The sequence below is a fragment of the Lepeophtheirus salmonis genome, chromosome 9 (genome assembly GCF_016086655.4).
Source record: "Lepeophtheirus salmonis chromosome 9, UVic_Lsal_1.4, whole genome shotgun sequence".
Lineage (NCBI taxonomy): Eukaryota > Metazoa > Arthropoda > Copepoda > Siphonostomatoida > Caligidae > Lepeophtheirus > Lepeophtheirus salmonis.
Genome location: NC_052139.2, coordinates 7,526,444 through 7,670,622, shown reverse-complemented (window position 1 = coordinate 7,670,622; position 144,179 = coordinate 7,526,444). Strand labels below are relative to the sequence as shown.

General features: G+C 32.1%; 12 protein-coding genes and 5 long non-coding RNA genes across 31 annotated transcripts; 11 read left to right on the top strand and 6 right to left on the bottom strand.

Moving 5' to 3' along the window:
* The first annotated feature begins 22,468 nt into the window (after positions 1-22,468).
* Positions 22,469-33,927, top strand: LOC121123944 (uncharacterized). Of its 14 annotated transcripts, XM_071891282.1 has the most exons (15): positions 22,469-22,903; positions 23,052-23,940; positions 23,997-24,814; positions 24,877-25,154; positions 25,216-25,327; positions 25,381-25,461; positions 25,637-25,882; positions 25,943-26,116; positions 28,254-28,307; positions 29,671-29,793; positions 29,851-29,997; positions 30,098-30,151; positions 31,333-31,419; positions 31,600-31,701; positions 33,571-33,927. In XM_071891282.1, the coding sequence occupies exons 2-15, from the start codon at positions 23,526-23,528 to the stop codon at positions 33,574-33,576; spliced, it is 2,697 nt and encodes an 898-aa protein (XP_071747383.1). In that variant the 5' UTR covers positions 22,469-22,903; positions 23,052-23,525; the 3' UTR covers positions 33,577-33,927. The 14 variants fall into 14 exon arrangements, 11 of the variants coding, with proteins under 11 accessions (XP_071747383.1, XP_040574943.1, XP_040574945.1 ...); XR_011781960.1 differs by lacking the exon at positions 28,254-28,307 and adding an exon at positions 30,294-30,317 and having other exon boundaries at positions 22,469-23,940; XR_011781958.1 differs by lacking the exon at positions 31,600-31,701 and adding an exon at positions 30,294-30,317 and having other exon boundaries at positions 22,469-23,940; positions 33,571-33,691.
* Positions 33,928-35,356: 1,429 nt separating this feature from the next.
* Positions 35,357-37,587, top strand: LOC121123945 (uncharacterized). The gene is made up of 4 exons (XR_011781962.1): positions 35,357-35,817; positions 35,884-35,977; positions 36,036-36,627; positions 36,733-37,587. It is a non-coding gene; the product is annotated as an uncharacterized lncRNA (long non-coding RNA).
* Positions 37,588-39,144: 1,557 nt separating this feature from the next.
* On the bottom strand, positions 39,145-42,613 carry AlaRS (alanine--tRNA ligase, cytoplasmic). The gene is made up of 5 exons (XM_040719008.2): positions 42,245-42,613; positions 41,999-42,176; positions 41,720-41,933; positions 40,515-41,657; positions 39,145-40,437 (listed from the first exon to the last, which is right to left on the bottom strand). The coding sequence occupies exons 1-5, from the start codon at positions 42,439-42,441 to the stop codon at positions 39,272-39,274; spliced, it is 2,898 nt and encodes a 965-aa protein (XP_040574942.1). The 5' UTR covers positions 42,442-42,613; the 3' UTR covers positions 39,145-39,271.
* A 31-nt stretch (positions 42,614-42,644) lies between these two features.
* On the top strand, positions 42,645-45,032 carry LOC139906441 (uncharacterized). Its single transcript, XR_011781961.1, has 2 exons — positions 42,645-44,268; positions 44,372-45,032. It is a non-coding gene; the product is annotated as an uncharacterized lncRNA (long non-coding RNA).
* A 3,853-nt stretch (positions 45,033-48,885) lies between these two features.
* On the bottom strand, positions 48,886-51,114 carry LOC121124137 (uncharacterized). Its single transcript, XM_040719260.2, has 3 exons — positions 50,544-51,114; positions 50,473-50,482; positions 48,886-50,236 (listed from the first exon to the last, which is right to left on the bottom strand). Exons 1-3 carry the CDS (start codon positions 50,890-50,892, stop codon positions 49,048-49,050), a joined length of 1,548 nt encoding a protein of 515 aa, XP_040575194.1. The 5' UTR covers positions 50,893-51,114; the 3' UTR covers positions 48,886-49,047.
* Positions 51,115-52,295: 1,181 nt separating this feature from the next.
* On the top strand, positions 52,296-53,855 carry LOC121124662 (uncharacterized). The gene is made up of 3 exons (XR_005866365.2): positions 52,296-53,083; positions 53,394-53,599; positions 53,672-53,855. It is a non-coding gene; the product is annotated as an uncharacterized lncRNA (long non-coding RNA).
* A 4,039-nt stretch (positions 53,856-57,894) lies between these two features.
* On the top strand, positions 57,895-60,550 carry LOC121124613 (uncharacterized). The gene is made up of 4 exons (XM_040719776.2): positions 57,895-58,833; positions 58,892-59,233; positions 59,287-59,997; positions 60,112-60,550. Exons 1-4 carry the CDS (start codon positions 58,645-58,647, stop codon positions 60,403-60,405), a joined length of 1,536 nt encoding a protein of 511 aa, XP_040575710.1. The 5' UTR covers positions 57,895-58,644; the 3' UTR covers positions 60,406-60,550.
* On the top strand, positions 60,440-64,327 carry LOC121124357 (uncharacterized). Its single transcript, XM_071891161.1, has 3 exons — positions 60,440-60,616; positions 60,696-63,943; positions 64,006-64,327. The coding sequence occupies exons 1-2, from the start codon at positions 60,440-60,442 to the stop codon at positions 63,915-63,917; spliced, it is 3,399 nt and encodes a 1,132-aa protein (XP_071747262.1). The 3' UTR covers positions 63,918-63,943; positions 64,006-64,327.
* Positions 64,148-65,315, bottom strand: Ddrgk1 (DDRGK domain containing 1). The gene has a single exon (XM_040719777.2). It carries the CDS (start codon positions 65,162-65,164, stop codon positions 64,328-64,330), a length of 837 nt encoding a protein of 278 aa, XP_040575711.1. The 5' UTR covers positions 65,165-65,315; the 3' UTR covers positions 64,148-64,327.
* A 1,280-nt stretch (positions 65,316-66,595) lies between these two features.
* Positions 66,596-67,825, top strand: eca (transmembrane p24 trafficking protein eclair). Its single transcript, XM_040719435.2, has 3 exons — positions 66,596-66,810; positions 66,878-67,245; positions 67,365-67,825. The coding sequence occupies exons 1-3, from the start codon at positions 66,675-66,677 to the stop codon at positions 67,512-67,514; spliced, it is 654 nt and encodes a 217-aa protein (XP_040575369.1). The 5' UTR covers positions 66,596-66,674; the 3' UTR covers positions 67,515-67,825.
* Positions 67,826-83,435: 15,610 nt separating this feature from the next.
* LOC139906381 (uncharacterized) lies at positions 83,436-85,088 on the top strand. Of its 2 annotated transcripts, XR_011781869.1 has the most exons (3): positions 83,436-84,121; positions 84,175-84,314; positions 84,377-85,088. It is a non-coding gene; the product is annotated as an uncharacterized lncRNA (long non-coding RNA). The 2 variants fall into 2 exon arrangements; XR_011781868.1 differs by having other exon boundaries at positions 83,436-84,314.
* A 3,187-nt stretch (positions 85,089-88,275) lies between these two features.
* LOC121124439 (uncharacterized) lies at positions 88,276-89,324 on the top strand. Its single transcript, XM_040719589.2, has 3 exons — positions 88,276-88,383; positions 88,447-88,680; positions 89,025-89,324. The coding sequence occupies exons 1-3, from the start codon at positions 88,381-88,383 to the stop codon at positions 89,199-89,201; spliced, it is 414 nt and encodes a 137-aa protein (XP_040575523.1). The 5' UTR covers positions 88,276-88,380; the 3' UTR covers positions 89,202-89,324.
* Positions 89,325-90,206: 882 nt separating this feature from the next.
* Positions 90,207-90,934, top strand: LOC121124440 (uncharacterized). Its single transcript, XM_040719590.2, has 3 exons — positions 90,207-90,337; positions 90,411-90,611; positions 90,663-90,934. The coding sequence occupies exons 1-3, from the start codon at positions 90,314-90,316 to the stop codon at positions 90,807-90,809; spliced, it is 372 nt and encodes a 123-aa protein (XP_040575524.1). The 5' UTR covers positions 90,207-90,313; the 3' UTR covers positions 90,810-90,934.
* A 2,868-nt stretch (positions 90,935-93,802) lies between these two features.
* Positions 93,803-98,185, bottom strand: Nt5a (5' nucleotidase A). Its single transcript, XM_040719381.2, is given in 5 exon segments — positions 93,803-94,607; positions 94,609-94,803; positions 94,805-95,254; positions 95,317-95,546; positions 97,894-98,185. Coding segments are annotated over 5 exon segments (1,641 nt in total). The 5' UTR covers positions 98,039-98,185; the 3' UTR covers positions 93,803-93,986.
* A 12,409-nt stretch (positions 98,186-110,594) lies between these two features.
* On the bottom strand, positions 110,595-111,397 carry Fis1 (fission 1 protein). The gene is made up of 2 exons (XM_040719258.2): positions 111,094-111,397; positions 110,595-111,034 (listed from the first exon to the last, which is right to left on the bottom strand). The coding sequence occupies exons 1-2, from the start codon at positions 111,301-111,303 to the stop codon at positions 110,768-110,770; spliced, it is 477 nt and encodes a 158-aa protein (XP_040575192.1). The 5' UTR covers positions 111,304-111,397; the 3' UTR covers positions 110,595-110,767.
* Positions 111,398-114,386: 2,989 nt separating this feature from the next.
* On the top strand, positions 114,387-116,565 carry LOC121124276 (kanadaptin). The gene has a single exon (XM_040719436.2). The coding sequence runs from the start codon at positions 114,540-114,542 to the stop codon at positions 116,385-116,387; it is 1,848 nt and encodes a 615-aa protein (XP_040575370.1). The 5' UTR covers positions 114,387-114,539; the 3' UTR covers positions 116,388-116,565.
* Positions 116,566-121,534: 4,969 nt separating this feature from the next.
* On the bottom strand, positions 121,535-122,683 carry LOC139906305 (uncharacterized). Its single transcript, XR_011781735.1, has 2 exons — positions 122,464-122,683; positions 121,535-122,398 (listed from the first exon to the last, which is right to left on the bottom strand). It is a non-coding gene; the product is annotated as an uncharacterized lncRNA (long non-coding RNA).
* Between the last annotated feature and the right edge of the window lie 21,496 nt (positions 122,684-144,179).

The window sequence follows — 144,179 nt, the reverse complement described above, 5'->3', positions numbered from 1 at the left end:
AATTGACTTCATTTTCATATATAAAAATTACATGGTTATTATTTATTAATGAGATATATAACTAAGGTCATTTGAACTTTATAATGTACCAAAGGATAGATATATTTTAGTCATTGTATTAAAATAAATTTATATAAATTATTAATTGCACAATTGATAATTAAAAAATTTCTTCCGTGATATATTCAATTATTGCAGTATCCTCATCCCAAGTACTGTCAATCCGTCATTTAAAATTATTCATCTTATTTTTCGAATTGCAACTTGTACAATTTGCTTTTTCTCAAACCTATTATATGATTGGCAGAACCTCTCACTGTCCTAATGTGCCATAGCAAATTATATAGCTAGGGATTTATACCCTAGTTGAAATGCATAGATGAGTTTATAGAGTATTATATTAACATAATACGCCAGCAATGGGTCTGAATGGAGATCCATTAAGAAGTTAAGTACTTCTTCTTTAAATAATCTTAGGTGCAGGTTTTAGAAATTATATTCTCCTATAAGTCATAGTACAATTTGATTAATAGTATAACAAAGAACTTTTATTCTGTGCGTCCCCTAGATTGGATGTTTTCTCATCACAGGATATATGGACACCTTTTAATATCAACAACTAATGTAGCTTGAATGTCATTCATAGTGGATTTTCAAATTCTGGCCATATCTGCGAGAACCTTGTAAATTTTTCATTTCAAATATTTTGCGTAATGACTCACAAAACGTTGAATTGATTTATGTCCATGGCATACTTTATGGGACCAGGAGTAACTGATTTATTTTTGAGTGAAGCTTCATTTTTTGTCAATGAGTACCATTTCATCTTAAAGTTTTTGAAAAACATGTAGTCTTCCTTTAAAGATGAATAAATACTGGGCTGCATTTTTTATTAAATTTTCTTCAGTTAGGTCTTGGTCGAATTATTGATCCTAAATGATTATTTATCAAGAATATTTCAGCAAGTTACTTTTGAACTCAACTTTTAACCTCAATAACTTGTTATTAATTTATGGACTTAGGATTCGTGAGCGATTGCTCAATGCTCAAAATATACATAAAATTTTTGCCTCTTTTTCTGTGAAAATTGTTCATTGTTCTAAAGTGGTATGAAAAAAATAGAGAAACTTTGGATTCTAAATTGATTACACAACAGTTTTTGATGATATTTTTTGAAAGAAAATCCACCTCCGGAAATGCTCCTTTATTGGGCTCTCTTTTTGGAGATAAAAATATGTATAGGATGCAATCTAGGTTATGATTACATGATCGGATATTATAGGGAGAACAGGCAATTAAAGGAAGAGAAATGGACTGTTGAATAATTCCCCTTGAATCTAGCAACATAGCAAAAATACTTTTGTACCAAATTGCTAAATCTTGATTTTTCAGTATAACATCAATAAAGCAACATTTATCGATATATTGTCATAAATATAAAACAACACTAATTACTTTAAATTCTCCTAATAAACCTGATTTTTTCTTTAAATGATACAAAAGAATTTATTATCCCTAATGTTTAGGACTATTTAGAAAAATCAATTTTGAAAAACATCAACAAGAAGGATTTTTCGTAGGTTAACGTTAAAAACGAGTAATTTTGACACGTAAGACGACACGAGGGTTAAAGTAAACTACAGGTGCCCCAGCAACTAGTGCTTTTTATTCTGATTAACGTGTCCAATACTTAATTTCCTTTTCTTCTTTAAATACAGGGTTGATCTTATCTAGTGATACACATTATATAATTTTCAATCTGAAATGACATTGGTGCAAGATCACGGAGGTGGACAACAAGACCTCTTATTCCTGAAGATAGCAAGCTTAGGTGGTTGGAAAGAGAAAAGAAGATTCAGAATTTTCTCAGGGCCAAAAAAATTGGTACAATTTTTTTTCTTTTCTGATGAAAAAAAAATTTCATCGTTGATGCCACTGTGAATAAGCCGCTACATCACAACCCAACATCTCAGCTTCGGGGACAACTTTTTTTTTTCATTCAAGACGGAACTCCGTGTCATTGCACAGCTAAGACACAGGCTTTCCTGAGAGACCACTTTCCAGACGTTAGGGAAGTCAACCCTTCTCTCCAGACACGAACCCCTTGGACTACTCTATCTAGGAGCGTCTGGAGGAGAGGGTATGTGACATTCCTCATAGGAGTGTTCAGTCTCTAGATACTTCTATCAAGAAGCTCGAGTCTGACTGTAAGGGATTTAAGACTTCGTGTAGAGGCTATTATTAGAGATGAGGGCTCATATATTGAATAAAAGTTGTGCCAAGCACTCTTTTCAGATGATTTTGTTAAATGAAAATACTCACAAAACCTTCCACTTCAGTGTTCAGTCTCTAGATACTTCTATCAAGAAGCTCGAGTCTGACTGTAAGGGATTTAAGACTTCGTGTAGAGGCTATTATTAGAGATGAGGGCTCATATATTGAATAAAAGTTGTGCCAAGCACTCTTTTCAGATGATTTTGTAAAAAATAAAAATACTCACAAAACCTTCCACTTAATTTTTACGTTTAAAAAATTGAAAATAACAACATGTGTGCCACTAGATATGATCCTTATCGTGAAATTGTTTTATCTGTATATATATTATTTCCATGATTGGATTTGATCTCATTTCCTTCTTGAATGATGAACATTATTGCCAATAGGGGTAAAATACTTTTCAGCTAAGTGAGTGAATATCGGAACATTTTCAATGACCTCATGTATCACTTATGTAATTAATTTATTTCTTCGATAATGTTAATAAGGATTAGAGTCAAATAATGTCAAGGATCCCTCTCCGTATGTATATATAATGAAGAAGCTACGGAAAATAGTTTCACACTGACCTTAGATGAAGATAATTAATTTATTGATCTCTGAAAAAAAAAAAAAAAAAAACACGCTACTCAATTTGAAACTAATTTTGTTTTTGTATCTAAAAATAACTCATTTTGTACGTTGAAGTGTAAAACCTACATGATGAATGACGATATTACAATTATTTATTTGAGGAAATATATTCTTATATTTAAGCATCAATAAATTGCAGTCTTAATACAAGGAAGGATTTATATATATATATATATTTTTAATCATAGAGAAATAGATTATATGGCAATTAATTGATAGGTGACTATGAGTAAAAAATGAGTAATACTTATTTATAAAAAAGTTTCAATGAGGATCATCGTAGAAAGATAATAATATATTTCGAGTCCATATATGGGCAATATATACGTAAAACATATTTTGATCCATTTATTTATGCCTACTAAAGGGTTTTTCAATAGGAACGCTCACATTTTACGTTGATAGGTTTCGAAAACGACGTCATATTTGTTATTTGTTTTTTTAACAGCTGTGCTCAGAAATAATTGTAGTTTTATCATGGAGCAGTACACACTCGAGTAACGCTTTCAAGTTATTAAAATTTATTACAAAAGTTCTGAGTCTTTGATCCAAACTTTAAGAGTGTTACCACCAATTTATGGTCAACGTAATCGACCTGCAAAATCAACAATTCAACGTTTGATGAAAAAATTTGAGTCCACATACACGCTACATAATGTTCCTGTGCCAGTGAGACAAAGAAATGCATCAATTCAAGATGACCCAAATTTGTCTCTTACGCGCCGTTCTCAATCATTGGGCATCTCTGTGACATTGTTGTGGCGAATTTTGCGAAAAGATCTTGCCCTACACCCGTATAAGATCAAGTTGACACAAAAACTGTAGCTGTTTGACCACTTCAAACGTCGGGAATTCGTAAAATGGGCTGAAGGAAAATTCGAAAATGATCATGATTTTCAACGTAAAATCATGTTCAGCGATGAGGCACATTTTTGGCTCAATGGCTTGATTAACAAGCAAAATATGCGCTATTGGGTCGGAAAACCCCCACACGTGATTCATGAGGCGCCATTACATCCCCAAAAAAAATACTGTTTGGTGTGGATTGCATGCTGGCGGTGTCATTGGGCCGTACTTTTTCGTCGACGATGACAATCATAACGTTACTGTGAATGGAAATCGTTACCCCGCCATGATAACCGATTTTTTTTTTTGGCCTGAATTGGAAGATGTGGACTTGGACGATATGTTGTTTCAACACTTCACACACAGCAAATGTTACAATCGATTTATTGAAGATTAAGTTTGGTGAGAAATGGACCAGTCAATTGGCCCCCTCGCTCATGCGATTTAACGCATCTAGACTATTTTCTTTGGGGCCACGTGAAAGCCCTGGTCTACACCAATAATCTGTCGACGTTAGAAGAGCTCAGAACAAATATTCAACTTGAAATTGCTGCAGTTTCATACAATTTATGCGGAAAAGTAGTCGAAAATTGGGTTCAACGATTGGACTTCGTAAAACGTGCACGTGGTAGTCATTCAAACAACATCGAATTTCATTCATAAATTAACTTGAATGTATTTTAACGACAAATAAAGAAATTGTCGATAACTCAAACCGTTTTCGTTTTCGTTTTTTTTTAAATGTAAGCGCTGTAAATGAAACCCCTTTATTTCCTATTATTTAAATATAAATTGGGCAATTGCTTATAACATTTGGAAACTGCATACATATACTAATATCATAGGTTCTAGGAGACTTTGCCGAAAGCTACTTTCCTGAGTGTCTTTTTGCAAAACGGACACTTTGCCAAAAAAAAATAATAAATAGATATAATAATGATACATAGGGATGAAAATCCTGTGTATTTTGGGCATATTAAACAAATAAAGCGAAAATCCACATGGTAATCCTCACAATTTGAATAAAGTTTTGGAGAAGAGCCGCTTAGTTATCATGACGTTTCATAAGAACAGCTAAAATCAGCTGTGTCAAGGGAGGAGGACATAAACTAATTCATTGGCAAGAATGTCGATCCTCAATTCTACTCAGAGTCCAAAAGGACTTACAATCATAACTATAGAAAACGAATCTTGAAGACTACTCTCCGTGTTGTATAAGCACACAAATGTTTAATCAGGAATTTGAATATGATTTAATGTAGAAGGAGTGGAGGTTCAGGACTCAGGAATTAAATAATAATGACAAAAACTAAAGAGAAGAAAATTCATTTTTCAGATTACCAATTCCAAAAAAATGTTGCAGTTAAAAAATAAAAACAATTTAGATCACTATATACAGGACCATATAATACTAAAAAGGCTCAAGCGCGCCCGCTACAAATAGGGTAGAAGAACTGAGAAATACTATAATAAGTACATAAGTTTAAAAGACCATTTGTCATATTTTTACAAGAAAAAAAGTATTTATAAGATTTAAATAATCAAACATATACCGATATAAAATAAAAATCAGCCTGTGAAATTCATAAATGACAGTTTATATGATATTATTTCATTCTAATTTATTTTTTTTATTCGTAAACTTTCCAAAAATACCGGTTTCTTAGTAATTTGCTAACTTGGTTAAATTTTGCCATGCAAATGAGGAGAATGCCCTCATTTCAAAATAAAAGACTGCTCTTCTTAGACTGAGACTATAATCAGAGGCGTCCGCAGGGGGTGGGTTGGAGGAGCTGTAGCCCCCCTCTCTCAAAATGGAAGAATTTAATAATTCACTTCAGGGGAAAAAAATTAGACCCCCCTCAAAATCAATTTAAGAATTTGTTTTAAAAAAAAGTTCATAGATGTAAAAAAAAATTTAAGGACTTTTTAAAAAAAAAAAGTTAATCGAGGAAAAAAAATTAAAAGGTCATTCGTGTTGGAATAACAGTTGGTAAGAAGAAAATATTAATTATGAATGAAAATTACTAGTGATGTGCCGCAACCTGAATTTTGCTGCATGAGAATTTTCGATATTCTAATAAAACACTCAAGGAATTAGGAACTATACTCCTCGTTACTCGCTTGAATACTCGTTATTTGCCTGAATACTCATTACTCACTCTAACACTTTTTGCAAACTAAAAAACTCGTCACTTAAAAAAAATCATATTTTTAATGAATTATTGTAACAATGGATAAATTTTTTAGATCATTGATCGGAATCATAGCTGCCTTTCGATCAAGCATTTATTTTCGAGGCCCAGACATTTTTTATTTTTTATTCAGGACATAATCATAGACTGATAGTTGTTAAGTATTATTATTGATAAAATAATTTAAAGCTACTTCATGGATGTTTTCCAAGTGCCGTTTTATTGAGGTTATGCTATTGATACCCAAAACTTTTATATTTTTCCTGCATACTGCAAATCCCAATATTTGTATCCTTCATAGATCTGTTAAAAAATTCAAATAAATTACTATTTTAATGAATATGATTTTTTTTAAGAATATGAGTAGATGGAAATGAATGTTTTCCATAATTTGAATTGAAACCGGATATGAGATATGCATTTTTGACAATTTCCCAATCTGGTGGTTCAACTAGAGATTCAAAGCGATAAACGGGTCTGTTAGAGTCACATAGCTAATCAACTTCACCATTACTTTCCTCATCATTAAAATACTGAATGGTCATTTTGATATTATTATTTATCAAATACAAACACATATCAAAATTTAGAAAAATAAATTTATTTAAGATGTATCTACTATTTGAACAAAAAAAAAATGATAGTTACAAAGTTAATACCCTAACACTGAAATGTTGCAAGAGGAATGGGGATAAAGTTTAATCATAAATGTAAAAGGATACACCAAACGAATTTGGAGCTAGTAGAGTGAAAATCAGTTTTGAACATTCTCATTCATGTTGAGCGGTCCCTCCCTCATGCATTTAGAAATATTCATTAATCTATATTAGTAGAGACAATTTTGTTGCATTGGTCTGAGGAGGAATTTTGAGTGTGTGCTTAATAAACTGCGTAATTCCCCGCAATGTGAAGTACTCCCACTAGACTAAAAACATTCAAAACAAAGATTACTTTTAGAGAGGACTGGTGCACATTTAACAAAAGTCAACCTAGTGTTGTTGCCTCTGGGAAAAGATCAATTCTAAATTTAACAGAGAAAGGAAGTCAGTCTAGGAAGATTTACATATTATAATGGACTCGAAAAAGAAAAAACAGAGAATCCCACGTTTTACCACTGTGGTTTTTATGCCCACGAATCGAATTTTTAGTGTCTTTTTTTAAATATTTATTTCATACAAATGGACAACCAATTTACGTGTTTTGTTCGTGGCACATCATTACAAATAATAATAGAGCACGGAGAACACTGTAGATTGTTGCCCCTGAAAAATGAGGAGTAACTTAAAAAGTATAAACCCAAAAATTATAAACTACTACCTCGCACAATTGTAATTGCATTCATACTTAATATTTTATTATTTTCCTACCAACTGTAGATGAAGTATCAAGTACCTTTTTAGCATCGTCTCTGACTTAGATAATAAATAATGAATTAAATGTTGTGGGACCCGGAGGTTGGGTACCACTGTCTTATGAGACCCCATTTTGATATTCCTAATTCGTAATGGCATAATGAAATTAGGAACTAATAAATCAATGGTCCGCAGGGGGTGGGTTGGTGCTAAATTAAGGAATTTATGTCTTTTTTCCCGTCATTCGGGCAAACTTTAATTTTTTGAATAGCTATAGATTTTTGAATTTTTTTACAAAAATGTAGTATTTGAAATTTTTTTACACCAAATTGAATATTTGAAATTTAATTTTTGAAGTTTTTTACTAAATTAAATTTCAAGTTTCAAACTACTTAAAATTTAATTTTTGAATTTTTTTTTTGTAAAAAATTTTAATTTTTCAAAAGTTTTTCAAAAAAAATCCCACAAATATAATATTTGAAATTAAAAAAAAAACATTCTAAAACAAAGCTCCCCCTCCCCTTAAAAAAAATATAAATATATAATCCTGCAAATTATTATAATTAATCCTTGAAATAGTTGAATGAATTATTATTGAATAATTAGTATCGAACTTGTTTTCATCAGACTAATTTGACATTCCTTTGCAATTTATATTATATTATTCAGAACGTTTATTTGGTCCTTCAAGCTCATTTTTTTATAACTCAATTATATGAATTTAGACATGAGGATGAGGGTGTCCTGTTGATATATCTTTTTGAGCTATGCAAACACAAGAGGGATCAAAATTTGCGTAATTTTACATAAATTATGAAAATAGTAAATAAAATATAATTTTCCATCGTTTGAAGGGTTTTATCAATCTTCAAATTTTTGTGAAATTCATATCTTCAGACTGTATGTCTTAAATAATTGAAAAAATAATTATGAGAGTTATTTTATGATTAAAACAAGAATGGGCACTCGGTAGAGCCTTAAAAACCTCCCCCTATGGTAATTTTCTGATGTGACTTTGACCTCTCATAATGTAATGGCCTCTAACTGTGACCAGTCTTAGTACTAAGTTTGATCAAAGTCAATCCGTAACTTTTATTATTACATTTTATTTTATTATTAAAATGAATGATCCAAAATATAGAAAAATAATATAAGTAAATTATAATACCCAACAAAACTCGGAATTTAAACTTATTTTTGTGTCCAAAATTTGGCATGTCTACTCGAAATTCAATCTATTTCTTATATCTCGAGAACTAGCATTAGTTATACTTTGTGAAGCATCTGTTACCAGTTTAACATATCTTTCCACTGATTGCGTATGACAAGGAAAATCAAGAATTTATTATTTTTCCCCATGATTTGAAGGTCCTCATTAAAAATATTTCCAAGAACAGGTGGTGCTGTATCTTGACATTGGTGCCACACATTAATCTTGGTGTTAAATTTTACTTTTGGTGGTTTAAATATTCTGATTTTAGTGTAATTTCAGTTCCCCTTGCTTTTATTATTCTTCGCAATGCCAACTCCCGAATGTGGTCCCGCTCATCAAACAACTTACTGACAAGTGGGTTTTTGGGTACGCAAAAAACAAACATTTTTTTTAAATAACAGGGTCCACAACAGACCTAATATTTTCTGGCAAAAATAAAGAGCAAACAATCAGTTCAAAAAAACGTTTTTTTGCTGGATTAGACTTTAAGCACGTAGTTGACAAGTAATTGCAAGTTTTTTAATGGATTATGAGTACTTGTGTAAAGTCTAGTTAAACGATTAGCAGTAGTAAGGCATCTTGAGTGTACCAAGATGGCACAATGAATGCAGTTTACCATCTCAGGAGTACAGTAACCAGTTGAAACGGCTTGGCATATTTTATGCATATATTTTTTATCTGTACTTAGTTGATCTATCACATTCTTCGGCAAGTTAGGCAAATTACCTGTCACCACAGAAAAAGGAACGACAGTTTCATTTTCACAGCTAGCCAATCATTTTCCAATTGGTTCGGAATATCCCAAAGTGCCACCATCTAAACTCAAAAATAAAAATAGAAGGGGTAACTCATGAAGCATACAAATTCAAAATTGTAACGATCTCTCTAAATAGTTCTCTAAATATTGAATTACGCCACCTTTCCAACCAGTATTAGTTGCAGTTCCGTCACATCCAACAGAAATTATGCCATCTAAATTCCAACCTTGTCCCTCTAATAAATTTGTGATCGAAGTAAAAATGGTCCTTCAAGTAACACGACTTGGCGTTGTGTGTTTCAAATAAAATTATACTTCTATAACTTTTTGCGCTGATAACAGTACCCTATATTCTTATTTATCTGAGTTTTTTTCTTTTCGACCATCAAAGTAAATACTTCCAATGACAACTCCTTCATAAGCTTTTGAAGCTTCTACGCGAGCTTTAGATAAACTTCCGTGAATTTTGTTTTTATTAATGACCAGAATTGAATTTTCGACAGAAACTAAGCCAAAGTCAGCCAAAACTGCAAATACAGCACTAGTAGCAGATCGCAGAGTATTATTAAACAAAATAAAATATAGTAAAAAAAGTTACCGATCCATTGGTACCCAAATTGGTACTAAGATTATATATATATTGTCACAGTAAGAGCCTTCTACATTTTTAGAGGTCAAGATCACACCAAAAAATTACTATAGACGAAGGTTTTTTAATCTACGTAGTGCCCATTCTTGTTTTAATCATAAAAAAACTCTCAAAATTCATTTTTGTATTATAGTGTGATCTGTGAAGACGTGAATTTTACAAAACTTTGAAGAGTGGCAGAGCCCTCCAAATGATGCATAACTTTATTTTTTTTCATATTTTCATAATTTGTGTGAAATTATAAAAAAATGCCTCTTGTTTTTACATAGTTCAAAAACTTACATTCACGGGACACCCTAATGAGTATGCATATATATTACTAGGTCCTTGATAATTATTATAGATATATTGTTCTTCTTATGAATGAATCTTTGTACAATGAACATACTTATAGAGATATTCAAAGTCTTTTATATTGAATTAACTGTTTTATAGATGGTAAATCATTTTTAACCTCAAAGTACAATGAAAATCAAATAATTCACTCTGCTTAGTTACTCTCCTAAAAAATAAATCATTATTGAATTTAGTCTGGGAATATTTGCAAATCCGTTTTCTCACCACAAAAAAATATTTTCATTCACCCTGGTCAAGTTAAGAAGGATCATAACTTAATAATTGAGTCACAAATTTTTTTCAATGAATGCATCAATTTAACAGGTTCTTTCATGGATAGATAGAGATGGCATTTGTGTGAGAGTGTAAGGAGAACTTAAGACCGAGACATATAATATGTACACCCGAAGTTAGAGCCTAAACAATATCAGCTGCATGTAATATGATTTTTGAGGGAGAAAATGAATTACTTCTTTAAAGAGGAGAACCTTCTACATTTAAAAGTGCATTAATGCAGGAAAAATATGTATTTTTAAATCAATTTACAAAAAAGATTAGGTATGTTACAAAAAATTTCAAATGCAATATTTCCTTTTAAACCTGTTTTATCTATTAAATTACGGAAAAAAGACATTTCATACCAAAATTATTTCTACCTTCAATATTAAAGAAATTATGACCAATTTATCTTCATAATTCAAGAATTTTGAGATGTAAAAACACGCACAACTTATTTCATAATGAACAAAAAATAAAAAAGAGCACACGCATCAGCCATTTTTAATTTCTAATCGGTTAACTTGGTTTTTTCTTTACACAGATCCCTTCTTTATAGATACTTACATTTCTATCTATTTCTAGTTTTGTGTAGATCCTAATTTATCCGTTTCAGTTCAGACCTATCGGGCGTTATGTCTTTGGGATATGTCCGGACAACTGTGGGTCCCTCAAAATATCGACAGTGTATTACACCAACGAATAACGTATCTATTTATTTGAACAAAGTTAATTTCAGCAAGTGTCATCTTAGGAACATTCATTTGAGAACATTCATTTTCAAGCATTGTTAATTGTTAATGTTACATTTAATCATAACTTAATTATATTATTTAAAATATTATAATAATTAATCATTAAAAAGGAAAAAAACACACAAAATTTTTGTCACAAAGGAATGGTTTTACCCTTTTTAAAGACTGACAAGTGAGAATGAACCGTGTGCAAACACTTTGTCGAAAGCCACTTTGCCGAATTACTATATTCCCGTACGGACACCATGTAGTTATTATGTTACTTCAATTTAAAAAGATAAAATGATTAAATTATTTGCCACGATTTGGAGTCATTAAGATTTCATTAATTAATACTTGATTCATTTCAGACTTCCCCTCTTGTTTAAACATTTTTTCTCTTTCTAATTTAATGATAGATTGATTGGACGGTTGTCATGATTTTTGTTAGAGCGGTTCTAATAGTTCAGTTCGAGCCAACTGTTGAAGCATCCTCATAATGAAATGAATCAATTATTTATTAATGAACAATTTATCATGCAATTCCTGGAAAATCATTGAATATTTTATCTTTTAAAATTGGAGTAGCATGCATGAAAATTATAATTCAATAGCATTGCAGCATGAATCATCATCAAATATATTTATTGGTTTATTCGGAAAAGTGTTCGCTTGACAATATGGCCATTTGGCAAAGTGTTTGTTCGGCAAAATGGCTTTGGGTAATGTGTCATTCGGGAAAAAGGTTTTTGACAAAGTGTCCTAGAACAGGATGAAATCCATTGGATCATTTTCTTCTGTCCTTATAAGGACCGACACAAAACTACAGAATACAGATTCTCCACAACTTCGGGCTTTAATTATCAAATTGTAGAATAAATTTTAATTTACAGCTCATAGCTCTTTAGTTCTAAAATTATTAAATTTTATTTTAAATAATAAAATATAGCCAATACAATGGGCTATCAAGTTATAACAATGTAATCAAATTTATATAATGGCTCGTATGTTTTTTGGGATAAAATATGTATAAAAAAATATTAACAATTAAAATTACCTACATTAAAGTTCCTGAAACTCCAATAAAATAATTAGGTAGAACTTTTTGTATAGGATCATTCAACTCATTAAATTATACAGTTTCAATAGACTTCTTTGAAGTCGTTTTCTAAAAAAAAAACCGAAATACATATAATTTTGAACAAAGTCAGAAATGGGACATGAATTAATGGTTTACCATCATAACATTCGACAATCAAATGATATGTTAATGCGAATAGTTTTAAAAAATCTACTCTACAAGTAACTATCGATATAAGTGTTTCTATGCCATCACACTCAATCACTTTTGTAAATCCATTCCTCTACAGAAGCTTGCAGAATTGAGACGAAATCCAATAAGAGCCTTATTAGCTCCTGCTATATTTCTTCAATTTTATTTTAAACAGCGCTTTGGTGAGTTATGACGTTTAATAATGACGTCATTTGTTTTATACTCTTACTATTTGAAAATGTTGCTGGAATGATCGACGTTGAAAAACAATCTGGCCCAAATAAATAATTGTTTCTTCGGACTAAGATATTTTTTTTTTCCTAGGTATAAAATACAATATTGGAAATTCTTCATATTATAAAAATGATAATAATTATTTTATAATAATGGCCTTCTACACACAAAAAAAAAGCTTAATATAATTAACGTCAGTATTAAAATGTAAGTAAGAGTCTTTAGATAAAATTACTTTATAATTGGTTGTCAAAAGATATCAATTTTTTTGTTGTGCTCGAAAAAATTCAAATAGGTATACATGACTTTCTTCTTTAATTGAACTTTTCAAGATTAATATTTTTTTTACAAATTAATGCTACTTATGTGTAATTGATAGCTAAGAGATATAATGCTAACATGGAAATATGACTGATTGAAAAGATCACCCAATTTCTTCTTGGGGTAAGCCTTAAAGCGCGAAAACATACCCATTATGAATTATATGGCACATTAGATACATAATACAAGATTACTCATGTTTATTTCACTATAAGATCAAAATGAAATGACATCGTCTCACTAGTCGTTAATTATTTCAAAATATTTGATTCTATAATTAAATTATGTACATGAGAAAAACAAATTGCAACTTGTACATGCTGTACAAGTTACAAAAAGGTAAAAACCTTAATTTGTACGCATCATATACAAAAACAAGATCAAAAAGCACGCCCCTGATATTAATAGATATGGGGCTTTCAAAATAAGGGACGACGCCCTTGGGGGAAGTGGAGTCATACTCTTAAAGACGAATACAAATTTGTATTTCCAGTATACAAAGAATATTTGTATTTAATCAGTGTTTCGAGGTGGGCTTAAGGAAAATCAGCTCTAACAATGACTAAAAATTAGATAGTTTTAACGACAAATAGTTAAAAATCGGATAAAGATGTTTTTGTACATCTAGTTGAAGGAATAGTATCTCGTCATACAATTTACAGGATGTGATGTACAATTTGAAAATTGCGTGTACATTAACCGAAGAAAAGGGCTAGGCACAAAGTACAACACAAGTAGAGGGGTTGAAAGCTTTTGAAATTGTGTACAGCCAAGAAGAACAAAAACTTATTTAGCAACAATGCTGAATTATGGCCTGCCTCTATGTGGACCTCTTCTACCCAAGACCCCAACCCCCTGGACTTTTTCTTGGAGAAGAATGTCTGCCGCACCTCTCATCCAAATTTGGATTTGCTTCGAGCTGTCATTATGAGAGCTTTATACGCCATTGACACGGCCTTCATCGTCAAGAGCTACCAATCGGTTCGCCGGCGTGTCGAAGCTGTTATTTCTTGTAAAGGAGACCATTTTGAATAAGAAATATAGATGAAAATAGTATTTAAACACATATTATAAATTGGTTTTGAAGATTCTTTTCTTGATTCAATAAAAATCACATTTTTTTTTTTAATTTAGTCATACTACTGCGTGTTTTGGGTACCCCTCTTTGTAGTGATAGTTTTGCTCCAGCCCAATGTTATTACAATCAGCCAGTTCCACTTTACTTTTAAGTTTTGATGCGATACGAGCACCGTTTATCTGGAGGCAAGTAGTGCCGGAGATCGTTCCTATTAGGAGGAAGCTTCCTTAGTCCTCCTACGCCTATATTTAGAATTCTAAGAATTCACAAATACCCCGTGACGTGTAGTCTAGTCTAATACATATATGTCCAATAGAAAAGGAAACTAACCTTTATAATCCACTAAATATACATTTAATATGTTGGTATTTTACTATACATATACATATTTTACAATACTATATATAAACACCATTGATGGATCTAAGAATGAATAGTAATAAAGGAATTAATTGGGTATTTTTTGTTTACTCAGTAAGCAAAATTTAAAAGATAAGAGAATTCACATTTAAGTGATTTTTAAGTCTTGGATCCAATGCTCTCTGACCCTTTTATAAATCAATATGAACATAAAAACATGTAAACAAGTTTCTTTTTTTTTTAAAAAAAAGTAAAAAATAACGAACTAATATTATAAAGAAAACATAATTTTGAGGATTCATATGTAACTTATATAGGGGCGTCCGTATATATATATGCTTGAGTTTACAGAGACAGAAGTTCCTTCAACTCGGGTAGAGAGGGCTACAATATCCCCTCCCCCGTGTATTGTATGAGTAGAGAAATTATTTTTGTAAGAGCGAGAGAAGAAGGCTGGAGAGAGACATATGGTATTTCTGAATTAAAATTCTTGTTAATATCAGCTGCTTGTTATATAATTTTATGGGGAGAAAATGAATTACTGATATATTGAGGAGAACCTTCCATATTTAGTACAGAAAAAATATAATAACTATATTTAAATTCATTTTTATTTTATTATACCATTTTAAATCAATTTGTAGCAAAGAAATGCGAAAATTATTCTTTTAGAGGGAGATTTTAACATAACCATCCTAAGGACTCGTATTTTACTCTTCATGATTAAAATTGAATTAACTTTTATTGATTAATTAATTAACTTTTTCGTTACTATTTTTTGATAGTAAATTCAATCCAATTTCGTAGATTTGTATCTCACATTTTCAGATTATGTAAAAATTAATTTTATACATTTGAATTAATGTTTGTCTCAGAGCTTCCACCACATTTCTTTAAAACTCTCCCAGAGTTAATCAATTAAACGATTATTTATTATACAGATGTAATGAGTGTTCTTAAAATACCCCACGTAATTGAAGGATTCTGAACGGATGTAGTGGGTAGCAGTTACATGTATTGTATCTCGCAAAATTTCTTATGAAAATAAATAGAAAACAGACCCAAAATCAATTGGCATTAATCCAAATCTTCCCAACTTGTTTGCAGATTAGTGTTGTGTTTGTTCTTATTTATTCGGTCCAGTCCAGTCCATTCTTAGAACCTATTAGTCCTTGGGGCCGGTTCTTAAGACTATCGGTGACTTTCAGGTCTAGAACTGATTTAAAAAAATAAAAATAAGTTAATTGACATAACCATGGATCGAACTTTATAAGTTTTAGGACTGAACTGGACCAGACTGAGAATGAACTGGATGGAACTCCAGGCTTCAGTCCTAAATAAGATGCAGATGCACTGCGCTAGTATTGCAGCCAAACTCAAAAGGATGTTTAACGATAATTATGACTAAAAACATTATGAAATGTGATAAATCCAAACTCAAACAAAGTTTTTATCAAGACAAAATGATGGCTTGGAGTAATTTGAATTTTGCCACAGAAATTTGACTTCCTCTTACTGATTAAAATTTGAGATCATGTCAATTTTTGGTTAGATAGAGGGCACCCTAGAGACTATTTTTTGTGCGCGGGAAAACTGCCTTGCGAAAATTGCTAGTGGAAGATTGCCACGGAGAAAATTGCCCGTATTTTGATCAAACTTAATGATGAATAATAACACATTATAAATTCACTCAATATTATTTATGAAAAATATCTAAACATATTTGTTTGTTCCATACCCCAAGGGAGTACCTTCAAGTGTGAGTAATATTATTGCAATACCATTTCCTTGGAATTTTTTTAAATTCAATCCAATCTTCTAAGAAATGAATCGAGATTATAATAAATCGTTTAGGGCCTCTTAAAATATGGTTGAATACTCTCCGCCCTTGACCAATGTCCCGGGGGGAGTGTGGGATTGTTAAAAACCACCGCCAATTCATCCAATACATCCAAGGAATCCCTCTAACACCGCAGACTAGTTCAAGGCCTAAACAATTTCAAAAATGAAATTTTAGACATTCAATTTTTTGGAAAATTCCATAGATGTTCACAATTTTTTTTTTTTTTTTTTTTTGGTGGAAAATAATTTCTAAAGTCCAAAACTATTCACAAAAAATTCAAAATCCTCAGCTATTCACAAAAAATTCAATTTGAAGGAAAAAATATTTAAACATAAAATTATTGGAAAAATATGGGAAAAAACTATAAATCTAAATTTTTTTTGTTCTGCTGAATAATTTGGCCAAATGACAGTTGTTTTTTTTTTAAGAAAATAAATCTGTAAGAAAAAAATGAATTTACCCCTAGTTTCGTGTAAAATAATTTCATCCTGACCAAACAAATTCTAGTTAAAAGCAAAAGACGTCCCTCAAAAGCCCTACAAAAACTAAAAACAATGAATTCTTTTTATGAAACAGTAACAAGAAAACTCAAAATTTTGAAAAAATTGCAGTCTTTTCGACAAACTTGGCAGAAACAAAAATGATTGTAGTCACAGGCCTGAGGATCTGTTCGGGACTGAGAGCCTTGTTGATCACCCTCTCCGTATCAAAGTATTAAACTAAATCTAAAAGCAATACTGATTAGGCCACTTGTCCTCTTTTTTTTAAACTATATTATCCAGAGAAACAAAATAACAAGGGTGTACTTTATTCCAATGAAAATATGATGAATTCAATTATACTACAACATAGATATTATATGTATGTATGTAATAATATCTAGTAGTCCTAAAACTAAATGATAAATCTGCTGTTGAGTATTGATATTTTTTGAACTCTGATCTCTGTCTTGAGATTCTCCTTGAGAATTTGAAGCAAATAGCAATATGTTGTTGTTTTTATGTGGGATAAACAAGAAAGAAACCAAAAACTCTTTCAACGTGAAACATGGAGCGATTAAGTGTTCAATGAATGTAGTACAACTTACATCCTTCTATTAAATACAGCATAGTGGGGAGATGTCACGTTGGCAATAGTTGACATAGCTTGTTTTATCATTATCAAATTTATACACAATATATTACTTTTGATGATTATATATAGAAATATATATTTAGTAATGGGAGTTTGTAAGGATGTGGGCACAAGAGCACTTATCAAATGTGCAATGTATCCTTGGTCTCTAATTAGGTGAATGAATCGTGAGAATGGAAATCAGATGACTCATGGATATCTTTATTATCCAGTTAGATGTCTGAGAGCGTTATATTTTTAAATAATTCGGTCTGGAAATCCCAGACTATTATAAAATAGTGATTTGTCAGTCTTAATATAGGAAGAAAGACCGTGGTTGAGTCCTTTCAGGTCCAATTCAATTCATTCATGTACCACTTGTTGGCCATTAAAGAAGGTAACATTGATCACTCGTGACGTCATTGAGGGTGTTCTTCCTTCTTTTTTTGTAAATTATTCCCTTAAATAATAAAATAAATTATATAACAAAATAACAATGTTAGTATTTTTGCAAGAGATGCAGGAGCGTCCGCAGCGGGGGGCTGGAGGGGATGTAGCCCCCCAATTCATGGAATTTTTGAAAAATTACGGATATGAAAACAAAAAATTATCATGAGAAAACGTGGGAATTATTTTCTAAAACTAAAAACCCACAAAAAAAATATATATATAATCCTGCGGACGCCCCTGATATATGCAATGATCTTAGATCTCATATGTTGGTAATAATTGGTTTAATAAACCAACGATATTTTTATGAAAAATGTGATAGACCGACAGTTATAGACAAAATAAAAAAGGTTCAAATACTATTCTGAGACTGATATAATTTTAACTAATTCTATCCAACTTCAGTCTGAACCAGTTTTCTTATAATATCTAAAAAAATCGCACCTGACTTTTTAGAATAGGAAATTTCCGTCTATGTTTTAAATTTTGGCCCATGCTCTCAGTATCGGTTCAGATCGTTCTAGAAGAAAAATCACATAAGACCTAACTGGGAAAAAATTCGGTATCGGACCGAGCCTCAACATTGGCGCGGATATTGTACATCGGATTAATTTATGAAAAATTCTGTTGTGTAAAAGAAATGAAGAATGAGAACTGAAATGGTTCTCAAATTGTGATATGCGAGCTCAATTTAGCTGTACTAGAGCAGAATTGTAAATATAAGAACATAAAGGGATCTGTGTATGTCAATTTATGAAAGGTTTATTTGCATCGGCCTGCACTTGCAGGAGTTTCTGTAATGGGTGGACTGGAGGGGATTGAGGCCTTCTCCCCTCCAAAAAAAAAAGATGAAGCAATTTTCATTGTTATAGGTATAGTTTAAAAATATATATATATATATCGCGGACGCCCTTGACTTGAAGATTAAAAATGCAATAGGACTCGTAAGTAGTTTTATGTCAGTCCTTATGTAAGACCCATTCAGGTCAGCTGTATATAAGTACTAAAAGCTATTTAGTTCTGTCCTTTATTGACGTCAAACATGTTTATTTCTTCTTTTTTAATCAGTTCTCAAGGAACGCTCTGAAGACTGGACTATACAAAATAAATAAGGACTAACACAACAATACTCCGCAGTGATGAAAAGGTTGAGAATCACTGCTCTAAGGGAACGTCATAAATAGGTTAATCCATTGCTATTGGGTCATAATGGTAGTACTTGGATGTATTGGTATTTTCTCAAATGGTACACATTCTAAAAAGTTTGAGAACCACATAGATAGAGAATGTTTCTTTCAGGACACACTGTTTTTACTACCTACCTACCTACCAAAAGATGTGAAAAGTATTATTACATATTATTATTTCATCTGATTGATGGATGAATATTATTCCCATGAAAAAAGCAAGTTTTACTACACAGTGACCACAAACAGTTAGGTAAAAGAGTGTTCTACATAAAAAAAAGGAATTTTTTAAAGGTTCCACTGAAACCATAGAAATCCACTTTACCTTACATTTGAATACAGGCTTTCTGCAAAGTAAGAATATATGAGATATATATTTTTTCAGTTCCAAGGACTCTGAAAACAGATAATTCTTTGTTTGTTTTTTCATTGATATCTCATAAATATTTTTCATCCAGACATCGATGTGATTTCCACTTTAGATAACAAAAAAAAAGAAAAAAAGATTTAGTTGAAGGTGCATACGAACTGCAAAACACATCTAAAGGATCACTTCTAGAGCTAGTAGTAGCAACCTGTGTGTTGATAAAACGTCAACTTTAAAGAAGGTCATTAGAGATGTTAAATTCGTAGGATAGGTGGAGAGGTAAATTACAATCTATCTACATACCTAAGGTAATATATTGTGTTCTACTACAACCAACTAAGACCAAGAGAAGCTCTCTAACACCCATTAGTACTAAGGTAAAAATTATCACCTGAATCATTTTGTGTAAACGATTAAGTATTGTCGGTGGAGGAGCGTTTGCAGGATTATATTTGTGGGGAGGGGAGGCTTGTTTTAAAAAAAAGTTATATTTTTCTGTTTTCAATTTCAAAAATTAAAAATGTTCATCCGCCAAAGTATTTGTTGAAATGATATAGTAGAGGTTTTCAATTAAAAAACCAAATATTCTCCCATTATAATTTGTGCTTGGTCCGAGGATTTGATCAAATGACCTTTTTTTAAAGAAAAAAAAATTGAAAAAATATATTTTTTGTTTTTAATTTTTGTTGGCCAATTATTATTACTATTATTATTTATTATGTCAAAACAAAATATCTAGTCATTTATTTTGTGATGGTCTATAACTGCAGTGATCAATTGTCCTCTTTTTACATACAATCTGATGACTTTTTATAAATTCATGAAAAGTAGAGTTGTATGGGAAGTCGAAAAAGGACTTGAAATAGAAATTAAGTAAGTACAAAATTATAGAAGAGCTAAATAAAATTGTTTTATTTTATTTATTTTGAAAACAAAAATCAATATGAGGAGGCTCTGTTTACAAAGTACGTACACAAGTAGGAGGGAAGAAGGATTGTGAAAACGTTAAAAAAACTGAAAATCAACATGGTAACCCAAAGAATTTGAACAAGGGCTTACAGTTCTAACTCTGCATCGACGTCTTTTAAGTGGACACAAACATGTCCAATCCGGTTTTGTAAATGATAGGTAATGAAAAAAAAAAACTCCAAAAAAAGGCAACCTTTTTTATTTCTAGTGGATAGTGTTATTGAAATTTGCAGCCACAAGTAATAAATTTCCAAACATCCCCCCCCCCTTCTCTTTAACTGACACTGATTCTCTTTTTTGGAAATAAGAATATAGTCACTCTATATTAGTTCAAGTATTCAGACAACTTTCTTAGATTTAGTCCGGTTTCTTACTAGGGTATCTCACTTTCCGGGAAAGTGTCCTTCAGTGAGATCCCAGAAAAACAATTATTACATTTTGAGATAAAATATTAAATATTGCAAAATATAATTAATTAATTTAATTATTTAAACAGACAAGATATTGTTTAAGGTTGTCTTGATTCTTTTTTACTACGAATACATTAGAAGGTAAAGTAATACTAATAAAATATTCATTTTTTAGTTTCATACGAGCCCGTTGCTAGGATTTTTCTTTTCCCTGGGAGGGATTAAAGACATTTATAATTTGTATGGAAAACTTTTTTTTTTTAGAAAATACATGTTTCTTTTGAATAGCATTTGACATTTCAATTTTTTCCGTTAGTAAATATTCCAAATTATTTCTCAATACAACAACAAAAAAAGTCTTGCAACTTTTACATACATCAAATTTTCGGACTGACATATATAGATAGAAAATATGTTGTCAATAGTAATGAAAATGGGTTGCATTTTTTAGCTTGCCCGTTTTTTTTGTTTTGATGTTGGCAACCTGAAGAGTTAATTTTCTTTTCCTAAGCTGTTGTCATTATTATTAAATTCCTGAGGATATTTTTTATAGAATGATTCTAAAGAAGATCTGGAGAGGTTGCTGTATAACTAACTATATTTTCCATTACGTAAGTCGAAACTAACTTTCCACTTTAAAAAATTTCCCTTGCTTTTGCTAAGGATTAAGCACTCACTATATTTTATTGCTATGACAAGTAACGTTTCGTATACGGGCTCTTTGAGCCAATCAACCCTGTCCAAAACAGACAAGTTCTCAAATTGTAAACGCCAAGAAGAAGTCGGAATTTCTGTGGAAAAATTCAAATTATTCCGAGGAATCTTTTGCTTATGATGTGAACATTGATTTGACTTCATTTTAATTTTATTTTCTCCTTGTTTTAAGAAATAAATTGGACTGTTTGCTAGACTTTTTTAATTACCTCCGCCAACAAAGTTGAACAGAGGTTATGTTTTTGCCTCTGTTTGTTTGTTAGTCAACAGTATTATGGTAAAAGTTACAAATCGATTTCGATCAAACTTGGCACAAACATTATATTGTCAAAGTAAGAGGGCATAAAATTTTGAGAGTTCAAGGTAATGCACAACGTTAAAAATACATAATTGATCATAACTTTGGAACAAATTGAGATACATAACTCAATTGAGGGGTGTTTGCGGGGTTGTAGTCCCCCCCCCCTTAAAAAAAAACAACAACACATAAATAATAATATATAATCCTGCGGAATTCCTAAAATTTGACTTGGAACAGAAGTTTTAGACATATAACTATCGTTTGAAATCCAATGAGGTTTTGTAACGATACTAGCGACGTCTCCGTATTTTCTCTACTACATCCCACTTTATTAACAGCTGAAATTTAGATGAAGCTTATTTACAATCATCTTGTCACCTCCCGAATATTTCTTTCAAGTTTGTAAATTCTCAATTCCAGTTCTCCAGTTAGTATGTTCGTGATATAGGTACCATTTTACAGGTCTTTGGCAGGCGGCTATATCCAACATTGTACACAATAAATGTATTTCACACGTGTTATTTATAATAAGTAAAGTCAGTTAATGATTGTTTTAATTTTATTTTCTCCTTGTTTTAAGAAATAAATTGGACTGTTTGCTATAAATAAATATGGCCTAATTTAGATGTCAAGTCTGTAAGCATGGAAACTTAGAGAATATGGATCCATCATTCATACAGTTTGTTGGTTACAGGATCAAGAGAACATTTTATATCCAATGGACCAACTCCCAATATTTTTCTATATATTGCTGTACTTGCAACTAACTACCTTCAGGTCCATTCCCTACCTTAAAGTACTACCTTAAAAAATGCGTTGCAACTTAAAATATGCTGTAGTACCCACTATGGCCTTCATTTTTTAATGGTAACTTCTCGCTTCCCCCTTGTTTCTTCTGTTGAAAAGTAAAAAAATTGCCGGTAAAACAGGTGCTGTTTTTTAAAAGAGGAGAGAAAATGGCAATCCCTAAATACAAAACGTAACTATGAAACACCTTAGAATATAATGTTTAAAAGTACGTACATACTAAATGTATATAAAAATATCCATGCATTGCAGCTAAGGAAACAAAGTCTACACAGGTTGATCCGTACAAAAGTACATTATTATTTGACACATGTTGTATGTGTATACATTTAAGTAATTATTCATTAATGTTGCAGTTAAATGATGTTTCAGAGGAGTAGTAGAGAGAAAATGATATATAAATGTAAGAGAGCCGGTGTATTTCCATCCACGGTGGAATAAGGAATATGTAAGGTCTCTTCTTATTGGCCAAAAGCTTGATGCATGGTAGTGAAAGAGCAAATAGAAAAGAGCCTAAGTAAATAGAGGGTACGTCAAATTCAAAAAAAAAAGAAGAATCCTTCAGTTTATATTTAATTGAGCAGAGTCTCAATGTAAAGCACACCTCCACGAAAGGAACAAGGAGAGGGAGAAGAAGAAGAAGGAGGAAAGAAAGAGAAAGAGAAAAAAAAGAAGAAGATTCCTGCTTACATTGATAGACTAGTGACTGACTGCAGCTACTTAGTAATTAGAGCCAGGGGAAGGAAAAGATAAAAGGGGACTGTGTTGTTTTCGAGATTCGTTTTCGTTCGTAGTAGAGGTTTTTCTCGTGCCCAAAGATATTATTTAGAATGGAACTGATGGTTTTATTTGTCTGTCTTTTGACCTTTTTGCTCTGTGGAGCGATCATCCTCGTGGTGTCCTGGATGGGTTCTAAGGAGCGAAGCTACGAGGAGGCCGTGGAAGAAACTAAGAAGAAGTGTGTTTCTCCGAGTGCGGGTGGCTCTGCAGTGAATGGGTCCAAGAAGAAGAAGGAGTCTAAGGCCAAGACTGTGAGGGCGGGGAAAAAGGGGACGAGGAAGGAGGATTTGTCTGAGGAAGAGACTCCCAAGAAGAAGGAGGAGGAGGAGGAGGAGATGATGATCGAGGTGGAGACCCCCTCCCTCTCAGCCTCTGCTCCCCCCAAAGAGGAGCACATCCCTCAGCCCAAAGCTCAAAAGAAGAGCAAAAAGACTCAAAGTGCGAGTCCCAAGGAGGAGAAGCGCGGTAAGAGTTGCGGCCCAATCATGGGATTGACCTTTATGTTTTATTTTGTGTTGTAGGATGGGGCGAGCCCTGGAGTGTGAGTGAGATCCTGTGCATGGTGAAGAAGACGTCGATGGACGAGGGAGAATGCCAACACATGATTGACGTCTTGCTCAACAAGCAAGTGGGTCAGACGTCCACGGCCGGAGCATGGGTTCAAAACTCGAACTCTTCCTCCTCCTTTTCCGCTTCCTCCTCTTCTTCCTCCTCTGCAACATCTGTCAAGAGTCTGCAAAAGCAGTTGCAGGAGAAGGAGAGCGAATTGACGGAGTGGAATAGTCGTGTCAAGAGCATCTCTGATAAGTTAGTTCAACTTCGACAAGAGCTTAATTCAGCAACAATTGTTGCTAACAATTCCACAAGGTTGATGGATGAAATGCGCTCTAAGCATGAAAAAGAAATGAGTGCTCTCCAGCTCTCGCATCAACAAAGTTTAGATAATCGTGTAAAAGAATGCACCCTTATTCAGAGTCGCTTGACCACACAACTCGCCAAGACTCAAGAATTAGAAAATCAATTAAGCCAAATAGCTCCAACTCAGCAACCCACCACATTGGATGCATCCTTGAACCAGGAAGTAGAAGAGCTGAAATTAGCAAAAAGTGAATTAGAGTCTCGTATTACTCAACTTACCTCTCAGGTGAATCAATTTAAAGAGACCGAGAATAAATTGGAAGAAAAGCTTTCAACTAACCAAAAGATATCAGAGGAAGTCAGTAACTCACAAAATGACAAAATCAATGAATTAAAGAGTTACATTGTATCTCTTGAAGCGTCGTCCCAGGCTAGTGACGAAAGCTCCAATGTGATTGCTAAACTAACAAAAACAGTTCAAGTGTGTATTCACCTCAATTAAATTATGCATCTATTTATTCTCCTGACACTTGTTATTTTCAGGAATTGTCCAACTCAAAGAAGGATATGGAGCTCAAGACATCAGAAACACAATTGTCGTTAGATAGTTTAATTATATCGATTAAGGATAAAGAATCTGAAGTTGCTAGATTAATAGAAGAAAACGATCGACTGTCGGAGCAATTGGCATCTGCAGTGGAACGCCCCAAAGCTGAAGGACAAGAAGATAACTGTGATGTGAATAGCGTTCAAGAAGAGATTAACTCTGGTAGGTCTTGGGAAAACATGTATGAATCTGTTTTAAACGAAAAAGAGAACATGTAAGTTGAGATTTTTTTAGTTATTTGATGATAAATAATTATGCATGGTTTTTGTTAAAAGGGTTAAAGCTCATGAATCTGTTATCAGTGCAATGAAGACTGAAATTGACTCGATCAAGACTCAAGCAAATGGTTTTGCAGAGGAATTAGAAGCACAAAGAAATAAAAACAATGTAAGTTAACGAACTAATGGCTTTTATTGGTACTATTAATCCTCTTTTAACAGGAGTTGAGAGAAAAAAATTGGAAGGCAATGGAGGCCGTTAAAACAGCAGAAGAAAAGTTACTAGCTAAAAGTAAACATGATGTAAGTCACTTTCTATTGTTTTCATTTTCATTTATCGTAACTTAAACGGTGATTTGGCTGAGGCATGTCTACAATTGATGATGTTAATTAGTCCCATCAATTATCGGGAATATATGAATAATACTAATAGGTTATTTGCATTTCGTTCAATAACCCCTTCTTTATCATCTTTCAGATACAGGCCACGAATGCTGTTTCTCAAGCGCAAGAAAAACTAATTGACGAACAAAAGCAATTTTTGTCACGTCTTCTCCCTACAGCAGAAATTCCTACTTCTGATTACGGCACGTGGATGTCCTTCTTTGAAAAAGAATTTAATAAAACCCTCGATAACTATAGGTTAACTGTCAACGAATCTGCTTCTACTATTAGCAAACTAGAGAAGCAAGTCTCTGACTACAAATCTATAATAACTGACACAGTAAGTCTTTATTCACATTTTCTAGTATACAATCAGCTATAATTTAGTACTGTATTTCAGGAAAATATGCTCCATCAATTAGAGTCTAGTGTTGAGTCGGAAGAAAAGAACTGGGAGCATCGAATGCGTATCAAGGAAATAGAACTTGATGAAGTAAAGCAAGATAAAAATAGGCTTAGTGAGAAAAACTCTGCGCTTGATGAATCAATCAATGTTGTCAAACAAGCGGAGGAGGTAAATTAAGTAGTAAAACCTGCTAATTAGAATTTATACCATTAATGGTTGGATACACTGTGGCTATTCATTTAGTCCCCATTGTTTAGTGCAAGAAATGTAAGACGAGTTTAACGACTCCTTATGCCTGTTGAAAGCAAGTGCATTTAACTCTGTGATGATCTATCGAATTAGTGCATTATTTATGATACAATGATTTTTTTTTTTAAATTGTGAATTTATTTTTAATTTCCATTAGTTGCAATTTTAGTAAATTTTCTGATGAAGACGCAATCTCGATTTAAATATTTTTATGTTTTATAAGATATATTTTTGATTCAATCATTTATTTCTACTTCATTTTGTGAATGATATTTTTATATGGTTTTATCATCAAAGGTAGCTTTTCTTAGACTGTGTTATTATCACTCTTATTTTCCCCTAAAACTAGCACTTAACACTTATAACATCATAATTAGTTCATATGATGCCTGCATACACCCATAAATAATTAAAATAAGATAAAAATGTACCATTAGAGGATGTCGTATAAAAATTATATTTCAATTAAAAATGTCAAGGTGCTAATATGTGTGTAACCTCGTATTTTTATTATTAATTACCATCAAAATTATTACTTATAATTGTAAGTAATAGACATTCAAATTTAATATTTTTATTTTTAGTGGTTCATTAAAAATGGCATTAATATTTTAATTTTTCTGATTTGATAGCAATCGAATCCTGTCACGTTCATCTAAAATCCTTTTTTCTCTATATTCTATGAAATTGTTTTGTTACAAATAGTAATTAGTTTATATGTGTGGTGGGTTGGTTTTACTATTTTGTTGAAATTTCTTTATCCCCATATGATACCCCTTTAGTCGAAAATGAAGTCTTAAAATGATTTTATTGATATAATAGATAATAAAACTGATCAAAGCCTTTCAATGCTACTTTCTTTTTTATATATATTTAATTAAGAGTAACGATAAATTCTTTATTAATCATGCTCAATTGTAAATAATAGTCCTCTCACTTAATTGGAGGTACAAACAATACACATGGTATTATAATATAATTAATTCCTGTGAAGTACGTGCATTTAGTTGCTATTTTATGCCACAAGAACTCATTCTAGACAACAACTTTTCAACCAATACAAACTAGTTTTCTTCCCCTTCCAATATTTAATGAAAAACAACTACCATTGTTAATTTGTGTGTTCGTGAGTGTTGATCAAAGTTCCTAGATATGGTCTTTATATGTGAGTAGTTTTCTTCCCCTTCCAATATTTAATGAAAAACTATTACCATTGTTAATTTGTGTGTTTGTGAGTTGATCAAAGTTCCTAGATATGGTCTTTATATGTGAGCAGTTCTGATTGAATATTAAAAAACATTATTCTTGTTTTTAATCGTTCTCATGATGTTATGAATGATCAATCAATAATATGTATGATTTATTATGAACTTAAATTTCCGCAGTTAGTCTCTAAAAGAACGTGTTATAATTAATCCTCATAACGTAAATAATTAAAACATTTTCCGTCATGATTTCAGTTTAAAATATATATATATATATATATGAATCTGTTACAGTATTTTAACAATAAATGTTATAGAATGTGATTCAGTTTCTATAGATTTTAAGTATTTTACGCTAAATACCCTAGTCTATGTTCAATATCTATATTTTATTGTTATGTATCTCAAGTTCAATGAACATAATCATATCATCTTTGAATAGTAATATTTTTTAAATTCATAATTACCTTCTAAATGACTTCATGACTTTTTTTACATCGATGTTGTTCGGCTTAATAATGTGGCTTTATTCGTACTGGAGTTCAAAGTTAACTAAACAATTTTTCTTATGCTTTTCTTGAGCCATTGGAGTGATGAGTTACATTTATAAGAGTTACGACACTTGTTTTCATAACTCTATCATGAAATGTTGACTAATTATATGATCATGTCCTGAACACTTAATTGGCGAAAAATTGTGGCTTGAATTTATTGCACTCCCCGTCTACTAAATAAAATTTATTTTGTTTCCTTTGATTACTTGTGGAACTTACAAATGGTCCCCCCCCCCTATCTCTGCATTTTTATGTCCATAAATAATTATACCTAATAAATACTTTGTTTGATTAAAGGTGACACAGGACTATGCTTTATTCATTTTGGATCAAAAACGAATATCCAATTATGTTAGTAAAAATCTTTGTTTTAGTTCATGGAAAGTAAATAACTCCTATATTCTAAATGTTTTTTTTAATGGTTAATGAGGGTTCAGTGTTCAATATATTTTCAGTCGAAATATTTGAATGTTCATGAGGTTAACAGATACGTAAAAGTATGATAATACATTACTTAGCGAACTAAACTACGTGGGGTGCACTGCACTTATTTTATTGTGTTTTTGTGTATGTTGTCACTCTACATAGTATTGTATCGATTAATCGTAGATTCAATTGGATGTTGGGATCAATAGAAATGTTCATCCATTTATAACTGATTACTTTAAGCACGTGGGTAGTCCAACATGTTATTACATATTATTGTTTTGTTGAAGTATTTTGCATCTACCATTTGCACTAATTGTTGTTTTCCCTTCATTTTTCTACTTTATCGAATTGAAATGAGCTACAGACACTGATTGAGGTACGCATTTTATTAATATAAAGTATTTTTTGTCACTAAAATCTTGTATTTTTGAAAGTCCCTTATGAGATCTAACTAAATATCCTCATTATGGCAATTAAGGCGTCAATTAACGTTTCAAAAAAATATATAAGAATTTAGTTTTGAGGTCGTACTAAAGACAGCCAGTAGGCAACAATTAATTGTCATCTTTAGTTGTCATGCTGAAAAAGAATTGTACTTCTGCTTTATGTATTTTATCAATCTAACTGTAGATTAACTTTGATTTAAATTCACATTTGTGTCTAACCGATTTGGAGTATGAATCCAAATCTAATCTGAATGGACCGATTAGAGTACTCAGTAGGAAAATCTATATTGCCTACTACGTTGGGTAATATATAATGTAACTGCAAAATTAATATGTAATTGTATTATAGGAAGAAATTCACACTTTTCACGGCATTCAGTTTGCCTTTCAAACTTTGGAGCATGCCTTGCCAATCATAGTGAATGAGGTGCGTCCCTTATTTGGGCTTACTTCAAGCTTTAATGTATAATCTTAGTTTATGCTTTTATCTCATATTTATACAGTAGTATTACACATCTTGATAAGTTTGGCAAAAATGTTTTTTGCAATTCATTTTAATTATTTGAGTTCACTTTCTTGACACTTCTTTTGGCTATTCAGAGAGTTTGTTTACTGATGTCTCATATGTATTATCCATCACATCTTGTATGTATAGTACTGGAGCTTGATTTATAATCTTCCATCGGTTTGATATTATCATTGCAACTAAATCATGATTGACTAAGTATCTGGGACTTGCTTGTATAGGGTGTTCTTAATTGATTTGTTAAATTTTACTGCTTAATTGTTACTCCAGACGCAATTAAAAATGTCATAATGATTTTTGTTGGATTTTTTAGATGCAAGTTAAATTACATGAACTCCAAGAAAAATTGGGATCCGAAGAAAAGGAAAAGAAAGAACTTCTCTTGAGGATTTCGCAACTAAATTCATTAGAGTCTGAAAACTCCAAATTAAATGAGGTATTAACATATCCTTTAATGCTACCCTTAAGATTGGATCTAATATTTGCTATTTAGGAGTTGTCCATATTAAAGTCCATCAATAGTGATATGGGCGAAAGAGTAGCTAAGATGGATCTGATAGTGAATTCAGGTCAAGAAGCTCTTCAACACGAACAAAGGACAGTGTTAGTGATGAGGGATCAAATCCATAACTTGAATAAGGTAATAATTTAAATTTCTAAATAATCCTTTTCTTCGTAGTAATATTGTATTTAATAATAAGAGTCGTTTTTGATATTTAATATTTAATTTCTAATTAAAGACATCCAGCTTCTCAAGTAACAAAACGAGACTAAATCGGGAGTTACTCATTCAAGTGAGAAATTTATGTTAAACATATTTTCCCTTATTGATACATATCTTAGATTAAATATGGCAATGATCATGAATATGTATCACTGTTAATTTTTGTTTGTACTTTGTACGGTCTTACTAGTGTCATTAATGTCTTTATTTAGGACTGAAGACTTCTGGCTTATCCAGTTAAGTTTCGTTCCGGTGCAGTTCAGCTACATATATATTTAAGTTGATTTTCCTTAAATGTTATTTGTCCGAAATTAACACCCTGTAATCATGTTAGGGGATCCCTCACTGATAGCAGTAAAGATATATATTAATATTCTACTTAAATCCCTTAACTTTTAATGGGTTTCAGTTTAAAGAGCCCCTGAATAATTATTCACAGAAAATCTCAAAGCACCTTTACTGTTATCATTTAATTAAATGTAGATGGTGCAGGAACTTAAAAAAAGTGATTTTCATTTTCTTTTGTGTTATTATGACAAGCTGTTACGAACAGCCTGAAGTAATTTTGCCTCAAGAATATTTCGCCTTAATATTTAAATAAGTGAGACTTAATACGTCGTTTTTGTTTATTTTTGATTATAATTAATGTTCCCTTGGATTTTTTTTTAGCTAGAATAGGTAATGCGTATTTCTACGAAACGGATTAAATTGTTGTTTTCTATTTAAAAAAAAATGATTGAATCATGCCTGAAAATTTCAATGCATACACCAACGAAATCACACTATGTAATGAATTCGAACCAGAGACAAAATTAGTATAATAAGAGAGATAAACATAAACTAAAACCTCAACAATTCGAATAGATTATCATTCGACATTATGTATTATTTATACTAGAAAATACTCATGGAAGAAGCATATTATGTGGCAAGAGTATAATTGTATCATTATTCCAACAGAATGCAAACATTTAATGCATTTTATAGTATTAAATATTACATATTTAGATTTTTTTTTAAATCAAAGGGAACATCAATTTCAACCAAAAAGAAATAAAAACGACGTATCAATCTTACTTATTTATATATTGAGGCGAAATATCCTTGAGGTAAGATTACGAACAAATTAAGAATCATGGGATGCCTTTTCATATATGGTAGTGTAAAAATTATTTTTCCGTTTGACTTGTTATCTCAATATTTATATGTTTGAATATTGTTTAATTATCTTATTTGTGTGTTCTTTTGTAGAACTCAACTGAGCCCCACGCTGAAAACGGACAAAGTCTGAATGGAAAGTCTGTCAATGGTGGTAGTAATAATAATGACACAGCTCAGGTAAGGAACTTTTTATTATTCCATGTTCTGTTCCACATACAATATTTATCATTAATCTATTAATTGTGGTGGTGCTACATTGATTGTTGTCTTTGTCTCTATGAAAAACGAATTAATTTATAATATATATGTACTAACTATGGTGTATGTCTCTTGCATGCTTAAATTAATACATCCTAGATAAATGGTGATACTTACGAGGAGTCAATCGATTCACTTAATAGTCTTCAAAACATTAAAAAGAAGAAGAAAAAAAGGAAGGCCAAGAAAGATACGCCTAAGGTTTGTTTTACATCTGAATCTAATCAATTAACGTTCATCATATATTATTTAAACTATAATCATGATAATTAGATATTTTTTATATAAATGTGATATTAGTAGAGTCTGTTATAAGAGTGAGTTGAGTCATTGGCAAAGATAAATTTGTAGTAGAGCGGTTTGATTCTCAACTTTATTCGAATTTCGATTCCGGGTAGTGCGGAGAAATTGTCATGAAAATTACCTATACAAAATTGCATTGTCCTACGATGTCATCTTTAGGTAGCCCGTCTTTTTCAAAGGAGACGAGTTCTCTATTTCGCCAATAAGGTTTAATTACAGGATAAATCATTATTTTTCATTAATTAATTAATTATGATAAGACATTAATTATTCTTGCCTATAAAAATATTAAGTTTTTTTCTGAAGCTACCCTATGGAGCAAAAAGAGAGAAAATAACATTAGAAAATGTCGATCCCTCCTTTTTGATCATGCAAAAAGGATAGATAGACTCTAAACACGGATCATCAAATATTCCTACAAATGTTTTTTGTTTCTTAGAACAATTTTAGAAATTAAAACTTTTTATAGGTTAAAAAAATACCTTATCAAAATTATTCTATGTTAAATAACCAGAAATTTCCTCATCTTTTTCATTATTTGATCGAAATGGGCGACCTAAAGAGAACCACGTAGGACAATTCAATTTTGCATATGTCATTTTCATACCGTATGACAATTTTTCGGCACTAGCCTAATCGGAAATTGTAAAACGTTGTAACCACTCTAATGTGCAGGGCTTTTTAATTTCTTATAATTTTAGTAATTAGGAAACTATTATGAAAAATAATTTCACTAATTTTACAAGAAAATAATCGGATCTTATAAAAAAAAAAAAAAAAAAGGTAAATTACTATCTGATGGCTTTGTTTAACACATAAATTAATCTGTTTCTTCTCAGTATGAGCTTCGGTCTTGAAATCCTAGACCAGTCTAAGACTGTAAAATTTTTAACCAATTTCGTGACAAAATAAAATCAGCCTTTGTAAAAAAAGTAAATTTAGTTCTATCTTTTTACTTTTGGTGCATATCGGTCACCCAAAATCATAGGATCGAAAGGGAAAAAAATCAATCCCTGACACTAGCCAACACTAGTTTAGTTCTAAATATATTCAACGCGCCCCTCCACAATCGAGAGTAGGGTTTGGGTAAAGTTTTTTTCCCCTCTCTAAAACTAATAAGTAATAGTTATAGTCAATTCCATCAACGTCGACTAAAAATATAATGCTTAATTTGCATGGATAGAATAAACTTAAGTAAAAGTGTAATAGACTCGAGTTTTTAGCAATGGTGAGAGAGGGATTCTCATTAATATGACGACATATCTACTGTTCAGACCAGGGGTCGGTATCCTGCGGGTTCATCCTGATGATGGGGCTCTGGAATGGGGTTGAGAGTAACATTTTAGGTCAGTGAATCATCGTTTTTTTAAAAAATTCAGTTGAAGGCTTCAAATGCACCTCTCAAAGCGACCAAAGGATGATAGCTAACAACATTTTTTGTTTGCTATATGTATAATTAAAATTTAAGTGCAACTTCCTAATTCATTTGAAAGAGATGTAACTTGATAATTTACTCTTTATAAACTAATAAAAAATGCCAAGTTAAGATAATGAATAATTAAAACATTATATCTAGTGTTAGCTTGATTAACGCGTCCAAATGTCTCTTGAGTACAAAAGGTTGCCGACCCCGGGTTTAGACTAAATGTATAAACATCTTGTCTTAAGCATTATCTTTAGTTAACAGTATTAAAATAGTAAAGCGGTAATTGAGGAATTTACCTTAGATTTTTGTACTATATTGATATTTTTTTCTTTATTTTTCAGGATTAAAGAAACCCTCCTCATGAAAGGAATTACAATTTTTACTATTATTATGTGATGACAACAATAAATACGTGCGTGTATCTAGGTGAAAGAATAATATTATTATGTGTACCATATAAAATCAAAGTGTTAAATTACCTATCATTACTTTTTAATTACCAAGTTTTACTTATTAGCATTATTTTTTGTATCTTTGATAATATGATGCTGAATATTTTTTTAATTTCTGTCCTCTAAGATCTTAATTAACAAAAATTGTAACGGAATAAATCTTAAAATATTTGTCAACTATTATATTTTTCCATGTAGATCAAGGGAAATAAAAGTCCTCAATTTTATTATTTTTTTAAAGAAAAATACCCAAGTTTGATTTATTACTATGTTCATATTTCATTCAAACATGTTTTATCTGATTAATGTAGAAGTTCGTCACTCTAAATATATATTTTAGATTTAATTATGGTGGCTTTTGTGACGAAAGTCTGTTCGATTTAAATTTTATGGATCCGATAAAATTCGATTACCGATTTATATCAAGTGAATCTTTAATAGTGTAGCGTTGCATAATTATGATAATCAAAAGTTTACTGTGAACTTAAGCATATGATTGTGAACGTTGGCTAAATTGTGGTGAGCATAAATCAGCCCATGCAATCATTAAAAATATGGTAAAGAGATGCCATATCTGCTGACGGAGGTCATTATAAAAACTATGGTGAAATACTGTTTATTTTAGCTGGTCCATTTTTCAGAATTAGTAATCTGAAGAAGAAGAAATTCCTCAGCAATTCATTGCCTTTATTATTTAATTCCTGAGTAGTCAACTCCGTATGCAAAATAGATTCAATTATATTCAGAGCCTGATTGAACTTACGTGTGTGCTCATAAAAGACAGAGTACCCTTCGGATCTGTTGCGGAGTTATAATTGTAAGTCCTTATTGGACTTTGATTAGAATTGGGGATAGACATCTGAGAAATTCTAGCTAATGCCCTTATTTAAATCCTGTTCTCCTTCTTCACTTGCCACAGCTGATCTAATGATAAGTCATGTGCAAATGTATTTTTTCCTCTATGGTAGGGTTGGGTGATTACTGATAACTAAGGGTGTGTTTTTTAAAGCTCTCAATAATTTTCCTCTACCGGTTCTTATGTTGTTATATTTCAAAAACTCTTCAAAAATGCATAACACATTATGCTTAAATTATATTTTGACCCTACCAAGTTCAAAAGAAAAACTGTGAAATTTTGCTATTTTCTTTAAATCTATATTTTCCCTACCTTATAAACTTTAAGTATCTTAAACATTAAATTAACAATTTATAAATATGTCATTAATATATGTATATTCTTTTTATATTTTATGTGTGTAACTTTTAAAAATAATTTCTAGCACTAGAGAAATGTTATTCATAAAATGGGCGGCACATACATAGAATATAAAAGATGCTTACTATTTAAAATATTACAATTTATAGCTGATATATATTCTTTGTAGAATTTCTAAATTGTTCAATGCTGACGGTTTCTGTCAAGTCTGTTTTGTTTCCCTCAATGTTTTAATTGCAATAACTAATAAGGTATTCATTAGTAGTTTTTTCTCTCCTTTCCTTACTGGGCGGTACCTTGTATTCAGAAGAGGGGGTCTGTTTTGGGTAGGGATTTCAAAGGTTTCATTTGCAAATGAAACCTTTTTTTTGCTTCTTTTTTACCATATTGCATTAAAAATTCGCTTCACCAACATTTGTGAAAGGACTGTCTTCCTCTTTCAATTTTTCTAAAAGCATTAGTCTTTTTGACTCTTTTCATTGTTAAGGTATATTTTTTTGTCGCAACATTTCTATTATTTCACTCATTGTCATTTTTAGCTCTTGAATCTTTGTTGTCTCTTCATAAAAATTTCTAAATGAGACATCAGATCCCGTTGTTAACTTTGGACGATCAGTCTTTTACTTAAGCTTGAGAAGGTGATAATCCACTTTTCCACACATTTTATCCAAGGAAATATTGGTGACATGAGTGTCATCAATATTTTGATCATTTCCAAATTACATAGTGTATCTCTCAATCATTAAGATTTTTTAATTCATAACTGAACTGTGTATGTCTGCAACAGAAAACTTCCCAACACCCTTGTTTGTTGTAATGTCTCCGGCATGAGTTATCATTGAACCCGATTCAGACAGATTCTATACTATGCTATAACTACAAGACTTGTAGGTTTAATCCACTCAGATTCCTTGGATGAGGTATTGTATCAAATTCATAATTTTGTTCATTTTCTCCAATTAATTTCCATTTTCTGCTCCTTAAAGACTTAGCCAATTTCACAAGTAGCCGAGAAGCTTCAGATGTAGGCTACTAAGTCTATTTAAATCAGCTGAAGTCTAATTTATCTTATCTCTTAAGGTAGGTTCACTGAAGTGTTTACGCACTCATTAAGCACGCATAATTTCTCCCTTTTTAGTATTATTATTATCATTGAGTCCATCTTACTATAGCTCCTCCTATTTTTTGAGGACCTTTGACAAAGTTTGAATAAGGATGGATTTTTTTCTCGGAACATCCGGGTTTATTGATCTGAGTCCACTCATATTTCAATTGATTCATATGTGTTGTGATATTGGGCTATCCATGATGTTAGGTATTTCATCTCTTTAGAAAATGTTTTTGTGACTCACTCGGTGGATGGTATCTAATTTAATGGAAGTATCATTCATTGTGCGGATGCTCCTTAACGTCAAAAAGCTGTTACTTCATGATCAATTGACTCAAGTACATATCTGTCACTCGAGATCTTATGGAATCATTGTATATTTCTCTAAGAACTGAGGATATCTTTAATCAAGTGGAGTAATACTGGAACGAAATGTACAGTGAGAAACAAAGAGACTTATCACCCTTCATCGGCAGCTCTTCTATTGAAACTCCTTCCAAATTCTACTCTATTTCGTCTCCTAATATTTTTAGAAAACTCTTTCATTGATTCGAGTCCTTAGTGTCATTTATGTACTAGCAAACAAGCAACTCATATCTATGACACAGAATCCATATATGAGGTATGTAATTATAAACGCTTCATCCTCACTTGTGTGTCTCTTCTGTCATTTAAAAAAGTAGAAGACGGCCCTGGACTATGAATTTATTGTGATCCTCTTTTCTAGATATCTTAATCAACAAAGCCACAAGACATGTTCAACTCTCCTATTACATACATATATGCTTTAATAGTTCATGGGACCTCATACGTCATAAATATGTTAATAAATTATAGTGATAATATCACTCCAGTAAACTAATATTGAAAAATATGAATTTTGTTTAACATATTTCAAAAGTTATTATGTCGGGAGTCATTTTCTGAATTACAAAATTACTTGTCATTTTGTTTAAATATCACTCTCGTGAGGATTTAGGATCTTCACATCAATATTCAATAAATAAATTACGGATTACACTAAATACTGACGATATGACAATGAATTCATTAATTTTTAATAAATTATGTTCCTTCACGATTGTAAAGCACATCAATATGACATTAACACTTAAAATTATTTTTTTACTTATCAATTGTAAATAGTGGTGTAATGCATCTATATAAATGTATATTTATATATGTGCTTCATTGATTTATGTTGATACTTATATTTTGTATTAATTGTTTAGATTTATAATATAATTCATAATTTATTATCTTGCCACGATTTAAGATTATTACAATGACAGACTTTTAAATATCTAAGTATCTCGTTTAAATATTATAATAGTAACATAATTTGCCATTATATTTTATTGACACAATATATGTACAATTGTCTAATTTATTAAGATAAATTGTATCAGGAAAGTGAGGAGTATTCCAACAGTTTTTCAAATATTTGATTATAAATTAATAGAACCCTTTTTTAACTTAAGATTGAGGGAAAGTGACAATAAGGATTTAAATGATAATAATCTTTAAATAAAGTAATATTGTAAAACTTAATTGAATAATAATCAACACAAAATCCTTAAAAGTTTAAAATTAATAATTGCCAGTTAATACTCTTTCGAACTCTCTTTATTTTATTCATCCGTAACTACGTGTCTAGGAGTAATTCATGAAAGAACTATATTACTATTATCTAGAAATTTTTTCGTTCAAAACTCATTCAATCTCATATCCGTCATGCAGGAGTTTCCAACGGCAATACTCAAGCACAAAACCTTTATTTGGAGCGACATAGACAGATTATTTATGGAAAAGAAACCCGGAGTAGAATATGGATATCTTAGAAAAATCCTTAAATGCTTCTTCATTTGTATCTTTTGAGCCATTTTTCTATGTAGTCCTTTCCCATCTTGCATCTTGAGGAGCAAGCTTCATCCTATTTTATTTAAGTTCCTAGTCTTCTGTAAGGCAGGCATCTTTTATTTATTACCTTCTCAGATTCCTTTTCCAACATTTGACTTCAATTCCAGGTCCTTAGTTGTAACTACTATGTCTTCCTCATCTCTTTGTAGCCTTTATTTACTGAGGCATCATTTGTATTAAATTAAATTGCACTGTAAAAAGCATTTGCTGTTGTAAATATTTTGAAGTGAACATTTTTGAACTCGATTAACCCGGAGTAGAGTTATGTATCACTGAAGTTCGAGGAACCTTCGAAAAGGAATCTCAAAACTTTGAAGGACTACCAAAGGGTGGCTCTTGTACTCCTAAAATTCCAAACTTAATGTTTTTTTATTAGGATGAATGTTGAACACCCTAGCCTAAAGTTATCAAAATCAGTGTTGATCTGGCGAGAGTGTGTACACTTCACACGAATATAACTGAATTAGTTTTTTTAAACGGAGCGACCAAGTAACACTCCTCTTTTCAATATACCCTATGAAGAACAGTTGTTGCCAAAACTGATCTTTCTGATGCATTTTTGCCATTGTTTGGGGTCATCCATATGTTTAGTAGGGGATCGTAACGATAATCAAAAATAAGATCTCAGTATATTAATAACTTAAGTTATTAACTATTAATTAAGAGTATTACGACATATTATTAGAAATATGATGATATCATACGATTACGGTTAAAGAACTTGAATTTTGAAGGGGTTGTTTTATTGAAGAAGACGAAAAAAGTATTGAGTTGCTATCCGGGAAATAGTTTTCTAAGTTAAAAAATAATTTTGTAGTACGTTAGTTTAATCAAAAAGAAAGTTAAATATCAAAAATTAAAATTAAATTGTTGGGACTCTCAAGTCTAACATGTAGTAAAAATATATCTCACGGATTAAAATTCATTAGATGTTGGATATATTTATGGTGTAATTGACTTTTTTGATGAAAATTACTAATTGATGAGGATCATCATCTGTAGTACATTAAAAAGTTCAAATTCTCAAAGTTTTACTACTAGTAAATACATTATAAATAATTAATCAGCACCAACTTGTAGTTATAACTAAAATGGTTGGTGTTGAATTAAATAAGGCATTATGAAACAAAGAAATTGCAGCTTGTACAAGTTACAACTTGTACAAAATATATATAACAAATTCAAAGACCTTTTTGATATTCTACATTATTAACAAATCTTTTTCTCATTGGTTAATGTCCTTATATTTATGTTTGTTTTTTTTCCTTTAAAAAACGAGACAATACTAACACAATTAAAATTGTAGGAATTGTAATCCTTGACAGTCATATTATGAATGTTACTATTTATTCCAGTTTTAATTTTGCAAATTCGGCAGCAATAGAAATTGCTTCCTGTATCCCATTTAAATTTGTGCCAGTGGCTTGAGCACTCTCTGCCTTTCCACCACCTTTGCCGTTGAGGATCTTTTGAACTTGTTGGCACCATTCATTAGCCTTCAATTTTGATGTTAATTCTTTATTCACTTGAGCCATGCAAAGTACCTTTCCAGTGTCTTCATCACCCGAAATAAACAATGCAGCAGGAATATTGGATGATTTGATTACTTTCAATGCACCGTCCAGAGCTTTATTTTGAGCAAAGGCATTAAGCTCTTTCACTAAAAATGGGGCATTTTCATTATTTCCAACCATGATCTTAGCTTCTTCAACGATTTGACTCAGAACTGCAGCTTTTTTAGCCTTGCTCTTATCATCGATCGTCTTTTTAAGAGCCTTTAGTGAGTTTCTCATCTCATCTTTTTTCCATTGAGAAATTGTTGAGCTTGAAATATCTTCAGACAAATTTGTAATTAGTTTCACCATTTCTTTTGAGCTCAACTTAGCCTCTTGAACGACTAAGGACACCTTATCTACTTTATTTTGTAATAATACTGCTTTTTGAGTAGCTTTTTTGGCTTCAGGACCAGTAAGCGCAATGATTCGTCGTATTCCTTTAGCAATGGCTTCTTCAGAAGATATCACAAATACTTGCAAGTGGCCAGCTCTTTTAAGATGAGTACCTCCGCAAAATTCAACAGAAGTGACGGATCCAGCTGCCCCGGTTGGATCTTCCTCCATCTTTTCCACACGAATCCCAACACTTACAACACGAACAGGATCTGGATAGGTTTCATCGAATACAGCTCGAAGACCTTGAATTGTCTTTGCTACAGCCAATGATGCTTCTTTTGCAAAAATCTCTTCATTTTTGCGAATGATTTCATTAACACACATTTCAACAGCCTTCACTTGATCCGTTGTCATGGCTTTTTTGCATGTAAAATCGAATCGAAGTTTATCTGAAGCTACCAAAGAGCCTTTTTGATCTGAATCACCTTCAAGCACTTGTCGCAAGGCAAAATTTAGAATATGAGTACCAGTGTGATTTTTCATAACGTTTTGTCGGCGAATAGTGTCAATCTGAAGGAATACCTTTTCTCCAATCTTAAGTTCTCCTTCGCCTAATGTACCTATATAATCATAAATATATGCAAGTAGTATTAAATTTCCAAGTAAAAGGTTTCTCATTCGAGAAATGTATTCTCACCGACATGAAGTACATAACCAGCTCTAACTTGTACGTTCTTCACCTTAAATTCAACAGAATCATCATTGACTTTAACGATAAATCCTTCATCATAAATTTGGCCACCTTGTTCTGCATAAAAAGAAGTGTGATCTAAAATAATTCCACATTCGGTTCCACATGCAATTGAGTCAACAAACTTTTTTTCATATCTGAGAGCCATAATAGTTGCTTCAATCCCAGAGAATTCATAGTCTGAGTCAAAATCAGAAGACTTTTCTTCATAATGGTATTTAAACTTGTCGTCTGTTGTGCTGATAGATTTGTCTTGTAATTCTTGAATGGAATGCACATCCAGGGCTAATCGATCCTCGGTTCCAGCACCCTTTCCTTGGCTCATTAGGACAGCTTTTTCTTTAGCTTTTTCATACCCTTCCAGATCAACAGTCATGTTGCGTTCTTCCACCATAAGTTGCGTTAGGTCAATAGGAAACCCATAAGTATCATAAAGTCTCCAAGCTACATCCCCAGGAAGAATCTTTGAATCCATTTTACCAATTGTTCTATCCAACAACTTACGACCCCGATTAAGGGTTTTGAGGAACTGAATTTCTTCTTCATTAATAACATCCTTTATCAATTCGGGATCCTTGGTTAGCTCAGGAAAAATGTGCCCTAGTACAGAAACAACTACATCTACAAGAGACCCGAAGAAACCAGGTTTTGCATTGAGTTTTTCAGTAGCAAAACGGATGCCTCTTCTAAGTATACGTCTAAGAACATATCCTCTTCCAACATTATCAGGTCTTCCTCCATCGGCGATTACAATAGTTAATGTACGAATGTGATCTGCAACTACACGATAAGCCATATCAATTTGGTCAGGATCTTCATCACCAAATTTTCCTTGGTATGGTTTACTTGCCCCAGACCTTTCATGAATAGCTTCAAAAATGGGGGTAAAAATATCGGTGTCATAGTTGGATGATTTATTTTGAATGGCGGATACAAGACGCTCCAACCCAAGTCCGCAGTCAATATGTTTCTTTGGAAGTAATTTAAGAGACTTATCAGCTTCACGATTAAATTGAATGAATACTAAATTCCATATTTCTAAAACCATGGGATCATCTTGATTTACTAAATGTGCAGCATTTCTACCGCCTAGAACACAATCAGAAAAACATAACTACAATAAAATGAATTCAATTTAACATCCAACTCACCGACTCTATCAAAATGAATCTCTGAACAAGGACCACAAGGTCCAGTATCTCCCATTTCCCAGAAATTATCTTTCATATTTCCGGGTAATAATCTTTCCTCAGGTACACCCAAGTCCAGCCAAATTTGTTTGCAATCTAGATCAGGATCTAAGCCCGTTTTTTCATTTCCTCCGAAATACGAGACATACAACCTATCTTCAGGCATTTTCAACTCCTGCTCGAAAAAGTAATTGGAATAAACAGAAATGAGAGGAATTCAAGGATAGAATCAAAGCGTACTTTAGTTAGAAATTCCCAAGACCATTCACATATTTCCTTCTTGAAGTAATCGCCGAATGACCAGTTTCCAAGCATTTCAAAAAAAGTATGATGATAAGAGTCCTTGCCCACATCTTCGAGATCGTTGTGCTTTCCTCCGGCACGAACGCATTTCTGAGAATTCACGGCACGCACGAGTCTAGAATCAAGGTCAGATCATTCAATTACTAATTACACACTGTATCAAATCAATGTGACGCTCATTACTTGGCCTTATCGTTGTTTGGATCAATTGTACCCACAAAAACAGACTTGAACTGATTCATCCCTGCATTGATAAAGAGGAGAGTTGGATCATCGAGAGGGATCGTGGAGCTGGAATGATAGTAGGTGTGATCCTTCTTCTTGCTAAAGAAATCCAAAAACAGCTTCCTGATCTCATCTGCCTTCAATGAAGAATCCATTTTTAATCGAGTTCTTGTAGGATCTGGAGAGACTCTTCCGGGATGCAGATTCAATAATAGTGAGTCGACACGTTTTCTACTCTAGATGATTTTTAAAAACAAGATGTAGAAGGAATATCAACTCTTATATTTTTCTCTTTATTTCACTCTGACGTCACTATTTTAACCACTTTCTCTCTTTACATAAATAAATCATATTTATCATTGTGCAGCTTCTTTTTCTTAATATGGAGTGACTTGTATACAGGCGTACATTCATACTATCATTTCATTTTGATCTATTCAAATTACGTGGTTATTATGTATTTATGTGTGATATAATTGGGGGTATTTGAACTTTATAATGTGCCATCTTATATTTGAGTAATTTGTATTGAAATAGTCAAAAATGACACCATTAATACATGGATCATCCATGGAGAACTCAATAATTCCATGATCCTCCTCCCAAGTACTAAAATTCCTTAATTTCATTTTTTGCTTGCAACTTGTACAAGTTGAAATAAGCAAATATAAAGAACATGGACCATGCATACATCAATCTAGAAAGACCCTCAAAATCAAACCAAGTTATCCATCATTTGTGGTAGCTAGGTTATAGAAAGTATACCTCTACAAAAATACACTTTCTAAAAAATGGACCAATCTTAAATTTCCAAAAAATAATATATAATTATAATCAACTCTATTTGTTACCATATTTGAAAGGCATTCATCATAATTTATAAGTTATCCGCATCTAGTAAAAACTCTATAATATTAATTACTATATCGATTTAAAAAATGGTCATATATCTAGTAATTCATAGAAATAGAAATTTTAAAAGTCAATGCAGCCTCTTCAGAAGCTCACTTTTTTCTATAAATAATTACTAAAGAGAAATATGTCAACTCGTTAGTTGATTAAATTAAATACATTGAATGAGGATATAAATAAATAGTGGTATTTGAATTTTTAAACAGGGAATGAGCTACAAGTCTTACATTGGAATATTTTGGATTTAAAAAATTAATGTAAATAATTATAAACAATATAAATAGAACTGACAATAAGTATCTTGCGTATTTCTATCTTGGAAAAGTTGCTGGAAAAGATTATAAAATAGGTTTTTTTTCATCGATTTTCTAGCAAAAATGGAGAGCTTTTAGAAAAATGGAAATATATCATACCTCGAAATTAGATGCTTATTAAGTCTATTTTGATACTTTTCTTAATTTTGTCATTCATAGAATTACACTCAAATAATTTCAAATCTAATTGTACTTAAAAAACTAAATTTACTTGAAATAACTACGTTAAAAATTCAAGAATTCAATGAATTTGTATTTATCTTTGAACTTGGAATCAACTTATTTGCTAAAATAAAATGATTTAAAAATTATATCTGACTAATCCTTTTTTAAATGCATTTTAAAAGACCTCAGCCATCCATTTTTGTAATATTTTTGGATCGAAAATTAGTTGATAGTGCAAAGAAACTTAATCGTTCCCTTCATTTCAAGGCCGAAGATTTTTTCATAGAATATATATGTTCGGACAAACCTATGAAACACCGTTCGCTGAAGGAAGATGAAGTTACGTCATTAAATCTTCATAATACTTCCATGATTGACAAGAATACTAGAAGAACATCCAAATCATTTTGTGCTGAAGCTCAAAGGAAAAAAACAATGAATACACTTGATCCAATGTTTTGGACGATGATAATGTTTCATCTTTATCTGAATTGAAGGGAAAGTTAGATTTGAATTGCGATCCAAAAGGAATTCAAGTTATTTGGGTGGAAAATAAAGCCCAATTTTTATTCGTAACTAAAAACTATGCAGGTATAATAAAATTTAATTAACATATGGAAAGTAGTAATTAATGTATTATTTTATATATTAATATTAAAAATTAATTTATTAAAAAAATATTTATTATACATAGTAAAAAAAAAAAAATGGTCAATAGGGACACTCACATTTTACGTTGATAGGTTTCGAAAACGACGTCATATTTTTTATTGCTTCTTTGACAACTGTGCTCAGAAATCATTGTAGTTTCATCATGGAGCAGTACACACTCGAGCAACGCTTGCAAATTATTAAAATTTATTACAAAAGTGGTGAGTCTTTGATCCAAACTTTAAGAGCGTTAAAGCCAATTTATGGTCAATGTAATCGACCTGCAAAATCAACAATTCAACGTTTGGTGAAAAAATTTGAGTCCACATGCACGTTATATAATGTTCCTGTGCCAGTGAGATAAAGAAATGCACGAAATGTAAAAATATTGCTGCCGCAAGCGCATCAATTCAAGATGACCCAAATTTGTCTCTTACGCCCCGTTCTCAATCGTTGGGCATCTCTGTGACATCGTTGTGGCGAATTTTGCGAAAAGATCTTGGCAATCAATAACTATCAAACACAACCAACAATAAATTTTATCAATATATTTCAGCTTTTAAAAATTGTATTATAAAAGTATAAAGAATAATAATCATAGTTTTGCGGTATAAAATCAAATAAATAGAAACTATTTAGAACAAATTGTATAAATAGTAGGTTTATAGTTAAATTAATAAAATATTAAAGTTTTGAAATGATAATATGCATCGTTTAATTGAACTATATCCTGTTGTTCCGATCGTTTATTATTGGTATACAGATTTAACAATAGTTAGATTCTGAATTAACATCTAACTTTCTTGAAATATTGATCAGCCCAGTCATTGTAAATTTCTTAATAACTATATGAAGTTCGAGCAAGCAATTAAATTGAGGAGTCACTATTATTTCCATTATTTGAGATGAAGATTTCAGGAAGACTAAATCTGAAGTGTAATAATCATCTTAATACAATAATTCTAATTAAGGAGCTCACAAATAGCATAATATAATAACCTTCAGCATTGGGTTTTTCGTCTTTCCTTAAGATTTAATTCTATACCATTTGAAAACGTTGAAATGTCGAATTTATATCATTAGGAGATTATCAACAAGACATTCCGACTCATAAAATATATTGATATGATGCTTATACTAAGTCAATGATGGGATCAACAGTAAATGAAATGAAGAATATGAACTTTGCTTTTTCAAAAGTTTTGGAGTTATTACCAAAGGATGAAGGTAAGATTTGGACTGAGTGGGTTAAGGAAAATAACTCATTGACAGGCTTATTTCATTTGTGGTGAGGAAAACCATCCCGTTGACCCACCGGGAAATCCCTATAACTTAATAAGGTTCTATTTGAAGGTTATATCTCCGTACGCTTATGCTGATAACTCTCCCTCGAAAACCTCAATGTTTTTGATCATTTATAAAGATATCGTAGATATAATCCTATATATTGACGTTGTAGTATGCAAATTAGGAAAACTCGTGAACTAATGATCCTGAAATGTATCCAGCAACATAGATTATTATATCCTTTCTTGATGAAATTTAAGTTCAGAAAGGCCCATCCAAATTAATGAGGGATCAGTTTGGCGTTTTTCATCTTCCCCTCATTAAAGTAATTCCCTAAGGAGGGGGATATCCTCCACCTCTATAACTAAGGAAATACACTTGCTGTCTTGGAGTAAAATTTGACATCTTGAATCCCATGTGACGATAATAAAGTAGATGCTTATCTACCTTATAATTTGAGGGAGAAATAAGAACACCCAAAAAGACTTGCTGCTGTTCAGGCACTGATTCCTTTACTTTTTAAACATGACACACATGGTATGGAATCACAAGAGTAATAAAGAATATCCTTGGAATAACTAACTAAGAGCATACAGGATAATAGAGCATTGTACTCCCTGAATAGTGTATAGTAATTCATGTTCAACCTGAGATTATATAAAGGGGGACTTGCATCTTCTTTTTGACTCACAAAATCTATAGACCCATGTACGTTCCACTTGGAATTCCAATAGGCATTACACAGCAGTGAGCAGAAGGATAGAGCTGAGAGGAATTAGAACTGCGTGGAAAGAAACTTCATTCTTTGTCATTTGGATAGATCTCTCCTATGGAGCAATTCTTCCCGTTCCTAGGAATATCCAATTCACACGCCTTCTGATTTCGACTCTTAAGGGGTGATCTCTTGGACTTGACTGAATAAGTGTTTCACTCGTTGGATCTCATCTCCTTTAATGGAAGGATCGTTAATTGTGCGAGTGCATCTTAATGTCAAGGTCAATGATAGTTACTTCTGATTTCGTGAATCATTGTCTCTATACATAAATTCCTCAAGATCTTCTACAGAATCATTGTATACTTCTACATATAAGAACTAAGGAGTTCCATAAAAAGACAGAAAGACTACCCAGTGAGGAATAAAGAGAGTTCTCATCCTCCATCCACAGCTACTTCTTTGAAATTCTTGAAGTCAACTCTGCTTCGTCTCCTAAACGCTAAGAAAACTATTCCATTAATAAGAATCCTTTAGTGTTCTTGGTGTATGGAATGGAGAAATCAATCATCTCAATCACATTTATATCAATTCCATTTATAAGTTGGACTTAGTGATATACGGTCTTTACAGATAATTATATAACCTGAACACTTCAATCTCACGCCTGATTTCTTTATTACTACTGAGTCTCTTTTGTCATAGGAAAACAAGTGCAAGAGGATTCTTGACTCGTATAGATAATGTGTCTCGATATTTTGGTGTACAAAGCATATTCTATTCTGATATTACATATAAATAGTTCTTTGGAACTGAAATTCCCCAATAAATTACTCAGTGAGGAACAAAGAGTTATAATTTCTCATCCACAGCTCCTTCGTTGAAGCTCTTGAAGCCTGTTCCTTCGAAAGTCGACTTTTTTCGTCTCTTAATTTGAGAAAAATATTTCATTGTTAAGAATACTTCCGTTTCCTTGATGTATATACGGAAAAAAGTAGAAGTCAATTTTAGACTCTAAATGAAAATGCAGCCTTTTTCCTCTATACTTTTGTCTGCAATGCTTATTATATTTTGCTGATATCTGCATAAATAGATTTTGTGAATTGTTGTGTGCTAAGCGATTATTGGATAACAAATTATAAGTGATCTCTTAATTTCTGTAGACTTGCAATTTCGAAACTTAGTCTTAACCATCTTCTAAAAAATTTAATTGGTTATAACTATATTGGAATATTTCCCCCATGAAGATTTAGGATTTCCACACTAATGAAGATTATTAATAAATGTTTCCCATAAAAATTCTTATATTTAATTATTAGTTATTTTAAAAATACTCATTAATGACATAGATACCGACGTTCAACTATTTATATTTTATCCTGCTTTTCTTTGATTTATACTTATATATATATATATAATAAAAATGTATTATTATTTTAAGATATGAATAAAACACTTTTTTTAGAGTAAATCCTTTATTAAACGAAACAAAATGAAAATTCAAGATTTAGAAGATAACTTAATAATTTTTCTGAAACTTGCACCAAGAGAATTTGATTATTTTTTCATACGATTGTATGCTACTATTAGCTTCATTTAGGAAATTTTTGATATATATGTCACAGTAGAGATTGAAATCCAAAAATATACCTAAGTCATGCAAATAATTGGGATATAAAATCATTGAATTGATAATTACAAATTCTATCCAGCGCCGATCCCAATCAAGAGCGTGGCCTGCGACAAGTGCTTCTCCTCCTAAAACAGACCCTGATCCACATACGAGGCGGTACATTGAAATCTGAACACATACTAATTCAATTATTAATGAAGGGTGAGTAATTGAACTTAATTCATATTTGGATTAATTAAAACGTAAAGAATTAGTTGAAAATATAATAAGCCTCAGCTCTCTAGCGTACGTACAAGTCGAGGAAATAACATTAGAACGAGATTGACAAATTTCCATTCGCGTACTCCAAGTACTCCGTTAGCAAGTCTGAAACGTTGGAGAGGAAGACGGGTTCTGTCTAAAATGCCAAACTAGACCCAAATGAGTTAAAGAAAACAGCCCAAGCCAATCCCCTAAAGTCCATGAGGGCCCATACAATATATCTCGGGGTTTCACACTACTATCTAGAGAGTTATCAAAAAGTGGGTCTTCGACTACACCTTTGGGGTGCATGTAGAGGGGAAGAAGGGCTGAAGTGCCAGTCATTCAAACAACGAGGCCCTCAAAGCAATTGTCAGCCTGCACTGGGAGACCTTGATAGAGGATAACATCTGCCGTGGGTGACAGGCCTTCCGCCACCACTTTGAAGCCATCATTTCCGCTAAGGGAGGCTATATTAGTCATAAGAGAGCTCAGAAACACATATTTATATAATTAATTTTATTGAAATCTATTTTTAATTATATCTTGTTGAAGTTAAAAATACAAAATGTTCAGATTTTAATGGACCAATCGGTAGTTAAGACTAAATATGATTTGTTTCTAATGTGCATGCCATTGTAGTTGTATTTTTTGGGTAGATATATATATATATAGATTAGTTAAGTAAATTTATAATCAAGGCATGTCAGAATGATCCTTAATTATTTTTATTTATCCTTTAAATAATAGCGTCAACATATTTTCAATATTAAAGATATCATATTTAAATCGAACTCAATAAACATAATCATACAATATTAGGTCAAGAATACTGATATATCAATCATTACTTTTTAATACTTCTGTTAAAGTTTCTAAGTGGGGATGCAATGGAAGCATTTTGTGTGTCGGATAAAGAGCGCTCATGAGGTTTTCCTTCTACTTTTTGATTATTCTCAGAATTCTTTCTTTTTTTAAGAACTACATTTTCAGCTTCAGCTTTTCGAAGAGCTATTTTCAAGTCCACATTTTCCTTCTTGAGTCTTACCATGATTTGAATCTTTTGTTTATGGTTCTGATGGCCAAGTTTTTGTCCAAATGCCTCAGCAAGTTTCTTTACTTCCCCCTGTGCTTCTTTATTTTGGTTTAGAAGAGCCATCTTCTCCATTTCATATTGGTCTAATTGGTCTTTAAATGGAGCTATCATAGTTTTGAGAGATTCGTATTGTCTTAAATATTCGTCAGATTCTTTAGTTTTTTCTTCTAATCTCAATTTAACTTCAGACAATTCCTTCTTCAAAGAAAATATCATTTCATTAAAGGCATTGATCTTCGAAGGCGAGATAGCCTCTTCCTTTGACTTTTTTTCCATCTCCAAAAGCTTTTTTTCTTTTTTCGACAATTCAATAGTAACATTCTTTAATCTTAACTCTTTTTCCTCTGAAGATTTTAAAGTAGTTTGATATTTACTTTCCCATTCAATAAGTGAATCCCGCTTGGACTCGAGAAGCTCATTTATTTGGTCTTTTAAATCCGTAACTTCCACTTCATGCTCAATTTGAGAAGATGACAATTCGTTACGAATAGAAGATAGCGCTCCTTCAAGGCTAGATTTCTTCATTTCCAGTTCCTCCTTCTCCAATTTCATTTCCACCATAAGACGATCCCATTCCTCTAGTTTAGTCACATTTTCCGTCAATAGTCGTTCATACTCTCCTGTCTTATTCTTTTGAATTTCAAGCTTTTCATTCAACTCATTAAGATAAGCCAAAGTGGACTCGGATTCTTGAGACATTTTCTTAAAATTTTCTTCCAAAGAAACGCACTTATTTTCTAGGGATAGCTTTTCTGATACAGTGGATGCAAGGTCCAAGTTAAGTTCTTTAAATCGAATATTAAGTTCTTTATTTTCCTTTGAGAGTGTAGTTTTTTCCTTGAGGACCTCTTCTAAATTTAAGTCCATCTCATTTACTTTTGATTTAAGGTCATCCATCTCTTGCAAGTTTTTATCGGTTTTACGTCGATCGTTTATTTGACTTAAATTATTTGTTGGATCAGCTCTTCAAAATGCATTTTTTAATTTAAATTGACTGATAAAAATAAGATAAAGGGAAGTTTAATTGAATGACAACTGTGATATCAAATCAGGGAGAACGAAATGGAATAGCTATTTCTATGCAACCTAATACTAACTATCTCAATAAGTTTCTATACTGGTGGTAAAAAAAGGTAAAGGATCATTATGAAGAGCTGATGAAGAAATGGCACATACCTCGCACTTCCTAAAAGAAATAAAGGAGGATTATAGAAGAAGATAAGAAGAAAAATATCCGGACGGATTACCTGATCGCCTGAGAACGGATTTGCGCAGCTTGTCAGGCTTGGGCGGAGGGGTCTTGAACACTGAAGAGTCTTGATTGAAGGAATAATTGTGACTAAGTACGGGTATGCGACTGTAACTCGACCGATTGTCACATTTATAAAATACATTTTTGGAGCCTTTTGGAATGGAATAAGAAGCAGGTCCGGGACCGGAAATCGCATTCGAACTATCCATGAACCTTTGGGACTGGCCATTCAAGCTCAAATTCCCCTTACCTGCGGATACATCGAGTTTGGGATCGTAGGACCAGGGTCCAGGCCCCACTTTTACCTCGTCATAGTAGCGTTTGATGGCAGCCTTTGGGAACATTCTTCCACACAACGGATAAGTACGGAAAATCTAAACGTTTTTCCCTCTTCTTTTAATCCTTTTCAAATTCAATAGAAAAGTTAGAGCTCCTCTTCTCATAAAACATCTCGGAACCTCTCTATCTTCATATCTAAAAAGAAAAAGAACCGAGGCTATCTAAGTATCTGCCGCATTTAGCAGCACAATCGCAATGTCATCGACTCATCAATAACGACTCTATTCTTTATTTTTGGTCATGTTAAGGCGGGTTACCACATCTTTCGTGCGTGTACTCATGCGTGCGTGTAGATATAAAATAAATGAATTTTTAGATAAAATATATAATTATATTATATAAATGATATCGAGAGAAGAGTTGCTCTCACAAAAAACTACCTATAGGCTATAATCATTTATATATATAAAAAAGAGAGATTTTGTGTGTGTGTTACCGTATACGTTCCCACACAGTTGAACCTAGAAGGCTGAAATTTTGCATGGGTCTCTCTTTTGAGCTTGGACAGGCTAAGACGGTGTTGTCGATTTTTGGGGAATTCATATAATGAGGGCTTATACTATACCCAAAAACCGGTTTTTGGAGCTCAAGGAGACTAGATAGGGGTTGAGTCATTTATCAAAAAGTGATTGGCGTTTCATAAAACTACTATATGAATAACTACGTTTTCTAAATTTATTTAAAATCAAAAAAGTTATGGCCTACAAAAGAAATCGGTGAAAATGGTAATTTCGTTTATTTTAGGTGAAAAAAAAATGAACTTCTAATGGAATGTGGAATTAGTAGTTGGAACAAAGTTTGTATAAATTTCTCTGGACATTTGTTTGCATATAAATTTGCCAAATAAAAATTGATGTTTAACTTAAATATCTGTAGTTTTCTGAATATTTTTTCAATTTTGTTCATTTTCTCTCTCTTTTTCCCCTTTTGTCATCAAACGTCAATTTTCAGTTTTTTAAGTAGAAATGCTATAATATATAAAATATTGGCCATTTTATTATTTCTATGAATAAATTTTGGTTCTTTCTTCATAGAAATAGTATAATAACTTATCATAAATACTCTTTTAATCAATATTACAAAGTAATATTATAATACAGTATCTAATAAAATACTATGTAATTTTTAATAATATTTAATAGTCTGCGAGTATATAAGATATAAATAGTGGTTGGTATGATTGACTTATTTGGGTAACTACCAGATACTTTCGGGCCTTTTTTCTATGTCTTTTTGGAAGAAATGTACAATAAAGATAACGACGTGCTTATCTAGACAATTTTTTAAATGTATATGTGTTGATATGTTATTTGAAGTTTATAACACATTATTTTTTTTCTATTCATTATATTACTTCTAAGGTTACAAGAGTTTTTTGTTCTGTTTTTAGGGGGAGGGGGTTGGGGAGAGTTGCAATTATGATACTTCGTAGTTTAACTTACTTAACCATATTGATATAGTGTGAAAAATCCAAGAAAATTATTTTAAAGTATTTTCTGAATAATTCTTTAATTTTCTCAATTAATTTGACAATTTTCAATATGATTTCCCTCTCCCTCCTTAGCCCGAGCAACGCCGGATAACCTTTAGCTAGTATATATATATTAGACTTTACCGAAATGATAAAAGGTGGGAATATGGTATCGCCGGATATTTTTCATTTTATTCCTTTAAACAAGAAAATAACCATATGACATCAAAAAAAAAGTCCTTGATGTACGCGTTTTGATTTGAAAATCTGTAAATGTCGAAAAAAAGGAAATTTTGATTTTCTTTAATATTATCCATTTGAATCTAGTTACAAGATTTTTATTTTATTAAGTATTCTAAATTAATCATATAATTTGCAACAATATTTTTACAATCTTCCTATAACTTCCCTCAAAGATGAAAATTTTACTCCAAACATGGTACCAATAAATAAATGTTCTCTTCTGGTATCGCGTATAACGTGCATATATTTATACTTTTCTTTTCTTTTTTGGTTAGTAGTTTTTTACCACCATGTTCAAGATCAATACTCAAAAAGATACGTCGCAATTAGATCGACCCTAGCAGAATCATCTTCCCAGGAATATGGATGGAAGAATGTAAATAGTTACTACAAATTGGTGTAATTTGAGGGCGATTCTTCCCCAAAATCATTGAATATTGTTTGCACAGAGACAGATCTAACCCAGGAATATAGAGCAGAAAGTAAGTTACGAGTTGCATGTTTGCCTAACAAAATTTTGTTGGTTACAAAAAATTTCAAGAAAACACAAAAAAAGTGTGCAAAATTCCACCTAATAAATGGCTAAAATAAACAAAACTGTTCATACATTGGATAAAAAGGATGAATTCAGTTTAACAATTGATAATTCTCAATTTTGTCCACTAAATTTCCTACTAGTGCCACATACATCAAAGTTATATTTTATCTCAATTTTAAAACTAATAAATAGATAAAATTGTTTATTGGAAATGATTTTAATGACAATCTATTTCTTTTGTGCTTTTCTTTAAGTAGTTCTTGATAAAGATGACGATACTAGTGAAGAGAGTCACGAGGAGATTTTAAATCCACAATATACATGGCAAATGTCTTTGTAATTTTCATACAAACATGTGTCTATAAAGTTTATAATACAATGTGACACTGAAAACATTGTAAGATTGGATTTGTTATAATGTTCTGATAAAGGAGAATCAACATATTTGTTTAAATGTTATGTACGTAGTTAAATTATATAATTATTTTTAAATTGATTGAATTAATAGCTCATAAAAAGTATAGTTTCATAGTTAAAAGCTTTGGTTCCGTTGTTAATGTGCAAAAAAATAGGAAACGCAAGAGACATAGTAATCCTGGAGCAAATAGGAAGAAGACTGAAGAAACTGTCCAAATTATCTTGAATTCATTGTATGCGTCTAAATTGTTGTTTTTAATATTATAATGATATCTATAATATTGTAGCAAGTAATAGTGCATTTAAATTATGTATTCAGGTTGTAATATTATTTTTACTGTACTAATTGTTTTAAGTCGGGGTATTTCAAAAAATAATTTTCCTTTTTTTAAACTGGAGTCTTTGTGCATTTGTGCGCTAAAGAAATCATGAGTGCACTCCCGCTAAGTCACTAATTTTGTGAGCACGCTCTCGCTTGTTTTTTAAAGCAATGAGCGCGTCCCCGCTCAATTCAAAATGAGCTGCGCTCATTTGTCGGTCGTATAGAAGTATTTGAATCCGGCAATCCTTTAAAATTACAATTAAATTCCTAAGATATATAAATATATATGATTTATTCCAAAAAATGAAGAGAAATAAGGTACAAGAATAAATAAAACTTAGAGATCTAAAATTATATTTAAATTTAAAAAAAATTGATAGAATTCACATTATCACATGCAAATAAGCTAATGGGCAGTGGTTCCTAAACAGTGTGCCGTACGATTTGTGACAACCATGCATTATTAGGAATAAGCTTATAATAATCCAAATAATTGGGTTAATTAAAATAGGTGTTTATAAATTTTTATTTGTATTTTGGTGAGCTTTGGGCACAAAATATTTTGGAACTACTGTCTTAGGAGATATGTAATTACGAAGTTTCGTGCACTACCATCCAGTTAAGCCTAATAATTAGTTTGAACTTGAACACAGAATTCTTAAGTTTTTGAACCTATGTTTGCGTAAGATTTTGAGATCTTATGTCTATTTACTGCATAAAAATATAAGAGAATTGTATTTCAGTTAGGAAAATTCGTTTAGTAATAAAAAAGTTTTATCTTCCAACATAATTTCCACTCACGTAGGAGCTGTCGGTGTCTCAGAGGGACCTGATGTCTGAGTCTTCTTTGATTGTGCAGCTACATGAGAGGCAAAATCGTCAACCAATGACTGCAGAGAGCCACAGATATAGATGGAAAAAAAGATTCTTGCTTATCTTGAGTCATAACTTTAAGCGTCTTTTCTTGCAATCTTTAAAATTATTCTTTAACTATCATATTTTTTATTTATTTTGATGTCATCTCATAAGATCCCAAAAGGTAAGTTCATGTCTAGTGATGATAATCGTGTGTATTTTGGGCATGTTAAAGAAATTGGTAACGCTCACCATTAGAATAATGTTTTGGAGGAGAGTAGTTTACCTGTAAAATTCTAGCAATAGTGACGTCATAGACTATGAGTGGTTGTTTGTTTTGTCAAAAACCTTTGTCTTCCTGAGTAGTCGGTACAATACATCAGATTTAAAATTCTAGCAAGCCCTATTACATGATATTCTAACCTTGTATTTCTTTTACCCCTTGGTATGTAGCAGAAAAGAAAGTTCAGTCCTCATAAATTAAATAATAATGACAATACCGTAGGAAAAGAAAATTCAATATTCAGGTTACCAACTTAAAAAAACGGACGATCTAAAGATTTATTTTAATTCGATTTAAAATCGAACTATTAAGCAAACATTCCAAAGATATATAAAAAAAATCATCTGGCAGGATATTAAAAAAAGGACAATTCTGGAGACAAAAAGATGATTGGTCACCCTATTTACTAGTCTTTACTGTCTATAACTAATGACGGTTGTGGTTATTGCTAGGATAAAAAAAAAAGAAATCGAAAATTAACATGGTAATAATAATAGCAATTTGAAGAATATTTTTGAGGAGATCAGCTAGTATCAACTGTGACAAGGGAGGAGGGGGAGAAAGCAATAAACAAACACATTGGCAAGAAAATTACTCCGACGTCTATCCCTAATTCTACTCTGAATCCAACTTGGACTATTATGTATTCGTGACTCCTTTCCTATCTTCTCATCTTTTAGTAATTGTTATTGTTTAATATGTGTATAGAGTAATATCATCTTAATTCTTTTTATAAATAGCCGTGCATTGTGTAAGTTTATCAGAGTAGTCATGATTATGTATTAATTTGAGTATGTACGTGTTCCTATTAAATTACATCGTTGCCTGATTCCTCCACTTCTCTTTATCTCCACATTTCTCTCAGTCCTGGATTCCTTTATTTAATAGTTTGTGTCACTTCAACTTCGTCAAGACACAACATGGACTTACAATTATAACTCTCTTTTATGAACCCACACAAATGTTCAATTAGGCTTAGAATATAATTGAATCTATTTAGGGAAGGAAGTTATCTACTCAGGAATTAAATATTATTGACAACTGCAAAGAGAGAAAAAAATTATTCTTCAGATTACAAATTCCAAAAAAACGGGCCAGCTAAAAAATTCAGAAGATTGACATCACTATCGTAACTGTTCCATTATGACTTATAACTTATGAGTGATAAGTCATAATAACACACTCAACAATAACTCTATATAAAAAAATTCAGGTGATGGAATGCTCACTGGTTGAAAACCAAATTTATTATTGTTATTTAAGTCATAGAACACGACAATGACCATTAAAATCTTCAACTGAAATAGGCTTTTCTTTAGAGCTTTTTTTAAAAAAATCACTCTTTCAGAGTATAATTACGATTCAGAGACATCTTTTGGCGTGATAAAAGTCTATATAAATGAAAATTAAATGTAATTACAATTGATAAAAAAATTCCAACTCTAAAAAATAAATTATTATTAAGTTATCTTGAATACAATTCCTATAAAATTCATACAAAAATCAAAGATTATATATAGATAGTAAAATAAAAGTTTTTATTCGGAAGCAAATGTTTATTTAAGGTTCTGTCAAAAAGTACCGAAATTAAGCATAAGAAAGTTGATTAGATTAAATAAAGCTGTAATAAATACAAATCAAATACATTTGATATGAAACACATTTAAGTTAAGGGTGATCTATTTGCCTCTAAAATATTAATGAATTACTCAAATAACTGATTTAATTATATTTTATTTCATTACTTTTTCACTCAACCTTACAGTGCTTATTTTTAAATATTCTATAAGAAAATTTAAAAGTAAACTGAAAAACAAAAAAAAAAAAAAAATCAATTAAAATCGATATTTTTGAGGGGAAATCTATTTAAGGCGTAGTATTAACTTTGCTCTAGCTCTAGCCCAGGTAAATTGAAATAAAAGTTACCTTGGCTCTAGCTAATTTATAAAGCAATTGAAAAAATATTAGTTTCAAAATGATTTTATATGATGAGATACATATTTTAGGAACTGTAATCAAGATAGGGTAATAAATAACTTATTTTTTAAATCCTGGAATGTTCTTTATCAATGTTTATTACATTTAATTTTCTTAATTAGCTAACCTCGAAATATGTCTTTTTTTAAGTATACTCTAAAAACGTGATTTATATTTAAGGCTTGAAAGGCTAAGCCTAATTTGGTTGAATATTTTAATGCCCCTTTTCGTGTTCTACCGTTTAAATATAACAATAATTAATGCATTTTTAGCCAGTTGACAAAAATGTTATTGCCTAGTCTAATCAATCATTGGTACATAGCTTTTAAGGCCAAATAATTTTTGTATACTCAGTGGTTGCGTTTTATAATCTATCCAGGGAGTTGGTCAGTGATAATTGGGGGTTTGGGGTTTTCCCCGAGAATTTTTTGCTAATAAGTTGATAAAAGTGCAATATTATGTGAATATAAATAGATTATAGATGAATATACATCAATAATATGACTTTAGACCATTTTCATTGTAAGGGGATACAATGTGTATACTATTTTACTATTACATGAGTATGCTGAATACTACATCAACATCGGCATATGGAGAAAGGGAAAAGAAGCTTAACTAAACATAAAACAAGCGCTACAATAATGTAACGCTTAGTTTTATGTAAGAACAAAAGAAAACTGCTTTTTGTTCGTTAAAACAAGCTACGAGTTTAAACTTGTATACATAAAATGCCATAGACAAGTGTAGATTGCTTGAGGAAGCTATTATCGCGTAAGATCACGTCAAATGGTGTATGCTCCCGTATATTTATATACACAACCTTTGAAAATCTAGATAACTTTTTTTTAGTAGATTATTATATCATATAAATATCCCAAAAAAGAGCTGACGCTATCTCGAGTCGATAAAAACTTCGGGGCTCTAGATAGTAGACACAACCTGGGGGATCCCAGCTTTTGCCTGACGATGGAAGCGTATAGACGCCAAGATAAATATAGCTTTGCTCGTTATTAATATAATTGAGCTAAATGATATCGGGTTTCTATTGGCTACTAACTTCAAAATGTAGTAGCGTTACTGAGATAGGTTTCTAAAACAACCTACATAAATATATACAAACTATATTTAGTATACACTTATACAGTCTGTATACTACAGTACACTACACCAGCTACATATTTGAGTTGGTTAGCATTTTATTGGAGTAATTGCGCGGGCTTTTTTCCCCCCAACCCTTCTCTAATTATTATTCCTATGCCTTAGTTTCTTACTTAGTGCTTTTTGGGTGAAAGTGTCTTTAAATTTGAAAATTGGATTATTGAGACATGATTTATAGTTGTGATAAAGAATTTAATTTAAAATATACGAAGTTGGAACATTGTTAATATTTAAATAGTGTGGAAATTAAGTACAAGTAATAAACCGTTGACTTGAGTCACCTATATAGGCTATCCTATTCGGCAACTTAGCTTGGGAGTTATCGTAACAGCTTGAGCTAGAGAGCTAGAGAGAGAGAGAGGAGGGAAAAGAAGAAAGAAAGCGAAAAGGAGAATCAAGAAGAAGAAAAAGAAGAAGAAAGAGAAGATTGAAAATTCAGGAGGGAAATTTATTATTAGGATTTGAGCGCGAGTCGTGACTCTTGATCAAGATGATTGAGTACGCGGTTCCACTCTTCGGTCGGATTGTGGTGATTAAGAAGTCTGGTTGTGATGGATCCATCTTCCCTCTGTGGAATAAGGAGTGTCTCATTGGTCGACATGAGGATTGTGACATTCGTATCCAGCTGGCGGATGTGTCCGCACAACACGCTCGAGTGAGTGTGGCCGAGGACTCCAAGGTAAGGCTCAGGGGCAAATAGTGTTATTAGTGGGATTCTTACTGAATGTGTTGCACAGGTTTATATCGAGTCCTTGGGAAGAAATGGTGTTCGCGTGAACGGGACTCGTGTTATTGAGGGTGCTGTTCTGCTCAAGCACAAGGACGTCTTTGAGATCAGTGATCGATCCTTTCGATTCGAATATCCTGCCGATCATTCCTCTGGATCTCCTGGAGCAGGGGCCTCGGAGCCTCGGAAGCGTGTCTCCTTCGGTCCAATGATTAGTCCGGAATACATCGACAAGTCCCTTCCTCCATCTACGCCGATCAAGAAAGGGGCCTTGCCTGATGTTGTTCCTGGGACGCCGCTCTCACATATGAAAAGAAGATTCCGTAGAAAAGTGGCCGCCACTCCACAACACGTGAGTTGCTCATTCGGAATATAGGACAAGGTGTAATGCTGTACTCTTTTTAGGATTCCATTTTAGAGACGAATGAGGAGCCTGTAGGAGTTTTAGTACGCCATGATAATGATACGCCCTTAGTAAAAGAGTCCTCTGGATTCAGAACTTCTCCTCGAACTTCCAATGAGGAAAAAAAAAGTGATGTTGAAAACTTCATCACTTCCCCGGCGCCTTCTCCTCAAAAGAAATCAAAATATAGCAAGGACACTGTTGCAACACGTAAAAAAACTCCCGAAAAGACGCCTCGGAAAAAGTCTTTAACTTTAAGCAAAAAACCTTCTAATTTTTATGGTGCATCAGCTGCCAAGACACCTAGGGGTGCTAAAAAGCCTTTACCTAAGACCCCCAAAAAAATTGCATTAAAAACACCTAAGAAAACGACATTAAAAACACCTAAGAAAGCGACACTTAAAACACCCAAGAAAAGGACACCTAAAACACCCAAAAAAGCGACACCCAAGAAAACTACATCAAAAACACCCAAAAAAGTTATTGCTAAAACTCCAAGAAAAATTTCCAGTAAAGTAATTAAAACAACAGAAAAATTGACTAAATCCGGTAAAAAATCTTCTGCAACATCTTGGGCTGATGTACTCAAAAAAAATGTAGGTAAAACACCAAAAGCAACCAAAGTCGCTAGGGAATCTCGATTAGCTCTTGAAAAAGCTAGAATGCAAATTGGGAAAAAGAAAAGAACCAAGAAGAGCTATCTTACTAAAAAGGTAATATTTACTTTCAGCTGTTCTATAATTGACATATATCTATTATATCTAATGTTCCCCTAAATTATATTTATAAATAATAATTCAGTCATTATTTATCATTTAATTTTATAGACATCAATCAAAGCGTCTAAATATCGGCATGCTGAATCTCCAGAAGATATTGTGATACATAGAAGAGGATCTCATAGTAATTTACGCATCATTTCAAGCCCGTCTAAATCTTTGAAAAAAGGAAGGAAGTCTCTTAAACTTGTTTCGCAATCATCTACAAGTAGAGTAGAGGAAGATATCGTATCTTCACCATCTAGAAGTTTCACAAAATCAAAATCACCTTCTTCCGTAGTTAAGAAGTTGAGAAATGAAAAATCATCTGATTCTCCTAGAAAAAGTAGTAAAAAAACTTAATTTCACACGGGTTAGATCTAAATCTGTTTCTTCAATGTCACAAAAATTAACAAGTAAACGCCGTGCTCGATCTCAATCGAATTCAAAGTCTTCAACATCCTTTGAAATTGATCGACTTCAGAACTATGTAGCGCAAAGAATAAAATCACCCTGTAAAACTGTGAAGAAATTCCTATTATATCAATCTCCTACTTCGATGAAAGTTGATAGCGTGAGTACCCCATCTAGTTCAAAGCGAGGTAGACCGAGGACCATACCTTTAACTAGCCCACGTGGTTCATCTTCTGTAGAAAGTGATAAAAATTCAACTACCCCAAAAAAAGTCCTATGCCATAAATACTCCATCTTCTTCTAAACGGGGAAGGCCAATTAAGACACCTTCCACTACTCCACGTAGTTCATCTGTTTCGAATGTTTCTAGAAATTCTATTAGCCCAACAAAGTCTCAGAATAGTAAAACTCCATCGTCTTCTAAACGAAGAAGGTCAAGTAAGACGCCTTCTGCTACACCTCGTAGTTTGTCTGCTTCAAATGTTTCTAGAAATACAATTAGCCCAACAAAGTCTCAGGATAGTAAAACTCCTTCATCCTCAAAACGAGTAAAGCTAAGTAGGACACCTTCCGCTACTCCACGTAGTTCCTCTGCTTCGAATATATCTAGAAATTCAATTAGCCCAACAAAGTCTCAGAATATTAAAACTCCATCCTCTTCTAAACGAGGAAGGACAAGTAAGACGCCTTCTGCTAGACCACGTAGTTTATCTGCTTCGAATGTTTCTAGAAATACAAATAGCCCAACAAAATCTCAGGATAGTAAAACTCCTTCCTCCTCAAAACGAGGAAGGACAAGTAAGACACCTTCTGCTACACCACGTAGTTTATCTGCTTCGAATGTTTCTAGAAATACAATTAGCCCAACAAAGTCTCAGGATAGTAAAACTCCATCCTCTTCTAAACGAAGAAGGTCAAGTAAGACGCCTTCTGCTACACCTCGTAGTTTGTCTGCTTCAAATGTTTCTAGAAATACAATTAGCCCAACAAAGTCTCAGGATAGTAAAACTCCATCCTCTTCTAAACGAGGAAGGACAAGTAAGACACCTTCTGCTACACCACGTAATTCATCTGCTTCGAATATTACTAAAAATTTTGGTATTCCTACGAAGTCTCAGAAAATTAAGACTCCGTCTTCTCTACAAGGAAGACCGCGGAAATCACATTCGACTGGTCGACGTAGTTCATTTGTTCCAAATACTACTAAATTTAAGCGTTCAAAATCGTGTTCTAATATGAACAGTCTTGAATTTAAAAAGCAAAAGAACATTTGTTTGTCTTCATCTAAAGTAAATATTTCTCGGTCTAAATACTATTTACAAAATTCTACACCATTAGTATCGGAAAAAAGTCTGATGTCGAATAGAGTATTACACTCTCCATCAGTTTTTATTAATGCTTCTTTGGAGGGTATTTCAATTCCTTCTTCCTCAAAAACTCCAGCAAACTCTCCTTCTAGTGGAGTTGCGTCAATGAATTTCAGCCAACGTCTAAATAAATCACTTAGAGAATCTCTGGGTGGACTTCAAAATTCTTCTTTCTTCGATTTTGATTCAGTAAAAACGCCTAAAATTCCCATTCAAGTACTTGTCTCTCCTTTACTTGCAGAATCCATTCATATCGATGGAAGAATATTGAAACCTTCTAGGTCTAAACCTGGTAAACGGGTTAGTTTGAACAACATCGATGTTCAAAGATATAATGAAATTTCTCATAGAAAAAGACACAGTATTGGTCATATTGATGTTAGTGAGGAATACAGTAATCTGATATCAACTCCCAAAAAAAGAAAAAATATGAAAGATTATAAAAACAAAGGTATGAAGTATAGGAAAAAAGTTAACGAAAGTCCCATATCCTCTTATGATAATTTAACTGGAGTGAAAGAATTATTTACAACTCCTGAAAAGTTTGGTGAAGTAATGACCGAAAGTACCTTGGAAAGTATTCTTAATAGTCCTGAGAATTCTAATGCTTCATTAGTAATGCCAAAGAGCTTACTTAACAAAGAAAATCAGGACGGTGCTTCTAGTGAATCGTCAATTTCTGTAAAGATATTACCGAACAAACGCACTGCAAGATCTAGGGTGGCTAAAAAAGAAGATACAGTGGTTGAAGAACAATCTATTAAACGGTCTACCAGAGGAAGTAATAAATCTGAAAGTGAAAAATCTCCTAGCATTTCAAGAAGTCGCTCCAACAATGATGCATTAGGTAATGTAAGCCCTGCTCCGAAATTATCAACTAGAGGCAGAAAACGCCTTCTTGAGTCTAAAGATGTTGAAAAAGAAGAATTAACCCAAAAGAAGATAAATGAGTCAGTGTCAGAAGAAGTTGAAGAGATATCAACGACAAAGAGATCAACTAGAAGTAAAAAGGTGCTCACTAAAGACGATGGCTCTGATGTCCAATCCTCCCAGCCTCCAAAAACTAGAGGAAGAAAACCGAAATCTTCCAACAATGATGTAGATAATACACCGATCAAAAAAGTGACGAGGAGTATGAGAAATAATAAAAAAACGACTGTATTAGAAAATGACTCGAAAGAACGCAATTCATCGGTAGAATCATCTTCCAACATAGATGTAGATAATACAACAGCCGAAAAAGTGACAAGGAGTAGGGGAACTAACAAAAAACCGACTGTATCAGAAAGTGACTCGAAAGAACGCAATTCATCGGTAGATTCATCTTCCAACATAGATGTCGATAATACAGCGGTCGAAAAAGTAACGAGGAGTAGGAGAAATAACAAAAAATCGACTGTATTAGAAAGTGACTCGAAAGAAAGTAATTCATCGGTAGAATCATCTTCTTACGGAAATGAAAGCAAATCAGATGTCCTGTCACCAGATGAGCGGTCTAATAGAGGTACCCAAACAACTTTATCCGATTCAGATAAACCACCTACTGATAAATCAGAAAAGGTTGCCTTGACTCGTAAAAGATCATCTAGAAATAAGCAAAATGAGAGTAACAGCACCGAGACAGCACCTATCACACGTGTTACAAGGAAAACACGAGTTGAATTGTCCGAATCAGAAAACAATGAGAGCAATATTTTGCAAAAATCCCCTATTGAAGTGGGCAAACCTTTAAGAACTAGAGGAAGGGCACATAAATTATCTGAAACCGAAGTAGTTGTCGATACAAAAAAGGAACCCTCTCCTCCTCCCACTAAACCGAGAAGAACAAGACGTGGCAAAAAAGTTCAGGAAGAAGAAGAAGAACCAACAAACACGAATACCCCAAAGACTCGAGCCAAGTCTACAAATACAGCTAACGATGAATCGGAACCTCAACAGAGTAGTACAAAGAGAAGGGGTAGAAAAAAGAAAGATGATGATAACTTGGAATCTTCTCTCACGAATAAGGAGAACGTGGAAATCAATCCTAAAGGGAGACGGAAAAGAAATGTACAGACAAAAGCAACAGAAACTACTGAATCTTCTCCCCCTTAAAAAGGACGAAAACTTAAGAATACTGAGTAAGTTTGTTTAATTTTTACTGTTTGTTAATAAACTCTTAAATATCCATCTTATATTACAGGGAGAATGATAAGAAGACGAAAGAAAGTCCTATTAAAAGGGTGACCCGATCACGAGCAAAGAGGTCTTGAAGAAGTTAGTAAATTGTTTGTAGGACTCTCCATTCGTGGAAACTTTATGTATTTTAGATATAAAAATGTAGCTTAGTGTTGAATGCTATATACATTCATTTATATATATTTTCAAATTTATATATTATAATAATTATACTTGTATCTTTTAACGTCAACAAATTTTATGTTTGAATGTATGTGAAATATCTTACCCTAAATCATTAACTTGGGAATGAATTGAGTACAAAAATAAAAACTTTATATTCTTTATCATGAGGTAGTAACAACCGGATTCATTTTAATAAGTTTATGACTATTTTCTGCTATGTCTGTGATGGACACACGACCTCTTTGACGAATGAACTTGGCTATTCCCTCTAATTCATCTGGTGACACGTATATAAATTTGCCTCTATCGTCAATGACACCGGTCAGCGTTCCATCCTCTTGTAATTTCTGAACTCTATCAATGGTATCATGAGCCTTCATTTTAAAATGTGAGGCGAGATCCTCTAGAAGAACCATTTTAGTATCCTTAATATATTGTATAAATTGAGCCAATTGATTTTCTTTATCGTCTTCCCCATCTTTCTCATCGAAACCTTCTTGATCTACCACAAAAGCCTCTTTTAGTTTGAGGTACTCCTCGTGTTCCTTTTGACGAATAGCTTCTTTTCTTTCTTCGTCTTCCTTCTCCAGCTGTTGCTCCTTTTGTCTCTCAAGCTCCCTCCTTGCATCAGACTCTTCCAATTCCTTGTCTCTCTGCTTCTTCCGCTCCTCCCGTTCCCTCTCCTCTGCTTCACGAGCCAGTTTCTTCTCCGCCTTCATTTGAAGCTTTTCCATCTTTTTTTTTCCAATTTTTCCATCAGGAAGCTTCATCCCTGCCTCTTCAAGCAAAGACTCTTCTTCATTAGCCTCCTCTTCATCTTCCTCCAGAGTGTTGGAAGTCACTCCACGGCGCATTCGAGCAAGTCCTCGGCCCCCTCTTCCTCCTCCTGTTCTTCGGGCACCTCCTTCATTAACTTCATTATTTTCTTTTCTTTTACTCTTAATGTAGATAGCTATAGATAAAAGCACGATCAAGACTCCAATAATCACTTCCAACATCCTACACCCTCACTTATATTCTCGTAATCCAAATATTTTGCACAAAATGAAAATATACCCAAACCTCAATAAAAATTATAATTACAAAACATAATAATAAACTTAAAGTATAAACAAAACAAATAACGTCACATCCACGTACTCAAGGTCTTACTCTGGAACAGCTGATTTAACAAAATAGTAGATTTTTGTATATATAGTTTTAAATTTAATAGTATCACAAATTGCACGTCTAATCCAAAATTAATCCCTATAATAATATATATCCATAAAACATTGAGCGTAAAACAGTCAATCGTCATTTAAATGCATCCATGTTGTTAATTATTTTTGGAATCCCTTATTTCCACCTCGATGTAAACTCCAGATCTAAAAAAATTATACAAAATAATAACAGCGGATATATCGATTCGATATTTTCATGACTATTTTGTCGAATACATCATCTAAGAAAAGTATCATGGATGAAAAAACTGGGAATTAGCATGTTCCCACATGTTTGTGATATATATCGTGGAGCATAGAATGTACTCGGTTACTATTTTTCATACATAAATACCGAAAAACAAACTTTTCTTTATTAATATAGACATCAATTTTTGTGATAAATAGAATGTCTACAGAAATGTTGAATGAATTGCCCATTAAAAATGAAAATACTGTGTTGGAGGATAAGTACCAAGTATAGCGTATGGAAAAGTAATTAATTTTTGTATAAGTGATACATATAGGATGCCATCATCTTGGTTTCATAAGTTTGTTTATGATTATTTATTATTTATATATATATATATATAAAATAACTATTGCTTAATATGATTATATTATTGATCTCTGAAATATAAATGAGTTTGTTGTAAAGAAAAATATACGTAACACTAACAAAAACATGCTTAATATCTCTATATAAATTTTTATATCGAGAATGCTCTTTAAATACTAAGCTTTTCAAAGCTAAAAAAATAACTATGTATGTCATTATTATAACATACAATATCTGTAATAAATGGAATTGTATATCCAAGGACAACTTTTGATGTTGTCCTTGATATATTTTAACAAAATGAGTACTGGTTAGTCGGTAGATTGATTTTGGTACTGTATGCGTTGACAGATTAGCGGATTCAAAACATTTGAAATGTTATGATGACGTCATGTAGTAAGGATTCGTGGCATTTTTTGGCCAACGCGTGACCAAGACACTTTGGAACTTCTTTGGAATCTTGGATCATTCCCAATCATCCCCTCTTTCCTCCGCCATAAAATGAATCCAGTTCAAAATATAAATAAATCTTTAATATCAATTGGATTTAGAATGAATAAGTGAGAATTGATTATGACTTATGATGAGCTAGCTACATAAAAGGACCTTTAGCTACTGGAAAAAAAAAATTCCTCTTCTATTCTTATTGGATTTGTTCTCTTTTCCTTTTCTCATTTCTTTTTTTTTGTTTGCCCCCCCCCTTTACTACTTGTGTGTCATTAATAAAAGGTTCGAAGGTGTTGAAGGATGAGGTGGCAATACGGTATCGTTTTCGGAGTCCTCTTCGTTGTCTTTCCGTATTCATCAGGTCTTTATTTCCACATTGGGGAGACGGAAAGAAAATGTTTTATCGAGGAGATTCCGGATCAGACCATGGTGACAGGTAAGAGCGTGAATTGAGTGTTGTATGTCCTTCCGGACAGAGTTTTAATGAGTAATGGAATCTCTAGGGAATTACAAGGTTCAACTCTACGACCCCCGCACGAACGGGTTCGCTCCTTCATCTCCAGGCATTGGTATGCATGTGGAAATTCGAGATCCTGACGATAAGATAATTTTGTCGAAGGTGTACAGCAGTGAGGGAAGATGGATCTTCACCTCTCACGCCCCCGGAGAACACGTCATCTGTCTCTACACAAACTCCACGAAATGGTTCTCTGGAACACAGTTGAGAGTGCATTTAGACATTCAAGTAGGAGATCATGCCATTGACTACGCAGGAGTTGCACAAAAGGAAAAACTTTCAGAATTACAACTCCGCGTCCGGCAACTCCTTGATCAAGTGGATCAAATCACCAAGGAACAAAATTATCAACGGGTAGGCAAATTCAGGGCTCACTTGTGTCTAGCAATCAATACACGTACTATTTCAACAGTTGTTACTCCATTGTCTCTCAATTGTTATTACTAGAATATTTTTTTATTTTTTACTTTTAGTATCGGGAGGAACGCTTTCGTCAAACTAGCGAGAGCACGAATCAACGTGTTTTGTGGTGGTCCCTTGGACAAACCTTTATTCTTATCATCATGGGAACTTGGCAGATGAGACATCTTAAGAGCTTTTTTGAGGCTAAAAAGTTAGTGTAATATCGCATTTTCTGCGCTCCCTATCATCTCATCGTTGCACAAGATGCTTTTATCGCTTGTGATTTTCCATCCTTTTTTTGTTTTATATCTCGTTATTGATCTATAAACCGTAAAAACGTTTTTTTTTTATTTAAATCGTTAATATAACTTTTTATTTGTTTCTGGATGAAACTGAATTTGAATGGAGTATTCTTTATATCTATATAGTAATAATTATCACTTATTTGGAATAATATTGATAATTTAAAAATGTTTAAGAATTATTTTTTTTTGAAATACAGTCTGTGTTTGGCCAGTATTTTTTATAAAAATAATGGTTGCTTTTCATTTATGCTTCTTTTTTTTTTTCAAAAAATCTAAGAACATTATTCCTTGTTAGACACATTATTTGTATTTATTTAATTTATTAATAAGCAGACTATTATCATTTATTAATTATTTGTTAAATTAAACGTTCTCGTGGATTAATATGGTTTATAATATCATTCATTACTTAGGTATATACAAATATGAGTAATATGTTTTAACAATTGTTACTTCTCCTGACATTCCATTTTTTATCTCCATCAATTATTATGTGTAAATTCTAAATCATAATCATAATGTTATTTGTAAGATTGCTATTGAAAGTATTGGTAATCTTTTCAGATAATACAAACCAACAAATCAAAGTTAGCAAATGACTATATATTTTTTTGATGTTAAGAGTCTCCGGTTACTCATTTTTCAAATGTTGAATGATTTGGTTGCATCCATATCTTTAGACTTTGTTTGATATCTGGTTAGTTTGATGGCTTAAAATTACCTTTTTAATAATTATAACACACCTGATGTTCGGATCATTTGTAGCCTAGATCTTTATAAACTGATAAAATTAAAAAAAATATATATTTCTAAATACACTTGTCAAGAGATATTGTATTGTTGTTGATTGTTCTCTGTCTATAGTGATTTTATTATTTGGATCCAAATCAATAAACTGGGATAAGAAAAATAATCATAGGAGTAGACTCTTATATAAGAATTAGGTGAACCCTAGTTCTGTTCTCATATTCTACTTAAGAAACGTTTACCACGAGGCAAATTATCTTCCAATATTGTTGGATATGTACAAAACTTCCCTATGAAAAAAAACTACAAAATAAGAATGGATTAATGAATGATCACAAATGTCATTAGTGTGACTAAAAAATCAACAACAGAGGAAGGTTATAAAAGTGGAAAATTTCTCGAATACAAACAATCTTTAATTAGAAAAAAACCAAAAATAACAGTACATATTTACTTTCCTTATTTCAAATTTCGAATATAAATTATATAAAATAATTGCAGTAGTTATTGACGCCTTAATTAAGTATCTGAAACTAGTTTCTTCGTGTCAAATAGTAATTTATATTTTATTTTATAAGTACTTGTGAGGAGTGATAAAAGTCCCTCCTCATCGGCAACATAGATTTAATTTGAGTTCTATTTAGTCATAAGTCTGATAGTTAAATTAATGATTCAAAAAGAAAGTATATGATTAACCTAAGGAATTTTTATTAAAGTAAGCCCTCATTCATTCGTGGCTCCTTATTCGCGGATTCAATCATTTGAGGAAGTAACATGTAGTTATATCGTTCCTTCACTAGCAACAAAAGCTATAAATGTCATGAATGCAACGTTCATAGACGATGGTGTTTGTCAATTATAATTAACAAAATTACTGTTAAACTCCGACTAATAACCATGTATATTAAATCTTCAATTAAGTAATGAATTAACCAAAAATCATTTTTAGTCAATATATCTTTAATAATTTTTTGACACATAATGTTGTATCATAGTAATTATATAAAAATATAGGAACATCATAAATGGATAATTTGAATGTTCCCAAAGGAATATTTGATTTAAGTCAGTCTTGGCATTGAAGGCTGGTATGTATTGGAGCTCCATCTTGCTCAAAGGTCACCTTAATCGTTTTAGATAAATTGGCTTTAAACTATGGAAGTAAACAGGCTCCAAAACATTGAAATGTAGTCACTCGTCTTTATACGGAGGCCTTCCGGAATAAAAACCAAAGGAAGCTTATCTACTTTACTTGCCCAAACCAAAAGGGATCGACTATTAACTCGTTCCAGAATTGTTCTTTGGTTTAAGGATACATCTTTTGATGATGAGGCTAAGATTTGGTCGTTTTGATGGTTGAATTTTTGATCCAGGTCCCATTTCTTCTCATCCGAAAAGACAATATTTCCTCTCCGCGTGTAAAGTTCTAATAACATTTTACTTCTTTAAATCCTCCGTTTCATCTGCGCATCTTTGTGAAACTCTGACCGTAACTAAACTTCAAAGAAACCATCTCTAGGTCCTTATGGTTGATTCGATTCATCGAAGTTCTTGACACGTTGATCTACTTAGTCATTTTTTCATTGATCTGTTGGGGCTTCTGTATATTTTTAATTTAATTTTCTGGGCGTTATTCGGGTTCAAACGGACCTTGGGCGTCCACTTCTTGGGTTATCATCAACGGTATTAGTCTCTCGAATCTTTTAACGTTATATTTAACAGAACTGAGACTGATTGAAGGTCTTAAAATCTGATAAATTTGAAGGGATGATTTGCCACCACGATAAAGACTACTTACGGCTTTTCTTAGATGATGCATCTTGACTAATAAAAATAAAGGGTGATTCAAAACGAGCGATTTTTTCCAGTAGGGATTTTTTGACAGGCGCGCGCGAGTTCTGTCAAATTCATACGTCAGTTTTACACAGTATCGTTTTACAATTCTTCATGGAAAGATATACGCCACAACAACGTGTACAAATTGTTCAATTGTACTATGAAAATCAGCGTTCTGTGAAAGAAGTTTTTCGCAAATTACGCCCAACTTATGGTCCACATAATCGAACTTCAGAATCCACAATTCGCAGAATAATCGAAAAATTTGAAGGGGCAGCAACTTGCTGGGATGTCCCGTCGTCTGGTAAGCCACGTACAGCTCGCAGCGTAGAAAATATTGCGGCTGTAGCTGAGAGTGTAGCCCAAGATCGTGAAGAATCGATTCGCCACCGCTCTCAACAATATTGGTCAATCAATATAGTCTCCACGATATTTGGTTACAACAAGACGGTGCCACTTGCCACACAGCGAGCGTAACAATGGACTTATTGGGACATCATTTTGGTGAGCAATTAATTTCACGTTTTGGCCCGGTGAATTGGGCACCAAGATCGTGTGATATAACACCTTTGGACTTTTTTCTTTGGGGTTACATAAAGCAAAAGTCTATGTGGATAAACCAGCGACGATTGAAGCATTGGAAGCAAATATTGAGCGAGTTATTCGTGAGATTCCGGTCACATTGCTCGACCGCGTCATCGAAAATTGGCGCGAAAGAATGGACCATTTAAAGGCCAGTTGCGGCCAACATATGAAGGAGATTATTTTCTAGAAATAATTGTAAAGGATTGTTTTTTCGGTTCATAATAAAGTTTTGACCATAATATAATATTTTATGTGTTTTATTTCTACAATCCAAAAACTGCTCGTTTTGAATCACCCTTTACCTTTAATGATCCTCTTTTTATATCAGAAGAGAGGGATTGAACTCAGATCGCAAAACAACCAATCAGATCAAAGGTCATATACTTTACCGGCAAAATTTTGCCCACCGAATCTATGAGACTTTTGGACACCCCTGTATATTTAAAAAAAAAAAAAATCAACCAAATGTTTTATTGATTTAATTTCTCGCAGTGGTATAGCACGAAGGCTCCGAGTAGCTCCAATGGAAACCACTGTTATCCGTTAACTTATAATTGTTGAGAACCGAAACATTTCTTTCATTGGTAATCCTCAAATTAAGTGCTTATCAAACCATACCCATGTGCAGAAGGGTTAAGGCCTCACCAAAAGTTAATTGGTGCATCCCTGTAAAAAAACAATTTTTCATCTGTAATCAATTGCTTGAGAGAAGAATGATTAAAAAATTGTAATTTCTATATTATGGAGGCATTGCCACTTGATTATGAAAAAAACAAAAAAAAATGTTTGATTATAAATTTTCTTATTGAAAATGAAGAAAACATACAAAAAGAAACATAAGAACTAATGAAAATTTTAAAGCACAGAAAAGAATGATCAAACAACATCAACAACTGTATTTGGACATAGAGTTGGCGTTAATTTGAAACCGAACTTGTTCATAAATCTAAACTTGTTTACCTCTCATTAATTGGTGGCCCCTCAGTGCCCTTTTTATGTTTTTTGGCTTGACTGAAACGTATTTAATTGGACCCAATAGGCAGCGTTTGTAGAACGCTTACTAATTCAATAATTATTGAAGTTTGAATATTAAAATTAATCGGTATCCCGATATATTAAAGCATAAACAATCATTTACAAAACAAAACACACCTGAGCTCTCTAGCTTACGTTACAAGTCGAGAAAATTACACTGGAAAGGGATCTCGGGGTTTCGCACCAGACTGTCCAGAGAGCCATAAAAAAGTGGGTGGAAAGACCTTTGTAATGGCGGAGATCCCACTTTTGACACCAGCTATGAAAAAAAAACCAATATCTTCCATATCAAGATACTTTTGAATGAGTTTTTAACTCTTTTGACATTTTTCGCCCCGTACAGCTATGATGCCAACCCTCTCAACTACACCTTTACCTTTTGGGTGCATATCGAGTTGAAGGTATTCAGTGTCCGTCATCAAACAGCGAGGCCCTTAAACGCACTGTCTGTCAGCACTGGGACGCCATGACTGATGAATACATCCCCACCGGTTGCCAGGCCTTCCACAGCCGCCTGTAACCCATAATTGCCGCTAAGGTGGCTATATTAATTGTTAAGAGAGCTCAGACACACATCTATTTATAGTATTCATTTTGTTGAAATTCTATTGTTTTTTAATAAATTATGTCTTGTTGAAGTTTAAGATCGATCCTCTAGGAATACTATATTCGTAAAACAATCCATGAATACTTTTCCTTCATTCATCCTCATCGAAGTCATCATGATCATGGATTGAAATCGATCAAAGAGACACTGAAGCTTTTGAACTATAATCCTTTTTGTAGTCCCTCCCTAATTCAATTTGTCAACTTGACATATTCAGGACTAATCTTTTGGAGCACTTGAATCCCAGTCTAAGCTCGCTGAAATGTTCCCTCTTTTATATTACGTAATTTTTGTTTTTAAGACAAGATATCACGTCTCCTGCAAGGAGAGGGTAATTGAAAACGAGATATCTTGTGTCTAAGTAGATTAATGTTGTAAGTATTTAAACTGTTCATTGAATATCCTTTTAGTTAAAGTTTCCATTTTCACCTGGAATGACCTTATTTATCTCGAAATAATTATGTATATTGTTGACGATGATGCTCAAAAATAAAGTATATCTATTCTACGGATTTAAATATAATACAATCATTTGTGAACATAATCACAAAATGATTACTTAATTGTGTTCCAAAATTTTTTAAAGCACAACAATTAATTATTTTTTTCATCACGGTATTTCAAGCAGAACAATTTTTTTTTGCACAATTTGTTATACATTTATTTGTGTTTATTTTTTTTTGTTTCTGTCGTGTATGAATGATATTTTATTTGCAATTAAAATGAACTAATCATTGCTTCTGATGATGCAATAAGTAATAATCGGTATACTGATACAAATACGTACAATGAAACTAAAATATAATATAATACATAATCTATTTCTGACATATCACTTGAGTTGAATTTATAAAGTAAATCACGTTTGTATCTTTAAAATTGAGAAACCAACATTTTCTAACAGAAAAACTCTATCAAATTTGTTATTTATTAGGTCAGTGTTTCTCAAACTTTTTTTATGCATCTATGCTTCATTTTAAATAAATGTTTGATATTATCTTTTTTTATAATTAAGTGCATTATAACTTTCAACCTTTCCTTTGAAAAGAGATAAAGCTAACCTATGGTCATTTTTCCTAAATTCGCTATATGAAGCATTTTTTACACTTACATTAGGAAACCAATTTGAGCTCTATTCCTCAGTACCGGGCGTCGAAAAAGTACTGAGACGTACCTCTAAGTAGTCATTTAAATACTCATAATTGATCAGGATGATGTTGCACTTTAAGTTTTTTATTTTATAATATCTTTTACTATAATAATGCACATTAATTATGAATCTGGCCACCATCATCCTCAATGACTGCCTCCAACCGCCTCTGGAATCCCTTGAATTGTACTTGACCTCGTTGGACTTAATCATGGTCTTGGTGATCTATGGGACCACATTTTCCTTCAACACCATCGTGTATCCGGCCGAGGGTAACCGTTATCAAATAGGAAACCAAATTAGAGGCATTTTTTTCTCCAGTTGATGCCACAGCCCCAACATACTCACAGAGGCAGATGCTCGATCTTGTTGACTGTCCTGATACAGTTGTTAGCCTTGCGAAAGCATACCACCCCATCTTTTTTGCCTGTTGTTACGGGGTCAACGGTAAAGGTCTTTTCATCAGAGAAAAAAATTACTCGGTTGCTGTTGTGGTTCAGATCATTCAAGAGTTGTTGACATCGCTGAAGACAGAGTTATTTTTAAAGTTTGGACAGGAATGGCCGCTCAATTCTTCTAAGCGACCTTCTTCCAGCCTTGCCCACAGTAGACCGATGGAACTTCATCTTATTGGAGTACTCAGACATCATAATCGTTGGGTTGACCTTAAAGGTATCCATGGTGTCTTCAGGCTTCACTTTGGCGGGTCTTCCACTCTTGGGTTTGTCCTTAAGGTTGTCCCCATAAGCCAAACGATTTCTAATCCGACAGACTGCGGCCTTTCTGGCGTGGAAAGGCTTCATGATGTGGTCCTCTCGGCACAGACTAAATTACTTATGATGGCTCTTCTTGCCTCCATCGCGACATATACAGAAAGGCTTAGAATCTTAGCTATTAAAAAAATAATCAGAAATTTAAGATTTAATAACCAACGCATATTCAAAACTGTAATTTTAGAAGGTCTCAATACTTTTTCGACATCTGGTATGTTCCACAGTTATGGTCGATTATGTATTTTTAAAGTTTTTTTCTACTTTGGACATGACTTTTAATGGTGAGACTGGCAGTGCTGATAGCACCGCAGTAAAACCATGTAGGTTTTAATTAAATGAATTTATTAATAAATTAGACTTGCATTTAAATCAATTTTGTAACGCTCATGAACCTGCTTTGTTTTGGAGGTCACTGTCGAAGAATATGCAAGCATTTCTGAACTAAGAAAAAAATCACGGAAGTCAATTTCGAGTGAAAGTGGAATGAGATTCTTCTTCATTTTACTTCTTGCTCCGGCATAATTTACAATAGAAAACTAGAATTTGTACTCGATAGAGTGAAATACCTCCGCCTAAAATTAAATTGAGCTATGTTTCTCAATATTTTTCCAAACTTATGGTCGATTTTGCATATGTTACGTTTTGTCTTACCTTGACCTCTCAAAATTTAATGGCTATTCATTGTGACCATATATAATCTTTATTTCAAGTCTGATCAAATTCGATCTGTTACTTTTGCCATAATCCTGGCGACCAACAGACACACAAGCAGAGGCAAAAACAACTTCTTTGGCAGAGGTAAAAAAAGACCGGGGACAGTTGTTACAGGGGAAGGTTGTAACATACTCTTTTTTTAAATACAAAATTAAGATAAAAACAAGAATAGAGACTTGGTAAAGTGCAAAACCATCCCCAAAAATAAAATTGAGTGATGTATCCCAATTTGTTCCAAAGTTATGCATTATTTACGTTTTGTGTTATTTTAACACAAATCAAACTAATTAGGGCCAAATTCGGTCCGGATCGGCTATGTAGTAAAACTCACTCTTCCATTAAAAATTGCTCTTGATCGATTTATCAAAATTAAATAAATAGAAAATTTTTGGTCCAGATTTGCAATTATGTCAAGAGAAACTGCTTACGCCCGAACTGAAAATATTCGGCCTTGGTCTCTACACTTAAAACTTATGTACCTTTAAAATACGAATTCTTGTCTTCAGGCCTATATGTAAAACGTATCTCTAAAAATATATAGGCCCTTAACAACTTTTTTAATTAATATTTATTTATGCATATTTCAGAATTACTCTTTTTAATTTAGAATATTTTAATATAGAAGGGATCCGTGTAATGAAAAAACGAAGTATAGCAATTAGAGGAAGAATAACGGTATATACATGTGTTTTTTGTTCTTTTTTGCTCAGAACAAGTCCCTGAACATTATTCAATGATTGGAGGTCAAGGGTGTTAGGAGAAAATCCATTCAATTAAATTGATGGGTTATTAATTATAAAAATACTACAGTCAATTTAAATGAAGGTATTATTACACATTAATAGGGTAGCAGAGTTATAAATTTAGGACGTCCAATCCGAGAAGGGAATCAAATTTTGGACAAACACAGAAAAATATATCTCTCTAAAAGAAGAATCCTCACCTATTTTTGTTGTATATCATATGACGTATCATATGGTACTAGGAAAACTGCCGTGGAAGATTGCCCTGGAGAAAATTGCCATGGAGGAAAATTGACTGTGAGAAAAATTGAAATTATTTTTTCCAAACTGCATGATGAATAATAACACATTATAAATTCACTTAATATTATTTATGACAAATATCTAAGCATATTTGTTTGTTCCATACCCCAAGGGAGTACCTTCAAGTGTGAGTAACATTATTATAATACCATTTCCTTGCAATTTTAAAAGATTCAATCTAATCTTCTAAGAAACGTATCGAGAGGATTGGTTAGGAGGAGTTTAATAAATAGTTTAGTGCCTCTTCAAATTATGGTTGAATACCTTTTGGCCTCGGATTGGCCCGGAAGTAGTCTGGGATTCCTAAAAACCACTGAAAATACGTCCTCTAATTAAAAAAAAAAAAAGTTTTTAGCTATGGGTTTGTGAATTGAAAACTGCATTTTTTCTGTGTTTTTACGCCATTTAACTCTTTTTTCTTGTGGATGCTACGTTACATGTAAATAATATTAATTGTATTTCAATAGTCATATCAATAATTGCTTTTGTGCGATGCAATTTTGTTCAAACTGGCAATTTTGTCCAGGGTAATCTTCCACGGGGAATTTTCTCCAGTACAGTTTTCCGTGCACGGTATCATATGTCTCACTCTCACCTTATCTTTGCGCACTTTCACAAATTCCATCTCTAGTTATTTGTCATTATTACAAAAATGGTACTACCTATAACCATAACACTTTCAGGCATTATCTTTTAAAGTCATAAATAAATTTATTTACAGTAAAAATGATAGGTATCTCTGTTTTTGAGTATTCAACATATGTTCCTCAAAAAAGTCATAATTGTCATGACATATAATTATGTTCATATATCCTGATTTTTATACCTAGGTAAATAAAAGCAGATGTTCTATTTTGATAATCAAATAAAAGAACTTGCTAACCAGACATGTGCATTTTTGAGTTTTGAGAATAAAGATATTGGGAGTGAATCCCCAGATAATGAAAATAGTATGTACAGTATACTGTTTATTGTACATACTTTGGAGATGGGCATCGAGTTATGCGAGGAAAACGCGGAAGCGAGACATGTGTTACTATTGATTAAAATATAGTTTTGGAGGATATAATATCACGTGATTCTTCTATAGAAATGATAATCTTTTATATTTTAGATTATGTATTAAAAGTAGTCGAAACTTTCAAATTTGATAATACTTGATTTACCTCGTGAAAGTCATCATAAAAACTTATACATTGTAGATCTAATACTAAAAAAACTTTGAGATCTCTTAAATTTCTTCCCTTAAAATCGCTAATATGATATGTTATACAGTGAGGTATTTAAAAACTAATGGCTAAAACTTTAGCCCTTGCAGTGGATTACTAGTAAATTGATAAGTTAAAATATTATAACCTATATTTGTGATATAAGTTAAAAAAGTGTGTGTAAAATAAAAAAAATAAAAAACTGAAAAAATAATTAACTATTGCAAAAAAAAAAATATTAGTTAGAAATTTTGATAGAAGTTATACATAAAATCAAACAAATTAATGATGACAAATGATACTATATTGAATTTATTAATATTAAATATTGCAAATGGATTCCACAAACTATAAGCGACAAATGTAAATTAAATATATACGAAAAAAAGGGTTTTTTTAATAAGTAGTGTTATTTTGATATTCCACGAAAAATGGCATTTTTTGAGACAAATTTGAGATTTGAGAGAAAGGCATTCCACAATATCAGCCTAATGACCACCGCAGCTACGCTTACAAGACCGTATCCTTTTTATGAAATTTTCCATCTCATAGCTTCTTGCAGCTAATTTCATTGGACGTCATGACAGCTAAGTTGCTCTCCTACAAACATGCTTCAAATTGTCGGAATTATAACGTTATTTTTCGGTTTCTTTTGTTTTTACGTAAATTCGACCGTGACAGTATTCTACATCTTCGGAGTTCGATGCAAAATGGGAATAAAAATTTATTTTGGCCTATAAATAATACCAACAACTTTGGAATCATGTGACTAAAGCATTTGCCATATTTTTTTTAGTGATATTATTTAATGTTTTACTCAAAAAACATGCCTCCCAAAAAATACATATCATAACTTCTTTTATAAAGGTATTATTAGGATAACAAATTCATGATGGAGAACGGAATAATCCCTTTTTTCTTATGTAGAAAATTGATTAAAAACCTGACTGTTTTGCTTCTTGACGCTTATTCCTAAACAAATAAACGTCGAGTTCCGAGATTTTACTGTATCTACATGAGCAATTAAAAAATAAAATATTTTCTCTCCTTAATATGCAAATGAGATTTACAACAAATTGACTCCAAAAATGATGATTTTCATTGTGACATCCTTCATCAGTTGATTATTTTACTGATAAAAATAAATGTGTCAAAGTGTTTAAAATTTCATTTTCTATGTTTATTCTCCAATAATGTTAGGAAATGTTTAATATTATAGCAATGCCCATAAACTTTGAATACTTGATGTTTCACTCTAGATAACTTAAAGCAAAATCCTTTACTCTTAAAATTAAAATGCATATGATATCAAAAAAGTAAAAGTAAATATCATATCCCTTCAATGTCAATTCATATATGTAGAAAAATAAGAACATATGTTTCATAAATATTGAACTATAAGGAATCACTCAATGCCAACCTATCCTACTTCAAATTACTTACATATATGTGGAAGAAGTACCATAATCACGGAAGCCGTGGCCAAACTCTAGTAAGTATGTACAGAGTCGTTGAGCCCCCTCCCCCTTGAATATGCCATTGGGAAAAAATGGGACATCAGTTGGGAAATATGTAATATTTTTGCAATAGCAGCGGTTTTTTTAAAAATAAATAGATTACCTGGTGTGATGTTAAAATCTGAACAATCAATACTTTAACAAAATATATTTCCTTACCCACTAGACATGTACAAAAAATAATTGAAATCAACAGTAAAGTTATATTGTCTCCTCTGGCGTCCACGATGACCTCAAGACGCCTCCTGAAGGTTTAGCATGTCGTTTTTATGTATTCTTTAGACATATCATCCCAGTGTTTGTTTACAGTGGCCTTCATGACCATGATTTTTTCGTGCCTAAGGGTACAGGCCGTGGACTCTACACGCAACCAGTACCTTCTCGGATGAGAAGGTAGCCTTAATCCACGGGAGAAAGTTAGCTTCCAGATTTTATTCCCTGCATCAAGATCTTTACTCGAGTGTTACGATCAGACGCCATTTTCTTGATAACTTAAAAAAAAGATAAACAAATGAAATTTCTACAGCAGTGTTATGAAATGTTCAACGTGCCTAACTTTATTTATGCCCGTCTCCAAAAAACTCCCCAGGACCTCTCAAATTTCCAATAATCTAGAGTTCATAGTATAACTTATAAATAAGTCATTTCTCTGACGGTTTTTTTGTGCAATTGTAAAAAACTGTTTTTTACGTTTCAGAGTGATAAAGTTTTATCTGAGTTCCAAATAGCTAAGGACTTCTCATGGATCTGGAAATGGGATCTTAGGCACCAGAAAGTGTAAATACAAGAGGGAAGGGTTGGGGTAGATTATGGATCCAGGTCCACTACTAAGGTTGTCAGGCTTTAATATGAATACTAAAATATTTCTTAAGTGAGGGTTTCCCTAACTTCACGATGCAAAGTTCTCCGCTAGACTAATACATTTTAAATTGAAGCTTTCAGTGCCCCTGCTGGAACTTGGGGTACTACGCACTCTGCGTTTAAGGCCCCCCTGTTTCTATGGAATATCATTTCCAGGGGACAAATTTTCATCTGACACCCTTTGTTTTAAGTACCTGTTACCAAACTAATCATGTATTAAAAATAACCGAGATTGATAAAGCTGAACCGGAACGAAACTGTTGAAATTAAACAAACGAGACGGGACCGATATAACCGCTGAACCTGAACCTGGCACAACCTTGATAGTTATGCTATACATTTTAAATCAATCATGAATAATTATTTTTATCAATGATTATATCTATCTTTTAATGTTATTTTTTTCACCACAGATTGACATTGTTGTCCAATGTTGACCTTTTGAAGGACATTTCTTGTGTAGGTATATTAGGCTTTATTTTCACCAATATTTCACATAGATAGAAAAAATAATCAATGAATATACTATTACTCAAATGTTTCAAATGGATTCCCATATTGTGCAGGGGCAATTATGAGAATTACACTCAATTTAGTGGTTTAAGGAGGATATCACTCCTAAAACCAGCATTAGAACCATATATTAATATAATATGTTACACTTGCTTAAAAGGGTATGAGCAAACTGAGAAAGTGTGACTGCCTGTAGCTTGTTGCATAAACTAGTTGTTTATCAAAAATTCTACATGCTCAAAATCATTTTTGTATGGCGTCCTCAATATAAGTAACATACACCTATATTTTATTTTAAATAATATTATTAAATTTAGATTTATCAGTCATTTAATTAAAATACACGACACTAATATATGTAAACAACGCTCATGCCTCATTTGTATATTGTAAATATGAGTAAATATATTGTGGATCCAGAACTAAAGGGCAACAGGTCATATTTTGCTAAAAATGTAAATTCAGCCCACATACAGTGGTTTAGGTACTGCAAACGCATGCCCCCTAATATTAAAAGTACAGGGGTCAGAGAAAACATAAATGTGCACCCCCCTTTTTTTCATTTCTTTTTAAAAAAATTTGAATTTAATTTCGAATTTTTTAATTTAAAAGTAAGATAAATTTCTTAGTTTTCTCAGACGACTTTTTGCGGGGCCCTTTAAATTTTTTTAACAGTTACAATATTTATCAATAAAAAAATCTATCTGCATGACACATTCACTACTTTTTTATGTTTTGATATTAGTAGTTCGAATTTTCCTTTTGAAATATTCCTTTGTTTATAGCAATTGAGTTTTTTACATTTCTTAAAACCTCAACTAAGTCCATGATTATGAATAAGGTGCCATTAGCCAATCAATCCTTTTGAAATATACTCATGATCCCGGTAGTGTGACTCTTTACTCCTTCAGCCTAATAAAAACTATTCTTTCTTGATTTACCCACTATTTTTCGTTTTTCATCCTCTTCTAATACATGGATGAGCAACTGGCAGCCCTCGAACTCTCTCAGTGCGGCCTGCACATGAAGTACATAGAATCCAAAGAGAGAAACAGCGTTGATACTCTGTTTCATTTGATGCTCATTGGGACCACGAAAATTGACAATCCATTGTGAGCTAGGAGGACAGACCATGGGTCTATCTTTAGGTTTAATTAATGTTGTCATTGTTGAATGTGAGCTATTTGGACTATCAATACATATGTTATGTGTTCTGATTGAGAATCATTTGTAGGGTCTGTCATATCAAGTTATATCAAGTGCATGGTCATGTGACCCTCCCATGTTAGTGCTAAAAAATTGGCCATCTTTATCTTGGATGTTGCCTATCCATGTTCTAATCTATAGCTGAAATATAATGGTGAAGGTATTTTTTTTCAGGAGCAGGAATATGAACTTTCAATTAAATATTGGATTTGTAAATAAAATAAAGGATGTAAATTATGTTTAAATGAAATGGCTGTCATTTTCTGAATAATTTTCATTTTTTTTTCCCAATTATAAAAAAAAGTCTTAGTAGGCTTGTGTTTTTCTTTACAATTCCTATAAATGCTATTTATTATTTACGAGTTTTGTATCGGAAATACAATAAATAAATAATGGTCTGGTCTAAAAAAATTTAAATATTAAAATTTTATAAGAATTTGTTTTCTCAATTTGTTATTAATTATGCAAGTCAACTAAAAGACAGCTTTTAAATTACCTACTCAATTACAGGAGTAATGAACGAGCTAATCACGAATCTGTAATAAGTTTGTTTTTTTGTGTTAAATTTGATTTTCGAGAATTTTCGATTTGAAGTTTGGCTTGAGCCAACTTTGAATATGAAAAAAAAAAAATCAAAAAAAAAAATCAATACTTCATTTAAAAGATAATTTTACTCTTTTAAAATTTTATCTTAATATTTATACTGTGCTAATATTTTATATACGATCATTCAATCGTGAAAAAAATGCAATTTAAAGGTTAAAAAACCATCATATTTGAAGGATTTTATTTCAGTTTTTAAGCACAAAAAAATAATTTGAAGCGTAAGTAATTAAAATTTCATTAATACAAGAGCATTTGTTTCTAAATAGTCAAATAGTTCAAATTTAGCCTCTCCAAAAAACAAAACAAAAAAAAATCACTCCTAAATTTTAGAAGAATCCTGCTGTAATATACATTTTGATTTTGAACACTTTAAAAACAATGATATGTCACTGTACAATATTTCTCTCGATATATTTTAATTAATTAATTATCTTTGGAAACCAATCAATAATTTAATTTCAAGGTCTATTGTCCATGATTTTTCTTATTCAATCAGTCCCTTTTATCAAATATATCCCCAAGTTTTTTGAAGTGATCAAAATTACATTGTAGCTATTTACAAGTTTGCAATTTACAAAGATATAATTTAATTTTGGATATGAACCATCAGATCACTCATGAGAACCAAAAGTAAAGATATCAAAACCTGTCAAAAACTACAACTTTAAGACTTAAAAGATGCTAATGTTGGAATACCACTGTGACTACTTATAAATAGAGTTGATATCTTTAAAAAATAAATAAAGAACTTGAAGAGAAGGCAGGAGACGGACATATATTACTTCTGAACTAACCCCCTTGTTTATATCAGCTGCTTGTTATATGATTTTGGGGGAGAATACGAATTAATGCTATAGTGAGAATAATAACCTTCTACATTTAAAATATCTATAGTAAGGAAAAATATCATAATTACCTCCGCCAACGATGTTATGTATAAATATATTAATAATGTATATACATATGTACAAATTATAACTTGTACATGAAGATCATACAAGTTGACATTTATTACTTCTGTTATTCTTATTACTTTTGGTCATACTTGGTACGAAGATTATATATGGTCACAGTAAGAGGCTATTTAATTTTGAGAGATCAAGGTAGCACAAAGCGTTAAAAATACATAATAGACCATAACTTTGAAAAAACAAATTGATATATATAGCTTAATTTATTTTAGCCGTAGGGTTTGCGCTCTATCGAGTGCCCATTTTAGCTATATTTAAATTCATATATATTTATTTTGCATTTTTAAAACAATTTATTCCAAAGATAGGCGAGAATGCTTACCAGAGGTAGTTGTTAACACAACAACGACATATAAAATGATGAACAAAGAAGAAGAAAGAGCACACGCAACAATATTTTTCCTTTTCTAATGTTCAATGGTAGTTTTGTCATTACAAACTACTCAACTCTACTTATACAATAACTAAGGGTGATAATTTTGGTAAGAATGGAAAAGCGTGCGAGGAGAAAAGAAGAATTACTTATGGCATCATTGATTAAATAATATATATCTTCTTCTATCAATCATGAACGTTATCATTCCCGCCTTTATTATTCAATATTAATATAATATGAGATGGTGATAGTTGATAGAGAACTGAATAAAATCCCCAAAATGACGTCGCCTTCTGTCTGGATTTATGAAAATGGAGGCCCAGGAATTTGGAAAATACTTACCGGATGAGAAACAGATGGTTTGTCGGATTTGTCGATATAAATGTGCCTTTAGTCCCCTGTCTAGAATTACACGCCACTCATTATCCTCATCTCATAACTAGAGTATGGATATTCATCTATAAAATCAATTTAACGATGAATACATCAAGTCAGACTTTAACTCTGATTTCACAAGGATGCTTATTGTATGTAATATAACCTTATCCATTGCTAATCATCTACGTTCAAAAAATTTATGGAGAAATACAAGGGTAAACATATCCCTTCCCGAGGAACCATCATTAAATTAATGGAGGATGTTGTTACTGATGTCATTTATAGAAATACATATAAAATGTTTTGAGTCATCCACACCAAATGACAATCAAGTTATCAGTAAAAAGTATTTACGAATATCGAAATGGAACTCTGAATTTTGTACTATCTCACAGTAAGTATTCAATTTTTTTTTAAATCTAACCATAAAATATGATTCTATTTTAGCTAAACATATCAAGAATTATGATACACAACTCAGTAAAGGGCAAAAACAACTGCTTAAATGGTCACAACAACGGTGGTAGTAGCTTTGGATGGTTTGCAACAAGTTTGTCTGAGACTACTTACTTCGTTTTAAGACTTGGGTATGATAATTAGGTTTTCCAATATTACATAGTCATTAAATATTACTTTTTTATCACTTAAGGCTTAGCTATGGTTGATGGGCTCCAAGAAATGGTGTTCAGAAAACTCATAAAAGGCAAAAACAACTGTTTAAATGGTCACAACAACGAGGGTAGTTACATTGGGTGTTGCATTATAATTAACAATTGTGTATATCCTTCATGATAATAGTATGTTGTTATATAAGCATACCTAAATAACGGGGGGAAATATTTTTTGATGCTCTTAATAAGGAGTAATATCGCCGGACATTACTACATAATTAGCTTTTGCTCTAAATCTTTAAGATGAATTTATTTCTAACATTTTTTTATTAATATATTTATTGTCTAATTTTATGATTTTTACATTTACTTTATTATGAATAATTAGTTAGATCTCATCGGTAGAGATATATCTATCCTGTGCACAATTGTATATAGCAACTTCCACATGAAGAAGAGGGGTGATTATCTTTTTGATTAAACTACGTCTCGCTTGTGTATTGCAACCTAAAGTTATGACATATTTAACTGAATTCCGATGTTAGAACAAGAAAAAATTATCTGGATCAATCTATTATTTCAATATTCTTTATTTATAATTTATTATTATTAATAGTTATATGATTTTAATTGTTTAATTTTGTATATTTAACTTAAATGTTTAATGGTTTATTTTTTAGTATGTAGATTATATTTCATTAAAGCCTTCTTTTTTAAACTTTGAGCTTCAAATATATTTCAAATACTCTACTTTGTCGTTTCATTAGCTATTATTCTGAGAATAAGGTTCATAATGAATTACAATTTCATGGAGTGTGACGTTTTCAAATCTACTGTAACGGATAAAAACGTCGAAGTCAATTATACGTAGTATATCTTCATTAAACATTTTGCTAATAAATACATTAGTTATACCCTCAAAAATCATAATAAAGCAGGCAGATGATAATCACATCAGTATTTTAAACAATGATACCATATGTCTTTTTTTCCCCCTCCTCCTCGCACGCGTTTTTCTCTACAATATTATCAACTATAACAATAACTAGCGGTTGTGTCTGGTATGGCTAGGAGTTACTAAGCTCCGATGAAATTTGCCTTTCGAAAGAATAATATATAAATACTAGGACGTACTCATATTATATATTTGATTTCGAATTACTTTACTAATGCTTTAAATAACTCCAGAATTGAGTAAAACTTGTCGATAGACAACATAATAATTAGAAATATGTTCCTAATTCAACCAGAATGAAGATACATACTAAAGGAAACCCACTAATCCTCTTCCAAATTCCCTTTTTTAATTCGTATTCAATTCAACGTTCTCCCTTTTTCCGTTAGTGAACATACATCAACTGAAGGTTAAAAGAAATACAAGGTTAGGCCATCATGTAACTCGGCTTGCTAGAATTTTCAATTTGATGTATCGTACTGGGTAAAAAATAAAGATTTTGACAAAACACGCAACCCCTCATACACTATGACGTCAATATTAAAAGGGTGGTGAAAGTCAAACATCAGTCGTACACGTGTTATGGTATAACCTTGTACTTCTAGTAACCTTGATTGCTATAAAGATATTTATTAATCAAAAATGAGTTCTTCACAGATAGAGAGAAACAAGCTTTACTTTATTAATATAGAATATATCTACCTTCATGTCAATACGAAACACAATCCAGTAAAGGTTCAATTTATATTTTTATTGCTTAATTATAAATTATAATTTTTACTTTGCATTTTGTCAGATTAGAAACCATTTGTTCGTTTGTGTGTTGTTTTTTTTGGAAGAGTGTGGTTAATGTAAAAAATGACTTGAACAAAGGTTATAATTTATGCATTTTGTACATATTCATCGTTGTGTAACAAATACATTTCTAATACGTACATATAATCATTCTGATTCCTTCTTTTAAGACCCCTGTAAATAGGTATTTAATAATTACAATTAAAAATTAGGAGCAGCTTTTAGAGAATGGATTTACAATGCTTATGGTGATGATTAGATCAGGACTGAAATTTCACAAAAAGTATCTTTTACTTTTCTGATGATGATTACCATTTTTTAAAATATTATACTCCAAATGAGAAAATTCAAGGGCTAGATCACTTGTACACATACGTTAATACAGGGTTGATTTTATCTAGTGCATGGATTTCTCAACAGTTGAAAAAATCCTTGTCTAGTGGTCTACTTAATTTAAATTTAAATAAATAGGAAATTTTTCGTCGATACTCTTCAAACTAGGCTTAAGCCTCTCCCCTCCAACACCAAAGTTTTATAAAGCTCCCATTTTTTAAAATCATATATACACTTGCAATTAAAAGCTTGGAAAAAATACTTTTTCGTCATTTTCATCAATGTTTATGACTTTATCGTTATTTTTTACTTTAACCCGATGAAAATTATTATAAAAAAAATAGACCAATAAAATATTTGTCAATTATTTGTCTTTAAAATCCAGCTGTTTTGGCCAGGCTTATTTTCATATATCAAGTACCTATGAGAGATTGGTAGTTAATTCCTTCAGAATGGTTATCATTCTATCCTGAAGACGCAAGCCATTCCTTCTTGATAGAGATTAATTGGAAGGAAGTTTGTTTTTCAACAAGACAACCCCCCAAAACCCAAGCTCTGCAAAAACTTCTTTGAAAAGAGAGACGCCTCTCACATTTGATCTATTATGTAATGACCAGCTCAGTCTCCTGATTTAAACCCAATAGAACTATTATGGTAACACCTAGACAGAAAAGTTTGGGAAAAGTGCCCCACAAGTAAGAATGAGTTGTGTAACATTTTGAAGAATGCTTGGAATGATATCACACCTACCTATCTTGAAAAACTAACAGCAAGAATGCCAAAAGGCTGTAAATCAGTTGTAGTGGCAAAGGAAGGATTTTTTATGTAGCTAAAATTTAAACAAACGCACTTTTATTTTTTAGAAAGAAATGTTTATACACATATTGAACCTTAATTATTCTGGATTTTAATAGTCTAACTATTGTATTACCTGACTTTTTCTAGCCAGTGTACATGTTGAGTATGAAAATTTGCAACATATATAAGCAAATTCCACATGTTTCAATTTCTTCGTCTTAAAATGCACTATTTAATTAAAAAAATTGATCATACCAATTACCAACTGTACATTAACACTATCGTTTCATTTCAAGGTACATTTATTTGTTTAAATAACTGTGGATATTTAAACTTTAATATGTGCCTCAGAATAATTGTATTTTAATCATTTGTATTAAAATAGTCAAAAACTACTCCATTACTACACATGGATCATCCATGGAATATTCAATTATTGCATTATCCTCATCCCAAGTGATCTAAATCCTTCATTTAAAATGATGTATCTAATTTTTTAGTTGCAACTTGTACAAAATCCCAATTTGTACATAGCATATATAATAAAACAATTTATATAAGTCATTTTATTACAGTGTGGATAATTTTTGGGGCTAAGTCATGAAAATGATGGAAGCTAGCAACGACACTGGCCCATACCCTCCTTCCCATGTCCAGTGATTAGGATCCTGTAAATCCATGAGAATATTGTACATAACTTAAACATGAAATCCTCACCATTTCCTTTAATATTTTTTGGTAATTATAGGGGTCCTGTAAAAATATGGTTGTATTTTAATATCCAAAAGATGTGTGTATTATAACAGAGAAAACTCATTAAAGGAAGAAAGAGGATATTATGTACATATATAGAGTGGAATCACGAACAAGATCTCATCATATCCTTAAATTATCACGAAAGTTTTCCCTTTTTTCTCACATACTCCATAAACCCTTTTCCCCTCGCCTACTCCAGTAATAGCCAGAGTTACGAAAAAAGTAATAATCATAAACTTAAAGGTCGAATTTCTCAATAGTAGAAGTACATATTAAGCGCGCCAAAGTCACGCTGCTGAAAATGGACGGGATGCTGATGCTATCTAAAAAAAGTGAAGTCAAACTGAACTCCTATTTAAAAGGAATCCCCCCACACATTTTTCCATCATTCCAATTCAGGACATCATGGTAGATATAGACCCTATTTACTTATTCATAACCAAATATGTACCTCCTATGTTCCTTACTTAGAAACTCGTTTTCGTAACAACGCTCATAGTCGCTGCAACCTTTGCAAATGCATTTCCACAAGGAGTCCTTCCTATTCCTCGCCCAGGTGAAGGAGGCTACGACAAAGATAATTACTTTCAGTATATAAATGTACCTAAAGAGAAGGTGTTTGAATGGGGATACAGGAGAGGGGATGATCCAAATCATTTCCGAGAGGAGTACTTGAGTCAAAATCATCATAGCTTTAAAGCCAAGGTAAGGGAGTTGTAATTACATACATGGTTTATGCTGTAAAAATTAAGTAGATGTTCTCTAAAAGAATGTGAGTTTCTTGTAAACAGATGACGCTGCGTGAAGGTTTTACATTATTGCAAAAAATAAAAACCTTTTTTTTTTTTGTCCTATTAAAATGTATTCCTAATCTTTTTCAATGACTTTCATAATAACATCTGTAGAATATTAATATGAAATGAAAAGTTCCTTGAATAAGTCAACTTTCCTTCTATTTAGATGTATCTACCAAACTTACATACTTATTTAAATGCAGCTGATATATTTTCCCACCAATTTTTAATTACTTTACACACACATATATATAGGTCAAATGGGGAGACAAATATGGTGGATATGGAGAACACTTCTACGACTATAACCATGGTCCCAAATATGGAGATGATCATTCCTCTGGATATCATGAGACATCATACAAAGATGTTCCAACATACTCCCCACCCCAACCCGTTTACAAACCATCATCCTATTCTGCTACAAGCTAAAGATCTTTCTTAAATCAAAAACTACTTATATCGCATAGAAGTATTATATTTAAATTAGTTAATTCATGATTGTTATTGTAATTGATATAAAAAGAATGTACAAATATACATAGATAATTAATACATTTCAATGAATTCAATATGGCTCAAACTTCATACACAAAATGACATACAGGCTGGGGATTTTCAATCCGGAAAGCATATATTATTACATAGTATTAATATTAGAATTATTTCCCCAAAATTAATTGAGTAATTCACAATTTTTTTGTTGTTACATATAGGGGGTCCATAGGCAAGTTAATCACTTAAACCAACCCCCCAAGCTTTATCCACAGCCTCCAATCGGCCCGGAACCTGGCACGGATCTTGATGTGTACTCCTTGTCCATATTGGCCACTTCCTCTAGAATGGAAGCCCGCATTGACTTGGACTTTCTCTCTCCATGACACCCCACACATAGTAGTCCAAGGGGTTCAGATCTGCAAAGATAGGGGACCACATTTCTCTTGCCCAAACATAAATCTATTAAAAATGTGTTTGATTTGGACAAACTATACCAATCTAAAATTCTAGCATGACACCAGATCCACTAACACCAACTTAAGCTCTCTACCTTCATCAACTACGGAGTTAATGAGTCTTTTGGGGGTGTGTACATAATAATGACCGCACAGTGTTCGTATTCGGAGGACATCTCAATGATTTAACACTTTTTTTTAACCAATTTTGTAGACTGAATCTGATGAGCACACTTACATAAATTGCTAAGATATGGAGGTCTAAAATTGTTCCCAGTTTAAAATTCCTAGCCTGCATATTCCTTCCATAATGATAATTAAGGAATTGATTGTTCCAAACATAGTCCAAAAGTATTTCTTTTCAAAATGAAAAAAGTAGAAATTCAATGGTTTAATACTGATTTCCTAATTTTCTTTTTTTTTATATACATATTATTATTATAACAAAACCACATTCCCGGTCCCTCGATAATCTGTTTCCATTCGTTCAGAGTAAGAGTACATGGGTTTCTCCTCGCAATGGAGTCTCTATAAAAACCTGAGTGATTAATAGATTAAATAGGTTAGTTGTTTCTTGATCATTGGAGAAAAATGAAGACCATTGGAATATTATCGGTGGGATTTTCTTCTATTCATATAGTATTTTTATTGTTGTAACATTGAAACTCATATAGTATTTGCTTGTTAGGTTCTTTTATTCATCGTATGCGTATCTTCCTTCCCACAAAACAGGGATAGTCCTGTATCCTACTCCAAACAACCTGATGGTTTCTTTCAATATGTAAACGTTCCTGCTCCCAATGAATATGAATTTGGATGGAACCGAGGGAATGCCAAGGATTACATATCTCGTTATGAACAAAGCAAGAATAACAAATTCAGATCACGGGTAAGTGCTCTTTTGATCATAGATTCGAAATGTATTTTATTCATACTCTAGGTTCGATGGGGAAATGAAAATGCGGGCTATGGAGAGCATTACTACGAATACAATCATGTACAAGAACCAACTTATGAGGAGCCCATCTATCAAGAAGAAAGCGTTCCTGTTTACTCCGTACCTACCTACGTTCCAACTTCTTCGTAAGAGAGCCTCCTCCATACATAGTTTAAATAGAACTTCTTCATTTAATCAAAATATTAAATAAAAATTGAATACACTCAGTAATTATAATAAGAAAATACACCTTTGAAATATATATAGATGTTTATTGCAAATATTTAGATGCATTTTCTTTTGATATACCTACTTAGTTTTCTCTCTCGAATCTATGGATGCCGTTTCCTTGTAATATCTCGAAGTTTAACAACGATGAAAAATTCCTGAGACCAAAAATATTTCCCAAGGAAATATAATATTTAATTATTGCATGCAATAAGCTCCCTTATTTATTCATTGAAAAGTTGAATTCATACAGGGTGTTAGGATCAAATCGGCGCATTTTCAAAAATCTTTAAACTGTCACTAAGGTCACATGTTTCGGCGGATTAACTTGAAAATTGGATTGGATTGTACATATGAATCATCAGCATCAATTAGGGTATGGATACGGCCCTGGAAGGAGGGTTAAATGTTGATAAGTTAGATATTTAGCATGATGGTCATTGTTTCTTTGATTGAGACAATAAGAGAGTCCTTGATGTCAAGACACAACATTGGCGACGAGGATGGGATCAGGATCACGTGACCTCCCTGCTGGAATTGGGTAGCCCTTGTTCGTCAACAGGGAGAACGCTCGTTCGTCTACGGAAGGCGAAGCAATACGGGCTGTGCCTCAGTTTGGGCCTCGTGGAGGAAGGATTGAAGTGTGTGTCCGTGTCAGGGACCACATAATTAAAAGTGGATTTAATCCTATGAAGTTTTGGTTCTTTGTTGTTCCTACTCTCCCGTTCACATCATTGGATAATGAATGTGCAATGGTCTCTCCACTGGATCATCCCGAGTTGGATGAGGGTACATCAAGCAAGATCGATATGTCTGCCAGGGACGAGCAGGGTGCTCGTGTCCCTAAAACCTCAATAAGGGTGAACGTTATGTCTCCCAGGGACGATCAGGGTGCTCGTGTCCCTAGAACCTCTATGAGGAGTAGTGTTCTCCTTACTCCAGTGCGCGTGCTGAGAGCACGGCACGTCTATGGAGATAAAAATTTTATATACAAAAGTGAATGGTTTGTCCACGCCTGGATATGGATGGAGCGGATCAATAAGCTGCTATTCATGGAGCAGAACCTTTGTAAGCACCGTCATGGATTTGGTGCTTGGGGGGGTATTGAATTGGTGTTTTCCTCCCCGTGTTCTTCTTCTTCTCGTCTCGTATTTTCTTGTATATATATATATGTATTAAAGTACTGTCTTTTACCTAGTATAAATAGTCATGTATTTATTGTATTTATTAAAGTAGGGTTTTTGTATTATAAAGAATACACCTGTTCCTTTAATAAGTATTGTCTTATTCCTCAAAGCCATTCCTCCTTCTCATTTCTCTCCGTCGTCCTTGATCTCTCCACCTATAAATAGTTTGTGTCTCCTCTCCCTCGTCAAGACACAATAGTATGATATGTTCTATTTGTTTTATATTCTCGGTAGCCCCAGACAAAAATAATACATCGGATTAAGATCTGGATTAATACACAAAATTCACAAAAAAGGATGGCCAACAAATCACCTATAACAAACCTACAAATGGATATTAAATTACAACTTCAACTTCCATTGGTAGGAAGCATGAATTAAGTTTAGATTTCACGAACCATCTTAAAATGAATGTTATCTTCCCGAAATATTCACAGTATTTAATATTTCAAGTTTATAAATTGGTTTACTGGGATATCGCTGAAAATTATTTTCCAGTAAATGATAAATCCAAATATAACATTTCATTTCTTAGTAGCTTGAAATATTTTAACAGCTTAAAAGATTGATCAATTTTTGCAATCCATGTCAATTTCTTGGGGAAACAAATTCTAAAAAATAACATTTATTTTTTTGTAAAATAACAACGTCTGTGAGAATATAAAATAAATATGGTCGGCCTGATTCCTGAGAGACATCATATCAGTGTCGCTATTTGAATGTTTGGAGAGAGATGTAGAGTTATCAAATATCATCAAGCTGCTACAAGGGATAATTATGACGAAATCGAAGACCCATGGAATTTGGACCAGTTAATGTATCGACCCTTTTTAAAGGCTAAATCCCTTTCGTTCATTCTGGTTAAAGTAATCATAATCATGGATTCACATTTTTCAATGAGCCCCTAAAGTCATGAACTCCCTTCTGCTTCTTTAATCCGGATTAATCTAGTTTATCAACTTGATATATGAAGGACTCATTATTTTCAATTGAATCTATAGCAATTAGTTATCTCTCTGAGTACTCTAATCCAGTGTTTGATAGTTCACTAACCCGTAACTAGTAAAAAAACCAAGTCGGGCTAGTGCAGTGTGGCCCGTATCTAGTCTGTACCTTGAATACTGCATATACACAGGCAATTTTGAGTTCAAATCATAAAGATTACCTTGTGGGAACGTCTTATACGTAGAATGGATATTGAAATAAAATATTACAGAAGATTTCTAAGTAAAATATATTTTGAAAGACAAATTTCGTAATATTTTTCTTCCTCTGTGACTCGGATTTTTTTTAGCAAAACTGACACTTGGTAGCTCGGAGCACTCTGTAAACTTCCATTCCAGAACCAACCGATCTATTAAAATATTAACTAAAGTACTTTGTGTCCTTGTTTCTGATTGTATAGGGGCTTCCCTTCGAATCTAAACCAATCAAATATCTCCGTATATATAGCAAGTAGATAGGTGGTTCAAATTGTGTAGTATTTTAGCTAGTAAATTTTTAACAGAGCTAGTAAAAAAATAATTGACTATGCTTGTGTTCCAGTTGCTCATTTTAACTACTGATAAACCCTGTTATAATCCTAACCTAATCTTATTCAAATGACCCCTCTTTAATATTAACAAAGTTTTCCTTCTAAGGCGAGATAAAAAGGTAGAAATTACGAGATTTATCGTGTAAAATCCGTGAAAGAATTGCAGTGTGAACTGGAGTGATTGGCATCAATGGTTAATATTACAATTTATTAGAATTTTATTCACATTCTATTGAGGAGATGGCAGATCATATTTATCACAAAATAAACTCGTTTTACAGTAACTGATTTGGTATACTATGCATATGTTTGGCGTAGGTACACATATGTAAATAAGACTTATGAATTTGATTTTACAATGAGAGCAATAACCCATGTTCATGAGTTTGGAATAGATGAATGAAGTGAAGATGGATTATTTGGAAAAAATCCAGAGTAAAGATTTCCTTTCTTGTCTCGTCCAAATGCAGGAAATCTAAAATCAATTGGATAATCGATGAGTACATCAATATCTGGAATGCACATTTTTGCATAATCTCTGATAAACGTTCCCCAAAGTGTATTGATGCGTGCGGTTCCTTTTGGAATAGATTTAGATACATTACTCTGTTCCTTTGGCTCTGGAGAAACCCCTCTTGAGACCGGCTCAGAATGGGGGGAGGGACCTAAACCCATGGCTGCATCTGATATATCTGCTGGATTCTTGAGCGAAGAAACTCGCCGAAGAGTAATGGCTCTTTTGACTTCTTCAGCTGCAGCACTCTTTCTTCCACAACCACTGTATTCATTTACTGCTGAAGACTTTTTAAAGAAATTCGTGGCTGCTTCAGTTACAAACTGGTTCTTCTTCAGTCTGGAATCGGGATAGAAGAAATAGCTTCCCCATATGGGTGAGGTTATATCTTCTGAATGCGGGTGAATCAGTGATGAACAACTCACCATGCCTTCAGCTAATAATTCTTCTGAAACAGCTATACAATCTACAGTTGAGGTGAACTTTTTTAGGAGCCAATATATCTTGAAGAACGTTGTCCCCAAAATAGAGAGATGTTGAGGGTTCCCACTCTGTACAATATTCGAAAAACTCATTTAGAGCTCTCCAATTCCCTTGGGAATAATATTCCCCCGTTTCAAGATCCTCCCATCCACGAAAGGATTCTATTTCTTTTGCTCCGTCCAAGCGCCAGAACGGACGGGTTTCTACAAAAAAAAGAAGGCTTTCTTGCAAAAAAAATGACAATGTCAAAGAGCTCTTTCCAGTCTTCTCCCAGGGCATAGCTTGCCACATGACTTGCAAAATCATAATGACTTCCAGTGATGACATAAAGGAACTTTCCGTTTTGCCGTAACATTTTTAACCAGTCCCGAAACTCAGGCCGTCTTTTAAGGATGTATTTTTCTGGATTTGCTTTGACTTCAGGAAAATATCCTCCTCGGTCTGCTGCAAATTGCGTTCTTGTAAACATATCTCGGAGGCCTTCTTGAACATCTGGCCAAAAGTTATACTCTTCCATAGGCTTTCCACCATTATTTATGAGATCGATAATTTCGACAATCCTTGCGCATAGAAGGGGTGCTGCGATATCAAAATAATCCATGAAATTGTGAAGCATTGGACTGAATGCACACATATTTTGTGGTCCAAACTATTTTTTTAAATTAACTACTTCATTACATCTATATAAATTATAATTGAATAATGATCTACCTCCACCAAATGTGATGTGTAATCCCTTCCAACATGTTTCCGACGACATCGTCCGTATATTTTCTCAATATTTGTATCAGAGAGTTTCTTCATTCCATGACAAGCCGCCAAAATGAAGCCATCTTGACCCAGTCGTAAGAGATTTCCTCTTTCACAATCGAGTGTTAATCCTTTACAAATAAAGTCTCTATCATGATCAAACGTCTGTCTTCTAATGGCTGGATCATAACCTAAAATAAAAATTTATTAAGTACTCTCTGAAACTTCTTCAACCCTTAAAAAAAAATGTGAAAATATTCTTTAGTTCTTTCAGAATAACGTAGCTAAATAACAATTTTTAAGACTCCTAAAAAATGATTATTTTTTTCCTTTTACTTTCTAGCCCTTGTTTAAGAAATGAGAAGTAGAAACATAACATTCCTATCACTTCTTCAAAAGCCTAATTTGTCTGACACTAACTTATTCTCATATACATAATATCTAGGACACAAAGTACGTAGTGTATTGCGAAACGTAGTCCCAAAATGAGCAATATTTTCTCCTATTTTAACGTTGAATAACTTAGTTGTATATTAAAATATCAGAGCCGGTTCTAAAACGGACTAACCATGAATTCCCAATGTATTGAGTAGTGATTCCCAAACTTCTCATAATTTTTTTAATATCATGCAGAATATAAAATAAGCTCAACCAAATGTTTATGTAATCTCTTGGGGTGCCCCTGATGATGCAGTGCAGAGCATAAGGGCTCTAAGGAACACCAGTTGGGAACCGCTGGTGTCGATACTATTTTTTCTCATTCCTCGGGAAATTGTCTTTTAGTGAGATCCCGGGAAATTCTGGGAGGAGATTGTAAATTATAAAAATTATGAATTGAAGTAATATATTTTGTAGTTTAACAAGAAAAAAAGATATTAAAACTAATCTGATTTCTAAATACATTTGTGAAAGATTAAACATTAGAAGATTAACTTATAATTAAATATTCATAAGTTGGTAATTATAGCTACTCCATTGGCCATCATTTTTAGTTGATGCACATCATTGGCACTATAGCATAAATCGTTTTCCACTTTATCTCAATTTGAAGAAAATATCAAAGGTTGTTTGATTATATAATTCAAGTATTTTGATATTGTCGAAGTTTGTGGTCAAAATTAAGTTGTTAAGATGCCAAAAGTGCCACCAAAAATGGAGTGTTTTTTTCCCAAATGCAAAAATATCGTCGTAGATGATTCCGAGGCTCTAGCATTATCTACTTATACGACACATAGTTTGTGCCATCAGCAAACCACTAAACTATATGAAAATACTAAAAGTCAAGTATCAGATGAGGCAAGTCGTTGTCCTCCATGTGAAAGATTAGTGGTCTCGTTCGCAATCCAGAGGAAGAATTGAATACGTTTTTATACCGATGGGCATTTTCAAAAGGGTCACTAAGATCAGGGATGAAGAAAAGGTCGACCAGTTGTTTCAGTACTGTTCAACGGTAACGATATTCTGAAAGCTAACACTGCCAGCTTAAATAAATATGTTGAAACTGTCTTAGCTGTGATACAAGAGATGAATGGTCTATTCAAAATTGAATCTTCAATGAAATGTTTTCATCCATTTATTGAATTAATTACATTAAAGAAGCTTTTGTTGTAAATACGATATTTGAACTTCACGTCGGTATAAAATCCCAATAAATCCCGGGTAGATGGGATTTTGAAAGAGACTAACTGTTGAATCCCCAAGATTTGAGAATGATTATAGTATTTATTATCAAATATTAATAGGTTTGAACGTATGTTTATTTACATACATGAGAAAAAACTTATTGTATGAAAGGAATTGGTTGACTCATGAATTATTATTTTTTAATGCAACAACATTCATTGAAATGTCTACTTGTCAAATATAGACTTTTATTACAAAAGGCCGAAAAATGTAAGCTTGTACATACATAATATGTAGACGATCTCTTTAGTCATGATTATGCCTTTAAAGCATTCAAGGTTGCCTTAAGTAAATAAAATATATGTCCTAATTTTGTTGAAAAAGGATTGACACTTTTAAATATATAATTATCTGTTCATGAGCCTAACTAATAATTAATAACATTAATAATTTTATAATATGTAGATAAAATCACTCAGTTTTCCCCTCATATATCATTTCAAGAGAAGGACAGTCTAAAAGTAATTAGTATAATTAATTATTTACTTAGATTCTACTTGACACAAATAAATACTCAAAATAGTACTTTTATATACAAATTCATTCTCCAAAATGTAAAATTGAAGAAGAAACAAAATATTTTTGTTCAGTTGATACAATTTCATAGCTTATTGCAAACTGTATGCACTCCAAGACACTTGAGTAATACTTATAATATGATGTTCTCCACCCCATTTCTTAATCTTTATATAGCACACAAATTAGAAATTATAATTATATAGAAAAATTTATTTTTAAACATATATTTAGCTTTATTGTCCGTGACATTCACAAATTAAAATGTCTTTTAATTGAATACAAAACAAAAAACAAACTCGGAATTCAAATATATTATTTTTGCCTCCTTAAACATACCTTTCTTCGTCACTAAAAACTCGGCCAGAAGATCATATTCTAACCGTACCATGGGTCCGATATTATATCGACAGAGTGTATGATCCAAGTCAAATCCAATACAATCATAGTCATCAATACAACAAGTTCTTTTGGATCCAGGCATCCTGGAAATCCACGTTTGGTCTTTTTCACCAAATCTTATAATTGAGATGACAATAATAATATCATAGTCACACCATTAGAGATAGAAAGAGAGATACAAACAGAGGCACAAAAATATAAGAAGTATCAATCAATCAATCAGTCAGTCTTAAGCTATCTATTGCCTTTATTTATTTTTCAAGCCGTGTACTCTCTCTCTCTCTTAAGCAAATTAAAATCACTTGGATCCCAGCTACTAGCTAGGCACATAGATGCTCCTGTGTTATAGTAAAATAGGATGAGCCAAATTAGAAAGCACTCACTTATATATTTGTCCTCTTAACCCCTCCTAGTGTCAAAGGACATCATCCCAACTTCCCTCCCCTCTTCCTCCTATTAAAAACGATACTTTATAGATTGTACACACTACATACGTATGTTAAAGTAACTAAAGAGATACACAGCTGTTGTAAAAGTAGTAGGAGTACCTAGACTCGTACTAGATACTCTGCAAAGATCACGTTCCTCCCTCAAATGATTCTCTCAAAAATGTTAAATATTTCTTCAAATTCTTCTACATACAAATCTTATATTTAGACAAAAAATATTATTGACTTAATCAGTAGAATATCTTATTGCATAAGATGTTATTGTACAAAGTGATTTACTTTGATGTATCTTCATGACAGATAAAGGGTACCCACTAATCAAGGATTAATACAAAATAATTATATTTGTAATTTAAAAAAAAAAAGTTTATACAGACAAATCCGGATATAATAAAAATATGCCTATATCTTTCAAATATCAATGTTTTGCTACATCAAATACTTCACATGGAAAAAGCTTGATGTAAAAAATCTGCAAAAAGTCTACTTCCCCTAACCCCCCTTTTTTTTTTGCTAACAACTTCATAAGGATTCTTAATGAGAATAAAAAACCCATATGAATTACCATGAGGTACAAATCGTAGCAGACGACAACATTTTTTTTTACTGTATTTTTCTTTTTAGATTCATTTCTCTTTGCTTTTCTGTCAATACGGGTACGCACTATGAGTAATGTTGTGTCATTCATTATTTAGGACTTATGACTGCAGTCCTGTTCAGCTCTGCATATCAGTCCCTAAAGCTGATAAAGTTCAGTTTGGGTTGACGCCACTGCCTTAACCTCGTTATAAGTATAAATAGTTATGTATTCTATTTATATACGTACCAGAGTAGGGTTTTGTATTAATAAGAATGTAATTGTTCCTATTAAACAATCCTTTTGTTATTCCTCCACGTCTTTCCTCTCCTCAATTCTCCCGTTCGTCATGGATCCCTCCTTTTTATTAAATAATTGTTACCTTGTCACCTTCGTCCAGAAACAACATTGGCAACGGGGATGGGATCAGGATCACGTGAAATCCCTGCTGTGGGATTGTCGGCGAAGCTAGCCCTACTCGAGGTGGGTAGTCCTTTTTCGTCGGCAGGGAGAACGCTCGTTCGTCTACGGAAGGCGGAGCAATACAGGTTGTGCCTCAGTTTGGGCCTCGTGGAGGAAGGAAGAGAAACTTGGTCACTTACAAGAAGTTAAGTGTGTGTCCGTGTCAGAGACCACCTCATTCAAAGTGGATTTCATCCCATGAAGTTCTGGTTCTCCGATTTTACTACTCTCCTGTTCACCTCATTGATTAATGAATGTGTTTCTCCCCTGGATCATCCAGAGTTGGATGAGGGTACATCGAGGGTAAATGATGCTTCTCCCAGGAGTATTCCTAAAACCTCTGTAAGGGGGAATGATGTTTCTCCCAGAAGCAGGCAGGGTGTCTGTGTTTCTAAAGCCTCTGTGAGGGCGAATGATGTTTCTCCCAGGAGCAGTCAGAGTGCTTGTGTTCCTAAAACCTCTATGAGGAGTAGTGTTCGCCTTTCTCCGGTGCGCGTCCTGAGAGTACGGCACGTTTATGGAGATACATTTTGTACATACAAGAGTAAATGGTTTGTCGGCGCCTGGTTATGGATGGAGGTGAACAATAAGCTTCTATTCATGGAGCAGAACCTGTTTAAGCCCCGGCATAGAGTTGGTGCTTGCGGGCTAATGTAATGTATTCGGGTCTTATTCTCTTATTTCTTGTATTGTCTTGTATACATATATATGTTTGTAAAGTACTGTCTTTACCTCTTTTTAAGTATAAATAACCATGTATTATGTGTATATATATGAGTAGGTTTTTGTATTAATAAGAATATAATTGTTCCTATTAAACAAGCCTTGTGTTATTCCTCCACTTCTTTCCTCTCCTCAATTCTCTCAGTCCTCCTGGATTCCTTTGTATAAATAGTTTGTGTCTCCTCAACCTCGTCAAGACACAACACATAGTATAATTGAAAGTGAGTCGAATGTTTGGTACATGAAAGACGATAACAGAATTCGAAATTATTTTCTAAAAAAACAAGATTTTATGTTCTACAAATAAGAAAGATTCGATATTTCTTATTTTTTGAGGAAAAATATCGCCTAGGCTCAGTAAAATATATATTTGTTCAGAGAGACCATAATTTCAGGAGTGCCCTTCATTTTTTAGGTTCATGTACGAATATCGAAAATAGAAATAAAGGATCCGAAATTTCCCTAGACAAATGCAAAAAAAAAAAGGTATATTTTTTAAATATAAACTTTTTGCACCAACTTTTATGAATCTGTTCCGCAGAGTTAATATAATTTAAACATGGCCTCCTTCCCTGTGAAAGACGTGGCTCTCTCCCACTGATGTAGATGCATGATCAATAGCAATATGATATAAACATTCATATTCTATCCCATATCCAAGCATTTGCCTCATGAAATCGTTCTATGAGATGTTTATTCACTCTTTGTGAAGGTATTAGGAATATATTCATAGTTCAAGTTCGTGATAACCACTCTTATACGAAGAACGTATTTATTGTATTAGAGAAAGTTTTTATCATACATACTTAGACACTTTCAAAAAACTACAAGTCCTAGAAAAAGGAAATCACAGACATTATGATCTTTTATATATTATTATTACTCTATACATTTCAAAATAGCTCTTGGCGTAAGAGGTTAATCAATACAAGTTTATTTGTAATAATTGATCTCAAAATCAGACACTGATCCCATTTACAATGAATGAGTGCAACATTTTAAATTGGTTCTAAATTAGAATGGTTAAATATGTGTTTGTGTATCGTAAATATATACATTTCTCCCCAAATTGTTCTACAAATATATATGCATATGTCGCAGAGTTGTATAAAATATGACTGAATCATACAGAGTGGGGACCCAAAAATTGCAAAAACCGTGATTTTTATGGAATTTTAATGATTTATTTATAAAAGCTCGAAATTTGATTTTTTTTTTAAATAACACATCGTTCAATAAATCCCAAGGCATACGAAGTAAAAAACAATATTTCAACAAAATTCAACTTTGTTCATCAAAATATTCTCCTGCAAGCATTATATAATGATAGTTATTTTTTTAAATTTTTAAGTGCTTTTTTCTAAATAAAATCTTTCGTCCATTGTGACAAACCGACGCAGGAACTCTGGTTCATTGTGGGGAATCTTCTCCAAACAACGTTCCTACTCTTTGACACGTCGCTGTTTTTATTTTATTTTTGAGAATACCTTTGGCATACATAATTTTTCATGCAAAATAGTAAACACAGTGCCATTTGATATCTTTCAGATGTCGACTATCTCGTACACCTTCATTTTACGATCGGATAAAACCCTTTTGTTGACTTTTTGTATGTTTGCAAGAACAATTGCAGAATTCAGATAACACTTATCCAGTCAAACATTTGCCTTTACGGTATTTTTCCCGATCAAGAAAGAGTGATATATCAACACAAAAAAATTGGTTTGAATCCATTTTTTACAAATATCAGAAGCACTGGAACTTGTAAACAAATACTCCGATTGACATAAAAATTTGATATTATTCGTTTGGAGGCTGTTACTACGTAAAAACAATAAAAAAAAAAAAAAGGATTTGACGATGATGGCGCCATCTGTGAGAAAGCCCCAGGACTTATTGAACGATTTAATAATTTAGTATTTCGCATTTATGTTATTATTACTCACAGGTCTAGGGGGTACAATTCTGCAGTTTAGGTAGAATAAATTCAAATTATGTTCATAGGTCTCCTTGTTCCCTCCCTTCTATTACGGCAGTGGCCATATATAACTACCTATGTGAGACCATTCTGCGTGTAAGATACTTTTTAAGCGTTCCGAAAATTGAGACGATATCTCCCAGTAAAATATGATTGAAAACATAAATTAATAAAAAAATAATAAAGTATTTCTTATGGAAATAACAATTATGTTCCAAAAAGAATATTGATAGCAGAGACCTCTTCGTTCCACATCTGATAAATTTGAGTCTGGTTTTGAACGTATACTACTATTTTGAAAACATTTTAAATAAGTACATTTTATACTCATGTGGCACGACTTCCTCTCTAAATCCACACTGATAAGAAGAACATCTTTATAACTACTCCAAATATTCTATATCCTTTTCCAATCCAAGAATACTTTGAAAAAGAAAAAACCAGAACTTTGAGACGGTAAAAATGCCTTCAAATGGTATATATTAGACTTAATGTATGATATTTTTATTTCAATCACTTTGACAATAATTGTCAAATCCCTTAGGACCCCCCCCCCCTTGTCTGGGTTTGTCCAATCTTGATACTCCCTCCGAATGCATATCCTTCATTTATAGATTCACCCCCCCCACCTGTAAATAAAATATATTGGATATTTTTCGAACTTTTACTCTACCTCATAATTTGGTCGAAGGACCTTTTTTTCAAATCAAAATACATCTTCATAAAAAATCAAATTTAATCCCCCCACATATTCTAAAGTCGTTTATTAAATAAGTAGATTTTATTAATTAATTTAAAATATTTAACTGTATTGTTGGCCTCACATTCGTGTATATTTATCCGATGACATCATGATCAAACTCTTTTACTCTTTTATACAATGCAGAGGTCAGGAATTGGCTCTCCTTACACATTTATACATTGTACACATATAGATATATAGATGCAGTAAAAAATAATTTTTCCGTGCTATTTACATAATAAATATTAGATATTAGTGTGGAAAAATGTTATAATGTTTAACCCGGTGGACAATTATAAGTATCGATTTAATTAAAAATTCTAACTTGTGGGAATTCCAAATAACTTGTCCTTTATATAACTCGTACACACATACGACCTAACTTCATTCGAACGTAAAGCATAATTGAAAGTATACAAATATATTTAGAAAAATCTCATAGGCTACATCCTTCAATATGGACGAAGTCTGCTATATAATATAATTTGAATAGTTGACTGAAAATAAAGTACAATTAACTATTGGCTCCAATACTCTTACTTTTTATTTTATATCGCAACCTTTTCTTCAAGAAGAAGCCCAAAACCAATTGTTAGCTACTTTTCCCAACTATGAAATTATTAATGTTTCACAAGCGGTAGTATCCGGCATTACCCGGAGTAATTTGCCACTGGCTAAAAGACAAATTTTACTTTCATCATATAGAAGATAACTTCCCAATAAATCCTTGGTGTTAATCTTCATTTTTTATGAACACACTCACTAGTAAAATCTCAATGCTTATATCAATTCATATGTGTTCTCTCTTCAATAATAAACGAAATATAATAAGAAAAATTTAACATGACGTGATGACTATTCTAGTCTCTAGAGCCCTCACTAATAAAAACAAACATACCAGGGCTCCCTATATGCTAAATAAAAATCGCCTGCAAGAGTTTATTCATTTTTACATACCGGCGTTTGCATAGGAATTATGACTTACACAAGATGTCAATAACAAAAACAAACAGAAACAGAGCGACATATTCGATGCTACATGCACCCGCCTGACATATTTCATTATTTCGATTACGTTGTTATTTCTTAGATCAAACATATGTATTTAATTTAATCAGTTAGTACTAAGTACAGTGTACTAGGTGACTGCTTTTCATGCATTCATACAGACAAACACTCTTTGGTTTATTAATATAGATATTGTTTTTTTGATAAGAACAATGTCAACGAAAATGTTCCATAAATTGCTCATAAAAAATGGGAATGAAAATACTGGTTTGGACGAAATGTCTCACGTAGCAATTATTATATAATTACCATCCAATTTTTTTACTCTAATAAGTGTAAAGTTTATAAAATATGTTCTACAAAGGAGAAATGGTTTTTTCTAGTCGGTAATCTGAACAGGATTTGTTATTTTCCAAAGCTGTTGTCCTTATTACTTAATTCTTGGGTAGGGAACATCTACGTATACAGTAATTACTAGTTAGTGTGTTCATGAAAGACGAAGAGTAACTATGAGAGTTTGCTCGGGAGGTATAAGTGTAAGTCCTTATTGGACTCGTAGTAGAATTAAGGATCGACATCAGATATATTCCAGCCTGTACGCCCATGCTGTATACAGAGTAGGATGTCTGTCTATTTACTTCATCTCACGGTTGCTTGCAGCTGATTTAATAAAACGTCATGACAACTAAGCTGCTCTTTTCCCAAACAATCTTCAAATTGTAAGGATTATCACGGTCATTTTCGGTTTCTTTTATTTTTAGAACCGGGCAGGACTTTTTTTATGCATCAATGGTTATAAGTGTAAGTCTTTCTTGGACTCGGATTGGAATTGAGGATCGACATCGGAGATATTCCAGCCTATATGATTTTGCTATATACAAAGTGGGACTTGTGTTGATTTCCTTCCTCCTATAGCTGTTTGTAGCTGATTTAGTAAAACGTCATGGGAGCTAAGCTGCTCTCCTTCCAAGCGTTCTTCAAATTGTCAGATTGACCACTTTCATATTCTGCTTCTTCTATTTTACATACCCGCGGAACATATATTATACATCACCACTCCCCGTGCAATCAGTTCTTTTGCTAAGAATTGATCACAATTTAGCAAGATCTAATTTGAATTCAACCAATCAAAGTCAGAACATTATTTGGAGGAAAAGAAAAGGAAAATAAAAAGCTATCATCTAAATACAATGTACATTTTATTGTCGCATTGTCATCCAAGTTAAAAAGATAAATAATAACAATAAAAAATGTCTGATAATTTTGTCATCAATATATCAAATTGGCCCCTCACATTAGAATTGTCTCGTGTGCCCATGTTGTTCATATAAGTACATAAATTCATGTGATTTTCTTTTCAAATCAATGTCGATACAGTTCCTGTAATCACAATATAGTTATTGGAGGAGTGGGGGCTGATTTGAGAGACTATGAATGATTCACAATTAATAGGATCAATTATAATTGCTACTACAACAGGAAAAATCATTGCCACTACGCCAAAATTAAAGCTTTTAGTTACTCCAGCTTCATAGTATAAATTTATTTAGAATGTACAGTGCAGATATATATTGCATATTTGCATCAAAAACACATTAATTTGCAATGTACAAATTGGATAAATAAATTATATATTTACACGGACCCCTATTATTTTTTCACACACGACAAAATGTAAGTATTTATTTATTGCACTTAAACAAACCTATTCTCTCCTCAGTTCTTGAATACGTCTCACTTATTATAACCTCATTAAAAGATGAAAAATTGAGGTGAATTAATGTCACATATTTCAAAAATAATTTGAATACTTTTTATTTAGCAAAGAGGAAAGGAGGGCCTCAATTTTAGGCCTAAAAATAAATTGTGAATATATAACATACTTTATTTTAATGATCGGATAAGTTATAAAGTTAGAGTGTTTTTTGGAGGGCTAAAAGACTTTGCGGACGTAAGTTGAGGTTCATGTGAAGTACGAAACTTTATACTTATCATTATGCAATGCTTGACATTCTCCAAATTCATTTCATTTTCTAATTTATTTATTTTTCTTTATACACTGACAATGTGTGTTGAGAGCAAATGTATCAAATGAGTCAACTCGAGTTTTGAGAGTAAATTATATCAAGTGGTCGCAAGAGTATCAATGTGATCCTTCATTAATTTCGAAAATGATAACATCCTTAAACAATTTTGATTGTGGGGCATGAGTGATGTTTACTTTTATTCGTTTGTAAACCTAGCGACAGAGAGTGGCGAGGTCTTGTGGCAAAATAATACAACTCCTTTGAGGATAATATTATCCAATAAAAAAAATACATACGTGTGTTTATCACATAAAGGGCTCTGTAGAAAGTTCTTTTGAGCATGTGACATTTTTAAACAACAAGCTACAGATTGTCACACCACCTTGCAGATAATAGTTATTTTTTTAGTTTGCTCATGCCCTAAATGAACGATCAGTATCATGATGGCCAAATCCTATTATTAGTTTGTAAAACCTGACAGTTAGAAATTTTTTCTATAGGGGAAGAGTTATAGATTACTTTCAAGTTTTCTAACTCTAATATAAGATATCCTTTCTAATAACATGTGGTAGGCCATGTCATTTTCCCCAAAAAGAATATAATACCTTTCTTATTAAGTAATTGTGTTTATTTGAAATTGAATGACTTTTTTTAAGAAAATAATTTATTTTTTTAAGGAAAAAGGTCCTGCCTTTTTTGGGTCCTAAATTGTGTCAATATTTGACTAAATTACATTTTTTGGATAAATATCTATACCTATTAAATATAAAAAAGTTTATTTCATTTTTTCCCAAAATTGGTGTAAATTATATTTTTAAGTCCTTGTATGACTAATCCAAAAATATCTCCTTTTTAACTATTCTAACACTCCATGGGTATTAGAGCTCACCACACACATGCCAAAGGTCATGTGGGCTTTTTAAGTTGCATCAATGATTGCAATACTTTCCAACTGTTGAATGGATAATTTTGCCTTAGTCAGCGTACCTCGAAAACATTCCTTCAAAAAATTAACAACCCAAAAATCAGTTGGTAGTTAGTCAAATTTTCACAACTTTGGAATGATTATTTAAATAAATATTAGAAATAAATTTTTTCATCTTACTGCTTAACAAGCGGTACTTCAAAATTCAACCAATACACGTTCAGAACACTCTTTAAGGGAAGTAGAAATATCAGTATATAATTTTATGTTAGTGAGATAACGCCTTACCTTGTATATCTTGTATCTCTCCTACTCTCTGTCTCTTTTCTTCTACCTTCATTTTTTTTTCTATTCCTCCTTATTCAGCCCTGCTATTAGTTATATAAAATAAGCCATTTTATATTAATAATTATATAACAGTGTTGATAATTTTTAGGGCTTAGCCCCCCTCCCCTCCTTCAAATGATGAAAACCAGTACCTCCCCTGATCTGATCGTATTGACGAAAATATTTTGGGATGGGAGTAGGTTGGTTGGGTTAATCTTTTATTTTTTAAATTAAAACAATATGTTGATTTTGCTTTATCACGACATTATAACATTCCCAATCTTACAATGTTTTCAGTTACACATTGTATTATTAACTTTATATATACATATTTCAATGAAAATTAGAAAGACATTTGCCATGTATATTGTGGATTTAAGTTTTAAAGTATTCACTTACACCAGTCCCACTGTGAATTAGTCATGTAGATGGAACAATTCAGAAAACTCCCAAAGCAGCACTTATGAAGTATCTCGGTTCTCAAGTTTCAACAACCCCTCCAGCATCAATATTACAACCAAAGAGTCATTGATCAAGTTCCTTGTCAACAGTTGGCAGGATGATAGTTTGGCTTGTGTGTTGTAAAAGAAAATACTCTTTAATAATTCAGGAGATACATGCTACAGCTACAAAGTAGTCAATGGAAGAGCCGTTAGAAGTGTAGAAGCTGGGCTGTGCAGCGATCATGAAGAAGCTGATAATCGTATGTTTTACCATCTTGCAAACATATTGTCTCCAAACAACGTTGTTATCCGCACATCCGACAGCAATTGCCCTTTAAGTGACATATGCTGCTGTTCCTCTTACGACCCTTCATTGAAGATATGGATAGAAGCTGGATTACAAACCAACAACACTCAGTGATATATAAGCATAACTCAGATGTATGCAGCACTTGACGATACATTCTGAAAATCACAACCTGCCTATCATGCCTTCACGGGTTGTGACTATACATCATCAATCATCATTCAATGGAAAGGAGAAAATAAGAACACTAAAGCTCCTCCACAAAAACAAAGAAGCACATTCAGCTTTTGTCCAGCTTGGACTTGCATCTGAAATCAACACATTCAGTATTGCCGCTGTTGAAAAGTTTGTGTGCGAGATGTACACAAAGAAGAAAATGATATCTGTAAATGAAGTGTGTTTCTAGTTGTTTTTGAACTATTAAAAACCAAAGAAAGCTGAGGAACGAATCATATGTGTAGAAAAGTTGTATGACAGTTCTTTACCGACATGTTCAAGACCACTACTCTAAAAGATAAGTCGTACTCATTTAGTTGCAAGACGGTGGCTAACTGCAATTAGATCGACCCAAGCAGAATTATATTCCCAAGAGTATAGTTGATACCAGTTGGTTGGTTCATAAATTGGATAAAAAGGGTGAATTCAGTTCAAAAACTGAAAATTCTCATGCCTGAGTTTTGTTCAACTAAATTCCCAACTAATGCCATATACATCAAAATTATAGTGAGACTTACTTAAGTGGAGCCTTACTTTTTTCGAATCGGAGTACCTAGTGGGTCATTTTTGGTAAGCAGAACTGGGCTGTGGGATGAACCAAACGTTAGGTTAAACTTACCTAACTTTTCCGACGTAATTTTTTTTTTTCTGTTGGCCTGACATAGTACTATACATTAATGCAAGTTTTGTCGATGTTCCTTTTTGGGATGAAAAAAAAATGTAAATTTTACGGTGTTTCGGTGTACCTTGTGGAAGGACTGACCTCAAGTTTCCGATGGAATTTTTTTGTCTGTCTTGGTTTTTATGATGTCCTGATATAGTACTATACATTGGTGCAAGTTTTGTCCACGTACCTGATGGTGAAATAAACCGTCCTGACGTTATTTTCAGGGGACTCTGCAGGCCGGACCCAGCAGGGGGTCCAGTTGACAAAAAAAAAAAATAAAAAAAGTGTTCTAGGTGACGTAAGTAACTTCGGGGGTCAAACCTTCTGTACATTATGGCCTATGGGGTGAAATCTTCCCTGGTAAGTCTCTGACTATATAGATTACTACATATATGTATTTTTTTTTTAAATAGAGGAAATAGCTTTCATTTTATGGCATTACTAATTGCCATTAGCTTAATTTCATTAACAATTTTCCAATCCCCTAATTCGTATCGACAGGATTATTTTTCAAGGTTTTGCCCGGTTCAGGTTCAGTGATTCTATCGGCCCCGGTTCTTTTTTATACAAGATCAGTTTAGTAACAGGCACTTAAAACAAGGGGCGTTTGCTAGAAAATTCGGGCCCAGGAAATGATATTAGATACAAACGGGATCGTAGCTACCTTATACACTGGATGTGTAGTGCCCCAAGTTCTAGCAGGAGCCTGAAATGTAAGTTTACTTCAGACAATGGTTTTCAGTGTGGGCCATGAGGGAAGGCTTGGAGGTTGCAGGAAGATAAAGAATTGGGGATTGCTTTCAGTGTACACATACATAGTTTACACGTTTTGTATAAAGGGGGCCTTAGCTAAAAGTATAGGGGGTCCTTGACATAGTAAAGATTGGGAAACCCTGGCTAAAGAAATATAATAGTTATCATATTATAGGGTCCCGACATGCTTAGTAGCTGACCTGGATTTATTTACACCTTCTTGTACCTAAAATCACTTTTCCAGATCCATAAGTATCCCTTAGCTATTTCGAACTAAGATACAACTGAATCATCCTGGCTACGTAAAAAAAAAGCCTTGGAAAACGCTGCAATTTCACACAAAAAATCTGAGAAAGTTGACTTATTGATAAAAGCTAATTTAGTTTTTATAATATATATTGTATTTTCTTTATATATAGGAACAAAGGCACTAGAACCGAGACCGACATACAGTATATTGCGATCTTGGTTCGACTTTGTCGGTTTTGGTTCTTGCAGTTCAAGAACCAGAACCGCTAGACCGATAAGAACAAAGCTTTGTTCTTTTTATATAAAAATTTTTTTTTGAACGTTTTTAAAGAAAATAACAATTTTGTGTATTAATTATTATACTATTCTCTCTTGTGTACCCCCATACATATTTGTATATCCCTTGTTAATATGTATTGAACGTGGTTTTCCTATGTATAAAAGTAGATTAATTGTTATTATGATATAGAAGCAATAAAAACACGTTGTTGTCGAGTATAATATTTTAATTACTTCGTTCAATATTATTGGCCCGTGTTTCATGTGGAAATAACATCATTACCATTCCAAAACTTTTACAACTAAACTTTTAACATTCTGACAATACCTTAATTAATCTGTTGGAGATTCTTTTTTGTTCGAGCAGAATATCCCCATTTTTCTAACTTTAAGGTTATCAGTTCCAAGTTTTAATATATAATTTAGAACAATTTTAACTATAAAATATAATCATTTTGACATGAATGAACAATTTGCAAGGATAAATCAAATGTGAATATAATAAATTCTTCTGTCAATATCAAATGCAATTTATTTCACAAAACATTTATATATAAACATATGTACTTCAAAATATTTTTTCAAAAAAAGATAATCGAATTGATATAGTAACGACATTAACATTGACTAAAACATATAACTAATAAAAAATGACACATATTTTGGGGTATATAAATTTTTAATTTTTTTTGCATGCCATGGCAATTCCTAAACCCACAAGACCTCCAAAGGCGAGTACAGTTCCTCCTACCAGAGCTGCTCCGACAAGGCCTTCTCTTTCCATTTTCTTCTTAATAACGGACTCTAATTCCTTTGCCTGTCTATTATCGGGTTGAACCTGCAAGAGTCCTCGTATAAATTTTAAAGCTACATTATATTCTTTGATTCGAGCGTTTCCAATGGCTAAGTAGTAGAGCAAATCCTTTTTATCACTGACATCTTCATTCTATGTACAGATAAAAAAAATATTATATATTTATATATATATATGAAAGAGGGGAATACCTTGTAAAGTTGTTCTAAAATGAATATCCCTCTTCGGATATCCGCAGGGTATTTAGATTTGACGAGGCACCAGGCGTAGTCAAATTGTGTGGAGATTTTGGGTGTTCCAAGTGCAGCCTGTTCTTCATGATAGCGAGTCTCAAACTTTTTCAAGTCCTCGGTGGAAACGGTGTCTTCTAATAAAATCTTCTCCATGTCTCTTCTTCCCATGCGTTGTTTGTTAATCCTTAGGATGATTCATGAAGTGAAATTAAATTGTTACTAAAATCATTAATAATAACAATGTCGAAATACAAATAAACAAGAACTGTCATCTTAAAGAAAGAACAGGGACAGCTCAACACTCTGGAGACTTCTTTTTTAATAAACTACAAACCTTCCCAATGGATCAGTTTTACTGATGTCATAAATTGCATCATCATTGAAGGAAACGTCATCTTGAGGGCTCAAAGTTAATATTTTGACCACATTGAATTATATAAATTTTCAGTGAATCTTGATTAAACATCATCAAATTGCTTTATGAATAAGAAAGACTCAATACCTGGATTGAATCTACTTGATGCTAATGATAAAAAGTGACATTGGAATTAAATCAAAGTAATATATACTGAAATTAGCTATGTATTGGCTAATTTTGTAGTTTTTTTAGCTGAAAATGTCTTATTCTTCCTATAATAATAGTTAATTTGAACCTACAATATGGAAATAAAATTCTAAAGCAATGTAATAACACATTACATCGCGTGGGTTGAATAATTGATATAACTAGACCATAGAGGGATACATTTTTAATAGAGAGTAGAGTTTAAGTTATTTTTCTTGTTTGTCCCATTTACACATCCAATGGCTAACTATTGTCCGCAATATTAATGAAAAAGGGGGGTTTTATTGTAATAAAACAAGGTTGTTTACCCCAAAATGGCCGAAATCAAGAATGCTGACGTAATTTGAAAACGCTCTATAGAATTAAGTATATACTAACTATATCAAGCTTATTCAAATAATACAGCCTATATTATCAATTAAAGTAAAATAATTTGTATGTAGTTATATATTATTGTTTCTTATAAAGTATAGCGAGGACGTGTTTTTGGAAATGATGATACAATTAAAAGAGGTTGCAAGTAATTTTAAACACATCAAGCCTCAAATACTGTGTACAGAAAGCTTCATGACGTCAGAATATCTCTGATGTTCTACACTGATGCTAGCTAATGATTAATAGATGAGTAATGCAATAATTTAATTTCTACCTTTTCTAGTATTAAATATTAACTATTGGCTTGGATTTATCCTTATTGACGGAAACATCTTGAACCTTCTGGAATAGAATAATGAGTGATGATAAGGCACATCGCCTCTCTTACACGGCAGGGTTCAAGTTGAAAGTGATCGAGTATGCCAAGAAGAATGGGAATCGCGCAGCAGCTCGACTCTTCAAGGGTTCCCCCTCCGAGTCCACAATTCGTGACTGGATTAAAAAAGAAGAAAAGCTCAAAACCCTACCTGAAACCAAGTGCAATTTCCGACAAAGTCCTCCCAAGTGGCCTCATCTTGAAGAGAAGCTCAGTGAATGGGTTCTCAAGCAGGAAAAGGACGAAAAGGGACTCACGGCCAAAATGATTCTCGAAGAAGGAAAAAAAAATGAGCTCTGATCTTAAAATTGAAGATTTTCATGGAACTCGAACCTGGTGTCAAAGATTTATCAAAAGACATGACATCCAAGTCGTCAAAACGAGTGTCATTCCATCTCCAATTCGGAAAATAATCACTAAAAAAAGTAAAAGAAAGAACACCCCTCGGAAAGTCAAACCCAAAGGCCAACTCCTCATACGGATTAATACAAAATTAATGAAAACGATGTAGGGGAGAACGAAAGAGGAATCCATTTATCGCCTCATACTGCTTACAATAATTATCTTTAAAAGATGATTACGATTAGAAATACCCCATATTATTCATAATTTATAATTCATTTCCTTATTGTTTCATCCCTTTATGTTAAAAGAATAGATTGTTTTATTATATTTATTATTAATTATGCCAATTATAGAGATGCCAATTATAGTCACATACATAGTTTTCTCTTACATTATATTTAAGAAGAAAAAAACCCAATTGTTTTACTTTGATATTTGATCAACATTATACCCATAATTCATAATATAATTTCATGAAATATTTCGCTTACAAATATATCATTTTATGATCAGGCACATGACTACGGGGAAGTTTGGACTAAATAAGTTTTGTCTTTAAATTTGTAATATTTTGTTGAAAAAACAAGGTTTTTTTTTGTCAAAAAAAAGGAAAGAATATTGTCAAAATTTAGATATTTTTTTGTCACAATTAGATATAACTTATTTTTGTCGATAACGCTTGTCTTATCTTTAAAAAAAAACATTATGTCTATAATTTTGAAAGTTTAGTCTAAAAAGTTAGCCTACTCCCCAATAAAAATCCTAGTCACAGCCTTGATAGTCATTCTCCAATTCATAACCACCGCATCCCTAAGTAATTTAAGTCAAATTTGTTCTTGTCTGTAAATATATTTGTCATATATGTAATTTATAAGTGGATAACAAGAGTATTTAGTTCATGTAAATACGGTTTATAATTTATAGAAGATCCATTCGTACTTGATAGGGATGTGGATCGTTATTCATTTCATACTTTGTAGCGTGCTTAGAAATAAATTTATTCCACCACAGCATTTAAGTTCAGAATGTTTTTCTATTCAAAAGTAGGGTCATATTTGATTTTTTTTTCAAGTCTAAGTACATTTATTAAGCCGTCTAACTTAGAATAATTCAATATTTAAATTAACTTAATAGTTAGTTTTGGTGCCCGGTAATTTTGCTTTAAACTATTTTGCCTCTGGACATGTTGTCTAAAAGCCATTTAACCTCAAGGATATTTCACCTTAATATATAAACCAATGAAGTTTATACGTAGTTATTTTTGGTTGAAATTGATGTTCCCTTTCAATTTTTTAAATCAAAATATGCAATATTTATTAAATCCATTTTTCTGTTGGAAAAATAATATAATTATGTTCTTGCCTCATATCATGCTTGTTCGTCAATCCATGAGTATTTTCTACTATTCATAATTCCATCATTTTTCCAACAGAAAACATCCATTTAATGGGTTTTATAGTAATATTATATGTTTTAATTAAAAATTCCTAAGAAACATCAATTTTATCTAAAAATAACCAAAACGACTTATAAATCTCATTTATTTATATATTAAGGTGAAATATTCTTGAACAAAAATTATCTAACTTAATTTTTTGGGATTTCTTTGTCGAATCTTTGCAGGCTTTAGCCCATAGGTATATTTCAGTTCAGTTGGTAACAATTGGCATTAGAAAAATAAACAAACAAACCAAAATACGAAAAACAATAATTATCTCTGGGAGTATAAATAAAACAAATAGTATGGACAGCACGAATGAGGATGAATTTAAGGCACCTTTGAGGAGTGGTCCACCCGTAATAAAAGAAGGACCTATTGCAGACTTGAATTATGAGGAGCCGGAATGGAGTGGAACCCCACCTTCAGACTCCAAGTTGAAGTATGAGTTAGAAGTTCTTAAAAACGGAGTGATCATTGAGACTTATCCACTCACCGGGAAAAACTTCTTCGTTCTCGGTCGACTGCCTACGGTTGACATATCCCAGGAGCATCCCTCCCTCTCTCGACATCATGCTATTATACAGTTTCGACCTGGAGCTGGCTTCTTCCTCTTCGACCTTGAATCAGCCCATGGAACATTTCATAACAAGCGCCGTGTCATTCCGCGGACGTTCATTCCACTGCGTGTGGGTCATAGCATCAAATTGGGGGGATCATCACGCTTGCTCCTATTAAAGGGCCCAGATGAAGACTCAGAGCCTGAGGGCTCCATGGAGGCTGTTAAAGAGCTTCTCCAGAAGAAAAAGTTAGAGAAATTAGAAGAAAAAGAGAATCCAGAAGGGATTTCTTGGGGAATGCGTGAAGATGCAGTTGACGATAATGATGTAAATCCCTTCGCAACTGAGGAAGAAGGACCTCCTTTGGATCTAGATGACCCTAAAAAGACTTTAAAAAATTGGTTTGAGCGAGAAGGGTACGAACTAGATTACAAAGTTGAAGAAAAAGGTCATTCCAATTTTCTCTGTTCCGTGGATATACCTACGGATACTGGGGAGCCCCTTATTGCCGAGGTGAAAGCAGGGAAAAAGAAAGAAGCCATTATACAATGCGCTCTAGAAGCTTGTAAGTTATTAGATCGCCGAGGAATATTAAGGGCTTCATCTGCAAGTTCTAAGAGGAAGAGTACTTCAAAAAATTGGGAAGAAATGGACTATTATGACAGTGATGATGATGAATTTCTTGATAGGACTGGAAATATCCAAGAAAAGCGCATAAAACGTATGAAGTTAGCTAAAAAATCTCAGGACACAGTTGAAACTTACGATTCCTTGAAAAAAAAACTTGCAACTGTAGAAATTGAAAAGTCAAAAGTTCAGACAGAGTTAGAAAAGTCCAAAGCAAGTATTGGAGCGGATGACATGGATGACTATGTTAATAGTCTAAATGGCGGGGCTGTTGACAAACATACAATCAATAAACTAAAGACCAAATTTAATGAATTGAAGAGAGAGTCTTTGAGATTAGATAAATTAATTGAATTAACAAAGCCCTCGAATATGGTTTCCTCCGTTTCAAAACCATCTGAGAAAAAAGTTTTCTCTGGTGGGGTGATGATTGGTAAAAGGTTTGGAGGCGGTATTTTTGGTAAAACTCGCATGATACCTAAACTCTCTCCCAAAGTTGACGAAAAGGCAAAAGTAGAAAGTAAAGAAAAAATTGCCGATAAAAATGAAGCTCAAAAAGAGGATGCGAAAAGTGAGCCTCTTGAAAATAGCTTTGAACCCACTGAAAAACCTCCTAAATCTTTAGAAAAAGAAAAATTTTCAAATAAAGACTCAGAGAATCCAAACGCATCAATAGACAGAAAAAATGAAGAAATAAAATCAAAATCGATACCTTCTCATTCTTCAGAGCCAGCAGTAGAGGAACCCCAAAAAGTCTTGGAAAAAATTCAACCTAAAAAGAAGAAAAGAGAGGAAAGTAACAAAAAAGATCCAAAGAAACAAACTCTTCCAGATATTTGTGATGAAGGTAAAATTGAGGGAAATTACTCTAGCAGTTTGTCAGATCCCAAATATGCAACTTGGGTACCCCCAGACAACCAAACAGGGGATGGACGTACAAGTCTAAATGACAAATTCGGATATTAATTGCTCTATTTATTCATGGCTCACAAGATAATGAGGTGTGAATACCCTTTGCCACCTTCAATGTTGATATTTATTATTTATCATACTACGATATTGTATTCTCATTCTTATATAATAAACCTTTTAAATAATATTTAATGTCTTTCAATCACTTTGAAATAAAGTTTGAATATATATACATTAAGGCCACTCAGAATTTTATAATATCCATAGATTCCCCCCCCCTCTCTAAAAATATCAATGAAATTATAATAGTATACAGAATATCGATACAATTTGACACTCACCTTGAATATTTCATATTCTTCTTCAACTTCAATAGTATCTGCGGATAAGTGTATCATCTATATAATCATTTTATGTAGGCGTTTTAAGCTTATCTTTGATGAACATTCCCCTGTTCAAGTTTCTTTATTAAGGCAGGAGGCTGCTAGTTCGAATATGTAGCACAGCTCTTTCCAATATATTGTTAAGCTGCAGTTGAAATCAGAAGAAACGAGAACAAGTACAAAAGGCTAAACGAGAAGTAAACTCTTAAGGCTCTAGATCAGGGTCGGGTAACTTTTTTTAGCGTTACTCAAAATAACTTGTAGTAAAGTTAATTTACCCCGAACTAGTGGCATGATGTTCATTTGTTTATTCTTTTAAACACTAATAGGAAGTAAAATTCCTTCTTTATGGCATGGAAATCACAAACAAGAAAAATTACCCCTAAAATTGTCTAATTACCCTGCTCCCCGACCAATTCTCAAGATAAACAAATTTTGAAGCTGCAATTAATATAATCAAACGAAAGTAATCAATTATTGTAGCATGTTTAAAATCCAAAGAGTTCGGCATTTTGATACAAATCATTCATAACGTAACGTCAATATCTCAAGATCTTGTGATAAATCCCAAGGAATGCCATCTCTGATTGAGGTAGTATATATCCAAGGAAGGTCATTTTAAATTCAAAGAGGGACCAGGGCCGGGACAAGGATTGTTCATAGCCGGTTAACTGGCTTCAAATGACATTTTTATTACTTGCAGTTTTTAATTTTTATGATTTTCTTTTATAAAAGCACAAAAATTTAAAATGATTATTTGAGTTAAATTCTTCTGATTTAGTAAAATAAAATTTAAATGATGTTAATTACTATATTTCAGTTGAATGCGGGAAACAGCATCGTTTTGGGCGAGCACGGCCCCATAATTGCCATTCTTCCCCGTAGTTACGACGCTGCATTTAGGTATTCTTTTTTGAGTAAGAATTCAATCTTCAAAATAGGGCTTTGTACAAAGTACGTACAAGAGGGGATTCTAAATTCCTCTCAAGTTTTAATAAAGTACGTAAATTATGTGTATCAAATGTAAACATAGTGGAGGAGAAGCAAGTGGCAAAAAAATGCTAAAAACTTGCGTACATACCTAGTACATGGCCCCTTATATGCTAATATTTCTTAAGGATTCTTCATTTTTTTCAATTGATTGAAATTAGCATGAAAGCCTAATAAGATATGCAAAGAGGATTGATTCAAAAACTTAAAAAGAGATTATAATTTATGATATATATTAAACTAAAAGGCTTCTTGGCCTTCCATGAAAAGATATACGATACCATATGTTGAGACAAATTCATCCCAGAAATCGTCATCAAATCAATTTAAACATTTATTTCACTCATATGACTGTCTTACTTCATATTTTCATACCTTTTTATCATAATAAAAATTATTTTCCCTATAAAGAAACGGTTATTATGTTATTTATATTATGGCGTTAACTCGCTAACACAAAAATACCCTTGTTGTCAGCCGTCGATTCACTCATCTCATTTGATACGTCATGGCTATTTCATAATTTATTATTTTTGAAAAATAAACAAAGTAATAAGTTATTCGATAAATATGCTCCGTTTAACACATTTTTTTTGATAAATACTTAATTTTCTGTGAATTGCTATGGATTTTCAAAATTTTTCTCCGTAAAATTTAATATTTGAAAATATTTGATTCTTCAGATTTGTTTTTCTAAAAAATTTAATTTTTGAAATTTTTTTACAAAAATTTAATATTTGACATTTTTTCCAAAAAATTAATTTTGATTTTTCAAATTTTCCACAAATTTAGTTCAACAATTTTTTTCAAAAAAATTTCATTTTCTGTGAATAGCTATGGATTTTCGAAATTTTTCGCCTAAAAAATTTAATATTTGAAAATAAATTTAATTATTTTTTCAAAAAATTTTATTTTTTCTGAGCAACTGTAAATTTTTGAAATTTTTTTCAACAGCTGTGATTTTTTTTTAAATTTAATTTTTGAGAATAGCTATCAATTTGTGAAATTTTTTTACAAAAAATTTTAGCTTATGAATTTTTTTTCCACAAAAAGTTCCAAAAACAAAGTCCCCCTCCAAATATAAATCCTGTGTACTCCATTGATTCTAAATTTCCTTGTGACTGAATTACATAAATCTTTATTTTTTTATTAGGGTTGAATATAAGCAAATTCAGGCCCCTCTAACTTTGTTTTCTTCATAAAAGAAATGGCTACTCATTTTTCAATATAAGTACATCCTACACAAGTTAAATAACATGCTCCCAGAAGAATTCCAAACTTTTATTGTCTCCTGTGAGGAAATTGAATATATTACACTTATTATTCCATCTGTGTAAACATAATTTCATCCTGAAGTGCATTATTATACCTACTCTAATAAAGTATGAAGGGCTCCAAGGAGCATAAACAAGGAGGAAGGGGACCTGAAGGTTTCATATTCAGCATAATAATATTAATAATCGAAGCTCCCCTAATTTTGTCATACTCTGCGTTTCATTTCTTCTTCTAGCTATATACATACATAATTATGTAGATTGTTATATCGTTTGAAGTTAGAAAACTGATGCTCTACTCCTAATATCCTTAAAGTCTTATGTTTGTGTATATGTATTTGGTATTTGCATATATTATTATTTCTTTGTTAGTTCTTGAAAAGTAGGGAAAACCAAGGAAACTTTTATTTTTATTTTTCTATCGTCCAAGAAACAAACTTATTTTTTTAAAGTAGAAATTGTTATTCATGTTTGTTAAATTTAATTATATCCAACTTCAAATTGTGCATACAATACTATAGACAATTTTCATGTGTATTATGAATGTTCATTGAAAAAGGGGTCAAAAGACTCTTAGAAACCTTTTCGCAAGGTGCTTGAATATGTACAACAAAACTACATACTGAATAGCAAAAAAATATCTTATACAAATTGCATTTAATATCTAATTAATAATTTATACCTTGTTGATCGCAATGTGTACCACCAAAGGTTGTGCCCTTATTGGTCTAGCGGTTTTGGTTCATAAACCACTAGAATGGGAACAGAAAAATTCGAACCAAGACTGCAATATAAGGCTTAAGGGTCTCGGTTCTTGTGCTTTTGTTACTATATAGAATAAATAAAGAAAGTAATATGTATATTATAAAAATTAATTAACCTTAATCAATAAGTCATTTTTCCGTTGTTTTTTTGCGCAATTGCAGCGTTTTTTGGCTTTAGGGACCAAACGGTGTAAATAAAATAGGAAAGGGGTGGGGTAGAATATGGATCCAGGTCCGCAACTAAGCTTCTCGGGACCCCTGTAATATTTTTCAAGGCATGGTTTCTCAAATTTTACTATGGAAAGTCCCTCCTATACTAATACATTTTTAGATGAGGCCCTTTGATAAGGAAAATCTGTACTATGAATGTGTAGACTGAATGCAATCCTCAATTATCCTTCTTCCTGCACCCCTAGCCTCCACTTTGAAAACCATTGTGTTAAGCAACCTTAGTTTTCGGGGCCCTTGCTGAAACTTGAGGCACTACGCACACTGCATATAAGGTTGCAGCGGCCCTGTTTGTATCTAATACCATAAAAAAGAGAAGAAAGAAGAAGAAAAAAGAAAAGAACCGAGACCAAAGACAGGGACCGAGACTGAAACTGTTGAAATAAGAGAACGTAGACCGATAAAACCGCTGAACCGAAAACCAGGTAGAACCTTATGTACCACACGTAGTGATCAATAACTTTTTCAAACTGGCGAAATGTACCATACACAGTACACAGGTGGTTTAAATAGTCTTCCGTAAAGGTTTTTTTAAATATTTTTTTATCCGAAGTACAACTATATTTCAACTTATTATTTTATATCATGAATCACACACAATGTGGAGGTAAACTCACAACTAAAACATAAAAATCAAATCCCATTCGTATAAAAATCTTTTTATGGATCTATCAATAATTTCAAATTTAAGCATAACTTGTCTTTTTTTAGAACCTATCTTTTTCGCAATTTTATCTTTTTTTAAATGTTCATTGAATATATTAAGTTTAAAATTTTAATCAAAAATATATTTAACCACAGACAGAGTTTGTAAAAGGGGGGGGGGGAGAAGCCCTCACCATCAAGATTTATTAGAAGATAATGAGAAATTTTAAATACATGGTATGTAAGTAAATACAATTGGCCCCTGTTAGAAAAAAAATCGAACTTTGCCTATGGTTCAGACTTATTTAGACATGAAGTATAGTGTTCAAGTTATAGACTGAGCGACGTAATTGTATGGAAATTAAATTTAAAGCATTAAGATATCGAATTAAGTTAGAGGTTAAACGCAGTTTAACATATATGTCAGCTGTTATAAAAAAAAGATGCATTGCAATTAATGCATAGAGGTGTCAACGGTCATCCTAAAATTTCAAAAGGCGGTCAAGAAAAACATGCATCAACGGTCATGAATAAAAAAATAGCATAAGTAGTGATCAAAATCCTCTATATTTTGGGCATCTTAAAAAAAAAAATTAATAAAGTAACCCTGACAATTTGTAGAATATTTCGGAGGAGAGCAGTTTAGCTGTCATAACGGTTCATTAAATCAGCTGTGACAAGGAAGGGGGAGGGGGGGGGGAGAAGGAAATAAAACTACATTGACAATTAACTCTGATGTTGATTCTTAATTATACTCTGAGTCCAACAAGGACTTACAATTATAACTCCACAACAAATCCTCCAGTTTACTCTCTAACTTAAATGAGCACACACGAATGTTCAATCAGGGGTTGAATAATTAAATTGTAGTAGAAAAGGAAGTGGACTACTCGGGAGTTAAATAATAATGACAACAGTTGAAGAAAATAAAATTTATTATTCGGATTAAAAATTCCAAAAAATTGGGCCTGTATAAAACTAAAAAAGATTGACATCTTTTTTAGTTTTTACAGTGTATAGTGGTGTAAATCGTGTAATAAAAATGATCTTATATATCTCTTATATTAAAATACAGAAAATGTTTCCATCTTTTGGCACCTGTTGGCAAAATTATAGTCAGAGTTTGCAGGTGAAAAAAGAGGCCCGGGATTTCATAATTGAATAAATTTACATATACATGAAAATTTGAACAAAATTGATTGTGTTAAGTTACATATATTTAATCTAACATTTATCATATGTGTTCTTATTATAATAAATATACACCTACACTATCGTATACCTACTAAAAAATATGATATTTACTAAACATAAGAATATAAAAATATAACTAAATCAAATAACACATCAGTAATTCTAAGAAAATATATATACACACCAAATGATATATATATATCTTTTTTTGTTCAAAAATTAATTTAAAAAAATGTATTTAATTTGTATAATAATTAGATACTTTTTGATATCATTACTAAATTAATCCAAATAATAATTTTTAATAAGATGTTCTTCTTAAAATGATCGTTGTGAGACAGTCAGGGTCTTTTACCGTTGGACCGTTTAACAGTGATTACTAATAGTGTTGTGTCAATCCTTATTTCAAGGATCCAAGGGTCCAAGTTGTATAGGACTGGTCCTTAAGACTGTCGATTCTTCGGGTAGTCAGTACTACAACGGATTAGAACAAGAAGAAATAAAGTTGAGGACGTCATCAAGGACCGAACTTTCATATGTTGCATATACATGTAAAGCTGATGTTGATCTATTATTTTAAGTATTCACTTTTAATGTACAATATCTTATTATTAGAATACAGTTCTGTTTTAAACCTTTATCAGAGTATTACTTTCTTTCATCCCGTCCCTTTCTTCTTGTTCCTTCCTCTCTTAAGTTCCTCAAGGTGCGTCCCGTGCTCCTGGCCCGTCATCATTTCGGCGACGAGTATACCATATTAATTATATCTATTTATCCCGGTATTGTCATATACCACAATATGCAGGACTGGACATAGACTGAGCTGGAGGGAACTGTTTAATTAATTAATTCTGAATAAGGATTGCCACAACAATAACTGCTAATGGTCAGATCTCTAGCTATTCATGTATTTCATTTTTGCAGAGAGTGAGTGATTTTTAATGGTGAATAATGTTCCGAAAAATCTTTTTTTTTCTTCTTGGCTCCTAATTTTGGTTTATTTCAATAGAGAATAAATATTACAAGCACATTTGAACATTATATCATACAACCTTTCCTCCAAAATAGAAAAAAACCCAAAATTAGTTGGTAGTAGTTAACCAATTCTTCCAACTATGGAATTATTATTCAATCATTATTGAGGACTGTTCACAACTTATAAGGAACTACTTTAATTCATAGTCCTATAAGAAGAGTTACGTCACGAGATTTCAGCACCCACTTGTGACAAATATCAAATGCCCCAAAAAGAAATTTAATACAATAAATGAATACTTAAAGAAAATTATTGAGTTTAAATACACGATTAATTATTATAAACAAATGGAATAATTTCTTTAATTTACTTTATTTCGCATACACAATCTTCGGCTTCCAAAAGTATAAGAAGCAATTCTATTTTCTTTGATAATTGCAGTTTACATTTATAAATTCTTATCATAACGTACATAGTCGCAGTGAAATATAACATTTTATGAAATTTCGGTGACACTTTTAGACCAATTAATTAATGGAACCACCAACTTAGTTATTGTGTTTAGAATTTTTTTCATTTTTTGAATTGATTGAGATAAGATTTGAATTAAGCCTCTATTTTTATAAATTCATCCAAACAGTTCTTGGCACAATAGATTAATTGGATCACATATAGTTCCTCAACCAATCTTAACTGAAGTGTATTCTTGATGGTTTTATTAGACCCAAGGATTTTGGAATGTGAAGACTTGCAACTTAAAGATTTTATCTGGTCTGAATTAAATACCGAAGAGAGACGCATTTCTAAAGACTTAAACTTTGATTCTGCGTCCCCAAATTTGGACATCCTTTCCCTTCAACTTCTTCTTTAATTCATTTATTTTTGCTTCATAGACTCCAAGTTGGATTTGTAGGTGGGATTTAATATCCTTTAGATGTTTTACCTCCGGAGAAATATTTGTAATACATAAGTATAATTATTATTTTTTAAAGATAAAGTAACTAATGCAAAACCCAATCAAAATGAAATAAGTGTAATCCCCTCAGCCCATAGCGATTCCTACCATCCACGGTACTACAAGAGAGCAGCATAGTATGGGTATTTTAACAAAATATATCGCCTTTGTAGAGTTCTTCTGCTAAAATATAGTATTAAAGTTTGAATGCTGGACTCAAACACATAAGGAAGTCAGCTATCGGCAATGCAGATAGCCTGGTGACGTAACTCTACTTATAGGGCTCTGCTTTAATTCAACCAGTCAATGTAAAGAACACTTATGAAAGGAAAAATAGTAGACACATCGACAGCTGACAACAAAATACAGAGTATATTTCTATGTTAGTGAGATAACGACGTGACATGGGTCCAAATAATATGTAATGTCGGTGTGTAAAAAAAACAAACCTAAAATTAATGTGGTCACGCTGAAAGATGGAAGAATGTTTGGAAGTAGAGCAACTTATCACTTAAGAAGTTTCATTTGATTACCTGCAAGTAGCTATGTGATGACATAAATAAACACAAATCCCTTTATATAGTGAAATAGGTAGGAATGATAAAGATGTCGATCCTCAATTCTAATGAGAGTCTAAATGGGACTTATAGCTCCACCACAAATCCTCAGTGTTATTCTTCACTTTTCACGCACTATTGATTACTTTATACTTAATGTTCTCTCTTCAAAAATAATGATAATATCTTTGAAAAACTCGCTAACCATATGGGCATTGATTTTAAAGCCATCACTGGTTGGATGTGGCGCTTCCGGAATAGATATTACATTTCGAATTCACTACAGTATGGTGAGGCTGGCAGTGCTAATAGCACCACAGTAAAACCTAATATGAATATAATAATATTAAATGAATTAATTAAGAAAGAAGACTTGTATTTAAAGCAAGTCTATAACACGGACAAACCTGCTTTGTTTTGGAGGTCGCTGTCGAAGAATACACAAGCATTTCTGAACAATGAAAAAGGCCCTCATCGGAACAAAATTTTGAGTGAAGTGGTATGAGATTCTTCTTTGTTTGCTCTGCCATCATTCACAATAGAAAACTCGAATTGGTACTCGATAGAGCACAAAACCTCCACCTATAATCAAATTGAGTTATGTATCTCGATTTGTTCCAAAGTTATGCTCGATTAGGCATATTTTACCTTGACCTCTCAAAATGTAATGACCGTTCATTTTGACTAGATATCATTTTTATACCAAGTGACCGGGTGGTCCATTGAAATCTGAAACTTACTAATTCAATAATTAATAAAGGTATTGAGTGATTGAAGTTCATTAATATTTCGGTATATTAGAGCATAAACAATTAGTTTAAAAAAAAACACACACCTGATTCTCTAGTTTACGTACAGGTCGAGAAAATAATATTTGAACGTGATCAACGAATTTACATTCCCGCATTCCAAGCAGTTGGGTGTCTCCAGGACCACTGCCTCCACCGTCAGCAAGTCCGAAATGTTGGATAGAAAGAAGGCCTCTGCCAAAAAAGCTAAAGTGGACATGAAAGATTTAAAGAAAACAGCCGAGGCTAATCCCATGAAGAGTCCATGAGGGACAAGTAAGAGATCTGGGGATTTCACACCAGAATGTCCAGAGAGATATAAAAAAAGTTTGTCAAAAGAGCCTTGTTAGGGTGTAGAGAACACTTTGACACCAGTAATGAATGAAACCCACCTTCTGTGTTCCAAGACTTTTTTGAATAAGTCTTTTGTGTTATTTGTAACTATTTTTTTGGCATTTTTGGCTCCCCTACAACCCTGATGATAACCCCCTCTACTACAGCTTTCAGATGCATGTCGAGAGGAAGGCCTGCAGTGCCCGTCATCCAAACACTGCGCCCCTCAAAGCAACTATATGCTAGCACTGGAACACAATGACGGAGGAATTCATCTGCTCTGGGTGCCAGGCCTTACACCATCACCTGGAAGCCGTCATTCCTGCTAAGGGTGGCTAAATTAATGATTAAGAGAGCTTAAACACACATCTATTGAAAGTATATATATTTTTGAAATTCTATGGTTAATTAATAAATTATATTTTGTTGAAGTTTAAAATTCAAAGTGTTCAGATTTTAATGGACCACTCGCTATAGTATTTGTATCAAGTTAGATCAAAATCGATCTGTAACTGCAGAGAAAAAATTAAATATTTGAAATTTTTGTGAATAGCTATGGATTATAGAATTTTTCCCCAAAAAATTTAATATTTAAAATTTCATTTTTAAATTTTTCTCCAAAATTTAATTTTTTTGAATAGATATGGACTTTTGAATTTTATTTCCAAAAAATTTTATATTACCAATTTAATTTTTGAATTTTTTTGTGAATAACTGTGGATTTTCGAATTTTGAAACGAAAAAAATATAATATTTTAAAATTTCATTTTTAAAATTTTTTTTTTCGAAAAAATTTAATTTTCTGTAAATAGGTGTGTATTTTAGAACTTTTTTTCAAAAAAATTCCAAAAAGCAAACCTTTAGAAAAACAATGATAAAAACGTATTTATTTCGAAAACGGAGACAGATACGGACTTTCTACATAAAATCAAAGTTGTTTAAATTTTTGAGTTAGGTTATTTTAAATTCTGATCAGACCAAATTCCTGGGCTGTGGAGGGCAAGTTTGATTTTTCGCTGGTAATTTTTTTTTTTTTTTCATAAAACAATATCGATTCCCCGTATCTCAAAGTGTTTTCTTTAGGTTTGGATTGTCGATTCGAAAACACACCAAAAATATTAAAAATCTAAAAATCAAAGTATTTTCCTAACAGAAAAGTATATTAAATTCGAATTAAAAAGGGAATTAAGAAGAGGATTAGCGAGTCAATCTTAGTATTTATCTTTAATCTTCACTATGACTGAAAAAAGAACAAGGCAGGTTAGCAATGGTAATGACAATTTTTTTTGTGAATACCTATTGTTTTGATTTTTTTTCCAAAAATTTAATATTTGAAATTTCTGTTTTTAAATTTTTTTACAAAATATTTAATTTTACAATTTTTTTCAACAAAAAATTATTTTTTTTCTGAACAAACGTGGATTTTGGATGTTTTTCCTTAAAAACTTAATATTTGAAATTTAATTCTTGAAATTTTTTTTCCAAAAAAGATAATTTTTGAATTTTTTTGTGAATATCTATGGATTTTTGAATTTTTTTGTGAATATCTATGGATTTTTGAAATTTTTTTCAAAACAAAAAAATCCAAAAACAATATAATCCCGTAGGCGCCCTTGTACTGTATGTACAATGTACATTGATCGTAGATTAGAATTGGGGACTTGAACTCGAGACTCAAAACTCGACCTGTCGACTCTTGACTTGGTTTTAGCCCATAATTTAAAAGACTTGCGACTTGACTTGGGCACAAAGCTAAGACTCGAGACTAAAGTACTCTTTAAAGTATCTTTTATAGGGGAAACTCAATTCAATAGAGATTAATATTTACTTCAAATGAACTCAAATAAAATTTTGAGGACTCGAACGGGATCCAACGAAAAAATATTCAAGGACTTGGATTTGTGAGCAAAGACTTGAGACTTGACTCGGATTTACGGTATAAAGACCTGTTCCCACCTCTTTTGAGGATAAATATTCATATTAATGAGGCAATTTGTCTCATTTTCATGCTCAAATAGACGTTTCTTGAAAATGTGTAAAGTATATCTTATTTAATGATAATTTTATAAATCGAGCGAAAATTCATTAGAATTTATGTGCTTCTCAAAAAGACGGAAGAAATAAATTAAGTGTAAGTATGACATTTAAACTAATATGAAGAGTCTGTGCTAATTTAATTGTATTAACATCTCGATTTGAAGACGTAGATTTGTGTCGTAGATTTTGATGTTGAAGTTATTAGTCATACTCAAATATGAGGCATCTATAAAATATTGAGGGCTGAGGGCGAAATTGTCATAAATTAAAAATATGAGTGTTCTTGGTTATATGTCATATAAGACTAATATTTAATTTGAATACTTAAAAGTAAGAACATTCAGACTCTTGAAATGAGTTTATCAGATCCATTTTAATGTAAAAATTGGAAAACAATATTATTCAAAATGTAAGGATGGAGTTTCAGAGCTTCATTGTGGTAAGTAAATATTTGCGTTACGATAATTTGGCTCTCACATGCAAAATGGGGCATGACTGTTATTTACTAATTTACAAAATAATACATCCATTGAAAATGAAATTATATTCAGTAGAGCGAGCAATATACCTATATGAACCAACCAGGAATAAATGAACTCCTGAGCACAGAAAGGAAATAACTCCTTAAATAATTTTAATTTGAAAGTATTTACAACTCATTATAATCATAATCATGATTGATATATTTTTGTCTTTTCTTGTCAAGCCCAAATTAATAAAAAGTTAAGTATTAAAAAAAGTAAATCATTTTTATTTAATTCCTTTATACATAAATGGTATCGGCTGAAATCACTCTGCCACTATCTCTGCCAATCTGTATGTTCCTATTTTTTCAATAGTTGCCCAATAATTCATTTTATTCTTAAATACATTGACGGAAGAACAATTAATATAATTACATTTTGCAATAATGATATGAGCACACGTTTCAATAAATATCACTATAAAAAATGTCAATCAATGGTGACATTTGATTTTATTTCTTAATAAAAATACTTACAAAACAAGTTATTTCTAAGCTAAGCTAAATCATAGAGTCATCAAAACATCATTATTTGAGTTAGCAAGTTATTATTTAGTGGAGGCTTTGTTTCTTGATTGTAACTTGCACATTATACTTATTTTAAATCTATGGTTTTGTGCCCAAAAGGAAATACATCTAAAACTGGATTTATTATGCTCAATCAAAAGTTGATATAGATATTAAAAATAATAAGAATAATTTGAGCATAAATGTATATAAAGAAGTAGATGATAATTATAGGTACCTATTAATGTACTTATAAGTATGTATTATGCTATTATATCTATTTTTTATGTATAAATATTAAACACATAAAGCAGTCACCATGGCATTTTAAATGAAGAACAGCATTTTCTCAGTATTTGGGTCTATTTAAGCTTATGTAAATAGATGGTATTTCTGGGATATTGACAGAGCGCATTGTAATTGTTGACCTATAATGAAAATGTAACAATCTAAAAATATAATAGATTTGACACAAAGTGAATCATTGATATTTCGTAGCTAAACTGAATAAGACAAAGATTGCTACAACAAAATATCCATGTAACTCATTCGTCAATATTAGAGGGGTGTGTACATGATTTTTTATTTTATTGTTATGATTATTTAATTCTTAGAGACAGAACATATAAGAATAAAGTAATAACTTATAGTGAATGTGCTCATGAAAAATGGGGAGCACCACTAAGGGTTTACTCCTCGGGAGTTATAAGTGTAAGTCATTTTATGGACTCGGAGTAGAATTGAGGATTTCCATCAGAGTAATTTCAGGTTATAAGTGTTACTATATACGGAGTGGGATTTGTATCAATTTCCTTCGCCTCACGGGTGCTTGCATGTGATTTAATGAACCGTCATGACTGCTAAGCTCCTCTCCTTCCAAACATCCTTCAAATGGTCAGGGTTACCATGTTCATTTTCTTATATTTTTACGTACGGGAAGGCCATGTTTTATTCATCAACGGTTATAAGTGTAAGACTTTGTTGGATTCAGAGTATAATTGAGGATTGACATCGGATTAAATTCAGTCTATATGTCCACGAATGGGATTTTTGTTTATTTCGTTCTTCTCACGTCTTCTTGTACCTGATCTATTAAAACGTAGTGGCAGTTAAACTGCTCATGTTCATTTTCGGTGTTTTTAATAGCAAGACCTATTTTATAAGCCCTACACGTTATTATGAGGGTTGTTTAGTGGACAATGCAAATTTATCAGGATTGTTTTCTTAATTCGTAGATTAATTATAATTCAAATTCAAAATTGAGTAAAAGCTCTGGTTCAAATTGGATTACAAAAGTATTATTGATCTACATTAGCCCTTAGATTGACACCAAGTATAAGAAAATGCTGTTGTCCATTAAAAAATATGTTGTGACTGCATTTGGAAACAGTCTAATATATGTATATGTTTATATTATTTCCGATTTCTTGTTTGAGATTGCAAATGCACGTTTCGAAGATGATTGCCAAAAAAGTACTCTCTATACATACTACCTACCTACATATTACATCAACGGATATTTAATCTCTAGGATTTGCATTATTTTAAAATGTATTCTATTTATTTATTTTTTGACACTTTTTAAAGTTGTATTTTGGTGATTGAAAATGCAGGTTTAATCAAGGAAAAGAGAAGAAGAAATGCATGGAATTTTTTCTTAAATTCCTATATGAAAAAGGAGATATTTTGCATTAAATAAACTAATACTTATATTTGTACATGGGTTTTATCTCATTTCTAGATAAGTAGACTCATACTAATTTATTTTACCATTCCATAATCTAATTTAGAGTATTTTATAGCTTTTAAACATAACATTTTGTAAGATGAAATTAGTTCGATCTTCCATAACACATTTACAAATTTATTTTGTCGATTCATTTGTTGTATTAAGGACACAAAGACTTTGTTATTAGTTAAGTTCAAAGGCAAATGACCTTAGCAAATATGTGATACGTTGTCACAAAAAAATTCTATAATAAAAATCAAGAAAAGAGAAATGTCTAATTAATTTTCTTTGACCAGGCTCCTCTGCCTAAAATGCAACACTTTTTGAAAATTACAAAAATTGTTATATTTCGAAAAATACTATCAAATTTGGAAAATTTAGTTCATAAATACAAGCAAGAAATCCCTTATTTACATTATCAATCAATATAGCTGCATTTGGCCTTAATGACCAGTTCCAGCCTGGTGCAGAACTTTGCACATCTCTAGGTTGGCTCAACCAGTGATGTTTGTGGCCTTGAGTTAGTCCTTTGTTGTGTATTGCATTCCCAAAAGCTTCCTCCTGAGAGGACCAAAAATACCAAAGTGGGAGGCCAAGAGTCTTGCTTCTCAAGCTTGTTGAGAAGGATTTTGCACAGAGTCACACGCCTTATTCGATCCAAAGGCTTCAAACACTGACGAGAGTTCTCTTTTAGGCGTTAAGGTTTAAGTCTTTGCTTTACCAAGCAATGCATGGTCGTCTGTTTGCTTTCAAATTCACGAGCAAGGGACGGTCACCTGGTCTCTTCTGCCTTCAATGGTGCCTTTTACACCACAACCAATTCTTTTGGCTTCTTTGGTATTGATCCGAACCTTATGAAAGCTTTTGATGTACCTCTTGCAGTCACCTGGTATACAATAGAACGGTTGTACAGCCTAGCAATATAGAGATCTCTGATTGTGATTTTCTGCAAGCGGATAGTTCCAGAAGTGCAGCTTTGCATTGTTCCATGTTTTTGGCTATGACACTCTTATTTCACGGTTGATTTTGCTTTCTTTTTGAATACAGTATCCTTGAAAAATTATTCCGAATGAGGTAATAGGGTTAAACCTCGAAATATAACAAATAGGACAAGGTATACCATTCAAAAAATTGTTGCATTTTAGACGGAGGGGCTTATATACTAAGGGTTCTCAAAAGTTTTTCAATGTTTGCCAAAATGAGATTAAGAGATCATCTTGCATGCTACAAAAAAAAAAAAAATTGTCTTCAAATTACTATTGAATATAACTTTATTTAGATAGTAAATAATACATAAGAATTATCTAAAATTTTGTGTTAAAGATACATTTGAAGTAATATAATTATAAATTATACTATAATTTGTTTTTCTTCAAAATGAAAAAAAAAAAAAAAAAGATTATATTCTTTTGTTTCAATAGGATATTTAATGAAACTTTTGAAATTCAACAACATAACTTTAAAACTCAAACTTCTGAAATTCAGCAACATATAGGTAATAAAAAATGGAATAAATAATGGAAACATCCGAATCCCTTTACAAATAGAGAATATTGTTAAAAATAGTCGAAAAACGCCATTTGGAGACTGATACTTTATAAATATAATATTTTCATTAATATACAACAGAAGATCGAAAAACCTAAAAATAGAACGCCCTAGTACACATTAAAATAAAAATTTAGAAGAAATTGACCTTTTGTGACCTTTGACCTTTTGTATGACCTTAAAGCTGTACTTCATCAATATTAAATTGTTATATAACTATTGCTTTAAGCATAAAAAGGCTTTAATGGTCACGAAATTTCAGATTTTCTTCTTATTACTTTGAAAATAGATTAAAAAATAAACATTCATGTGTGAAAAAGTAATTTTTGGGGCAGGAATTTTTTTTTACCGGAATTATGAATTTTTTCCCCCCACAGTGCTTAAAAGATGCTCTTGCATCCCAAAAGTTATTAAAAAACTTTATTATCTCAACAAAAAAATATGCATAAAATATTAACTAAATAAAAAAAAAAAAATATATATATATAAATAACACATACATCATTTTCAAATCAATTCCCGTCAACATGGAAATAAATAAATGATAACAAACCACTAAAATCCATAAAATATGAATATTTAATAGTGAAAGCATAATTGTATTTAGACTAAGAAGTAGCTCGTTTCTTCAAGCTTTTATAAAAAGTTTTAGTATCTTCCGCAATGTCCAAAAATGTATCGATGTGTTCAATGGATGATATCTAATAATATCAGAGGCCCAGTTTCCAGAAACTTCATTTGCCTTAGGAATCCTCAATTTGAACGCTCCATGTCTTGTAACCACTAATATTAATTCACCCTTAATTTTAATTGGTACGAAAATAAAATATATATGATGAAAATCATTTAATGGAAAATCAAATTTTATTAATACATATTTTAACTCTAATTTCCTTATGAATTCTGAGCATTCCTTTTAAAGTTTGCATCCAAACTGACTGTGAAAATCTTCATTATCTGATCTAAGTATGATATTTATTTTATCTAAGAGAAAATAGACTTGCATGCTTAAATAAATACAAAAATAGGATCAAAGAAAGGAATATTGAAATCGGACTTTGAATCAATTTTAATACATAATGATTTTTCAAAATTTTAGTGCTCTTTTTGGCCAAAAAATCGTTCAAAAATCCCAAGTCTAGTAATCTATTTTGAACTTTTTCCTTGTTATCACAGAGTAGGAGAAGATATTGGTTAACAATTTTTATTATTCTAGAAAAATCTTAAAGGATGGAGCAGAAAAAAAATGTGTGTTCAAAAACAAGTTTCAACTATATGACACATCTCTGTAATATTAAAAATTAAATAAAGATTCAATACCCCTATCAAGAAATAATGAACTCAAAAATTGTAATCCACAATAAGGTTACTTTGTCTTAATGGAATGTAATTTTGTAAATAGGCATATAAAGTATCGAATAATATTAGAAGGAATGATCCAAACACATCAAGTCTCCTCTAAATAATATTTCAATTAAATACAAAATAAATTATATGTAGTTTAAATGTCATATATAATTTCATTTATTTATTTATTACTTTCGACATAACATATTATGTGTGTTCCAACTTTTGAAGTCCAAAAAAACATTTAAAAAAAATACGTTGCTCAAAATAAACAGATTTGTAATTTCATTAAGAACTATTGTTAAATGGAAAAACAAAATAAAAAATACCCCAAAAACATTATCATTTAAAGCTATATTTGAAGGATGTGTTCAATGGGATTAGAAGAGTCTTTTTCCTTCAACTTTCAAAGTGAAGTCTTACTTCCCACAGCAAAGATTTGATTCAATAAATACTAATAGGATTAAACAGGTTGGAAAATATACAGCAATTAAATACTCATTTATAATGATGTATTCCTCAATGAGTGGGCAGATTGATTCTATAAATGTATTGCATGAAGATCCCTAATATCTTACTATCTTTGACTATAGCTGTTGTACTCGAATCCAGACTTATCTCATTTTGACGTATTTTAACAGACCATAATCACCCAGGGCCAAAGAGGACTTGGGTATCGAATATTAAGTTCATACTATGGTCTGTCAAGAGTTTTTAATTTTTTTCTAGGATTGGGGTACGTGTGTGTGTGTATTTATTTACATACGTAGTACGTACGTATTAACCATATACAGGGTATATATTCAACGCAATCCGGCGCTTTTGATCTATCTAATTAAAATTAATATAAAATTGTGATTTCTTAAGAATTAAAAAAAAAAAAAAAAAAAAAATACAACGAACAAAAACAACAACGAGAAGACGATACAATGATTGAGAGTATATCTCGCTCAATGTAGCCTCTGTTGGTCTCTATAACAGCCTCAATTCGGATCCTGAACCGTTGGGCCCTAAACATTAGAGTTTGATCTAAATTCCAAGAAGATGGTGTCGATTAGGGACTTCTTGTATGTTTGATGACCTCTGATGACCTTTGCTTCAATATAACTTGAAAAAGAATTGTCTACCGGATTCAGGCAGGGGGTGCTAGGAGACCAATGAGGCTCCACCAGGGCCTTCCTCAACTCCTCAACCCTTCTCCAGTTAATCAAGGCCATCTTTGAGACCTCAGTATTCCTAATATTCAGATTGTTGTTCACCAAAAATATCACAACAGTGCAGGGGTATTCTGTCTTAGAAATGTAATAGGCTTGAAATCTTAAGTTGTTGACTTCGTGGTGGTGCTTTGGCTACTTAGTGAAACGTTTGTATGTATATTTTACCAGACAAAAAACCATTCAACAATTTCATCATCATAGATGCCGGAAAAATCCGGAAATATGAAGCGCCAGATTTCGTTGTTACACCCTTGAGGGTCCTGAAGACTGGACTCTAGCCCTCTTGCAAACTCCACCTATGATATTAATGGTGAGTCATCCATAGTCACTCACTCCAATCAGGAGCCTTGTCTTTGAATATAGGTAGCTACTATGTATATACCTATTAACAATACCTAAGTAATAATTTGAAGAATGTGTTTTGATCTAAGTATATACAACATAATTATTATTGACCCATAGACTATAATAATTGGGTATGCATATACAAAACGTTAATGAACGAGTCATCATCATTCAAGCACTAAACAAAGCAAAAAAAATAAAAAAAAAGAGTTAGAAATGAGCAATTATATTCAAATTACAATTAATACAATTTAACAAAAAACAAAAAAAACAATTGAGATTTAATGATGTAAATCTGTTACCTGAGACTTGGCATTGAATTAATTTATATGAATGAAACTTGTTTACAGGTCCACTTACTTACATAATATCTAATACATACATTATAAAGCAGTCTCTAGGATCATGATGATGGACAATGACACCAAATATCCTTCCAAAGGATGTACGATGACTAAAGATGCTTTTTTTTTTAAGAAGTCGACAGTAAAGGTGGACAAATATGATATGTCTGAATTAAGACCCTCCTTAATCTCAGCTGCCTGTTTTATGATGTTTATGAATTACTGCTATAAAGAGGAGAAATTTCTTTATTTAAAGTAGCATTGGTGCGGGAAAATATGACAATTACATTTAAATTCACAAATATCAATTTTATTATGCATTTGTAAAATAATTTACTCCAAAGATAGGCGATAATTCTTCTATTAGAGAAAGATGTTTACACACCAACGACTTATTAAATAATTAACAAAAAAGAAGAAAGATCACACTCAACAACCGTTTTTCCTTTTTTAATCGGTAAACTTAGTTTTTTTTTACCCAGATCCATTCTTTAAGTCGATGACACAATAAAAGCCACTTTTGTTCTCCTCTTATTTTTTTATTTCATTCTTTTGTGTGATTGCCGGGGGCTTAATTGAAATGTAGGAGAGACGGGGGAAGTTGTGATACCTTATGTTATTGACTCAATTATCTGGTTTGCCAAAATTTGACACAACATACTCAAAGTACTTGTTATTGTTTAAATCTGTTTAAAGATTATACCAGAGAGTAACTTTTCCTAATAAATAAGAGTAAATAATATTTTTGGAGGAATAATAAATCGATCTTTCAAGGTGTTTAATAATCCATTTTGAATGTATACTAGCAGATTAAGATCACTGATCAGTAATATTGTATGCAAATTAGATAAATTCACACTCGCAACCAGGAATGTCTCTCAAACTTTATAATATCCCTAGAATCCCTCCTGAAGGTCCTAAGAAAATAATTATAGTTTCAGGGGTGTCTGCAGGAATATATATATCTTTTTTTTCTGGGGGGGGTGGTTTGAAAAAAAAATTACAATAGTCCATAACACAGCGTTATCTCGCTAACACAAAAATACCCTATGTATGTATTTGGTTGTCAGCTGTCGATTCCCTCTTCTTCCTTGATACGTCATGGCTATTTCATAATTTATTATTTTTCGTAAATACACAAAGTGATAAGCTATTTATTCTATACATATGCTCCGTTTCTTAAAGAACAGGACTACAATTTTTTGTTGATCCCTCGTCGTTCATATAATAAATATATTAGTCATTTTAATATTGAGAAGAAATTTTGACTATTTCTTCATGAAAAAGTTATAATAACTTATCATAACTACTCTTCTAATAAAATATTACAATAAACACATATAAATTTTTTTTGAAAATAATTTCAAAAATCCATAGCTATACTTAAAAAACTAAATTTTTGAATTTTTTTTTTTCAAAAGTTGACAGCAATTCACAAAAAAGGAAATTTCTTGTAAAAAAATTTCAATTTTTTTTTGGATTTAGGATATTGGGGGATAGGGACTACAGTGAGGGGTTGGTGAAATGTTTAAAAAGAAAATATCGATGGAGCCACTGTGTCACTAATAACAGCTTACACTCTAAATCAAGAGAACAGTCGTCAAGGTATGAAAATGACAGGAAAATGATCAATAATTCAAAAGATAAGAATTACATCCAATTCTTACTAATTCCATCATTAATGAAGGGTAAGTGATTTATATTTCAATATATTAAAGCATAAACAATTAGTTTCAAAACAAAACAAACCTGACCTCTCTAACTTACGTACAAGTCAATAAAATTTACACTTGTACGTGATCGGCAAATTTCCAATCGCCCACTCCAAGCAGTTGAGCGTCTCCAAGACCACCGTCTACACCGTCAGAGAGTCCGAAACGTTGGAGAGGAAGAAGGGCTTTGTGAAAAAGACCAAACTAGAGTATTTAAAGAAAACAGCTCAGGTCAATCCTCTCAAGTCCATGAGGGCCCAAGCAAGAGATCTCTAGGTTTCACACCAGACAGTCTAGAGAGCTATCAAAAAAAGTGGACAGAACAGCCCTTGTGAGTGCGGAGAGGCCACCTTTGACACCAGGAATTTAAGAAACCAATCTCTTCCGTTACAAGATTATTTATTAGGAGTCTTATGAAACTTTTGGCCCCAACAGCCTTGTCGAGTACATGTCGAGGGGAAAGCCCGCAGTGTCCGTCATCCAAACACCAATGCCCTCAAAGCCACTGTCAGCCAGCACTGGGACACAATGACAGAGGACTACATCTGTAGCGGGTACCACACCTTCCACCGCTGCCTGGAAGAAATCATTGGTGCTAAGGGCGTCTACATAAATGATTAAGAGGGCTCTGACACTTATCTATTTATAGTATTAATTTTGTTCAAATTCTACTGATAAATAATAAATGATGTCTTGTTGAAGTTTAAAATTCAAAGTGCTCAGATTTTAATGGAGTAGTTTTGAGGCCTCAAAAACAGTTTTAATTACATTATACAATTGTAACGACAATCTTGAAGTGGTAGTTTTTCTGATGGACGAGAAAAATATACTCTTTCATCTGGCCCCAGTCCACCCTAAATATGTTTATATACTATAATATAATGTATCCAGTTTTTATCCAAAAAAAGAAAATAAGGAAATCAAATATATATGTATGTGCAAATAATTGCAGTTGTCAAGACTCAAATGGCTTTTTCTATTAAATGCACGAATTGTTACATACATATAATAATTTATACCAAACTCCAATAAAACTATACTTTAAAGAGCCTATTTTTGAAAAGTAATTATGAAGGAATCGCCATGCATATGAATATTGAAGAAACGGAATAAAAAGGGAAAGGAAATCCTTTTTGCCTTTATGGTCAATTGCATAGCATTTTGTCCCCATTCAATTACATACAAACACACAAACAAAAAAAAAACATAAAAGAAGAAAAACGAAAAAGAGTAATAATGATCGTAAAAGCTATATCTAAATCTATTTCACTTTGATGCACTAACTTTTATTCATTGGATGATTCCAATAAAATATATATGAATGTACTTAATTCTTTTGCACATCTCATATTATAGGCAGGTTTTTTAATTAAATCCAATAATATTTGGTCAAAAGTTCGGGTCCCCACATCTTAAGGTAGAGTTTGTTTTAAAAACTTTGGAAATGTTGAATCTTTTATGTCATAAAATTAGTGATAGGACGATTCTAAAAAAAATCCCCATGCCGATTACAAATCTTTAATATTATAAATAATAATTTGCCATCAGGGGCGTCCAGTGTCCACAGGATTATATTTTATAGGGGAGGGAGCTCGATTTTTGGATTTTTTTTTTGAAAAATAATCCAAAAATTAAACAACTTTTGGAAAAAAATTTGAATAAATAAATTTCAAATATTTTCAATAAAATTTTAAATATACAATTTGATATGTCAAAAAGTTTCAAAAATTCACAACTATTCACAAAAAATTAAAAAAACCATGTTTATTTTCAAAACATTACATTTTTTTGGAAAAAAGTTCAAAAATACTTTGTTATTTACAGAAATTAAAAAAAATGGAAGAATTCTATTAAATTTTCAATAATAAATTTTTGTAAAAAAATTCAAACATGAAATTTTCTAGTAAAAAGCAAAAATTCATTAATTTGGCTATTTTTTCTTCATAACTTAGCAAAGTAAGAAATAGTTACTTATCATTAATAAATAAGAATTGGAATCGCAAATTAATACCTACTTCCCTGATGCAGATTTTGATCCCGTTATCAGAAAAAACGCACGATTCTCCAATACCCTGATTGCGATTAATTGTCCCATCACTATTTCAAATGTTTTTTTTTTTTTTTTTTTGTCTAAAGATCACATTTGGGAAGTTTCAGCCGTTTTGAAAAATATTTAAAGATGGTGCAACGGCCCTAAAGTTTTGAGAATACACACTTTTTTGTCCTATTTCTTTAATAAAAATGACTTTTACAATATTTTCTTTGCAAATTTTTTTTATTTAAATCAAATTTTAGTTTATTTTAAAGAAAAAAAAAATTGTTTAAATATTTTTCCTCAAGTAAAGGTCAGAAAAAATGTCATTTTTAAAGTAACATATTTGGAATTTTTTGTATATATTAGTTAAATTGTTTGACTGTGATTAGTGTTGGATCAGTTTAAAAAAATAAAAAGACTGCAGTCTTATCTTTGTAATATAATGTGCCTTTTTGAAGTCGTATTATGATTGTCATCCTAATCAGGAGCGTCGGCATGCGTGGGCTGGAGGGGCTGTAGCTTCCCCTAAATATCCAAATTTCCAAAAAATTTAATTTTCTTACAAAAACCATTGATTTTAAAAAAAAGATCCCGAAGATTTCATTATTTGAAATTTTGTTTAAAAAAATTTAATATTTGAAATTTCTTTTCTGAAATCTATTTTCCAAAAAATTTAATATATAAAATTTTTTATGAATAGTTGTGGACTTATGAATTTTTTTTCCAAATAATTAATTTTCTAGTGAATAGCTCTGGATTATTGAAACATTTTACAAAATTTCTTAGTTTGTGGATTTTTTTACAAAAAAATCCAAAATATATTTTTGTGGACGCCCCTGCTAATATGTGTATATACATTATACATTTAAATGTGATGCAATTAAGATTAGCTTGTACATACTAACAACATAATACGTATATACCATTATACTACTACACACATTAAGACCAAATGTAATTATGGCGGTATGTTCTCGTAGTGGGCTCTTTCTATCTACGTGCCTTATTTAATGTGCCTCTACCTCGGATTTATGTGACATTTTTATACTTACACACACATTTATTTAATGCATATCTAATTGGAGAGAGTCGTAAATTAGCATAAAGGGATCTGATTGAGTTTAATGGACTTTTATATCAAGGCCATTATCATTACTCGTAAATCTATATTACTTGTAGTAAAGTCCGTCAGCTGAGTGTTCTTTATTCGAGTTGAGATAGGGCAAGCCGTGGACCCTAATCTGAAGTACCCGTGTACGGTTTAAGAAAGCTTTTATTAACCAAAAATATTCGAGATCCGTACTGGCTTCGGGTACTCGAACTTTTGACGGATCTTAAAAAGCTTATAGTATTAATTAGTCCTAGTATTAAAAAAAAAGTATTGTCTATATTAAACGTATCATCTTTTATTGAGCTTGTTTTGTGATTGGAGTAACATCTACATACATATTTATATTCTGCACTTCCTTATCTTTTTTTGCATCATTCAACCGTTCCTCCGCAAAGAAACAGACAAAAAATCCCCTAATAGTAATGAAATTGACTAATTGTTTCGAAATCAGTAATCAGTCAAAATGTAAATATAATCTTGATTAAAGTTCGAGCTTTGAGCAGAATACTCATTAAATTCTAGACAAGAATGCGTCTAATTTTGGTTTTGGATCTGGATTTGAAAGTTTTGTTAACCAAAATTGACCCTAATATTAAAGTCTAAAGGTCAAACTGACCCTGATCTAAAAAAATGTATATCCTTCCGATCTTTAATTACATCGCATTACATCACTACCAGCAAAAAATTACACTGCGTTCTTTTGTCAACTTTCTGTTTTTCTACTTCCAATTGAAACAAATTATATAACTTTTGTTAATCTCCAAACAGGTCTCAACAATTATTGTGTAATAATTACCAGAGTTGGGGAAATGACCTTAAGCAAACCTATAAAACAATATCTCGCTACGTGGATATTTGCAATATTTGACGGGTCGTATTCCAATGCACTTTGTGAAAAAGCCCCACGCTGGTATAATCCTTATATGGATTCCAACAATGGCAAGAAATTTTTTTTCCAATTTTGGAAAAAACCAGCTACGGTATGTCACCTGTGTCAAGTCGCAAGTCTTTGCTCGCAAGTTAAACCTCTGATCATTACATAATTGTAATAATAGACTAAATACTATTACCAATACATTTTGTGCCTTTTTTCTGTTACTTTTTGGAGGAAAGGTTGCGAGATAAAATAAAGGTAATGACGTGATTATAAAGTCACCGAAATGTCTTTTTTTTTCTTTTTTTTAATGGATGAATAAAAACAAACTTTCCTATTATCTCCACAGTTTGAGCATTAATATTTTTTCTCTTTAAGACAAACTATTTATTTTAATGAATCAACGTATATAATTTATGAGACAATTTTCATAAATTTATCTTTTTTATTTTTGTGTGGCAAGACACGTCGGTTGATTGTATTTAATAATATATGTATGTATATTCTTTTGAATACATAGATGCACACTGCTTGAAAATTCCAAGGATTGAGTGAGTAAAACTAGGGCATGTCTTGGGATGCCAAATGAGAAACTCTCTGTTTTAAATAATATGATACATTGTAGAAACTTTGTTCAGGTTAAAGTTTCTCTTTAAAAAAAGTATTAATATCAATTAAAACTCCTATGTCATATAGTTTTTTTAATAACATGTTTGTAATTCAATGTTCAATTATTGCTTCTAGTTACACAGAGGTGGGCAGAAGTATTTACACAAAACTTTAAATGTCCATATTTTTATTTTTTGATTATTGAGCAGAGATTTTTTAGTAATAAGAACTTGTAAGGACCACTTTGGGACACTTTCTACTCCATATGACCACGATTAGCTTTAATGTCGAAGTACAGGTGACAACAGAAGGAGTAGAACGACCAGTTGACTACGGCAGCGGTGAAAGTGACCATTTTTCGCTTGATGGAGCGCTTTAGAGAAGCGATACTGTTGTAGGGTGAAATATTAACCTTCCTCCTCAGCTAAGATCACAGTCACAAAGGTGTTGAGATCTGGACTTTTGGAAAGCCACTCCTACGGCTCGATAACCATGTCAAAATGTTCCTTCAAGAGTGCAATGGACTTTGTGCACACGCAAGGTGGATCATAGTTCTGAATCCACATGAATGTGGTGTCCAGGCCAGAAACAGCTTCTTGAAGAAGCTCATTGTACCCCTTCGTGTTCAAACTGGCCTTTATTCGAAAAATGTAAGTCGTCATCAGCTTCCCGTTGGTGGGGAGGAGCCCAAAGATCATGATTTTGGCTAGATTCTTGGTTCTTGTATCCTAATTGAAAATCCTTGTTGTATAAGTTTTTTCGTGTGATATATCCTACGACTGGTCCGTTAAGACTCTGGACAGTAGAGAATCGCTCTCGGATCACTTACAGTATGTAATTTGTATTTTTTCTGGTTTTGAGACTTCATCTGTAGAACAACTCTCCCAAATTTGGTGACGATTGGACAATATTTAACATTGGCACATTTAGATCAAACATATTGGATTATTTTCATTTTATTCCATAACATAAGCATATATTATATATTATATAACAAATTTTAATAATTTTTATTTTCTTTCAATATAGGTTTTTATCACATAGAGTTAATTACCATATTTTATTAACCGAGAAATTTTTTCTGGTTTGGTAAACGATCACGACAATTATCGACTACTTATAGAATGTTTTGAAAGTTTTTTTTTTTTTGATGTGCCTACATAGTCATCACAATGCTTCACTCCTCTCTGTAAAAAATCAGAACCGATATTTAATATACAAAATAATGCCCAACTATCTGGTTATATGAATTCTGACTAATCAGTCATTTTTTCTTTAAGTAAAATTGTAAATTTTACTTTTTCAAACTAAGTTCCATGTCTGTTTAAGTATTTCAATGAGGTTTCTTTTTCGAGAATTTTAATCGTAATTCTCATTTTTGCCACTCATCGATTGACACACTAAACAATGCTGATGGAGCTAATTCTTCTGTCAAATACCACAGTTGCAACACCATTTATTTAATATCGACTCCTGACAAAGTAGGTAGTACATTTTTATATTGTAGGAAAATATAATTTGGATTTAAATCATTTGTAGTAGCAGAAGTTGAAGATTGGATGGTTAGTCACCATGGAATAAAACAATACACAATAGAAATGTAGAAATTGTTTTATTTTTTCAATTGTCCAGGGTAAAATAAAAACTGTTCCTTGAGGAATACATTTGCTCGTACTGATAGTAGTATCGTTTTAATTGAATATAGTATTTTTGCCATCCACTGAGCATTCTGAAGAACTCAATGTCTTTGATTTTTTTTATAAATTTCAGAGGTGCTTCACAAAGATAACCGATTGTGAGCTGAATTAATTCTTTATAGTCTCTTTTGGAATAGTCAAACTCTAAAATTTTTTTGCAAAGTGAAACTATCAAATTTTTTTTGTATTTCCAATTTTCTTCTTACTCTAGGTATTGAAAGACAATTTGTTTTTTGTGGTTTAATATTTCAAAACTTTTTTTAAAACTTCCAAATAAAGAAACTTCAGGACTTTTTGATACTTCAATCTTCAATGCATCACAAGAATGTGTAATCAATCTTTCTCCAATATGATATCTACAAGCAAGCCACAAGGTCTTTCTCTTCAACAATTGTTGAATAGATATGCAAGCCGCAGATAGTTTTCAGTTTTCGATGCTGTTATCTCAAAAACTATTTCTTCAACATTTTTTGTACATTTCAATAAATTAAAAGTAGTCTTTGCAATTCTTTGGCTGAGTAAATCTATTGTTTTGTGTTATAATGCAGGAACACCAAGTCATGTTACTCCACCAATTATCGAAACAAATATGGGTAATCTTTCTTCCAAGCAATGATGATTTTCAAGAGTTTTTCTGAGTTTTCCAAGCCAGTATAATGGATAGAAATTTCCAGGAACTTTGAAATACTACCAACGGTTTCAATACGATATTTCTAGTCTTGGGCGTAACTTAAATTAATCTTCTTTACGTCAACGTTTTTGCTTTGATCAATACTGACGTTATTTCTGTTAAGGCTGTGACTGAATCATTATTCATGAAAGCATACTCAACAACGTTGGGATTTTTAAGAACATTATGTGGCCAGAAGCCTTTAGCTCCGGATTTAATAATTCGATCATGTTTTCTTCCTTCGCACATAGTTGAGGGTTAAAAAAAATATAACAAAGAACAAATGATTATTTTTTTTTTTTTTGCAAAATAACACTGATTGAAAATAAGAATGTGCCAACGCTAGAAATTCGCCATTTTTTATTAAATTCTGGATTTAGCCTCAGGAAATCAAACCTCAAGACTATACAAATGCCCATTAAGATCGAAGGAGGTTGGGGCAGAGCGATCCCAC

Excerpts from the sequence above, each read along its gene's own strand:
- LOC121123944 (XM_071891282.1), top strand. The coding sequence starts at position 23,526 with ATGGAACTGATGGTTTTATTTGTCTGTCTTTTGACCTTTTTGCTCTGT. Across the intron at positions 26,117-28,253 it reads TTGTCAAACAAGCGGAGGAG|GTGACACAGGACTATGCTTT; the intron begins GTAAATTAAGTA and ends GTTTGATTAAAG. Across the intron at positions 31,420-31,599 it reads ATAATAATGACACAGCTCAG|ATAAATGGTGATACTTACGA; the intron begins GTAAGGAACTTT and ends AATACATCCTAG.
- AlaRS (XM_040719008.2), bottom strand. The coding sequence starts at position 42,441 with ATGGATTCTTCATTGAAGGCAGATGAGATCAGGAAGCTGTTTTTGGAT. Across the intron at positions 41,934-41,998 it reads CTTGGGAATTTCTAACTAAA|GAGTTGAAAATGCCTGAAGA; the intron begins GTACGCTTTGAT and ends TTTTTCGAGCAG. Across the intron at positions 40,438-40,514 it reads TGGTTATGTACTTCATGTCG|GTACATTAGGCGAAGGAGAA; the intron begins GTGAGAATACAT and ends ATGATTATATAG.
- LOC121124137 (XM_040719260.2), bottom strand. The coding sequence starts at position 50,892 with ATGTTCCCAAAGGCTGCCATCAAACGCTACTATGACGAGGTAAAAGTG.
- LOC121124613 (XM_040719776.2), top strand. The coding sequence starts at position 58,645 with ATGATTGAGTACGCGGTTCCACTCTTCGGTCGGATTGTGGTGATTAAG. Across the intron at positions 58,834-58,891 it reads GTGTGGCCGAGGACTCCAAG|GTTTATATCGAGTCCTTGGG; the intron begins GTAAGGCTCAGG and ends TGTGTTGCACAG. Across the intron at positions 59,234-59,286 it reads TGGCCGCCACTCCACAACAC|GATTCCATTTTAGAGACGAA; the intron begins GTGAGTTGCTCA and ends TACTCTTTTTAG.
- LOC121124357 (XM_071891161.1), top strand. The coding sequence starts at position 60,440 with ATGTCACAAAAATTAACAAGTAAACGCCGTGCTCGATCTCAATCGAAT. Across the intron at positions 60,617-60,695 it reads CTTCGATGAAAGTTGATAGC|AAAGTGATAAAAATTCAACT; the intron begins GTGAGTACCCCA and ends CATCTTCTGTAG.
- Ddrgk1 (XM_040719777.2), bottom strand. The coding sequence starts at position 65,164 with ATGTTGGAAGTGATTATTGGAGTCTTGATCGTGCTTTTATCTATAGCT.
- eca (XM_040719435.2), top strand. The coding sequence starts at position 66,675 with ATGAGGTGGCAATACGGTATCGTTTTCGGAGTCCTCTTCGTTGTCTTT. Across the intron at positions 66,811-66,877 it reads GGATCAGACCATGGTGACAG|GGAATTACAAGGTTCAACTC; the intron begins GTAAGAGCGTGA and ends TGGAATCTCTAG. Across the intron at positions 67,246-67,364 it reads AGGAACAAAATTATCAACGG|TATCGGGAGGAACGCTTTCG; the intron begins GTAGGCAAATTC and ends TTTTACTTTTAG.
- LOC121124439 (XM_040719589.2), top strand. Across the intron at positions 88,681-89,024 it reads ATCATAGCTTTAAAGCCAAG|GTCAAATGGGGAGACAAATA; the intron begins GTAAGGGAGTTG and ends ACATATATATAG.
- LOC121124440 (XM_040719590.2), top strand. The coding sequence starts at position 90,314 with ATGAAGACCATTGGAATATTATCG. Across the intron at positions 90,338-90,410 it reads AGACCATTGGAATATTATCG|GTTCTTTTATTCATCGTATG; the intron begins GTGGGATTTTCT and ends TTTGCTTGTTAG. Across the intron at positions 90,612-90,662 it reads ATAACAAATTCAGATCACGG|GTTCGATGGGGAAATGAAAA; the intron begins GTAAGTGCTCTT and ends TTCATACTCTAG.
- Fis1 (XM_040719258.2), bottom strand. The coding sequence starts at position 111,303 with ATGGGAAGAAGAGACATGGAGAAGATTTTATTAGAAGACACCGTTTCC. Across the intron at positions 111,035-111,093 it reads TTTTAGAACAACTTTACAAG|AATGAAGATGTCAGTGATAA; the intron begins GTATTCCCCTCT and ends ATCTGTACATAG.
- LOC121124276 (XM_040719436.2), top strand. The coding sequence starts at position 114,540 with ATGGACAGCACGAATGAGGATGAATTTAAGGCACCTTTGAGGAGTGGT.